Below are 112,959 nucleotides of genomic sequence, written 5' to 3' on the forward strand. Positions count from 1 at the left end.
TCAGCTGCTTCGGCGCTATGTACAGTAGCGCTCAGAGTAAAGAAAATAAAAACAGAATTCAAATACGCTTAGTCTACCTGCAAAGTACAAACAGATATCCTCTTTTAGGGTCATACAGTCCCAGTCAAAAGTTTAAGACTCGAAAAATGGCAGAAAAAAAATCGTATTTTGCATGGTTGGATCTTAACAAGGTTCCAGGTAGAGCTTCAATATGCAACAAGAAGAAATGGAGTGAGACTAAACATTTTTTAATTGGTCTTAAACTTTTGTTTAGTAATGTTTAAAGAACAATAACTGTTGAACTGTTTACAGCCAACAGGTGGAAAAAAGTCACAGAGCAAAATTGTGTTTTAGAAAACAAATTTCACAACACAAAGACTTTAGACCTTCCTGGCGTTGACACACAGAGGTCAGAGGGATCTTCCAGGAGTGGCGATGCTGGTCATTTAATTTCAAACCTGTTGCTCTGGAGTGAGTTACTGTATCTAGATAAGATGAAATCCTGACTACTGGCCTCAGGTGTCTGCCACCATGTTTCAAACTGGTTTTAAAATCTATTTCTTCCATTATTCTGAACTGGTTCTAGACTGGGACAGTTGCTGTGAATTTAAAGATCAAAGTTTAGTCTAGTTGTACACAAAAATGTTTCCTACAAGCTAAATATTCTCCAGCCCAAAGTCAAGAGTGCTGCGGCTGACTTAAAAACCAAAGAAATCTCATGGGGCCCATCCAATCTTAACCTTCACTCTAACCAAAATACATCACTTTTACTTTCTCTTGTATTTCACTGAAAATTGTATTTAAAAACAAACCACACATAAAATACTAAAACTACTCAGTCATAAGTGTTACCAGGTGAGACATGAGTAATATCACCAACAACTACCATACTGCCTGTAAATACATTTATATAAATATGTTACTGTACATACTCGAGTAATGCCAAAAGTTGAAGTCTTTGAATATCAGGAAAATAAATCTGTTTGATCAAATACAAACAGGTGAAGTTTTATATTTTAAGACCTACTGCTCTCTTATTTAATTTCAGCCAGTTAAACGTCAGTTTTATATCATCACATTAAAGGTACTTTTTTCTTTTCTTTACACATTTACAGAGTTTTAGCACTTTTTGTTGTCTTCGGTCATTCGCAGTGTTTGCCGGTTATTCCGAGCTTTCACTGGCTGTGGGTTCAACCTCGGGCCTGTCAGTGACTTTTAGAGGCTTGAAAAGTGAAGCACAAAAGGGTTGATCTGCTTTTCATCTGACCAAGCCTTCACCTGCTGTGAAAGGAAGTAAAAAGCCTACTCACTGAGTTATCAAGGAAAAGAAATACTGAAATCCTCTTGACGTTTTCCCTTTTTTTTTTTTAGGTGGAATAAAGAAAAAAGCGTGTGGTAGCTCTTGTATCGCCTGAGCCATCTTTTCAGACGAGAGAAGAGATATTAAAACGTGACGATGGAGATGGTCGTGGGTTTAACCAGCATCATGGCGGTGAAGGAACCTCCTAAATCATTCATATAAAACTCAAACAGCCAGCTGGTTTTTCTATGTTTTTATTCTGTGAATAAATATCTGGGCCGCCTGCATTTGCTCAGTGAGCTGCAGCAGCTTTACATACACATGAAGAAGAAACAGAACGACACCAAACACGTTACATTCAGAATACTTTGGACTTGGATTTGGATCAGTTCACCTCATCCTACAATCACGTCATCTTATTGCTACTAGTGTCAAAAATATTGGTGTTTTGTGCTTCCTTTAAGTTCCTTTTTTAATTTGAAATGTAAACTGGATGAACTGATCCAAACCCGAGGAAAAAACAAAAACTGTTTGTGGATTTTCTAAGTTGTGGATTACATTACAGACTGTCTGGTTCAGTTTGTTTGCTCAAAAAGAAGTAAAAACAGTCAAGCGTGCTTCAGACACACAAAAACACATCTGCTTTTCAAGTATGACTGCTCCTCCAAAATAAAAGCCTTTAAATTTGAACAGCAGAAAATGAGAGGATCAACAAAGGAAGCAGTTCACTGGTTGTTAAACGAATGCTGGATGTTTTTAATTCCAACTTTAACTAGCTTAAAATGCAGGATTAATTAAGATGTAGATCCGAGGACTTACATGTGGAATTTTCACGTCTACAGCAGGAAAGAAAAAAATAAAGTACTCAAGCAGTTTCTTTTAATTCTCCATTTAAATAACACTGCATTTAAATGTTGTTTGGGGGGATTTTACAATTTGTGCCTAGAAACTACAGAGGCTGTCGTCAGACACTGGTAGAATTACCAATAAAGTTTTAAAAAGAAGTTCAATGAGGAGAAAGATTAAGAACCATCTATAAGATATATAGATGATTTATGAAGTCAAAAGAAAAGTAAGGTGAAACTGTCGAGTTGCTCTGTGTTATCTTAATCCTAGAGAACGTACAGGTTGCTAGGGAAACATGCGTATTCATTTTAAGGTCGATTACAAAGACTAGTGTAGCAAAAACCTCGCTTTAGTGGCTAACAGGCTGCTGCATTTGTGCAGTTTGTATGGAAGACTCCAACTTGTCTGACACTTGCCAACTGCTCACTGAGTGGTAGAGAAATTATGAAGACTGAGAACGGACCTCTGCAGACCGGTCGGCATCTTCGATGCCAACAACAGGCGATCACAGCAACCTGCTGACTATCAGAGCAACACAGTCTTTGCAACCAATTTCAACTCAGCGACAAGTCTCTAGGTCTCTATTAGCGAGACCTTAAAATGTTTAAACTGATTAAAATGTGACGCTTTCTGTTTTCAAACAAGGCCACTAAAGGATTTGTGATAATAACTAGAATAGTAAGAGTAGTAGTAGCAACTTTCACAGTACTCCTTAGTTACTTTAAAGCAACTCACAGGGACCAATCAACTCACTGTTTATGCCACATACTGAAATACACTAGACAGACTTTCAAAATAAAAGTATTGAAATATCTCCATTGCTGAGTGCATCCATTTTCTGCTGTGACTTCTTTAAACTAAGACAAAGTGTAAGAAAAACATTTTCTTGCATGTTTACAGTCATTCACTCTCCCTGCAGGAGCCCTGGCAGTGTCACGTCTGATATGCAGAAACGCTTTCAATGGTCAGGAGACGAAGTAGGAACTGAACTTTGGCTGGCTTGCTAAAGTAAATAAAAGAAAAGAAGGGTGAAAATTCCAGTTTTAGTGGAAAAACAACAACAATAAAAACAAAAAACCCTTTAACTCATCTGTCGCCACATTAAAAAACTGCTTACGAAAAAAAATAAGAAGAATAATTTTATGGTTCAAATACTATCCAAAAGTTTGACTGAAACACACACTGTCATCAAATCTGAACCCATCACCACACGAGACCGATCGACTACACATTTTTACACCTATTTACAGAGACTCGCCGTCCTCGGTTAATATACACAAACACTACAGTAATGTACAGTTTATCTTACATCGATTATCACAAACGCACATCAAAAAGTGTTTGGGGGGGAGGAGTTACATTCCATAACAAAGGTTTTATACTGCTGCTGCTCAGAATAAAAAGAACCGTCAACGTAAAAGCTGAAACACGGAAAATAAGAGTACTTCCACACTCAGAGTACACACACGCGATACAAAAACCCAACGACACCTAAAGAGAACATGATGACGAGCATTTACACTCGGAGGGAGGCGGCTGCTGCGCTAACAGATACTGTAAAGGTTTGTTTTCAGTTATTTCAGCGATGAGTCTACTTGCGATCTTTCCAGTTTTTTGTCTAAAGCACCGCCTGATCTCTTCCCCTCGCCGGCGGAGGCAAGCGCCCGGCCTCACACGCCTGAGCAGCGCATTCTCCATCACAGCAGCCCGTCCAGGTTCTCTTCGTTCTTCTTGGCCGTGCTGCCTTCCTGATGGGTGTACTGATTGTGGTAATCGCGGAGGATGGTGACGACGTCATGGTGGCCGAAGTGCACGGCCTCATCCATCGGCGTGTTCCCCCACCTGCACCAGACACGAAGAACTTTAAACACAAATCCACCTCGTTTCATTTAACACATCTGGCTCAAAGAAATTCCCTCCATCTCCATCTATCTAGATAAGGTTTTTTTTTTTTTTTTTACATGTATTTATTAAAAAGATAACTAAAGTAAAGTGTGGTCTCGGTTACCTGTCTTTGGGAACTGGGTTGACCTTGCAGGCCTCCAGCAGGAAGCGGACCACCTCAGCATGTCCTGAAACACACAAACATCGGGTCAGCTGACCGAACAGAGTAATTGCCATGACGACAACCTGACTGTACGCATTTCACCTTCAGCGGCGGCCACGTGCAGCGCTGTCCTCGAGTCGTAGTCCCTCTGCTCCATGTCCATGGAGGACAGCGCAAACCTGCACAAAGACAGAACAGCCAAGCAGGAAGGAAGGAGTGAGAGCCATGTGGAAACAACCAGACTAATTTGGACTTGGTTCAATCATGTGGGTTTCTTTAAGTTTCAAGCTCTTTGCGATGGTGCTGAAGGTAAATTACCTAAAGACTAGAAGTGATGTTTGCAGACTAAACTGGGGGGGAAAAGCCATCTAGTGGCTGACATCTTCATATCAGACCTCTACCTCCTTTTCCTTGGTGGACATGCTGCACCTCAGCTGTTCAGAAGAGACTCAAAACAGGCAAAGATGTCTTTCCCTTTTTGCAAACTCCCTGATTTTGGCTTCCCACAACTGCATGACTATTACTGACTGATATTTAAAATGCAGGCTCTGCCAATGAAAATGCAAAGAGCTAATTTAAGCGGTCCCTAAATCAGTACTGATGGTGTGTCCCCATGTGCTAATCACAGCCTTCCCCTGCACTGAGCAGCTTGAAGTTTACAGGACTAGTCTGAAGACAGACAGGCACACAACAAAAAATAAATGTGGATACAATAGATGGTGTGGGCTACTCCCACTAAGCAGTTCCGATTTAATGCGAGTGATGTTAAATAATAAAAACATTGCAATGATTTCTAACGCGATCTGTTCAACATCAGTTCAGATGTCCCATAAAAGCGAGGCTGTATCCATCCAGCTCTCAACTGAAATGGACTGAAATCAACCAATCACTTTCCACTTGGCCATAGACAACTATCCAGTAAACATGATTCGCTAGTTTCAGGAAAATGATCAGTTTACTAAAGATACATTATCCCCCTCCAAAGTGTCAAAATCCTGCAGTGTTTGCAGAACATCACAGCAGAAAAAGAGGAACCGTCAAGTAGTTTTATTCACATCCATCGTGGGAACCCAATGAATGGAATGAAAGACTTTATATTATTAGCCTGCAAAGATTAATTTAGAAATATTAACTTACAGGAACGTAGCAGAATGTAAAGATGAGAGCAGGACCCTGCTGATTTAAATTGGTGCCAAGTTTTAGTGCAGTTTTTTTCCCCCAAACCAACAAGTCAAATAATCCAATTGGTGTGCCTGGGCCCAAGTGATGTAGATGCTGTCATCAGATGGTGAGCGCTCAAGTCTACACGGAGGTTTGTGTACCTGCCTGTTATCTGTGTGTGGTGGCCAAAAATCATATATGAAATTAAAATCAAATGAATGTCTCCGTGCTGTCCAACGGTCCTGAGTGTTACTGACACTAAACCTGAGAGCTGGCGTACCTCCTGAGAGCTGACACGTCTCCTGTGTAAGCAGCAAACAGCAGGTTGATGACAGACTTCACCTGAAACACGAGAAAACAAAGCAGAGACCGTGATGCTATAATAATGCATCATAGCTTAGTGTTACTGTGTTTTTGAAATATGGTAGAACTGAAAAATCTAATATTTGTTGTTTTTCATGTGGTTTAATGTACAGTGAAAGACACCAATGATCAGGTTGTGTAAAGCTGGACAATAACACAGCTGATGCAGTAATCTTCCAGCAGATGGCGCTGTGGATTAAGCTTCCACAAACAAGGAGGGTAATCTGCCTTTTATGGTGACACTTAGAGTCAAAATCAACACAAACTGCTCTAAACCGCAGAAAATAATCAAAATAATTACATCAATGATCTCTGTTGGTGCGTTAAAAGGAACTTCCGCTTATGTTAGTTATGTTGCAGTGCAGTCTGAGTAGTGATGTCTGGTGATTTCTGATCAGTCTTTTTCAATCTGAACCCCACAGTAATGTAACTCAGACATTACTCACTGTGAAGAAGATCACAGCACACAAGCTAACAGCAGCTTTAATGGCTCAAAATATGCATCAAACATTCAGGATTTTAACACCGCACTCCAGCAGAAGGACATTTACAGCGTGTAAAGGTCAAAATAGTCGAGGTTGTGAAAATGGAGAAGGATGAAGGCTGATGGTGCTGGCGCTCACCCTCTGGTCTCCTCCCTCCCTGCGAGGATCCAGCTTCTTTGCAAAGTGCCTCAGGTTGTCATAGTTGTGGAAGTTACACAGGGAAACCAAATCCTAAAAGGAGAAAACATGACCCAAATATTAAAAAAGAATAATAAAAGTATCTTAGGGTGAGATAAAGGAGATAAAGGATTATTTTGAACTTTGAACTACTGGTGGTGGTCAGAGGGCCCGGTGGCGTCTGTGTCCGGCAGCCTCGCCTCTGTCAGTGCGCCCCAGGGCAGCTGTGGCTACAATGTAGCTTGCTATCGCCAGTGTGTGAATGTGTGTGTAAGATAAGATAAGATAAGATAAGATAACTCTTTATTGTCATTGCACAGTCATACATAGTACAGTAGTACAATGAAATTGGAAAAACTGTCCTACGTCGGCACTACATATAACACAACACGACACGATATGACACATCACAACGTAACAAACAACACAACACAGTATATTAACTTAGTATAAAAAAGAAGAATAAGTGTATGTGTATTGCACACTGTTATTATTGCACATTAATTATTATTGCACCTTGTTATAAATATAAATATTATTGTTATTGTTTTAAACATTGTTACCTCCCCCTAAAAAGTCCAGGGAGGTATCCAGTCAGGTCAGCTATTTGCATTGATCAGGGCTATTGCCCTGTTGTAAAAGCTGTCCTTGAGTCTATTTGTTCGGGACCTCAGCAGCCTGAACCTCCTGCCAGACGGCAGCAGCTTAAACACCCGGTGTCCTGGGTGTGTGCAGTCCCGTAGGATGCTGCGTGCCCTCTTGAGACAGCGAGTGCTGTACAGGTCCTTCAGGGAGGGAAGAGGATGTCCAATGATTTTTTGGGCCATGTTGATGACCCTCTGGAGTGTGAATGTGTGTGTGAATGGGTGAATGACTGAATGTAGTGTAAAGCGCTTTGGGGTCCTTAAGGACTAGAAAAGCGCTTCACAAATGCAGGCCATTTACCATTTTGAATCATGCAAAGCTACTCAAGCATAGTCCAGGAAATGACTTTAAAGATGATGTTACCGTGCAGAACTGGATGCCTCTGACGCTGTTGCCCAGCTTGTCGAGCGGAGGAGACCAACACATGATGCCCATCACGTTGGGAACGACCAGCAGGATCCCGCCAGCCACACCCGATTTAGCCGGCAGACCAACCTGAGGCAGAAAGAGAGAATGTGTGATGTGAGATTACCTGTTAAAAGTGTGGCTCACATCTTTCTTAAAGTAACCAACAGATCCCAACCCCCCCCCCAAAAAAACCATTACAGTAGAGCACTGTATTTTCAATTGTCTAAGTTATAGGAAACCCTGCAATTGTAGATTGCAGATTTTTAAAGTTCTGGTGCAAAACGGGAAAACAGGGAGATGGTAGCAGGTTGAACATGAGATCAGGACGAGGAGATACTGACGTGAAAAGCAAACTGTCCCGAGAAGTCATACATGCCGCAGGAGTGCATCAGACTCAGGGTGTTTCGCACAGACTCAGGGCTCAGCACACGCTCGCCCGTGATTGGACAGAAACCACCGTTGGCCAGAGTTGCCGCCATAACGCTGGCACTCTCACAGGTCACCTCGATGGAGCACAACTGATTGAGAAACAAAGATTCGTGAATGATTGGATCACAATGACAAACAAAAATCCTGTCCCATTAGTGATTCCACTGCATCAGGATGAGCTCTACTCACCTGGAAGTAGAAGTCCAGGATGGACGTCATGTCCGTCCCCTCTGGAAAACACTGTTAAAGATAAAAACACTTTAAAATGGGAACTCATAACACACCTGCTGCTTTTCTTCAAACAGAAAAAAGGAAAACCAAGAGACATCAAAGGATAAACCAGGTGATAAACTGATTAATTACTGGAACAGAAATCCTAATATTTATGCAGAAATACCAAAAATAAAATTCAAAATACAAAAGCTAAGAATGAAATCACAAAAGGAAGAAAAGCTTCCTTTTAAACAACAAAATCCCGTCTCAGTTGTCAGCAGCATCTAATCTCACCTTCTTCTCCTTCAGGTAGTAGCCAATGGCGAAGTTTCTGTCTCCAGACTCACGCTCTGACTGGAAACTGAGCCACACAGAGAGAGGAGAGAGGTTTATTTCATGATGCGACTCAGATCCTGTTACATGAACTCAAACTGAACCAGGAAGTTGCTGCGAGACCTGAGATCCACCTCAGAGATGCAGAACTGTTTTGTAAACAAGAAATCTGTCAAAGACATTAAAGTGCTTCATTTCATCTAAACATGGAAAATCTGTTTTATTTCTAACTCTGCTGCACTCACGTGGCATTGCTGAAGCCCACATACTCGTTTCCTGCCAGCTTGTTCATGAAGTTCATGACCTGCAGAGCAGAAGAGCAGATTCAGAGTAAACACGCAACACAAACACAAGACTACGAAGAAGGCTCAAGGACACTGAGCATACATATAAAAAAATAAATAAATAATAATGATAATGCAGAGCAGCTGACGCTAAAGTTAAAATTGAAAGAATAAAACTGAAACTTCTACAAATAAGTCACAATTGCTGGCATTAACACTTACTCAATTTAAGAAAACAAATATACAAATTTGGGTAGAAAATCATTGTTGTAACTTCATCAGTTATACATGAAATTACAACAATACAATTAAAATATCCAAAATAAACTTATAATTTTAGTACAAAATCATAAACTTAAATCTAAATTTTAACCAAAATATTGCAATTTGGAATATAATACTGAAATTATACAACTAAAATAATACTTAAAAAAGTAAAACTTTCACAATAAAATCATCCTTTACAGTTTAAAGATTACATTTTAAAGACAAAGGGATATTCAAAGTATTCAAAAAATAAGAGTAATTGTAATTTTAAATAGTCTAAATATTAAGAATATTAAATATTAAGATTTAAACCAAACTTTTGAGACTACAAAGTAAAAACGTTATGATTAAAGTAAAAACTATGTCAAGACTAAAGACAACAGAAAAGTTAATTAAATAAAAATGTTTAATGAATAATGTCGTATAAAACAACAATATATAAAAATAAAATTCAAATTTGACAAATGTCAATGAAATTTTGAGTGTGAAGCTAAAATTTCAAGAATAAAATTGAAAATAAAGTAGAAATATTCACAATTAGAATCAAATTTTTGAGAATAAAAACAATTTTAAAGTGTAAGTGTTGAAGAAAAAGGTATAATTCCAAGAATAATGTAGCCCTGACATTTTTTTTATATAACTTCAGTTTGGAAACTTCTCCTTCAGTCAATATTTAAATATTCAATAAATCTTCCCAATAGTACTCACATAATCAAATTTCTCAGCGTTGCTTGCCCCTTGCTGTAACACAAACAGAACCAATCAAAATATTCATAAAACAAAAACTGCAGTAATAAAAGCATGAAAAACGGTCACCCGTGTGACGACATTAGCACTATCACGTATGATCCACGTCTCTATGAAATTAAGCTACGGCAGGAAAACAGTGCAGGTTTACATCACTACTCATGTGACCAGTTAAAAAGACCATTCAGGCATGACGTCAGATGAATTAAGATTAGGGGTGGGAGACTAGCTGGAGATGGAGGTGAACGAAAATTGTTAAATCCACTCTGGGGCTTCTGCTTTTTTGAATAGAGAATTAAATAAAAGGTTCATTTAAATAAGTGACTTAAGAGCACAGCTACTGATTACTACAGGCGTGTTTACTGTATGGTTACGTGATTAGACTTTAAGGTGCAATCACACTGCGAGCCACAAAATTAAGTTCATATTTATCAATCTGCTGCTTCTACAGCTTTCTGTAGTCATTTACAGTAACTGGTGCGTTGGTGTGGCGTGGACGATGGGGAATTGTGTGAAATATTACGTTTCTTTAACACTGAAGCCTTTTTTTTGCATTTCTTTTCACTGGAAGTGAAAAGAAATGCAAAGAGATTCAGTGATTTCCAATCACTGAATCTCTACAAACCAGATGTTTGTAAAGAAGACTTCATTACAGTTTGTGTTGATCTCAGAGTATTACAGAGTCACCAGATCATCTAGATTTGGTTTGTCGAGGTATATTTGAATGAATTATGTATCACAGTATGTTTGTATCATTTAAGTTTTTCTTCTACTTGGATTGAAGTATGAGAAACAACAGCAGAGTCATTTTAAAGACGTCTGCTTTATAAAATATAATTTCACTCCTTGGTCATTTTAGTCCCTAAAATAAGGGGTTAAGGGTTAAAGGCTCCGGTTTACAGGTCAAAGTCAAAGAAAACTTCTGGTGCATTGTGGGAAATGTAGGAGCCACTGTATTTTAAGCCCAACAGTTGCTTCAGCCTTTCTGAGGCCAACATTTCTTTGTCCTACCTGTTTACAGATTTTATTGATAATTACGATAACTGACAAATACAGATGTTGATGTGGAATGAAACCTTACTTATTTTACACCTAATGTCATTTAAATTGTTTCAACTCTACTCGATTCTATTTGAGTCCTTTCATTAAATCATGTTTCCCTACATTTTTTATTATTATTACAGTAAAATTATAAACATTTCCAGAAATATTTATACAGTTGATCCAGATCAAGTTACGGAGCACTAATGTATTTAAACCTATAAATAAGAACCAAATTTAAAACTTTACTAAACACTGCAGAACTTCATCATTATTACTATAATACAGCAGTAGATGTAGATGGAGTGAGTGACTGTTATCTCTCAGATAACAGACTCAGTCATGTGGTTCGCAGTGTGAACTCACCTCCTTCGATTTAAATCAGACAAAAACCAAAACTTTGGCCAAATGTGACAAGAACAACAAAGCCTGAAGCACGGGGAACGTTACTGCCTTTATTCAACAGCCTGAGCATGAATTCTCATTTTCAGATCATGTAACAGTCTCCCTGAAAGCTGCTGCTCTACTTTTAAACTGCACCTCAGATATTTATAATTACTGCTGCCTGCAGAGTTTTTCTGGGCTCCAGCTTCACCTTTACTCTTTCATTTTGCTTTCCCAAAGTGATGCATGAATCTGCTGTGACCTCAGGTGAAAATCAAAGGTGGGACCCGGGGGTCCTGATCCCCTATTTCTAGGAAGACAGTGTTGTCCTCCCCAGTGCATCACTCTAAATATGACTGTATAAGGTTAAATAATATTATATGAGGCACCGAAAGCCCTCGTGTTAATTACACATGCAAAACAATAGATCTACATAAGTTCAGTCCAGTGCCTACTAGTGGTGCAACGGATCCAAAATCTCACGGTTCGGATCGGATCATGGTTTTAAGCTACGGATCGGCTCAATTTTAGGATCAGCAAAACAAAACAAAACAAAAAAAACAACCCAAAAAGACAAATTTAACGCGCCATTTACTTATTTAAGTATTTTTTGCCTATTAAAAAACATTCAACTCAAGACTCATTCCACGCAATTATATAAAAACTAATTAAGCTCACGAAGCTTGCCGTTGCCATGGAGATCCACCCATTTGTAGTTAGGGCAACAGAAGACACCTGGGACAGTTCAGCCATAACTTTAGACTTTTCCTGTTCATACATGCTTGGAACGATCTTGTCACTGAAGTGGATGCGCAACAGGATATCATGCAAGCACGTTCATCACAGTTTAAACCCCTTGTTTTGCACAACGGAATACGGCCTCACGTCTGCAGCTAAACACCCCAGTAGCTTTTGTAATAGCTTTATCCTGGACGGACTGGGCAGCAAAGGGCTGCTTAAACGCCGCAAACTCCTCTGCTTCTCCACCTGGACCGCTAGCGCTGGCCATAACTATGGCTTGACAGACTGACCACGCACACCATACACATACTTTTTTTCTTCTTTTTCGAATCTTCGGATCACGTGCGCGCCGAACCGTGGAGTGGGATCGGTTCGGATTACGGATCAACAGTGATCCGTTGCACCACTAGTGCCTACCAATCCCTAACTCTCTGACATCGTGAACAAATGATTGCTTCTGTAAATAAACAAGTGATAAAAAGAAATAAATAAATCCAGTTAGGCACTCTGGAGATGGCTGCGAAAACATAACTCACTCTGGAGTTATATTGTCCTTGTTGCTCATGACAAATCATCACTCTAGGGCTGCTCGATTATGGCAAAAATGATAATCACGATTATTTTCACTGAAATTGAGATCACGATTATTTGACGATATTTATTTAACCCTTTAAGACCTACTATAGAACCAAGTCCACCAGAGCTTATATTATTTTTTTTACATGCTGTAGTGCCATTTGTGGGAGCATTTCAAGTTGCTATACATCAATACAACTGTTATAGCCCATATTTTAATAATATGTATGCATTAAGTCCATAGTAATTACATAAATTGCAAAAAAGTGCAATAAACTACAAAAAAAATTGAAAATCGCTTTTGTTTTGTTTACATATATTTCTACTTGGAGAAATTTAAGAGGTTTATCCCTCAAAACTTTAAATACAATAAAGTTGCAAAAAATAGTTTCCCACCACAGGAAATTTATTTTGAGTGTCTTCATAGTTTTATTTTGGAGATACAGCAATTTTTATATACTGCAGGAAAAACAAAAAACAATCCTATGATGCAAATTTGCAAAGAAAACAGCAGGTGCATCATTTCACTGTGGGAAGTGTTACGAACAGCTGATAGGAACGGCAAAGCGTGTTTCTGGAATATTAGGTTTTTGTTCCTGCAAGCGCTTTTTATGCAATTTTTGCAAAGCTTTATGTGGAACGAAACCGTGACCGAGGACAAGCTGATGGCATCAGATGTAAGTACAACTCCTCCGGTTTCATATGCAAAACAAATTATTGCGCTAGCTTACACGGTTCAGGTTCTACAGGGATTTAACAATAGCTACGCAAAACGGAGCGTGCTGCTCTGACCGGCTTTAAAGGGTTAACAATGACTTTAAAAAATAATATAAAATAGTGTGCAACACCACTGAAGTTTTTTTTTTTTAAACTCTCTTTTCAACCAACAGCAGTCACTCTCCTCTCCAAATAACTTCTGCTTAGCTTTCCGAGCTTCCCTCGGGTCCTCTTAATCAGCGGTCTCCAACCTTTTTTGCGCCACGGACTGGTTTATGCCCGACAATATTTTCACGGACCGGCCTTTAAGGTGTCGCGGATAAATGAGGGAGGGGCTAATAATCGGCTCAGTCATTTTTAATGATTGTTGAAAGCCCAGATCGTAATCGTGATTAAAATTCGATTAATTGAGCAGCCCTACATCACTCTCAGAGAATTAAAACGGTGACTCTTCCTGCTTTTCTCTAACATATGATGGAGCTCTTAATCTGCCGCCAGAAAAGTTTCTCAAACTGACGGACCACACTTTTGAATAAAGACAGCAAAACATCCCCATGAATTTACGAGCATCGCCACTAACACGACTTATTCTTTCATACCGATTACTAAAGACAAACAAATTGCTTGAAAAGAAACATATGCACAAAAAAAGAGCTCCCTCTCCAGAGAAGAATGGAGTATGATATAAAACCAGTGTTTGTGCCAGAGCTGCACTGTTTATAATCCAGGTGTATAAACAGTTTGGTTTTTTTGAGGGGGGAGGGGAAATGCAGGCGGAAAAGTATAAAAAGCAACATTAAAACATTCATAGACAGCCATGTGGAGGCTAAAGCTTCTCACAAATCCAGATCAAATAAGGGAAAAAATAATTAAAAAGGAAAAATTACCAACGTCATTGACCTGAGGCTGTGTGGTCATAATTTCCCAAAGATCCTAATGCTGTAAAATATGCAACAACACATAAAACCACACAACGGGCCTTGAAAAGGTACATCACAAAGGAGAGCGTTTAAAGTGATTTAAACAGTGATTGGCTGGGACTCAAGAAAGCTGATTTTACATCTTGTGGGAATGATTATCAGAAGTGGAAAAGTTCACCTTTTTCCTCTGCTGACGACATACATTATGTCCACTCAGCTGGATATTCATTTGCAACAATCATCTTCATACAATGTTTCTACCAAAAGAGATACACGAGATGATTCATCATAACATTACCAACATAAAATGTTTCTTTTTAAGGATGGAAAGCTGGGCTGTTTATCCGATTGTTCAGTCTGACGTCACTAGCCGTGTCTGGGTCTAAACTCCGCTGCAGGTCCATATATCAAACGATCACTATGGCATTACTGAGAGTTGAAAAACTGTCTAAAGTCTTTCATCTTTAATAAAATGATCAGCGTTCTGCTCTACCAGGTGTAACAATTGAGTTTAACATCCAGGCATCCATGAAAACGGAATTTATGACATTTAACGGAGTTGGAAGTTACCAGGGAGTTAGCTCGCTAGCTTCTATCTAAATACAATATAGCATGTCCTGACTGCGGGGTTTTGGAAACAAATTAAAACGTACAGCTCTGCTATCACTTCCAACATAAATGAAGACAGAAAACTAAACAGCAGTGACGTTTGTAGGGTTACTGAAGTTTGGCTAGCTGGTATATAATGATGTGCTGCGTGACCGCTAGCGACACAGCTATGTTAGCATAATATAAACAAGCTAACTTTTTTTCCACTCGATAAAAGTTAACGTGAGTGTTCTCGGTGGTCAGGAACAAATGTAATCGCATGGCAGGATGCTGTAAAAGGACCAAACTTCAGCCAGGAGAACAACTGAGATAATCCATCCACAATAGGTCAAGGGTCAACAGTGATCACTGACTGTTTTAGGAGCTTTTTGAGATCAAATAGAAGAAAATACATAACATTAAACATGTTAACAACACAAAAGCCATATTAAACGCAGACTACTTTAGACCCGGAAGTAGGATTCGTCGCGTCATCACTGAACAACCGGATAGTGTTGGAGGGAGGAGATTTGGATAAGGAAATCAGGAATAGAATAGCTGACCTCTCTCACACTTAAAACTATTAAATAACTGGGTCATAATGAAATGACAAACTTAAAGAACTCAGTTTAATTTTTTTATAGATATGATTTTCTTTTTCTGTGGATTCCTGTAGATGAATCCTAAATCCTTCCTCCCTCGAGAGTAAACCGCCTACAGTGTGACTCATAAGGACCTTTTCAATATAAAAGCATAATGATGGAGACAAAGAATTACTAACCCTGATGTAATATAATCCTTTCCCTAAATCTTCTACATTTCACAGTCCAGTAGATGTGTTAACATCATTTTGGAGTTGTGCTGCTGTTTTTAAACAAATGATGAAGCAGTGTTAGTTTATGGAAATCTTTTCAAACAAACCTTTATGAAAAGAGACGGTACGATAGTGGAAAGCACAGCGGCTTTATTTTCCTTTTGTTGAGTTAATTGTGCAATTTTTTTGCTCTTCTCTAACATCAAGTCTGAGGCTGAAAACTGCTGTGATTTTGCTCTTTTAGGATAAGGAGGAGTTCTGGGCGGGTTCTTGCTGTCAGGGTAAAATAGATTAGAGATTTTTGTATTGGGTGTTATGGGCAGCAAATTTTCTTCTTACAGCTAGTTGAGGAGTTTGCCGTGTTTTGAGTTTGTAAGTCATATCTCTACATCTCCAAGATAAAAACTGCAGAGAACACAAGAGTATCCGCGTTTCTTCTCAGCAGTCGGCACGTAGAGCTCTGCAACATCACAAACTCACTTTCATGTAGTTTTCTTTTTACTTCCCTCTAGTATCAGATCTGGGACATAACATACTGAAATGTTAAAAATACAACCATCAGTGGAAACACTTTTCTGCCTACAAGTGGCTGAATCAGTTCTTCCCTTTACTTTAATATTGTATCTGGGGCCTCGCAGAGCTGGCAGAAATAGGAGCTTTGGCACATTTAGAGTTGTTGCTCAGCACCAGGTTTAGAGGGCAATCACTTTTTCCCCTTAATAACAAACACCTTCATTTAAAAACTGCATTTTGTGTTTAATTGTGTCATCTGTGGTTAACATTTAAATTTGTTTGATGATCTAAAACATTTACGTGTGACAAACATACAAAACAATAGATAATCAGGAACAGGACAAACACTTTTTCACAGTGTTGGGTCAAAATCTGATGGTAACAAAGGCTGCTGTGTTATCCTGCAAGTCAGCTATTACAGTTTGAGGAGTTTGACCTCAGATGTGTTCTCACTCAGCTGCCTGTCCTTGATCTGAATAGCTGTACTGTTTCTGGAGATAAACATGCATAAAACTTGCCCTTACCCTGTATCTCCCTCATTACATTTGCTCAGTTTTGACCTGCTAATTTATAAACCACTGCACTGTTAGCAGCCTCACTCTGTCTATTTCTATTTTCTGTGTAATGGAAATGCTTCTTCACCTTTTCAGCCATTTTGTTGCAATACTGTATTTGTTTTAGTAAGCCAGACATTTTTGGCTGCTTTAACCATTTTCCAGCTTTTGGGAAAAATAAAGTATGCAATGCTGTTTCCTACAAGCACTCCAACATGTTCACTTCCAGGATTTGCCTGAAGATTTTCCAACTTGTTTGATTTTGCGTTCCATCTCTCTCTTATTGAATGTAATTAAACTCCTCTCTAAAAAGCCCTCCTGGACTCATCCTCACCGGCCAAATGAGGAAGGAGTTTTTAATTTTGATTCAATCAGCAGGTGGTGCTCTTGTATTCACCGCAGCTCCCTGTGCGTCTGTACGCAGGTCAGAGGAGGATATTTAATGAAACTCTCGGGTAATAGAAGAGTTCTCTGATTAAATGTGGTGGAGCTGACCTGCTCTCCAGCTCCACCCACTCTGTGGAGTGTGTGTGCGCAGGATCTCCGAGCGATGCCGCTTTCAACCAAATCCCCTTTCAGCATGATTATCTATAACCTTAATCTCCCTGTATACACTAATCTGGCGGAAACACGTTCTGCACACGATTATAATTTTATTCCATTCAATTTCTCTCCAACTATTTTACTCCCTGCTCCAGTCAGACATCCAGAAAAATCATCTTTAGGGGAGTAAAACGTAAATCTACATATGTGGATTTATAAAACGAAAACGAAGCAAAAATCACAGGGGCCTCAAATCAAATTTACGGGGTTGTGATTGAACATTTGCTTCCACAGTGAATATATGTAGAATAAAAGCTTACCTTAATGAGGGAGGTGCAGACAATAGCACCAGCATTAACCATGGGGTTGTGTGGTTTATCTGCAGGACAGGAAATAGAAGTTAATAAGAGCAGGTTTTAGCAAGCTAATGCTACAGGAACACCTTCACTGAGCACATCACAGCCACATACTACTCTGTTGTATATAAGCTGATAGAGTCCACAGTTTATTATTCCGTATTATATTGTTTGATGTTCTTTTTAAAAATTGGCCACTCTGCTGATGGAAGTCCTGCTCATGTTTCTGATTAGCCAGATACTGCAAGCTCCGCCTCTTTGTTCTACAAGCCCTTGGAAAAGCAACTTGGGAACACAGTAATTTGTGACTTACTGTTTACTTTCTCAAAAAGTATACAGTAAAAGAAAAAGAAGGGAAGCCTTTTTGTGCCAGAGATCAAAACACAAGTGAATAATCTACTGAGTGAACTAAAAAAACATATAGGGCACAATTACAACACTTCCCCTCTGAGTTGTAATCGTCGTAAGCAACAGGAAGAGCCATGTTTCCTTCTTTTCACTTTTTTTAAAGGGAAAATAAACAGCTGGAATATCTGTGCCACCACCGACTTCTCTGCTCGGTTTGATAACAACAAAGAGGAAACCTGGAAACGTTCTCACACCAGTTTCCGCTCAGAGAAGCTACAGACACAATAAAACCCAACTCTATTCAGGTTGAACAAAAACTGCTAACCGTATTTGTATTCAACATATGACATTACTTCACTTCACCAAGTTACTGCTCTTTAACATTTCGACATGGTGAGTATTGCAGCAACATGTGTTCCAATGTATAAGCTTTGTTCAACTGCAAATAAAATCCTCAAAGTTAAACTTTGTCAACATCTCTTATCCAAGCAAACAAAACCAGAATAATCTCACAGATATAAAACCAGAGACAGACATAAAAAAAACAAAAAAACAAACATATGAACAAGGAATGGAAGGAGTGTTTTAAACATGTGATATGTGCAAAGTACAAACACACAACAACAGTCAACATATGGCTTCCCTAAACACTCCCGGTTGAGCACCTAAACACGCCATTAAATCTAAAATAAATTCAAACTTATTCACTCATTTCTTGGTTTTTTTAAATTGATTAAAAGCATATGCTTCACAATGATTCAACCAAAACCCCAAATCTCCATGAAATTAATGCCCACGATAGGTGAACGTAACCTTCTGACCACAGCTGTATGAGGATTACTCTGAACTGTGCAAGATGCAAAGTTACTCAAGTAGAGTCCAGAAATAAAGTGTTTTTTTGAGCTCATAAGGCCCACTGTGCTCGAAGAACAAATGACCTGCTCTATATTGAGATAACTGATATCGCCTGACATCCTCGGTGTATTTCAGACCTGTGGGAAACCACGCTCTGATTCCCCTGCACTGCAGGACTGATACTAAAAGAGCGCCTCTGTGTCTCGGCTGCTCTGTTCTGCCTGCTTTTTAAGGAACCACATGCCAACAGCTTGTTGTTTTTCAAGTTTTTTCTGTCTCCGTTACACACTGCCCACTTTGTTTTATCCAACTACGCTCCTTAACAATTTATCATGGCGCCATGGAAACCAGGCCACGTGAATGGCTCCTCTTACAGAGACTGCATGCACCTGTGCGCCATGTGAAGGTGTGAAGTGACCGATTCCTCACCGTCCTCGTTCAGGAAGAGCTTGTTGAAGCGCAGGCCGCTGGGCTCTTTGCCGATGAAGCGATGTACGTACTCGGTGCCGTGGTCGTGAACGGCGATGGCGTATTTCAGCGGCTTCACGCAGGACTGCAGACAGAAGGGAACTTTGGTGTCGCCGACAGTGTGCCTGCGAAAGACACAAGTGTATCACTTATACACTTATACCTTCAAACTCTTAAGGTGTATGTTAGTAGTTTTTCAGAGTCAGAGGAAATAGAAAATCTCTCTAAATCTACGTAATGATAAGTCTGGCTTTTACCACATCCCCATTTTCTCATATCTGACAGCCACTTGTGAAAAATACATTTACTACAAAGCTTCTGGTGAAGAAACCATCCTCTGTAGGTTCTTCTACACGTAGTCAGAATACCTCTGTCCGTCGACTGTGCACAGGGCGACGGCCCACAGGTCTGGGCTGAAGCGTGCCAGCTGGGGAATATAGTCTGCCACCTACAGGGTGAAGAAACAATGAGGTTTAATCTGACCTATTCCTCACTCCCAACCATCTTGTCCTGGCTGTTATTTAATGTCACAAAGTATTCGACAAACAGACAAATGACTCACAATGTTAAAACTGGTCTATAAGGAACGGTTAGATACAGTTCTACTCAGCTCTGCTCTCACTGACCTGCCCTCCAGACATTTTTTTGGCGTTTTCGTACAGCTCGTCGATGTGAGCAGAGAAGGACTGGAAGTCTGGAATAACAAACTTCTTCCTGAAGGCCTGGGTGAGCAAAACGATGTTGCTCTGGACACATCTGAGGCAGGAAAGAGAAATATTTAGGCTGAGGAGTACAGAATGTCCTTATTGACCTTTATGACTGCTTCAAATCCTCTGAGACTTTAATGACAAGTATGGAGCTAGTTAACGGACACAAAGCGACCGTGGCTCAGGGGGCTGGGAATCGCATCTGTAACCGGAAGGTCGCCGGTTCGATCCCCGGGCTCTCTGTCCTGGTCGTTGTGTCCTTGGGCAAGACACTTTACCCTACCGCCTACTGGTGTTGGCCAGAGGGGCCGATGGCGCGATATGGCAGCCTGGCTTCTGTCAGTCTGCCCCAGGGCAGCTGTGGCTACAACTGTAGCTGCCTCCACCAGTGTGTGAATGTGAGAGTGAATGAATAGTGGTATTGTAAAGCGCTTTGGGTGCCTTGAAAAGCGCTATATAAATCCATTATTATTATAAAGCTTTTAACCCTAGAACACTATCGCTATAAATAGTAACACGATCACTAATGCCGGGTGATTTTTACCCGATATAATATAACCAATGAAAGGTAATCAAATATATCAAAATATGACAACACATGACAAATTAGAGTGGTCTTCTTTTACTTTAAACTGTGCCATGTCTAACAAAATGAAAAATAAGACTCCTAAAACAAAATAATGACTCTGGAAAGCTGGTCTTTGGTCCACCCATTCCTGGGACATTTGAGACTTCCCTGGTGATGGCACAGGCTCCTCGACACGCAAACAGCTGCAGGAGAGTGAAATCATATAAATGTATTTTCTCGGGTGTAAATCACCCAGCGATAGTGTTCTAGGGTTAAGGTCACGCATTACTAAATATAACATTAGATATAATTAGGGAATGTTCTGATTTTTGAACACTAGATAAGACTAAATACAGTGAGTCTGCGCTCCCTCGCTCAGCTCGTTTCCTCTTAATAACACCTAAACTTGAGGAGTCTGAGTAGAGAGTATAGCCGTGTATGCGTCACAATTCATCCTGCTGCTTCTGTCAGCAGGCATATCATCAATAAACACCAGTGGTCTGGTTCTACTGGGAGCCATACATGCCCATAACCATAACACTACCTCCACCATGTTTGACAGATATGCTTCAGACCAGGAGCCGTTTCTTTGGTTCAAGCTCATTTTGGTTTCATCTCTCTAAAACATTTGTTTCCAGATCTGTGGAGTCTCTTTCAGATATTCTCTGGTAAAGTCTAATCTGGCCTTGCTTTTTTTGAGTGTAACCAGTGGTTTGCATCTTTTTATAAACCTTATAAAAGGCTGACGGGCTTGTCAGTCAATTGTCCAAGTACTTTTGAGGATCTAAAAATTGTAAAAAAAAAAGAATTGTGTAAAAAAAGAAAAAGTCTAATTTATAAAAAAGAGTTAATAAAATACTTTTATTAAATCCCTTGAGTTAAAGCTGAAAGTGTGCATTTCAAAGACCGACTGTGGTGCTGGTGTACAGACGGGCCTGACTATATTTGCTTTTCTGGTTCAAAGCTTCTATTTCCAGGCTAAAATTTTCCAGTAAGCGTTCTGGGAGAGCTGTATCCTCAGCTCGACTCGGCCGACTCTGTTGACCTTTCGCTGTGGCTGCTGTAGTTTTAGGAAAAGATCCCCACTTGTTCCCTCGCAGCATGGAATTAAAATTACACAATAAAAGAAAATAGGTACTCCTTTTCCCAACATGTTCTGTACTCTAGATCACCCCTAAAGCAGCATGGTCTGGCTTTTTTTTACCACTTATAGATTTTGTCCTGGGCCTTTTTATGCGAGCAATTATGGATGCAGACCTCGTAGTAAACACAGCTCCACGTAACAAGGCGGTGAGATAGAAGCTCTCCGTTAGCAGAGAGATTTACAGCTTGGCTATCTTACTGCATCCGAGCGGTCTAATCCCTGCAGAGAAAACACACGCTACACTCCACCGCCCGCTCACGTGCTTCCCTCTGAGAGGTTCTATAAATAAGCCCAGGGCGCGGAAGTGATGGACGCCAGCCAGGAGCGCCGGCTCGGGGTCTGTTCAGTGAGGATTTTTTGCTCCCCGGTGAGCCATCATATGCCTGATCTCACCAAGCTGCCACCCAGTTCTGTCTCACTGTCGTTTCCTCCGGGAGGGTGGTGGGGGTCACACAGCAGTGATCCAATGACACAAGGGGGTGGGTGGAGGTGGGGATGTCATTTTACTCCACATATCTTTCTTTCCTCTCCAGCTGTGTTTCAACAACCGGTTTGGGTGGCTAAAAATGTTCTGATTACCAAATAAACATGAATTTGAAGGTCGTGTGATGGCCCCCTGCAGACCCAAGTCAGCAACATCCACCATCACAGAACATATCGGCCGTGATCGAGTGCAGTTGTATTCTCTGAGCACTGCCGTTTTTCCTGTTCCTCAGTCCTCGGGTCAAAGTAAAGTCATGTGGAAAAGGAGGCAGGAGGTAAACTTGTGGACTTTTCAAGTGCACCATCATTCTGAGTTAGATTACAAGGAACATTGTTAAGTTTTTTATGCAAAGTGGAAACTAAAAACACCTTGTTTTTCTTCCCCCTTTCAGAATAAGCAGCCAGTGTCAAAATTAAACCTCCAAACACTGAAACACAATCAGATTGCGCCAAATCTACTCCAAATCTTCACCTATGAATCTCCTAATTATCAATTTGATTTCCAGTTATTGAAGTCTACCAGTTTCCCTGAGCAGATTTTTCTGGGTGATGAAAACCTGAAGATGAGGTTGCTGACGTGCAAAGCGAGGGATGATGAATGATTAACGGCAAGCGGTGACCCTGTTCTGCTGCAGGGACAAGCAGAGGACTCTAACCAGCTTTAATAATTCTTGTGATGAAACATTGATGCTGGTCATAAAGGTGGGACAGCAGGCAGGGTATTAAACACGGGATACACAAAATCTATAAATATATATAAAGAATATCCATATAGTCTCAATAATGCAAGGTTCTGTCTTCTTATACATAACATTAAAATCCAACATCTGGCTTTTGACTCAACTGCACATCTGGATCTTTTATTAAATTTTACGGAGCCAATTAGGCTGCAGTTTGTTAAATGAGAGTGCAGAAAACTCCTGCTCGAGCATATCAATCCATCGTTGCTCAGTAAATTAAAGACAGGCATACTTTTTGAAGAGGTGTCGGTCCAGCGCTCCATCTGAGGTTGTCTTCAAGGTCACCTTCAGCATCTCCATACATTCTTTCAGCCGGGGGTCTCCCGTGCGAAGACCTGTGGCCTTAAGAGCCTGTGCGAGGAGAGGAGAGAGACACCAGGATTAAGACAGCCTGACAACAAAATCAATAAAGCTGCGAGCTGTGATTCCTCCAGAGCCTGGCAGGAGGAGCTCATAATTCAGAAAGCTACAGGGCTGAATCACTGCCAACAAGTCAGTAATTTATGTGTGACATGCATTTATTTAGCTGCTATGCTGTAAATGCTTTTTGTCGTACATTTTATGAAAGTCTTTTTTCAGTTAAGTCACCACAGCATTATTTATCCATTTGTAAACATTGTGTGGATTTCCCATCTTCTTTTCACCTTCATAACTGATTCAATTCAGTTGTATTTATATAGCACCAAATCACAACAACAGCTGCCTCAGGGCGCTTCATATTGTAAAGGCCTTACAATAATACAGAGAAAACCCTAACAATCATGACTCCCTACGAACAATGAGTGGGAAAGAAAAACTGAATTTTAAACGGAAGAAACCTCCAGCAGAACCGGGCTAAGCGAGGAGTGGCCATCTGCCGCAGCTGGATGGGCTGCAGCGAAGACGATAACCACAACATCTAGTTAGTAGTTTTTATAGGTCATTTATCCAGGGGAGGAACTGTTGTATAAAACCACCCCGAAGTTCCTGTTTCAAGCTGGTTTTAAACTGGTTTCCAACACTGCAGAATGGTATTACACCACTGTACTTTCACTCCAAGAGAAATTTAGACTACATCTTCAAAAAGTTTGTGTGATTCTAAGCCAACACCTGATTTCACTTCTAAGATCTATCCAAATCTGCACAATGTTTAATGACTTAATCTTCTCCATTATTCCCCTAATGAAGTTTAATAATAAGTGAGATCTGCTCTGTTACTCTGTCTCCATTCCTGTGGGCGATTTGGGGCCATTTTCTCTTGTGTAATTTATTTCTAGTAATATTTCTATTTAACAAAAGGTTCCGACACCATAAATATCCAACTCTCAGACATATCACTGCTGTGATAACTCACTGTGGTAAATTTGTGTGCAGGGATTTTTTCTTGGCCCTCTGCGATGGTGTAGAACAGCAGATCCTCCAGGCTGGGCAGGATGCCCGCCTTTCTTCTCCTGCAGGAAGCAAAAATAAACAGGCAGAGACAGAAAGGTGAGAAAAATAACTCCACAGTGAGGAGCTGTGGTGGAAATGTGGACATACAGGAGGAGGGGGGGGAGGGGGGGGGGCTGCAGCAGAGGGAGAAGAAAACGCTTTTTCACTGCAGGGAGAAGCAGTGAGTAATAACAGTAAGGAAAACACGGCCTCAGCTTGCCTTACCTCAGCATTAAAACCTGTGGAAAAGTATACCTCCATACTTTTAGTAACATACTTTTCCAGGAGGTTAATATGCTACTTTGAGGCCACAGGAATTGTTAATTGTACCTTGCTTGAATACCAGCCAGGAATGTGTTTGAAAAGCTCCCAGCATGCAAGCTAACGAAACCCAAGATTTAACGATTTAACCAAGTTTACACAGAATTTAACCAAAAACGCTTCAAACCAAGAAGAGAATTTAGTGCTAAATTTCTGTCCTAGTTTTAAGTTTGGAGACTGCAGCACAACAAAAACTACCAACACTTCATGACAGACAACCCTTACAGGCCTCGTCATTCACACTGTGTGAGGTGGCAGTGTCGGTGCAATCAGCTGGATAAAAGCACAGTCTGGGATGTGATGACTGGGCCTTAACTGTTGCAGCTGGGACAGGGAGACTAGCCAAGGCCTCCGGCATGCTGACGGTGTTCAGTGGCTGGAAGAAAACCCAAAAAACAAACAAAAAAAACAACCCCACACACGCAACCAGAGTGATGGGTTAGCACTCGACGTGGCAGCTAAAACCCTACGTCAGACCTGCAGCGTCACCAGAGCTCCATTTTTATCCTTCAGAGCTGAGTAAGCAGCAAATAAAGAAATAAATGACAAATAGACAGTGATGGGGTCCAATACTAGTCCCACACCAGAGGAACTACAGTTATTGTAAATACTTAAATATTAACAACAACATTTGGTTAGTCGTCCTTTACAGTTAATTGGCTCAGATTTGAAACATTATCTTACTAAATTTTTAATGTAAATGGAAGATTATAGTTTAAACAAAAGCAAATCTATGATCATTAAAGATTTTTTTAATGTTTCTATTTGTATTAGTTTGTGTATTATAACTGTCTGATTTTATATTTGATATGGTGCGTCTTAAAAGCCTAACCAGGGACAAGGTCTTAGCTGTGGCTACAAGTCAGTTTTTTGGCACTTTGGTCACAGAGCTTTTAGTAAAAGGTAAAAATCATCACAGTTAACCGATTCTGCTCATGTCCATCTCCATGTTTTTTAATTCTTGGTCTTTACCAGAGCAGCTCTGGATGATTCATAGTTCAAAATAATCCTTCTTTAAATTATACTGCAGCCCCTCAGTTCCCCCTCCGTCTAAAACAAGCTTTTTTAGCTCCTCCCCTTTTTAGACAACTTTCTTCTGACTTCCTGTCCCTCTCAAATATAAGGTTCTGGACAGGAGGTGGGTGGGATTCTGTGCTCAGATGGCCTTATTAAGGGTTATCCTCTCTGAGAGAGCCACGAGTAGAAAAAACTACCTGAGTGTGAAACATCGCACACGTGACCGAAATCAGAGCAGAAAATGTCCACTTCAAGGAAACCTGAGCATCTAGCACCGTTTCCTGGCTGGTATTCGGAGCAGAGTGTCCACAGGAAGTCGTCTCTGGGAGGAAGGTTAGTAGCGTGTCAGGAGGCAGACGGGACGAACGGTTCACAGCAGGCTCTCTGCTATGATTCATACCAACACCAAATTGGATTTGTACAAAGCTCTGGGTGCTCACGATGACCTGCAATGCATCATGGGGGTGGCTTGGTGCTAGGAGAGGATGTCTGAAGGTCAAACTTGAGTTGGCAGGCGGCTCCTCTCAGCAGCCAACCAGAAATAAAGAAAAGGAGCCAAGTTTGGATACATGAGAGCAGAAATGTACCAGATTATAATTTCAGCATCAGCAGTTTCCTCTGGAATCATGCAGCAGCAGCAACCATCAGAACATTACAACATCTAATAGAGGAAATGGACAATTAACAGAAGCTTTCACTCTCAGCTTCTTGCGCTCACTCTTTGTCTCCATCGAATGCAACATTTGATGGAGACAACATGTCACATTACCATTAGCATAAAAGCTTCCAATCAGTGTCTACTCCACTCTGTGTGCAAGGAGGGGCACTCACAGTAAAGGAGAAACCAGAGACTTTATTTAAGCAACAGTGCTTTTTACTTCAAGCTGCTTTCGTCCTTGTGATGACTGCACTTATGGAACTGAATTAAACTGAGTCTGAACTGAATTCCTGAAACTAAAGTTTGTCCTTCCTCCTGATAATTTCTATTTATCGATGTACTATATTCAAAAGGGGAGAAAACCAATGTTTCTTTGTCGAGTCTCGTGTGGTTTTAAATATAAAAGAATGATTCCCAGTCTTTTTCCTCAGGGTAAGGAGTACAGCTTATTATTTACATGGGTGTGGGAAGTAAAAAAGGCTGGATTGGAGCATCTCTGACATACATACATAGCTCCTGAATATGTGAGAAACACAGAGTGACTTAGACTGAAATAACAGACGTGAACGGGGGTTTTCCTGAGCACCACTGCTGCAGAAACCAAGAGAGGAAACACTGGCAGCGAGTTGAAGTCAGATTTATAGCTTTTGTGCCAAGTTCCACTCAGGGTGAAAAGTCAGGGAGTCTCAGCGAGGAGTACATATAGTTTAAAAGTGTGTCTGTTTGAATAGAATACATTAGGTTGCACCTCTCAGAGGAATACCGCCCCATACTTGAAAATCGGACTCCTTAACAGTTCCTTAGGAAGAAGCTCTGACTTTCCAGCATCAGTGGAACGCAGCAGTAACACTACAAACAGTTCACACGCTGTCTGGGTTAGCATGTCGGGGTCGCTGCATCGTGCTCCACCTCTCACCGCATTAATGCAGGCTGCTGGTGAGGAAGGAATACACATCAGAGAGTGTGTGATTGAGGAAGAGGAGGAAGACAGGATGGAAGGATGGAGGGTGAGGTAGAATAGAGAGGGACTGAAGCGCACCCACTGGGAGGAAGTGAGGTCATGTCTAAGTAAAAGCAGTTGTTGGCTTTCCGTAGAAAACCTCTACTTCTACTGGATTTTATTTTGAAAAACTTTTGAAAAAGAGACTAAAACGACAAAATAGAAAGATACTTACAAATGCAAAACAAGAAGATCAACAACAGGGAGACAGAGAGAGTGAAGAGGGATAACACTGAATTAGTAACAGTGGCATTAAACAGAAACAGTAACAGTGAGCACACATATGATCAGCACAGAGCACGTCTTCAGATCATGCTGCTGTCAGGACAAGAAATAAAACAGAAGCTGTGACATTAAATGTAGCGTTTCACAGTGAATCACATTAAAAACATGCAGCATTGAAATGCACTATGAGACATACAAACGAATAGTATAATCTGAAATGACTACTATGACTGAGTACTACTACTACCACTATACTTTTTTCCCACCACTGAAACAGATGAGGCCCAGCCGGCTTGGGAGCCAGAGGTCTCAGCTCTAATCGAAAGCAAACAGCCATTTCCACATAAATAAACATTTGGCCTAAAACTGAAACAGAAATGGCTGCTGGTGGATTTTAACCGTGTAACACTTGAAATGAACATGACACTGTAACCAAATAATAGTGAAGTAAGAGGGCCCTTCTTGAGTGAGAGACTTCCCCTGTGGGAGCATCATTAACACAGGCAGGTTAGAGGTGGACACTGGAACATCTGGATGGTCTCATTAATCTACCTCTGCTGGTCTCATTAGTACTCTCGCTCACGCTCTCCCTCCCCCTCCTCTCGTTCTGTTTGCTTTTAAAGGTCAACGCGAACAGAAGCTGAAACAGCAGCAGCCACTCCACAAAACTCTCTCCTGCACTGCAGATGAGTGAGCCTCTTCCAGAAGAGTCATCGAAACGGCATCCAACTGAACTGAGGCAGGAATCTGGAGACGTTTCCTTCACACGTGACCTTTCTGTGCCTAGACCCCCACAGGATCAGTATTTTACCTGGCACTACTAACACAAATGCTTCAAACCTTTTTCATCAATGCTAAGGCAGCTGTTTAAACATATGCAACTCACCCACATTATGTTTTAAAATGTTTTAAAAACCCTGCAAATTAACAAGAATTTACTGGCAAATTTGTGAGAAAAAATCTAATTAAAATTTATGACAAAGAAACTGCCAGATATGCGGGGAAAAGGCAGAAAAATTATGCACCACCATGGCTCACCTGAATAAGCAGGTGAGCTCTCTGCCTGCTCTCCTGTCACCTTGCTGAACTATCCTGCCTAAAAAAGGCTAAAAATTCAAAGACATGTCTATATCTAAGTTTTACAAGAAAAATTAGGAGCATTTATCAAACCAAAATTTGCAAGAAACTCACAAAATTATGAGGAAAAAAATATATTTATATTTTATATATAAATATTTCCTCTGAATTTCACCCTCACATTACATTGTTTTCTTCAACCAGGCCCTAACACTAATACACCACCATCGTAGTCTCCCTCTGAGCCCACCATCAGATGGTGCGACTCCCTTGAAGTCGGGGCCTGAGGTGTTCGCACTGACAGGCGGAGGTCTCTGTGTGAATTGAGCCGTCAGTATCTGCTGCATTTATTTAATCTGATCGATGGCGCTGGTTTCACCGCCTCACAGGCATCATGACAAATTGTTGCTGGTGGGTTGGAGAGGGCGGAGGCAGACATTAGACTGGAAGCGCTGAGAGAGAGGTGGCGCTGCACGAATCGATCTATGCGACTGACTCATCTGCTCGAGGCCCTGACATCTGCTGGGCGGCACGCCAGCTCACGGTACTTAAAATAAATAAATAATTAAAAAAAGCGAAGACATGATTTAGGCAGGATGAGCTCCTCTGCATCGCATACTGCTCTGAGCCCTTACTAGCTGAAGCACAGCCTCAGAGCCCTCAGAGTCAGCGTGCAGCTCAGGCTGAGCCTGTCTGTCTTTTCTTTTCAGACTTCAGTGTTTGAAAGCAACAAACACCAGGATGTACATCTTATGTGTTGAACTCTAACAAAACAATCCAACAACCTGACTGAAGAAACCCTGACTAATAAATATGTAATACTGTTATGTCTTAATAAACAGCTGTGGGGTGGTCGTGTAAGAAGGTGGTCTGCATGTCGAAGTATCCTCAGGTGAGACACTGAGTCGCCCCAGATGCATCCATCAGAGTGAATGCGTGCACGAATATTTCATGTTGCAAGCTAAACATAGGACAGCAACCTGTTTACATCTACAAAAAAGAAGAAAAAAAAAAGCTTGCTTCCTGGATGTATTAAGGTTTTTCTTGAGGGTGATTGCCTTCTAACAGGAGACCTGCGCAACCTTTCTGCAAACAGCTGCAGTCTGACTTGGACTATTTCAATCACTCTCAGAGAGAGCGCAAATAATTGCCGTCTAGTTTTTAAATGCCGACAGATGCCGTTGCCATTCATCTGGACCAGTCTTTGTGAATGAGCACAACTCGACTGGTTGTATTCTGGTTATCGGAGGGCTAAAATGTAAGACAGCAACAGATATGTGATTTTCCATGATTTATCAGTTCATTGCCATTTTGTCAGAAACAGTTTGCCAGTAATTTCATTTAGAAGTGAGATAACTTTATCTTACTGTATAAAACAGATACTGACTGAGGTTAATTTGAGGACATAATTTGGAGAGCAAAACAGTGATAAATCACAGTGTGTGTTTCTGCAGTAGTCAGCATATCACAAAAAGTTAAATATCGCATATCATGTGGGGTGTCTGGTGACTCCCACCTGCAGGTAAAAAGCCAAACTGAGTCCTTAATCAAACTGCCTGATCAGCAACAAAACAACAGATATTACAGATTAAACTACAGATCTTTACATTTTTATGGTTTGCTGGATGTTGGAGACTGCTATTTAATGACCCACAAGAACCCTGAAATGCTGAAAAACTAACCCAATAATCAATCCCTATTATGGAAATAAACTGATGAGTGTGGCTATGTGAAGGTTTTACAATGTGTTTTGTGGGAGTATTGCTGGAGGATTTTTAGACTTTCTTTGCATATCTTCTTATATTACTCTCTTTTATAAGGTTTTATATTATACAGGATATTTAATATTGTGTGTAGCTGTCCAGGAACTGCAGATGGAAATCACCTGGAAGCTAAATGTGCTGTCTATATACGATCCCTGACACATAAACAAAGCTCCTTTAAGCTGCCTAATAGAGAAAAGTCACTGAGTTCCTCAAAAGCATTGAGTTTTTCAGGAAGACGATGAACCTGCTTGCTCACCAAGATTCACGCTGCAGATAAAATTCACACAGTGATCTTCACAGAACAAGCAAAGCTTGGCTCAGACTTGGATTAACCTCCAGGGGAGGCACGCTAGTGCTGACAACCAGTCAGCTGAGCAGAGCGACGGCCTGAACGCCGCCGGTAGCTTCAGCAAATTGTCTGTGAACAGAAACAAGTGGGGCAACTCTGTCCTGCAGGGGCAATGAGGCATTTTATGATTATGGAAGCTCTCTAAGGAGACAGGCTGGTGTCAGAGCTGCTCCGAGGGGAAGAAATGATCGGCCAGCTGGTTATCATGCTGGATCTTCAGCAACTATGTGTATCTTTATATATTTTCTTAATGAGTTGCCTCTAAAAATAATGAAATTATAAACCCTCCACTGTGGCTGTCCTGCAGCCCCCTCTCCTGATGGTAGAGTTAATTTATACTCAAAATTCTGACACTCATATTTTCATTCACTGTATTTGTACGGAGGTCCAAAAGAGAGCAAATGTAAATTAAAATTAGGGCTGCTCAATTAATCGAATTTTAATCACGATTACGATCTGGGCTTTCAACGATCATTAAAAATGACTGAGCCGATTATTAGCCCCTCTCTCGTTTATCCGCGACACCTTAAAGGCCGGTCCGTGAAAATATTGTCGGGCATAAACCGGTCCGTGGCGCAAAAAAGGTTGGAGACCGCTGATTAAGAGGACCCGAGGGAAGCTCGGAAAGCTAAGCAGAAGTTATTTGGAGAGGAGAGTGACTGCTGTTGGTTGAAAAGAGAAGTAAAAAAAAAAAAAAAACTTCAGTGGTGTTGCACACTATTTTATATTATTTTTTTAAAGTCATTGTTAACCCTTTAAAGCCGGTCAGAGCAGCACGCTCCGTTTTGTGTAACTATTTTTAAATCCCTGTAGAACCTGAACCGTGTAAGCTAGCGCAATAATTTGTTTTGCATATGAAACCGGAGGAGTTGTACTTACATCTGATGCCATCAGCTTGTCCTCGGTCACGGTTTCCTTCCACATAAAGCTTTGCAAAAATTGCATAAAAAGCGCTTGCAGGAACAAAACATAATATTCCAGAAACACGCTTTGCCGATCCGACCAGCTGTTCGTAACACTTCCCACAGTGAAACAGACGTCAGCGCGAACTGTGCATGTCCGCCATTTCCTGGCCGAAACCGGAAGTGACGTCATTTTCGCTGAAATGTTTTTTTTTTTTACTTGTAGGCCTTAAAAACCTATACTGGTCATGTTTGACTTTTCTGAATAGTTGCTGGGATGCTTAGAACTCGAATTGCACAGCTGGAAATAGTTTATTTTGATGCTGTTTTCTTTGCAAATTTGCATCATAGGATTGTTTTTTTTGTTTTTCCTGCAGTATATAAAAATTGGTGTATCTCCAAAATAAAACTATGAAGACACTCAAAATAAATTTCCTGTTGTTGTAAACTATTTTTTGCAACTTTTTTTGTATTTAAAGTTTTGAGGGATAAACCTCTTAAATTTCTCCAAGTAGAAATGTATGTAAAAAAACAAAAATGATTTTCAATTTTTTTGTAGTTTATTGCACTTTTTTGCAATTAATGTAGTTACTATGGACTTAATGCATACATATTATTAAAATATGGGCTATAACAGTTGTATAGCAACTTGAAATACTCCAACAAATGGCACTACAACATGTAAAAAAATAATATAAGCTCTGGCGGACTTGGTTCTATAGTAGGTCTTAAAGGGTTAAATAAATATCGTCAAATAATCGCGATCTCAATTTCAGTGAAAATAATCGTGATTATCATTTTTGCCATAATCGAGCAGCCCTAATTAAAATTACACAAAATTCAATTAATATGCTGCTACATGAAAACACAGCACCTCATCTCTGTACTGCTTTTTATCTCCAAGATTTTTCTATTTTTTTTTTTTAGTCTGTATTTTCTTTTATGTTTTTTCTATTTATTTACTTATGTATTTGATGGACAGTAAGCTAACTTTTAGTATAGCTGAATTTCATGATTTTAAAGAAAGATGATTCATGACAGTGTATATCTGTGGAGGAACCAGTTACGTAAATAAACAAAAAAACATAATACACTTCAAAAATCATCCAGAATTTAATTTATTTAATTCTAATTTATACTATTTTTGATACAACTAATTAGGACTTATTCATTTTTTTTTTATTTCTATATTTGGAAGATTGTTGTTTTTTTTCCAACTGGCACACATACTTTTTTTTTTTAATTCTGTATTTTACTTTGACATTTTTCTGTCCATTTCAGCATCATTATAGAAATTACGGGACGCTCACCTGTTTGGTCTCATAACAGAAATAAAAACTGACATCCATAATAAATCTATTGAATTTTTTTCATATAGCGCCAAATCACAACAACAGTCATCTTAATAAGCTTTTATATTGTAAGGTAAAGACCCTATAATAATAGAGAGAAACCACAAAAACTAGATAACCCCTTGCCTTTGGCAACAGTGGGAAGGAAAAACTCCCTTTTAACAGGAAGGACCTCCAGCAGAACCAGCATGACCAGATGGGAGTCAGGGGATGAAGACGGGACAAAGACACACTTTCGGAGAAAGAGACATTCAGGAAAAGGAAAGGAAACAAAAGGAAAAGAAAGAGCTCCTCAGACTGGAAGCTGGTTCCACAGAAAGAGGGGCCTGAAAGCAGAAGGCTCTGCCTCCAACTTTACTTTTAAATACTCTAGGAACCACAAGTAAATCTGCAGTCTGTGAGAAAAGTGCTCTACTGTGGTGATATGATACTATGAGGTCTCTAAGATAAGACAAGGCCTAAATATTCAAGACCTTGTGTGTGAGGAGCAGCATTTCACATTTGATTCCGGATCTTACAAGAAGTCTGTGCCAAGAAACCAACCAACGTTAATGAAATGCCAAGAAGACTGGTCAAATATCAGCCACAATTATACCAGGAGCTTGTTGATGGCTACCACCCAATCAAGGTGCAACATGCTAAGAAACATTTAGTGGGAGTGTATGTATATATTTGAGCCTGTATGTATACTTTTAACCCTGTGTGGATTAGAGAAAATCCCAAATAAATACAAACTTGTGCACAAAATTCTCGTTTTCTAAAGTTATTAAAGATGTATGCTGTACGATCGTTCCACCCTAGAACATGTCCACAACTATATATGTGTTAAACATTTAACATGGCAAAAACTGATTTTAACTTGTGTCTATGTTTTCATTATTTTATCTTTATTTTATTTTGATTCATTGTGCTATTTTTTTTGCTATTAGTAACGTAACAGATTAATTTATTGTTATTATTAATGTTATTTATGATTTATACTGATTTATGATTTATTCTACTTATTTTGTATTTATGTCGGTAGTTAGAGGCATTTAAAATAAAACTTTGTTTCAGCCACTGAATAAACATTTTTTGGCATCCATAAGGGACAATTTCAGGTTAGTATCTCTATCTTTTTACTTACTCTGAAATACCTGGAAGTTGTGGCTTGGCTCTACCCAGCAGTTTGTTTATGTATATATATATAGTTTTTTTTCTCCCCCCCCCCCCCAGAGGCAGAAACAAGCCTCTATACTTTAGACTTGCTTTACTTTGCCTCTCATCATGTGGCATACACTGTGCTTTATAATTAATGATATAAGTGTATTAATTCAGGTCAGTAGCTGCACTCTTATGGAAGCAATAGTGGGTGACCTTCAATATGCATGGAGCTGATGCTCGGTGTGGAGTGGAGATTCAAACATTAACCAGCTTCAGTTGTCCTTAATTTTTCGTTTAAACTGACCCGGCTGGGTAACCTGGTGCCGGCTGATGCCTTCCTGAGTCTGGATGGATGAAGGCATCAGCCTCCAGCAGCTGGTCACGATATCAGGCTTGCCCCACTGCATGTGCTTCCATTCTCGGACACGTCTCAAATTTACTTCCTTTCCACCAGTTTCCATTGAGTACATTCTGACTAATCGCCACCCGCTTAGAGCAAGTTAATGCCACAAAACATCCTTAAGGTTCATACTGGAACTACTAAGTCATCTTAGATATATTAAACTTGTCCGATAATGGCTGCTGGATTTACCTCCATCGCTACCTACCGGAGCTCTCCACTGGCCTGAGCCTGTAGGTGGGCGCACTATCACCGGTCACTTGCACCCATAATCCCCCTCATCTACAGCCCCTGACCTGCACAGTTCCCCGGCAAACTCAACCCTCCTTGCCAGCCTTTAGCAGGCTGAGCTAAATGAGCATCCGAGCTAGCAGCTAGCCACTTCGCGTGATGCGCGTTAGACCCTTCGCACCAAACTACGTTGTAAAAAACCTAAATTCAAATAACGTCCCTTTTTGTGCAAGTGTTATACATAAAGTGATTAATTTTTAAATACAACGAGAAATTAGACGCATTTCTTAAATTCCGCGTACTTTCTGTAAGTAAAACTGGTTTATTTTTTTAAATGAGAAGCCTCAAGGTAAAGGCACCTTGATGTCATGATTGTTTACCGCCCCATTAAAAATGCTCCTTTTTTTCTATTGAGTTCGTCCTACTGTTAACGTTACTCACTTCTCTGTTGAAGAGTCCTTGCCGGTGGAGTCATTGGAGCAAAAGCCTCTCAATGCGTGCTTCCTGGCCAAGTGCTGAGGGGCTCTCCAGCCAGAAAACCGCCCTCTACCCGGTGACCGTCCATCAGGACTCAGGGTGCTGAAGCAGGCGGCGGGAGCAGGTGCTGCTTTAACGCCGACCCTACGTGTGAGCGGCCGCTTCAGCTGAGTCTGGAATAACTCCTTGAGCGTTACTGTAGACCGAAGATGTAACATTTCAGCCCTGTGGTACAGACGAACTGTGCAGTGGAGTTACTATAGAACCGCGTGGAGGGATCGTAGAGGTCGGTTCCCGGTGAGAGCGCCGCTTTATCGGTCGTGTAACGGTTCTCCCACTGACTCAACAGCGGAAAAAAGCTCCCCAGCTGGATACAACCAACCTTATCCACCGCGTGAGCTGTGATTGGACGGACTTGACCCATGGGCGCACCTAATTGGTGAGAAGTCCTAACAGTCCCGCCCACGGTTGTGAATCGTGTTTTGGTCCCGTTATCTCCATCACTTCCCGTAATTAGCGAATAAGTTTATGTTATTTATAAGTATTTGCCCATTTTTGTATGTTTTTAGGCACAGTTTCGATATTTTTGTCTTTATAAACACAATAAATAACGAAAACAATCATATTTTTGAATTTACTACATTTAATGGCTGTTTTTAATCTATTATAGTTAATCCTTTTAGCTCTTTTACTTTAAAGGGCCACTATATTGTATTACGTCACGTTTTTACAAAGCATTTCATTGTATTTTATTTACATTTATTATTGTTTATTCAATTAATTTCCTATTTTATTGTTTTACTACACGTTTTCTATTTATTTGAACTGCTTTATGTTAAGCATGATACATTTTAGACCTATTTGTTCATGTTATTTTTATTTTTTACTGGCCCACTCTTCTTTATCCACGTAGGCTTCTTTTTCATGTAGGCTTTGTTTGTGGCTGCTGTAGCACAGACATAACTTTTGGGGAGACAGAAAGTATATGTTTTATCATACAATGGAATCCAGTTTTAGTTAAGTAGAAAAAAACTAATTATCGGATGAGTCACAAGTACGTAGTCTGCATTCATTTTAAGTTAAATGCACATTTTGCACTCTTAGTTGTAGAAATGTTATTATTTGTGCCACACGAATGCTGGAAATCACATAACACATATACAAGAATTTAAGAATAAACACAATATAAGTGAAGTAATATCATAAACATCACTATATTGAAATAGTTTAAGCCTAATATTTCCTGACTGACTCATGTGCATGAGTCTTCATGCTTGGCCTGCAGAAATCATGTGCAGATGATTCAAATAAACAAGTTTGCACAGCTATATAACTCACACTGCTGTGCAGAAATCTTGAGTCACCCCTCATTTCTTTATACTTTGGTAGGAAAATAGGAAGTGATTTATTGAAGCATGTGCAAACATACATGTAAATACAGTATATAAGGCAAAATCAGAGATTGTACAAGTAATGAGTTTGAAAGTCAATATTTGGTGTGACCATCTTTATTCTTCAGTACAGTCTGAACTCTCTTAGGCAGCTTTCTTGCCATGTCTTTAAGTAGGAGTAGTTCTCCAGGCTTCTTGAAGGACATTCAAAGCTCTTCTTTGGATGTTTCTGCCTTTTGTTCTGTTCTCTGTCAACATGATCCCACACTGCTTCAATAATGTTGAGGTCCGAGCTATGCTACGCCTGATACCTCTGCTTTTGTGCCCCACTTCTCCATTTTCCTCAAATTTTTTAAGAACACACTACACACTATGCAGACATAAAACAAGTTCTCAGATTAATATTTCTTTGGGAATCACCTCATTGGTGCAAAAAATAGCATTTTAAGCTGTCAAACTGTGTGTGTGTTTTTGGTTCAGTGTTAAATGGCTTAACCAACAAACAAACAAACACAGAAACAAAACATTCTGGACCGGACTGAAAACGAGCGAAGCAAACGTTACTGAGTTTATGTTAAAATATTCTGCTTCTCCCTTTTTTTAAGCTTCCTATTCATTCAGCTGAGTTACAGTCACACTCTCCACCAGTTGTCCATGCCTGTAACCTGTAATAAATAAAAATGAAAACTAGACTTCTATAAAAAATATCATAAAATGCAACTATAAAACATTACAGGGATACAAGTAGAACTTTAAAACAATAAAAACAAATAAACAAAAATAAGGAAACACACCCTGGAAGAGACCTGAGATATAAAAGTGATTAAATAAATATTAAAGCATCAGGTCTCTGCACAGTGGTGAGGAAAAAAGAGGCTTAAAGCAGCCCTGTGCAGGACTGTCACTGATGCGTTGTGCTGCTCTGCCACCTTGTGGTTCAATTTGGTGTTGCACACATTCAGGGCTTTCTCTGCAGACTGTCGCCTTGTGTGTGTGTGTGTGTGTGTGTGTGTGTGTGTGTGTGTGTGTGTGTGTGTGTGTGTGTGTGTGTGTGTGTCCTTGAAAAAAAACATCTACAGCGCCATCTCCCGGTTAGAAAGTGATGTGAGACTATCTTACAGGCGTGTAGGAGCCTCTTTCCATTCATGAAGTGACAGATTGATAGAAATCTGGGAACCACATGCACACTCTGCAGAAAAAACACAGAAAAACACATCAGAAATTTCCCAAACAGTGTCACACTCAGGTCTAATTCAATCTGCAGAGCTCAGTGTACCAGATTACAGATTATCAGCCTGTTCCTCCTGAGTCAGGCAGCATTTTAATGCTCGTTTTGACCTCCTTTGCGGCCTGCGTGGGTGGAGCTCGACGCCCATCACTAAATAATGACCTACACCGCAGATTACTCACCGGAAAGTGTTTGCTTTACTTTTCTCAAACTTTTTTTTTTTACATTTTTTTTTTATCTGACTCTATCTTGCTAAACTCCACCCACCCGGAGAGCCAAAAGAGGATAAAACAAACACATTAGAGCTGACTAATAAAGCCTCCAGTGCACTTGAACATGAAACATTCATGAATTTGGCCTTAAAATCTGATTTCCATGTCATCAGAAGCAAAGGGGACTTCCGACCAATTGCACGCAGAGGGTTTTTACTTGACAGGAATCAACATTTTTACGTTAAAAAAAAAACCTTTTTATGCAGATTTGAGCTAAAGTAGATGATCTGACTGTGGCTGAGGAGGTTTGTCAGCAAGTAGCGGCAGATGAATACCTGCTGTTTTACTGCTGTTCATTTGGACTATATAAGACATCTTTTGGTGTCCACATACTTTTGCAGCCCTTGCACAATCGTGAGCTTCTAAAAATAAAATCAGTGGGATTAAATGTGCCCCAACATGTCCCAGACCATGTGCACATTTCTGACAGAGGATTCGTTCTAAGCTAAGAGGTTTGAACATACAAGCTCGCTGATGACCTCCTACTTACTGTAAAACCAAAGAATATAAAGAACTTCAGTCTTTTAATGGTACAATCTGCTTGTAATATGCTTGTTTGTGTTACAACAGCTTCTTATAGTCTCCTATTTTATTTCTCTTAAAACATTAAAAAAAACTCGTGCGAAATAAGGCACACTCTCTTTAAGTTACAAGATTGTACCAACGCAGGACATCATGAAAATACTCCTTAGCGGGACTTAAAATGAGATAAATACAACCTCAAATGAGCAACAGCACATGACATAGTACACTGTGTCATTATTTATTTAACAGAAACTGAGCCAAAATACACTAACAGTCCTGTGAAAACCCATAGTACCTCTATAAAGCAGATGTTTTGCTAGTTTGATTAGTTTGATTTGGGCACCTTGCAGTCACTGAGTCCAGACCTGAACCTGACTGAAATGCTGTGGTGTGGATTTAAGAGAGCTGTGCATGAACTTCAATGACCTGAAGCAATGTCCTAAAGAAGAGCGGGCTAAAACTCCTCCACACTGATCAAGTGTAAAGTTACTGCTGTGAAAGGTACTTCTACAAGCTGCTGAATCATGGGGTGCACTTAGTTTTTCACACAGTTTCTGCATTTTTGTTTGTTTTATGAGATAAATAATGTCTAAACATGTCTTATGTCATATGTTGCTGTTCACATTGAGGCTGTATTTACCTGATTTTCAGACCAGCTTATTCATGTGTATCTTTTCCATGTTCATGATCAAACCGAGTCAAACGTTCACTCTTGGTAAAAGTTACATACTGATGTGTTTACATTGACTCTAGTGTGACCCTGACGGCTGGGAAATTGCATTAAAGGGGAGGGGAAGCAAGAAAGACTGGAGACAGTCCTGCTTTGCTTTTCTTCACTTCATCTAGTCATTTAAAAACTACAAACAACTTATTTTAAAGCCTGGCTTCGTGTCTCTTTCTTTCTCTGCTATATTGCATAAAAATTTAAAAAAGCAACTCCAGGACTCATGAAAACTTGCCAACTCAAAGCAGCCCTCAAAGTTTAAGCTGCGTTTTCTCTGCATGTGGCATTAAAACCAGAAGACAAAGGAAGAAAAGAGAGGAAGGGAAGGAAGGAAGCGAGGAAGGAGGGGAGACAAACATCCCTAACGAAGCTGCAGGGAGGAGAGGCGATAATTCACCAACACCCACACCTCAAAAGCAGTCGGATTCCTGCTCCTTTCAAAATGAGGGTGATAGGTGCACTCGGCAGATCCCTCCCACGCCGCTTAGCGGCTGGCTTCCGCCCACCGCCCGTGGAGCCGCCCACCTCCTGCCGTTGCCGCGGCAACACATCATCATCATCATCATGAGCAGTGACTTGCACTGGAGGAGGAGGTGGAAGGACAGGGAGGGGAGGGGTGGTTGTTTGAGCAGGGCTGCCACTGTGAGCAGCAAAACGGCGTGGGTGTTCATGAGCTGAGTTATTCTCCTGAGAAAATCTGTCCACGTGTGTGTGTGTCTGTGTGCGTGCGCGTGGAGAGACAGAGGGGGAGGAGAGAGGGAGAGGATGATGGGAGGTATGCGAAAAGGACCTGCGTCAGAGTGAGTCATCGGCCGGTTTCACAATGTGTTGATGTGACGCTGATGCAAATGGTCGGCGCAGGGATTCATCTCTATTAACCAAAATAAATAAAAAAGAAGTTGAAGAAGAAAACAAACACAAGAAGAAGAAGAAGGAGGAGAACAAGAGAATTCTTTAGAGGTGTCTCGGTGGCACCTGGAGGACGAGCGCTCCTCACGGCTCGAGTTCTCGAGTAGCTTTCGGAGCTCCGCCCTGCAGCGGGAAGCTAATATGTAATCACACTAAACATTGTTATCACTAAATGTTAGGTTTGTTACTATGACTACAACCTGTTATTGGAGGACCACAAAGAGCTTTCTGCCTCATTAGTCACATACCTTCTTATTCTGCCTTAAGCAATGGCTCAAAATGCTGTTTTTGGTGTGTGCGTGAACATGCCAAAGTTTCTTAAGAGGGCTTATTTTTTTTAAGTATGCTTCTTTTTAATTACCAGGAGTTTCAGTTTCACTCAGAGGCGACCATATTTGGGCAAGAGGGCGGTTCAGTTTCCTCTGATTAGGACAATGTTTACCATAAACTCATGAGGAAAGCATTTACTGAGGTCACAGATTAAGAGAAAAGCAGTGTTTTTTTCATCATAGACTTCTATGCAATCAGACTTACAGAGGAGTCGCCCCCTGCTGGCCATTGGAAAGAATGCAGGTTAAAGGTACTGTTTATCATTACCCTACTAACCTTTCACCACCAGGGGCCAGCATTTTGCCACTACTGAGTGTTTCAGATGTGTGCTCCTTTAAACTTTTAATATTTCTTTTCAGCTACTCCACATTTACTAAAGAGGGTCTGCGGTTATAAATAAGGATGTGTTCTTAATGAGTTACTTGTTATGGACCGGCCAAACAGGTCACTGTGCTCCCTGAACTGAATTCTGATCCACTTTTGGAACTAAAAATATCAAACCAAGTGATACGATTTGGTAATGAAAGTGTTAAAAACTCAAACTCGACTGCACTATAGTACCCAAGCTTAAATTAATTTTTGGATAAACAGTATCTTAGCGCAGTGATTCCAAAAGTGTAGGCCGGGACTCCCTGTTGGGTGGTGAAGATTTGGTGGGGCCCATGGGATTTTGGGGTTTTTAAGTGGGCTGGTGAAGGATATAAAAGTGGCAGCATTCATCTCTACTATTTTTTTTGTTGTTCTTGTTCTTTTATGTTTTTATTTAAATGAAAGAACCAAAGTGAGTTGCTCTGGTGCTGACCCCGTGACTCATCGCACTGCCTTGTGGTTCTGAGTGGTATTGCATGAAATTGCAGCCTTGCCCTTTTTTAACAACAGTTGATATCGCTTCAACGCACCACATGGAAGCTGTTACCTTGAACTAATTTTAGAACCTTTTAAACTATTTTCAAACATTGCAATAAACAATAAGAACCTTTCAAAAATAATAGTAAAAATTTTATTTAATTTTAAAGGTCAGCAGTATTTCAGGCGCAACAAGTAACGGAGGCATTGTGATATACTTTGAGTATTATGGCTGACAATAAGCTCAAGTTTTGGGCCAACATCAGTTTTTTTTTTCAAGGGAATTCAGCAAGTCTCTGGCAAATGGGCAGACGATCAGTTATAATAGTGAAGTCCCAGGACCATCCCACAGATGCAGGCATACCTTTCACGATCAGGTTCAAACCGGATTTGGACGACATTGATCACAGAACTCGCCACACAATAGAGTTCAAAAAAATAAAGTTTAATGTTTATGTGCTGTATAACAAATAAAATATATTAGTGTTTAAAAAACAGGTGCATAACTAGGTGAAGCCTAATCTATCACTTTACAATAAACAGTGAGGAGAAGGGTGATCAGTGAGACGGCAGCTCAGACATGCGACAGTCACGCCAACCAGGCCAGTGTTTGAGCCGATCGGGCTGGGAAAAAACAAAATAAAACAAAAAATTCCCAAGCGATATATATATGTATATATATATATAATTTTTTTTTTTTACAAGCCCAAGTCTTTGCTAGTTAAAACAAAACCACCTCATGGAGTTTTTGTGAAAGGAGAATGATGTCTTTAAATACAAACATGGTGCTCTGTGCACTAAAAGCGAGACAACACAAACATTTCCCACCCTGATGACAGACATACAGTTACTGAGCACAAAAAAGATGAATCCATATAAATGCAAATAGACTTATTACTTACATAAATATTGCATTGGCCTGTCGTTACGCCGAGTGAGACTAAAACTATCTGTAGAGGGGGGCAGGGTAAGAGTCTGACCAAAAACTGTCTGGACGTCATCATCATCATCATCTCGGACCAAACAGACATATTTACACAATGTGGCGAACACGTAAAAACACAGCGAACACTTAATTGTTATGTATCTACCTCTAAACAGCAAAAACACTTTTGAAATATGCACCGATGGCCATCACAGGTGGATTAAACACTGTTAAGAGCTAAGGCTAACAACATTATCATCATGTAAAGCATGTTTTTTATATACCAGACAGGTTCACGTGGTTGTATTTTTTTTCCTCAGTGACACTTAAAAGATTTCTTTTTCTTTGTTTTTAAATGTTTTTGCTCTACATACATAAACATTGTATTGACACCAAAATCTACAGCAGAGTTACACTCGACAAAGGAAAAACCCTGGTTTGAGAGATTAGGCTAGCACTATTTGTTATCACGGTACTATTTACAGACCCAGGCTGCTGCTCCACGCACAGCAGCAGCAAACAGGAGTTTTCCTTCCCCCCCCAGCTGCTGTTGAAATTAAAATAAAAAAAACAAAACCTGCAAACCTGCAAGATTTTAATTCTGTCTTCAGAAAATTTTTCCTTAACCCATGGGGCTGCTGGGAGCTTGTTGGATCTGTTCTAAAAAACCTCACAGGCATCTTTTTATTCCTGAAATACTCCCTGTTTGCAGATGCGTGGTTTTGGTTCAACAGCAGTGTTTTGCTAAATTACAAAGTGAAATGAACCAATTAGCTCGGCCTCTGGCATGCCAGCCCAGCCATTCTGCCAAGACGGATGACAGAGGTCCCCTGGTGCTACTCCACAACAGCTCTTGTACATCCTCTTTTTAAATTACCTCCCATCCCATAAATATACACAAGACAAGAGCGAGGCAGGGAGGATTAATCCCACCTCGCCAGTTTCCCAATTTGAAGTGAACGATAAAAAAATGAAAAACACAATAAACAAATAGGAACTGCTACAGGGGCTGTATCTTAACTCAGTCTCCCTACAGTACTTACACCTTTGTTTCAAGTTACAGTATGCAGACACCTACGTTAGGATTGGGAGAGTGACGGAGGCTCAAAAGATGACACAAGCTAAACGCAGCTAAAATAAAAAAAATAAATACATTTTAAAAAAAAAAACAACTTCTTGTTATTCTAAAAAGTTAAGCTTTGCTTCTAAAGTCATGAAAAAAAAACTACCTTTATCACTTTTATCTTAAAATGCTACTTTAACATATTTTACAATAAAAAAAAGTTATGTTTTCATGTTTGGTCATTTTTAGACTTTAGAAGGTTTATGGATGTCTTGTTAGCTTCTGTTTAGTATTACACTGATTTAGAGACACCCTGTATGTGTGTTGCTTTGAGCTAAATGCTAGTATTAGCAACTAAAGTGGTCACAGTGACATTAAGCCACCATCTTGCTAAAAAGCACTAAATACAAAAGCAGCTGAACGTGATGGGAAGGAGCTAAGTGTAATTTATGTCATGAACAACAAAAACGTTTGTCTCAAAATTTGTGCTACTTTATCTCCTTGTTATAGAGCTTTTTTTGACTTTATTCAGACTGCAAATGTCAAGAGATAAAATCTCTTCAGCATGACCTGGGTCTAACCCAGGGCTTCATTCCAGGAGGATGTGCCTAAAACACTTTACCTAGAAGTCCAAGAGCTATCCAGGTCAAATGAACCAGCTCAATTCGCTCTTTTCGCTACTCTGAGCTCCCCCCAATTGATTGAGCTCCTTTGGCCCTCACCAGAACATAGGTGAGGGCAGGAACATAGATCTGCCGGCTGAATAGAAGCGTGGTGTTTCTTCTTTTTTTTCTTCTCTTGTTGCTAGTCAGACTTTCTAAAAACTAAACTGCAAATGTCAAAAAAATTAACTAGCTGTGTAGATGTGCCCCCTTATTCATCTTCTGGGGAGTATGAATGTCAAAATTTGATGCTAGTCCAGAGATATTGACCAAAGTAGGTAACTGACTGACTCACTGAAATTCCGATTCCTACATATACTGAATAAAATACTCAGACACGACACATAAAATATTTAGCTATTTATCCTGAGTTTTGGCACAGATGTCATCGCCTTTAAATATTACTTTTATAAAGCGTTAACAACAATGAGGTGAGATTAGCCCAAAATTTGCTTTTGAAAGTCTACTTAAATCCCTCATTTTAAGGAACCTCCAAATGGGGTGTGGCCCTGTTTGGAATAATCAAATTTCATGAGTTTTTATTTTCCAAATTCTGAACAGATTTGAGCTAGCAGCCTGAACAAGGCCTGAGATTCGTCCTCTGGGGACCACGAATGTCTTTTCCAATTCATTTAGACTATAGAAAGTTTTCAAAAACATGGTTGTTAAATATTTAATAAATAAATGCCAAATCTGATAACATTCTCTTTCAGATTTGGGAAATATAAAGTGTTATCAAGAAGCTAAACTTACAGCACCATGGCAAAAGTTTTCCAGAAATTAGCTTTTTCCCCCATCTTTGAATCTACGCGTGAGTTAAGATTCAGCCCCAGCATCACAGCCTGCACTCTGGCTGTCCAAAAAAAGCAGGAAAACCAACACCAAGGCAGAGGTAAAGAGGACACAAATGTCTGCAACAGATTACTCTTAAATTACAGGTACATCTAATGTGTACAACTAATCAACAGACAAAGACCAGAGAGCACTGAAGAACTTCTCAAAATGCTCTTTAGGTGCTTTGGCAGATACCTTTGAAAACAAAGAAACAAACATACTAAATCAAAGAAAAATAAATGCTATTCATGAGGCAACATTGGTTGTTAAGGCTCTACTGTGTCTGTGCTTGCTTAGTATCTATTGATGGATAGTAACTGCATACTGTCAAGTGTGAGTAGAATGAAGTGGGGGGTGTCGAATGGCGAGGCGGGAGGCACTATGTGGAGTCTTCAGGCTCTGACTTGATGGTCTTCTTCTCTGCGTTCGTGGACGCCCGCTGTGACGTTCCATTTTCTGAAGGAAAAAGGAGAATGTCATCAGCAAAGAGCTTCATAATAACAAACAAGTCCTGCAGAGCGGTTACTGTAAAACACTTTTGTTGTATGTATCCTTCCATGAGCTTAAATCTTGTCCAAAGTGTCTTTGAGTAAGGCACAGCCTTTTAACTTCCTGCTCATTTGAAAAATCATTACATTTTTTGTATGAATATCATTTCAGGTTAGTCGCCATCACTAACCTATTGCTGGTGTTTTGGTCTCATCTGTGTTGCTGTTGTTGCTGTTGATGTGGTTGTGATGGCGCTTCAGTTCATTGGCTAGCTGCTTGCCCAGTGGGAGGTCGCCTTCCTGCATGTTCTGACTTACCACCCGCAAGTTTATTGGTCGTTCATCTGGAAAAAGTAAAAAATAAAGGCAAAAACAGTTAGCTTTCCCAATCAGTTTCTCAAAGAAAAGTGAGCTAAAGAACCTTTAAAGTACCTTAAACAGTTTTTTATAACTGCCCTCTTCGCCACTATTTTCACCAGGAATTTCAGGGAATAACAACCAATAGTGACATAAAAAATATTCAGTAAGTAACAGCCCAGTACAAAATGAAAATTTCACCTACTATCTCTGAGATTAAGCTAAAGTAAATCCACTGGGATAGAAGTCAACATCAGCCCAGATGTTTGATGTAACACCAGCTTTGTTTTACATGTTCAATATTCCCAGTGGCAACAAAATGAGTGTGTTTGTGTGTGTGTTAAGCTGCTGATCCCTCATGTTTGCCTTTTATTCCCCCTGAGAGACAAAAAAGAAACAAAGACGGAGGAGAAAAGGGTGGATGAGGGGAAGCTGTGACAGTATTTTCCACCACATTCGACTGCTCGTGCCCAATGCAGCTGTTATTTAGTTGTTTATATGCACATTAGCCTCCTGTCTTGGGATTGTTTTGCTGATATTTTATCATGTATAAGGTATGAATTTTACACACAATACAAAGAAATGTGACATTAGAGCCAGATGACTTTGTCATTTTTGTAGCTATTTGCTAATAGTGCAGCTTTCAATCACACAACATGTGCTGTACTAAAAGATATGGCCTTTCATATATTTCCTGCTTTCTAAAGTTTCCATGCACTTTTTCCAAAAAAGGAGATAGAGTTCTGTTTTTGGGATAAAATTATTCAATTAAGCTGAAATAGATATAAAGGTCCTTTTCTTTTCTTTGGAGGGTAGACGAGCTTTAATAAGAAGAAGGTAAGCGAGGCGTCGTAAAGATTTACTTCTGTCTGAGCCTGTTCAGCTGGACTTCATATGAAGTGTTTACACTGTCTGTGTAATCTCCGATGACTGTATAAAAAAGGCACTGCATAAACTTAGAGGACAGTGACACTGCAGCTTTTCACTTTCATTTTTAAGGCGGTGTCACACATAGTGTGTAAAATAATACATTTGCTGTTACAACTAACATATTCAGGTTTAAATAGTTTATCCAGAGACATTATAAACAGTGGTGTTTGATGTAATCACAGTACATTAGAGTAAACTGTAAGCTACCTGACAGGATCATTAAATGTTCATCATCATAAATCTCCATCTCTGCCTGTCTGATTGTCTTCCTCACTTCTCTGTATGTGTCATTTCTCTCTCTTTTTGTCATGTTTCTTAAAAAAAAGTAAGTCTGACATTTATTTCTTCAGCATGTTGAGGATGTCCGCCTCTCGGCCTGTGACGGCTGTACCCCCTGATCATGAGACCCCAAATTAAATAAGCTGTTAAGAAAATGAATGCATGTTTCCGAAAATGTTTCACAATAAAAGCTTTGTTAAGCAACCAAATGTACTTTATACACTATTTGTACAATGCTGAGTTTGTACAAACAGTGTAATGCAGTGACTCTAACAAAGTCATTTACTAAAATTAACTAATTGATTAATATAACATCACTGTTTGATTACCAAATAAATATGCAGTAGACTGAGGTTAATTATACCCTTATAATGAGGTCTGCTATTATAACATGACATGACATACAGACTTCCTAGTTTTGGTTATTTTAGCTCTGCTAGAAAAAGTATATTTCGCAGACCAGCAGCTGCTCCAAGTGTTGCTTTTAGCCTGACTTTGCAAGGATGCCATGTTTCATCTAACCTTCCAGAAAATCTGCAAAATATCTAAAAATATCCAGATGTTTTAGCTCAAACGGTCAGAAGCTGCAGTTATTTTCTTTCTTCTTTTCAAATTAGGTGAAACAGACTTGCCTTATTGGCCATACAAGTCTCTATTGCTCTTATGGAAATTTAAGGAGCTGGGTGCCATTAAATTATTGTGTAGGAAGATGATGAAATTAAAAGAGCTGCAGTCAAATCTCAAATGATGGAAAGTCAGGATGGACGCTGCATGTACCCCATGATTTAATCCTTAAGCCTCTACAGATAAATCAACTGTTTTATTGAAAGCCAACTTTTTAAAAACTATCTCAGCATCCACGCTGTTTAAAATTCCCAGCATTAACACTCAACATTTCTTATTGTTTTTCATTTTAAAAAATGCAAAAGAAGAGGTGCTTCTACTGAGCAGTTTGTTGTTAAATTTCAGGGTTTTATCCCAGTGGAATAAAACATAAAGGGGCAGAGAACGAGAGAATAAAAAGGAAACCTGCAGGAGAAGAAAAATGACAGAAGGGGGGAAGAAGAAGAAAATAAGAAAGGAGAGCAGAGAAGAAGAGGGGGAGGAGAGAGAGAGAGAAGTAAACAGCGAGAGAGAGATAGAGACGCCCCCCTCCAGGCAACTGGCTGGAGGTAAACAGGCGTGGGCGTGATAATTACAGGTGCATTGTGGGATTTGTGGGAACAGCGATATAATGAGCTGTCGGGAGTGGGTGAGGGAGGAAAAGGATAAAAATGAGATGAGGCCCGGAGGAGAAGTAAGATCCTGAATAATGATGCACCCCCCCCCCCCCCCCCCACCTCTCTGTTTGAGAAATCGGAGTGGGAGCAAATGGAGATGAAGAAAAAATACAAAATAAAAGGTGACAGCTGCCACGGCGGCCGGGTGTGGAAAATCAGCACCTATAGGTGTTGTTTCCATCCACGCATCCTGTGACATTTATGACATGAAGCATGTCTGCAAATTACTTGGTGCACTCCAAGAATGTCGGCCTCTATTCAGCTTAAAGACCAACAAAGAGCAAAGATTTGGCTCAAAAACAAAACCCCAGCTGGGTGTTTTCTCTTGACTGGACACAAGGGGCAGCAGTGAGTCACTAAAACAAAACAAAAACAAGAAAAGATGCTAATAATGCTTAGACAAGCCAAAAAAGGGATATGTTTTTCTAGACTCAAGCTTTTTGATCTCTGCTCATTAATCACAAAAAACTGACTGGGCGCCAGTTTAGCTCAGTGCGTTGAGCGGATGACCACATGCCATATGACTGAGAGCGGCCGGGTTCAACTCCTGAGATGTTTAACAAAAAAAACGGACTGATTTATATTATATATTTGGTGATGTGACCAGAAACTTTAAAAATATAAAAAGACGAGACGACAGAAACCCACTTAAACCATTTTTTTGAGTGTTGATTTTGCACAGTTTGTCCACCAGAGGTCCGGTGCAACTTAGGGTAAGCATGTGCTTGGATTGCAACAAACACAACAGCTGATCCATGCAAAGTCGATAAGAGCAAAAACCTGAATATCACATATTAAATCACTACACTGTTATCAGTTTTAAAAATCTGAAAATTAGCCAGGCAACTTTTGTTCAGTTATGTTTCAAAACGAAAATATTAAAATTACCAAGGAAAGACATGCTGGGTGCTTTCTTTTAACTGGACACAGGGGGCAACATTGAGCCAACTATAACAATCGCGCAGGAATCTAAAAAGACTCGAACACGCCACACAAATATGAGGTTTATGTTTTGCTGAAAATAGATGTGAGTGACTTAACATGTTATTAAACTATTAGTATATTATTAAATTATATTTTTTAGCTCATAGACAGAAAAAATGCCCAGCATAGTCTCCATTTATTGGAGATTATCATACACTAAACATATAAACTACCAAGGAAGCTACAAAGGAAAAAAGCAAGGAAAAAAAAACACTAGGTGTTTTCTCTTGATTAGACACAGGGGGCACCAGTGAGCCAGCCACAACCAACAAAAGATACTAAAAATACTTGAAAAAGCCAAACAAATATAGAGTTTTTAATTTACTGGAAATCAGTTCTGGGTGTTTTTATATTAAAGGTTTGTTTTTGGCTGGATCTTCTTTTAGTGGATGCAGCCATAGATTTAAAAAAAAAAAGAACATTTCCAGTGAATGGCAAGGGGTAAAAACAATCAGGTCAAAGTTACTTACTCTGAGATTTACTCCTTTTGCTTCCAACTGTGATTAAGACCAACAACAACTAGCAAAAGGTGCTAAAAATACTGCAACAGAGTGGAGATTTATGCTTTTGCTGAAGCCGTCATGGGCAGTTTTGCATAAAAAAAGCTTTTCTTCCGCTAATATGTGACAGAAAAACAGATTTATGGTTTACTGGAAGCGGTTTGGGGCTCTTTTTTTTAATATTCCTGAGTTTCAGTTTGCTTTCAGAGTTGCATCTAACCTCATTATTCAGTCAGGATCGTATTTCGCACGTCCTGGGAGATTTATTACTAGATAATAATATGCTTCAAGAGAAATGTTTGGTAAACTTCACAGAAACATTTAAATGCCAGAGTCCTTTAACTTTATGATCGCACCTTAAACGTTGGATTGACTGGTTTGGAGTCAAAAGTATTTTCTCCTTGCACAAACCAAAGCGAGGCATCATAAAAATTTTAAAAGACTCCACCTTTTTAAATTCCTTTGTTGTGTAATTTTAATTGTGTTGTTATCGGCTGTACTGACAAGTATGACCTCTTACTGAGGAGGTGTGCCTGTTGCGACCAGAAATGTTTTGATAAGTTCAGGTTTCCGCTGATAAGCATCAAAGACGGCGGGATTTCATGAGGGCCGTGGGTGGTTTTTATCTTCATCCCTTTTTAAAATGTAGCCTCATTTCCATGTCACATTTGAATTCATTCCTTATGTTTTTGTAATAGTACATATCTAACAGTGGGGGTGAAACACGCCTCTGTTAACGGCCGCCCTACCTTGGCTGTCTCTGCTGGCGTCAACGGCTGCGTTTCCGTTGGTGTTCTGTGCATTGTTGAGGTACTTTAAGGCGGCGGGGGGGATCCTCCAGTCCAGAGCCTGGAGTCGTTCCTGGACAGCGGCATCCTGCAGGATCTCCATCTGCCTCGCCAGCAGACGCTCCAATTGCATCTGGTGGACACAAACAAAGAGCAGTCAGATATGAACTGTGGGTAAAAATATCTTCTGCAGTCTCTCGATCAGGGGTCTCCAACTCCAGTCCTCGAGAGCTACTGTTCTACTACTGTCCTTACTCCAACACAGTTGAATCAGATGGTGGAATTACCTCTTCAGCATGCCATCAAGTTTGGCAAAGGCCTGGTAACAAGCTATTCATGTGATTCAGGTGTGTTGGAACAAGGATGCATCTAAAAGCTGCAGGACAGTAGCAATCGAGGATTGAAGTTGGAGACCCCTGTGCTAGATGTTAGAAAATACAAGCTTTCATATGAAGATGTGACTTTCATCTGTGGACTCTCAGTAAGACTGTGATAAATGGATCTGCTGAGACATTATAGGTAGATAAAAAAGTGGATTCTGAGCTTTACTGGTCTTTAACAGGTAAAAATACAAACTAGTACGGTCCAGAGGTGCACGTAAAGACGACCTTGAACGTGAGAACAAAAAAATTTAAATCCAGTTCTTGGTTTAAAAATCTTCAAAGAAACTTTTAATCAAGTACCAACCACAATGTGGACTTTGTTCCAATGTTATAAAATAAACAAAAGAGGAATTCAATGCACCTTTAAGAAATAAAGGACATTTTAAGTGCAAATTACTTGTAACTGTTGGATTAGGATTACAAGTAATCTCTAAAACAAAAAAGAAACAGTGTTAAATCCAATAGATTTGGGCCTCATTCTTAAATTTTAGACCTTTCATAATTAAACATAATTAGCCTTTTTACATTTTAAAATATAATCAAAGTATCAGTTTAAGTTTAAATCTTCATTAAAGTAGGAGTTAACGCATAATGGCAGGAATTTTTCACTATAAATTTGACCTTCAGTTATTGCTAATACCAACTACAGAAATAATGACTCAAGTAAATACAGTGACACTCAGACCATTGGGGAAAAGGTCATGGTCACACACACGGGCGTTTCCAGGATTTTCTCCAGGCACAAAAACCAGTCGGTGGAGGTGGGGAGGCTCCGTGGGAAATAAAAAACAAACCAGTTAAAACTATTTAGTCGTGGATAAACTTACTGCCTTCATAAATGTGCATCAGGAGACATCGCTGCCCTCTAACAATATAGCGGCTCGCCTGAAGCATGAGATTTAACGGCGAGCTAACCCAGTGTTTTAGTTTACTGAGTGGTAGAAGTTAAGAAAACATCTCACACATAGGGAGTCGCGAACGACAGGCAAAACGAACTCATTTATTCTTCTCAACTTAAAAAACTTTTTTTTTGTTGTTATTTCAAATTTGCTTTCATTGCATATTATTATGTGACTTGACATTTGTAATATTTTGTAAGGAGGACAACACAGATTTTCCTTAAAAAGAGAATCAACACCTACAATCGCTGTAACTTCCACACATGGTTGCTCTGGTATAATTATAGGTGGGCACCAAGGCCACCCCAGCTCCCCCTCTTTAGCTACACCTCTGCATATAATTGCTAAACAAGCTGTGAGAGCACGAAGAAGCATCTAAGGTTAAACCAGTTTTACCTTCATACACAGATTAATTGATACATATGAATAAATCCTTTAAAATCCACCGATTTTTGCTGAATTTTATTCTTTTTGATAAATGCAGTGTCTTAATTTCAAAGTTATTACCTTCTAGTTTCTGATATTGTACTTATTTAACATGCAGGTTAAGTAGAAAAGAGAGAAAACGCTTTCTGAGGTTTTTTTTGCTTCATTTATAATAAATAATACCTAGAGGATGACTATGAAGCACGATGAAGATTTCTAGATCCTTTTTTAATCCTGTCATCCACCCGTGTGAGGGTTCAGACCTGTAAGGTAAACGGCATGTGCGATATATCTGAACTGCTTTGAGGTTTGACCTAAATCCGAGTGACCTGACTGAGGGTGAACTTTTGCCCCCTGCATCTGCCTCTTGGGTGCGTTAAACCAACCCGGGGAAAGAGCTTGAAAGCAGGAAAATGACCTCCTTAAATGAGCTTCAGCGAAGTGAAGTCTGACAAACAACAGCGCAGCGTGGTTGCTGTCAGTCGGCACATCTCTGTCACTTTAAATTACTGCAGGACACGTCCATGCACGGAGAGACAAGCAGCAGTTCAGAGAGGCCTGCCGTGCGAACACAACCGTGAAATCTCTTCTTCTCCTGAATGCTGTTTGTGGAAATCACATCAGCGTGACGGGTGTAACAAACACTGAGTGATCAGCTGGAGTACATATACGTTAGGCCACATGTGTTCACATAGGGAGCAGGCGCTGAAATGTTTTCTGGCTAATGAGTGATCATAAAGCTGTCCTCCTACACTCCGGCTCTAATTATGAACAGCAGCAGCAGCGGCGTGGAAACCAGTGAAGAGTCTAACTAGGACTGCCTCAAACATCTGGCGACATGGTGAGGAACGACAGTCGTTCCAATAAGACAACTCTGGGCGATCAACCTCAAAAGACATCCAGATGAGGAAAAGAAATACAAAGTGCTGACGTCTGCTCTTAGGAAACAGCCTTTTTGAATGATCACCACTGCAGTAGATTTAGCCACTTTTTTATAAACTCTTTAGGCTTCAAAATAACAGCTGCTTCTCTGGAATTGAGATGGCAAGTGTTTGTTATGGCTACCTGCAGATTTCGTCCAACGGTTTCCTCTCCTTTCGACTTGGCGCACGCCAGTTGCTCCCTCAGCATCTCCTGTCGCATGTGGATGGCCTGCAGCGCCTCCTGGATGTCGAAGAAGTTCTCCTGTTGGTGTGACAGACAAACACGTATACATGTTTTGGGTTTCCATTTTATTGTTTCTTTAAGATTCATTTGAAGGTTCTGGTTGGTTCTCAGAGCCAAGAAGAAATTGAGTTTCTCTCAGTAGTCAAGAAAATATGGTGTTTTAGTATGAAACTACAAATCTCAACCCTGCAACTGACAGCTAACATCTTGGTGAAGTGTCAGTCACACAGGTAAAGTATAATGAGGTCAGTGTATGTGCAGGTAATCCCCATGAGCCGAACTCTTTAAAAGCTGCTCCAAACACACAAACAGTTTTTTCTACTCATGGGTTTTTATGATGTCAGTAAGAGGGAATTCCTTATATGCTCCACCCACCTGCTTTTTAAATCTTCTGTTTGGGAGTGGTAGCCAATCAAAAGAAAGTTGGCTTGAAGGGGGAGGAGCTAAATCAACGAGGATCAGTATGATATAAAGATGGATTATTTTAAACTGTGATTCATGCAAAGCTACCTTAGGGGAATATTTTCAAAGCACGAAGGTGTTTTTTTGAACTGACATCCAATTTGTGGCTGATATTTTTTAAATAACATTTAACGGTTAGTTTTATGTTTCACCCTTCACTGAGCACATGAAACTGTATACAGCAGAGCAACAGAGCAGCAGGTCAAAGACAAATTTATAAGAATTTTTAGAGGTTAAATTTGCACAAAATACACTGACGCTGTTCAAGGCTTGTTCTGGTTTTAAAAATGATAATATTAATGAAAACTCCAGGCAATATAGAGAACATTTTAATAGAAAAGAACAATTAAACAATTAAAATAAGAAATATCATTTCTGGAGGCAGATTTTATTAAAATGAATAAAGTCGCTAAGAAGCGTTTTACTCTGTTATTAATTAGTTTGAACTTATTTTGTCAACATATAAATAATTGCAACTATTTTCTTTCACGTTACAATTTAAAAACTAATTAATAACACACTAATAAAGCTTATTTATTTAAAAGAAGAACTAGTATTGCTGCTATTTCTTGCTACTTATTTTGGTTATTGGGTTTATCAAAGCTTACACAATACAAATTCCTTTGATTTGTTTATTAACAGACTCGGGGGAATTTTTTCTCACTGTGGATTTCTGCAGAAATTCCCCCATCTTTAAGAGCTCAGAGTAGTTTTTGTGAGCAGGTGTCGGCTTATCTGCAGCTCCGAGGTCCCAGCCGAGTGTGCGTCCGCCACATGTTTTCGATCAGAGGTCTACACGCTGAGAGGAGCTATTCAAAGACAACTCTCTCAGTCAACTGTGTCAGGAGAGGAGCACTGAGAGTCCTTTGTACTCTATTCAATGGTGATGCTGATTCGCCCTTAATGTTCCTGAAAAAGTCTTGCAGAGGAGCTCCAGCTGGCCACATCTTTACATTTCACACATTGTAAATACTGAAAATTAGCCAGCAAGGCAGTTCCGGTCATCATGTTTTCAAATAAACTGGTGAATTTAATGAATAGGAAACATTTCGTAGGGATTACTTTCTCATTTTAAAATGACTGTTTGGTAGAAGACAACCCCTGAGGGGTCCAGAAACTGTTCAGAAGCTATTCAGGTTGCAATCAGTTAGGACAAAACAAGTTAAAACCTTTTATTCCAACAAAAAAAATAGATCTTTCCTGAATTTCTCATTGCCTCTTCCTGTTAAAGGGTGGTTCTTCCTCCCCACAGTCGCCAAGTGCTACTAATATTGGATTATGTGATAGCTGAGGTTCTTTCTGGTTCTTCTGTAATATTTTAGGGTGTTTAAATTACAGTATGAAGCACCTTTTAAATATTAAAATCATGTCAGATAGTGATTTTTGGATATCAGTAAATTTTAAAATCGAACAAGGAAAACTAATGAACACCATGGAGAGTCTGAGAAGCTTTTTTAGCTTGGAGGAACACTCCAGAGTTAGGACAGTCTCTTGATAGTTTAAAGGAAATAGAGACATCTCAGTAAAGCCCAAAAATATTTGACAAATGTTGAAATCAAGACGCAAATTGAAAAAAATCTGACCATACCTCTGTTTTAATTCTTTTAGGTGACGGCTCATCTCGGTCTCCACAGCGAGACCTGCAGAGAAAAGTCATAATGCACACATGTCAGTTCCATTGCAACCACTGACATCCAGTTTTTATGCCGAGAATTCGCTGAGCTGACAATTTACCTGGGGAAAGCTTTTTAAAAATGAAAGCATCACAAACGCTAAGAAATGTGAACACGTGATTCATGATGGGCTTAGACAGATGGTCACATGTGTAGTCCAAACACTGTCGGCTCATTTTAGCTTTAAAACCAAACAACTTAAATCTGAAGTCGGCTTCAGTAAGGAAAAGGGGCTCTTACTTGCTGGTGCGGTAGGTGTATTTGTAGGTGACCTCCCTGGAAATCTGCCGGGCGAGTCCGAACAGCTCGTCGCGGCGTGTCAACAGAGCCATGTCCCTCATGCAGAGCTGTGCCGCCGCTTCGTTCACCGTCAGCTGTGGGACACACATGTACAGATAAATCAGGTTACACAGGAAGACCCCCACAGGACAACATTAACCAGAAAAATATGCATTCACCCACTTCGTGAAGCGTCAGGTGCTTGCCGTCCCTCCTCTTGGAGTCAAAGCGTCCATAGATGGCGCTGTACTTCCGGATCTCCTCCTCCCTTCGCGGATCATCATCGCTCATTTCAAAGATGTGTCCGATCATCTTTCCTAGCTTCTTGTTGTTCTTCAGCTGCTCTTTTACCTCAGCCAGGTCCGCCTTTGGGAGGCCAGGCGCCATTCTGTCCACACACTCCATGACCGACTGGACAGCGGCTGCGTCCAGAGCTTCTAAAGCCTCTCTGGGCGAAGATGGGGAGCCGAGGTCTGACGGAGACAGGCTGTGCTCGCTATCATTGCTGTGGCCCGACCAGAACCTCACCTCGCTGCTGCCCTGCAGTGGTGATCCGGCCGACACTTTGTCCCTTGCCACGTCCAGCTTCCCCGGGTCAGAGCAGGCGGCGGCGATGGCTTTGGGCATCTTGACGCTGGCGGTACTGGCGCGGTCCTGAGCGCTGAGCAGCGTGGGTGAGCCCTCGGGCAGTTTGTACACGGGGATGCTGCACACGGGCAGCGAGGTGAGGGGCTGGTTAAAGATGGCGGGGTTGGTGACCCAGTCTCGCAGTGCCTTCTGCAGGCGGCGCACGTGCAGCGGCTTGCTGGCCATGCCGACGAGGGCCATGATCTCCAAGAACTCCTCCTCGCCGGCCTCGCAGAGCTGCTGCACGTCGTCACCGCCCTGCTGGATGAAGGCCTCGTAGTAGTAGAGCAAGTTTGCCCGCTGCAGGATCCTGTAGAGCTGCAGCTCACCCAGGGTTCTCGGCAACACCGCTGCCATACCTAAGAGACGACAAACAGAAGGCCAAAGGTCACTCAGGCACTAAGCTAAGCTAACAAACAGTCACACATGAGATATTGATCTGAAAAAAAAAAAAATACCACGATTGGATGAACAGTTATTATAACCTATTAATATAGTGGGAAGATGAATGTGTGGAGGGCCAAAAGTGCCAAATCCACCCCCCCACCTCCAAATTGAAGGTGCCACATAAATATTGCAAAACTAATAACGATTGAGGCATTGATCCAAATAATAATAAATAAATATCAGCAATTAAATATGTTATTTGTGATGATTTTTATACTGTATTATTTACATATTATTACTAATTGGTTCAGTTGTACGGAGGACTGACACTGTCAAAATTAAAAAGAAATAAATAAAAAGAAATAAATAAAAAACAATAGAAAAACAAATAGTGAAAAATAATATATAAACAGAGGCATTAATACAAATTAATATTTTCTTTCTTTTTTGTTTCTGGTGAAATTTAGTTATAAAAGTGCCACCATTTAGATTATACTCTGTAAAATGTGTGGGTATAATAAGCTAAAGCTACACCCTGCAATTTTACAGTCAATAATTTGTGTTTTTTCTGCTTTATTTGTTTGTTTAATTTTTTAAAAGCATTCTCCAATTGTTGTTGAAAACTGTAAATAACCACTGAAATACAATCCCCCCATTTATTTTTACTTTTGGCAATTTTAGACTTCCGTACCAGGAAACAATCTTCCTTAATCTTAATCTTCCATAAGATAACAATAACAGATTGTGGTAGTTCTCTAAGATCGAGTTGTTGAAATGCTTCAGATGTAGAAATGTCAAATCAGTCACGTTCTGACTGAAATCCTCCTGCTGAGTGCCAAATGGTGAGAAACACCAATTTGCCCTTTAAGGAGAAAACAGAAAGGGGGAAAAAATGATGCGCTCACATGACACTAACTCAGTGCTTTGTTAAGATCATCAGCAGTCAATCTCAACAAAGCAGGAACATGTGAATTTCTCTCAATGAGCAGACACTAAAACTGAAAAGAGAGCATGAGGACTTTTGACCTTGGAGACAAAAAACGGAAGTCAAGTTTTTCACTTGAATCTTCACAGCTGAAGAATGTGAAGATGAAAAAAAGAAATGTAAAAATAAATATGCAGTTTTTACTGTTTTCACTGGAGGCTCCATTGCTCATCTGAATTAGCTGCTGTGAGCCGACATGGAGACACATTTCTAAGAACAATGCACAGGAATTATATTTGGACTGCACTTGTTAGCCTTGGCATGTGCAGGGTTCCTGTTTATCAGGAGTCTACAGGTGCGTGGATAGGTGAAATCTGCCTCCACTTTTCCGCCAGAAACCACAAACAGCTTTCGCTTTGCCCTGCTTTAACTAACCTACGTCGATCCAAGTGTCTCAAATAAAGAAGTAAACGTTAAAACCAAAGAAAAGGGCAGAAATGAAGTGAAATAATAATTATGAACAACAGTAGTCCAGTAAAACTACTAAAACCTACAACTGAAATTTACTTACTAAACATCCAAAACACAATCAAAAAACAAGGTAAAATCATAATTAACAGCAGATGCGGGTGCGTAGGCAGCTCATTTAGTGTTTTTTTTCCAAATATCCTTGAGCTTCTGTGCCATATTTTGCTTGAATGAACATTATTATTGGTTTTAGTTGATAGCACTGCATCAACCCAATCCTGGCTTCTCTATATTCGATCCCTGTGTGGTTTACAATTAAAATTCAGGGAGACATCACACTGAAATGTTGGCTGTTTTCAGCCTCTGATCCTCCGGTGAGTCCTTCTCCTGCTCCAAAGTGGAGACTTGAATCTACAGACCAATGCACGAGCAGATAACTCTTGTATGTAGCATTCATACAACACATGTAGATAGATGGAAATCTTTACTGGAACACGTGTAAGATTTAACTCCAGTGCGTGGAGGAAATTTGAACTTGATCAAATGAGTGTGGAGAAAACACGGTGCACATGTTGGTGATCATACCTGGATATGGTCTAGCATACTAATAAATCAGACACATCACAGGTAGGTTGCTACAACCTGCCCATCCAGCATACAATATCTGCACTGAGAAGGTACAAGAAATATATACGTTGCAACAAAGTACTTATTGCATTGCATTATTTATTGCAATTACAATCCTGTCAACAATTACAATCCTGTCATGCCCTTTGCTTTCTTGTGTATACACATATATACACACAACAGTGGTTTGTTTTCTCCGTCTGAAAGCTATAAATCACATGGATATAGCTTTAAAAACTGGGAAAACAGGAATTGTGCACACAACTGTGTAAGTGTTATAACACATTTTTACAGGGCTGTTTAAGTGACGTTGTTATTTTACTGTCAGTTTACTGTCTTTTTAATTTTACTGTTATTTTAATCTTTTATTGTTATTTATTACAGACATTTTAAGTTCTTGTTTTGTAGTTTTTATTTAAAAAAAAACAACTTTTTCTTAACTTTAGTTGTTTTTTCTATTCTAATTTGCCCTCTGAGCTCGCCTGCCAAAGCACTTTGCAAACTCTGTTCTCAAACTTGTTATTACAGTAATAAAATGTACAAAAAATGTCATTTTTAAATTGCTGCTTTAGCTCTAAATGTGGGTCTACAAACATCTGTGAATCCCTGTGAATAAACGTCTTCTGCGGGCCCACTCGCCGTCCTTTGAGGACGACGCTCGCTTGGCCTTTAATTTTAAAGAAATGATTGCATCTCGTCACTTGCCATCTCAAACTCAGAGAAAACAGGAGAGAAGCTCAGAAACTGGCCTGTTTTTCGACTCTCCCTGTGTGCATGTGAGGCTCTGCGGAGGCCTACAGCTAACAGAGGAGTGGCAGTCAGCGAGCCTGGGTTACTGGGAGGACCACATGCCTCTCTCCACCCCTGCAGGATGTGTAGGTGGTGGGCTCGCCTCGCCCAGAATAGGCTCTGAGAGCCTCAGCCCAGGGAGCCAGGCAGGCAGGCGTCGAGTGAGCAGGGAGAAAGACAAAAGCTGCCTAAGACAGAAAACTGAAACCATCCTCTTTAAAATACGTGGATTTATTCAGTCTACACAGATATCAGAGATCACTGGCACTCAAGGTGACCTCCAGAAGAGCTCCTCTAACTCAGTTTCCTTCTATAAAAACGAGTTTTAGGCAAACAACCCAATAAATGGAAAAAAATAATAATTTTTTTAAAAATGGAATCAGACAACTTTTGAAACTTCCACTCCACGTCCTTATCTTAAACTCACAAATTCTGTTTAGAATAACAACTTTTGTAGCATCTACACAAATGACCAACTGAATAATAACAGTGTCCCTCAGCAAACCTGTAAACATGTCTAGACTAGAGGAAAGATGCCTCCTTTTTTTTCTTGTTTCTTCCAGCTGCAAACAGGTCAACGTGCTTTCTGATTGTAGAAATCTCTCCATTTAACCAAAAAATAAAAATAGTCTTTCCTGGAGTGACGGTTGGAAAAGGAGGAACGATTACGGGCGGTAATAACAGGTAATTTAAGTTCACAGGTCTGCATCACATTCACTATAAAACTTTTAAAAAATGTGGATATAACGTGTGATGTGAAACTCGAGAAAGGCTTGTTGTTTCCTGAGCACAACTTCTCAGTGCGCTCGCTTTCCATTTATGTCACCTCAAGAGTTTACGTTAGCCTTTCCTTACAACTACGGCGGCTTTAACAGAAAGTAATGACGCGGCAAAAAACAATCACTGTGTCAAAGCAAGAGTAAAATTTCACATGAAAACGTGACTGTTTCCAGTCTTTCAATGACAAAAGGTTTGTTTATTTAAGCTCAATGTGAACAAAATGTGACAAAAACTGAAACTAAATGAAGCTCGAGTTCACAAAGAACTCTTGAGCTTTTGTTTTAGCGCTTACACAAGCTTCTTATCTTATGAAAACAGCAAAAATGACTGATCTTAATGATTTGGTTCATTTATGATTCAAAACATCCTGATTTGGCAGCTTGCACACAACATTTGATTTAATTCTTGGAATAAGGATGTTTTTTTCTTTCTTGAAATGTTATTATTTAGTACTCTGAGAAAAGGTGCAATAAAAACCTGAGATTTTTAGAGTAATTTGGCTCATTCAACTCTGAACCTGCAGACGCTTCAGAGCTTTTGCTCGTCTGTGTGTGAATCTGTAGGCGAGGGATTTTTGCTTCTGGAAGTTTTCTGGTTTCCGCCTGTATTCTGAGTTCTATTAAAACTGGATTTGGCTGCAAACAGGTGAACAGTCTGTGAGCACAAACTCAGTCTCAAAATCATCCTACTATCAGGTTATTATTAGCTTCTTTAAAAAGCCTTAATAGATTGGGAATCCTAGCCCGGATCTTGAATAGAAACCCTGAAAAAACTGCCCGCTGCTCCCAGAAACAAGTTGGCAGACTGTCCGATGGGCACTACTTAAAAAAAAACAAACAAAAGAGTTTGGTTTTACACATTACTTTCCATTTTTATCTTGTAACATCTACCAGGTCACCCAGGTCACCCATCTAGGGATAGTGTTCAGTGAGCCTTCACCTCTTTTATGAAATATTTGCCTTTCTGGAAAACAGAAAATCCTCTTTGACTGAAAGGTAACAACATCCAATTTCTTTACCCAAAACAAAACCCAACCTTAATCGTAGACTAGTCTCTGAAGTTATTCATTCCCAGTTGCTGATTTTGTGTCTTCTTTTATGTCTTATTTGGAAATGTGCCATCGGTTAACTAGCCTAAACTAGCTTACATCCTGATCCTGAACACAAAGCCGAAAACCAGCCCAAAGAGCACTTTAGTGATTCTACGAATGAAGGAGGTACAAGCAGAAAAGGGCGGCTACGATGCTGCGTGCCGTACTTTTGAAAATACAGCTCTGGCTGCTTGGTTCGGGAGTTCGTCTAGGGAAAACGGCATGCTCGACACCTTTTTTTCTATCTGCCTCTCATGCAGATAACTGAGGAACTTACCATAACTGTTTGATTAGTAACTGTAATGTGGTTACAGTTGTGTAGCACTGCCCACTTGGCCTAAAGCAAAGTTTTCTGAGGAGCAAATTCTCACCATGTGACTGTGACCAACCAATCAGGCATTAGGCCAGAAGAAGCACTGTAGCAACATCCCGCTGTCCGCATGTGATTTGCTGATACATGTACCAGTTTATTCATGTGTTTTTTAGTAAATGTCGGCCTCTCTGTTCTGTTCAAGATTTTTTCAAATTGATTAACCTGAAACCATGCAGCAACTCATTAATGATGACCCTCCAGTTGCAAATGGATAATCTCAGACATGCTCTAGGCTATGAACTGGGAATTTACCAATTTGACCCTTGTCCTACATCTATCTGTGCTTATATTAGCCTAACCATACCTCTGTAGCCACCCACCAGGTAGAACAAAAAAACCCTAACCCTGAAAACATTGCTGGTATTTAGCTTTCTGTGTTTGTTTGCATGCAACGACGTTAAACTCTAATGTACGCCCGGTTAAAAAAGCCACACTGCTCATTTAACTCTGAATGTTCCAGTGTTTGTTAATTTCAGTTCAAGTCAATTTTAAAGCCAAATCACACCATTGTATTGTAAAGACCCTACAATAACGGAGAGAAACTCCAAGAATCGGACAACTCCCTATGAGCAAGCACTTGGCGACAGTGGGGAGGAAAAACTCCCTTTTAACAATAATAATAATAATAATGGATTGGATTTATATAGCGCTTTTCAAGGCACCCAAAGCGCTTTACAATACCACTATTCATTCACTCTCACATTCACACACTGGTGGAGGCAGCTACAGTTGTAGCCACAGCTGCCCTGGGGCAGACTGACAGAAGCGAGGCTGCCATATCGCGCCATCGGCCCCTCTGGCCAACACCAGTAGGCAAGTAGGGTAAAGTGTCTTGCCCAGGGACACAACGACCAGGACAGAGAGCCCAGGGATCGAACCGGCGACCTTCCGGTTACAGATGCGATTCCCAACCCAGGGAGAAACCTAAGGGATTCCTCCTGAAGGAGCGTTTTTACCCAGAAATGGCTAGCAACATCAGATTTATTAGGGGCTGTCTCGAGTTTTCAGGGCTTTACTAAATAAACGTTGTCCAGGCTTGCATTATTTTTGCAACACGCCACACTCATTTGTTCCCATGGGTTCCCCCCTTTTTTGCATTTAAAATAATTTACTTCACAAGCATATAGGCTGAGCTGCTCTCATGTGTTGAGGTCATTTTGTTGAGTAAAGGTCATGGGCTCACTTACTTCTGAAAATAGCCTCTATTTGCATGTCTACGTATTTCTGATATGATCATTATGTTTCTGGGATAGAATGAACCCACATTTTGAGCCTTTAGAATTGACCCCATTAACCCCCACATACACATGCTTTTTTTCTCTAAATGTTGGTTTAGGAAATGGAATATTTGAGGATAAACTCATTATTGTTATTATTTTTCAGGTCCACTGTTAAGCATGTTGCACACCCCACATAACTAACATATAAATTAAGTTTCATTTTCTGATGAACACGAACGCCTCTCCTATCATTTTAGCATTAATGATAAAACCACTCATCCTCCTTCAGATGCTCAGGAGGCACTCGCCAACCTAAGATGGGTATTTACCACCATCTTAGCCCCACAGATGCTTTATTGTTAGACTGATAGGTTGGAAAAAGTGGCAAAAAACAAATAAAATTGACTGTGAAAAGACCCAACCCTGCTAGATCATCATATACTCAGGTGTTTTACTCATCTGTTCCTTGGCATTAAGCTGCTGTGACTTAAATGCAGCAAAAGCTGTAAAAGTTGAACAGTATAGGATGATTTCTTTGGGGTTTTCTCGGTGATGTAAGATAGTAAAATGAATACGAAGCGTGCCTCCTTTCAGAAAAAAGAGAATAACCACCAGATGAACTAACAATGAAATGATTAGAGGAGTTTTCTTGTTCAATAAGTGTTTTCAGCAGCAGAAGGTTATCTGTCCCTCTACACTGCTGTGTGCCTACAAATAGAAACACTGAATTCATTCACTCCGCTTCAGTTCCACTTGTTGTCAATTCTTTCAACCATCTGCACAAACACTCCCAGCCATCTTACTCTAGTTTCATCACAGCAGGTGTGTGTGTGTGTGTGTGTGTGCGTCTGTGTGCGCGAGGATGATGAATGCGTGTGTGTGAATGGCAGAATCTTAAGTGAAGTCCTGCTCCACAAAAGCGAGTTTTGCCAGTTGGATCTTTTCACCTGGAGAAACGAGGCGTGCGCTGCCACAATGGCACACACACACAAAACACATGTACACGCATTCATGATGAGTGGATTTCCAGGTGAAGTGCCACGCAGAAGCAGCAGTCCTCCCTCAGCGAGCTGAGAAATCCTTTGATTTCACTGTGATTCAGGAGGAAATTCCCAGAACTACTGTTTGATATCATCACCCGAGCGGCCTGGAAACCATCAGCTCATCTGCCAGACTGTCTGGGATGTTACTCCAACCCTTTGTGAAAAAAGAGCCACTCAAACCCGGCATTCGCTCCAGTGATGAAGCAGCTAAAAACGGCACAAAATGACGCACAATACATCGGAGATCCTCTCGCTCTTTCCTCAAATATTCCTGTAGCAACTTGTCCGTTGACACTCTCGTGACACTCTCCGCAAACCAACCCACCCTGCATAGGATGCTAGAAATTTGGATATAAATGTTTATTTAGAGGCATTCCCATCCCGTTTTTAAAAAAATAAATAAACGGTTTCTAATGGACTAGCGCTTTGGTTTGTGTTTACCTCCCGCTCATGTGGATATTATTATCCCTACAGTGCTATAACACAGGCGGATAGTTTTGCTACAGCGCGTAAAAATGACTTTAGAGCTGTTTTTACGTCCCCTCATAGAATTTTTAAGCTGACTTTAAAGCACATGCAGTAATGTCTGCAAGCATTTCCAAGAAAATAAAAAATAAAAATCATAAAATGTGTCTTTGCAAAACATTTCCAATCACCATTATTATTATTATTAGCAGCAGCAGGTTACATGCACGGTCACCGTCTTTAATTGAGCCTACCTGGTGAGTTTTTGCCCCCCTCTGGTCCGCCCTGGTCCGGTTCCTCGTCTTCCCTTTTCTCCTTCTCCTCCTCCTTCTTCTTCTTTTCACACTACCACTCCTGAGTGTCAATTTGCGCACAAAGAAACCCGCAAAGGAGAGGTCCCGCAGCAGCAGCGAAGTGCGTAAAATTCAAAAGAGAGGGAAAAAAAATCTAAATTCAAAAGACGAATAAAGACAAGAATTATCTCCAAGGCGCACACAGACAAAAAGAAGCGCGCCTGCTTGTGTTTGCGTGCTCAGACCGAGCCACTCTCCTCTCCTCTCTGTTTCTGGAAACTTTTCTCTCTCGACTGCCGTTAAGAGAAAGGAGGGGAAAAAACCGCAGAATATGAGTAAAAAAGCCGCTGACCTTCGTGCGTCTTTCGGTGCGTCTTCTTCCTCCTCCAAAGTGTGTGTGAGTGAGTGTGTGTGAGTGTGTGTGTATGTGCGAGGATGATGAATGCGTGTGTGTGTGTGTGAGTGTATGTGAGTGAGTGTTTGAGTCCTCTCCCAGCGTCTCTCCACTCCCCCTTCCGCACCGTCAAGTCAGACGTGGTAGTGCGATCCTGCGCTTCCGCCTGCGTTTACGCAAAAAAAAAAAAAAAAAAAATTAAAACACAAGGTACTGGGTGAAGGTGCGGGCGCACTTCTGAATGGAGGAAAAGTGGGCGGGAAAAGAAAAGAAAGAAAGAAAGAACACGTTTAAATAAGAGCTGCAAAAATGTTGGATGTTTTATGATTAATGGCTCTGTGAGTTATAAACGATGACAGGAGAAGCTGTTGTGAGCCCTAAAAAAGAAAGAAGAAGAAGAAGAAGCACTAACGTGTTCTCTTCAGATTGGTTCATTTACAGCATTTCTTTATCTGGTGGAAAAACTGAGACGTACTGTTGAAATCGCAGTTATTCTTCTATTAAGACATCTCAGGGATTAAACTGGATTAAAGATAATGTATGCAAATGACCAGTGAACGTGAGTGCAGGGGTTCCTCTGCTTGACTAAAACGTCAATCACATCAGTGACCCTCCATGGCGGACGTAACAGGGAACCAGATTCCTATTTTAAACTATTTTACTGAAAATAGAACCAGGGAGTGTTTTTAAAAGTGCTGACATGCCTGAATGTTCAATCATCAATAACTCAGACGTTTAACAGTCACAGAGAAACTGCACAAAGTGTTCAGACTGTTTGACTTTAAGCACAGACAGTGTCTGTAGTTTTGCAAAACGATGGAAAAATGCAGAAAAATTAAATTAAATGAAAGTAAAAACGAAATAAATAAGTAAATAAAAAAACTCTATTAAACGTTCACTACATACATTAAACTGCCATAAAGAGAGCTTAAAGCAACTCAAACAGAACGACGCTTTTATTTTGCCAGCTCTTCCTGTCTGACGCGTCGTGAGCGCGCACGGCTTGATGCGGCAGCCGCAGAAAGTGGGATATTCCGCGCGGTTGCCACAGAGCCTCTCTCTCTCGCTCTCTCTCTCTCGCTCGCTCCTTCTCGCCCACGCTGCTCCCTGCGTGACGCAAATCCGCGCGTGGGCGGACACACGGGGCGTGGGAGGCTTTCTGCACGGAATACCAAACACAGGCAGGTTCAACACCCACAGAGAGACAGAGAGACACAGCAGTTTGCACACTTCATGCTCTCAAACTGAACGATTACTGCGGATGTTATCTCATTATTTGATCCTCAGCTGTAAATATTGTCAGAACTAGTAGTCGGTGAATACTGAACCTGATCACCGTGCATTCTTACAAGCTGCTCCACCTTCAAACTTTCTTATATGTTTTAATGTTGTTTTGTTTTTCACATTAAGAGTGTGCATGCCTGTGAATGTGGGCATCAGTACTGCATCTCTATATATAGTCATTGTTTTATGTGTAAATGTGTCCCTCTCAATATATAAACCGTTCAATATGCATCTGCATTTATGCTTATACACCTGTAATGGCTTGAGCTGCTTTAGACACTAGCTGTGTTTAGACTCACTGTCCACATCATTACATACACCTGTTCAATTCTGGTGAGGTTGTGTTAACTGCAGCCCCTCTTTCCAGTTCTTACCTGCAAGGAGTAGCACCCAGTGTGGTCTTCTGATGCTTCTCTTAAAAAAGCCCCAACCCAAAACAAAACAAATGCATGTCTTTATATTATATATAACTTAAAATGTTTCTATAAAATGCACTTTATATACCTCTCTTAATGATGGACACCTGTAAAACTGGTGAGCATATCAGCGTAACCTTGTAATATCTATAAAATACTTTATATTATTTTCTGTATAAACAGTACATTTCCTCCATACATGTATTTCTACATACACAAACACGATTGGCAACACATCACACAGTGAGTTTTCTTTCAAATTGTGCATAACTAAACATTTTTAAATCCCTATAAATGTCTATATTTTATGTCGTTTTTTTATATTTAGCTACATAAAATGCTTTCATATATGCATTTTCTTCATGCAGTGTGTACATTTACATTTGCATTATCTATGTTTTATATGTACAATGTGTCCAGTGTAGACATTTACCCAGAAAAATGTACATATGTTTTATAGCTGTGCATTTAGTTATTACATATTGTCTATGCAGGCGACACTTTCACTGACTTTTACATTGTTTCTGCATATACATTTACAATGTTTACAGTATGTTTATTACATTTATTTTATACTTAAATATATATCATTTGAACATTGTAAACATTGTCTATATTCTACATTTGCAAACGTGCATGTAGAGTATACTGAAAAAATACCAGTATGTCATCTTAACCTGTTTTCACACATGAGTTTGGGCAATTTGGGGAAAGTCCTGGCTGGGTATTTTCCACAGCATTCCTCAGCAGTTGGCAGGTTAAAGACTGTTTAACATCCTGTCAAAGTGCATTAGACATCGGCGCGTCTGCTGGACAGCTGTCTAGAAGAACTCAAGGCTGCAGTGCAAGCATGTAAACTGCTCTAAATGAGGCATAAAAAATGTAAAAGTTAATGTTTTTCTATAAATAGATGTTAGAGAAGTGCATCTTCACTTCTTAAGTATTACTTTTACTGTCATAATGTATTGTAGCCTACTGTAGTATATACACTGTGTCCAAATGAACATGTAGTCCAGAATAAAGTGTATAATGTGCTCATATGAATATATTTTTGTTACAGCATGCCTGTCAGTTTATAGTTTGTATTGGAATCAGGTGGAAGCAGTATTTATAAATTTACATAAGTTAGAATTTGGGGGAAAATATAAAACAAACTTGTTGCATTTGATATATTTTACATTGTAAAGCTACTTTAATGTACTGTATTGAGCTTTTTTTCATAGCATTTTATTTTTACTTTATTTGTATTTTATTTATATTTTAACTTACCAAGCACCATTTTTGTTATACTATCGATGATATCCTACCTCTGTTATAGGTCGTGTTTAATGTTTTGACTGCTTATACATTGGAATTTCACAACATTTGGGATAAAACAGTATCTCGTTTCATCTGATCTTTAAAAAAAACTCACGGCTTGTTTCTGGAACGAATAAACTCCACTTTTCTAATGTGTCAAATGGAAATTTTCTTCCTCCTCGAAAAAAGTTGGTGGAAATATTCCAGCCGTGGTTCTTACGGTTCCTACTTCGGGGTGACTGTGACAGGAAGACCCTTGCATAAGTAAACAAACAAAAAAAACAAACAACATTCCCATCATCTGATAAAAATAACAGTGAGTTGAACCCGGACAAGCTTTGATTTTGACTTTCAAAGGCGTCACATTATGACTGTGGCAGCAGCATGCTGTCGTTATCGCTGAGTGATATCTAAACAGGCAGATTTGGTCACGTGCGAGTCTGTAAAGTTGTGCACCACGCAAGTGCGTCAGTGAAACACGCCCGTATGCAAATGTTCAATCGAGATTTCACAATTTTTCATTTGGCTACGGTGTCACAGGGCATGCAAATGGTTTCCAACACAGGGAAGTGGGTAGCAGGAAGCCCTCTGAAATGTGTGTGTGTGTGTGTGTGTATGACTATGTGAACCTGACTTAGCATTTCAAGTGTTTCCCAAAAGTGACTTTCACACACAGCATTATTATTCTGAAATTTTTTATTATTATTGTACAACAATTACTGACAACACAACCATTACTGTAGGTAATTTTTACTGGAGGGGGTAAAGCTGCTGCAGCTGTGGTGTCAGTGACAGTAATACTACTATTAATACAATTACTATGACAACTACTGGTACTTTTGCTATTGCTTGTACTTAACCCAGTGCTTTAATATTGCTACTACTAACACAAATACCCCAACTAGGTCTGACAGAAACAGATACCAATGCTTCTTTTGTTGTCGATGCTACAAGTTTGCTAGTACTAAACAACACATACTTCTACAAGTAGTACTCATTCCAATGCTTATTTTACTTTAACGCCTACTATTGCATTACAAAACCATAAATACAAACTTTTTATTTGTAAAGTACTACCATCATAACAGACTCTATTACCAATATGCATAGTACTTATTACACAGTACCATTACTACTATTCCTGCAACTGAAACTATATTCTCTAATACTGTTACTACTATCAGCTTGAATAATTAAATCTAAAATCATGCATTAGTTAGAATGAGAAAAGTTGGATGTAGACATTGTGGTGTCACATGTATTCATTTCAGACATTTTGAAGCCTTAAAGCTGACTTTTTTACTTTTTTTTAGGGGGGGCAGAATTGACCACAGAGGAGTGACAAACTATTAACTAACACCAGCAAGCTTGGTAAGATCCCAATCACACAGGCCTAGAGACCGGTTGGTGACCACCTGGCAACCACAAGCTAACTAGGAACAAATCTGTATTCCCTGATTGGTTTTGAGCGGTTGCCGTCATACGTTGTCAAAGTCCTCGTCGTACATGCCTGGAGACCAGTCAGTGAGCCTGGAAACTAAGAGTAGGTAAAAAGGTATAATTCCCAGCTGGTTGGCAAGTGGATGCTGGAGGTTGCTAGCAGTAGCTGGATGAAATGGTTGCAAAGAGTTCTAACGTGCTGCAATTAGAAAACCTCCTTGCAGTTGCTTGGGTCATTAGCAGGTTCCTGCAGCTGTGAATAGTTTGCATTGAAGATATCGACTTGTCTGCAAACACTTACCAACTATTTGTCAAATGGTAGTGATAGTTGAAAAAAGTGCAACATAATCAGAAATGCAAAACATTCATCTTCAAGTTAAAGTTGTTCCTTTTGAAATACACTAGTGTCAATGGTAATGTACAACTTTAACTTTGAAGGAGAATGTTTTCCTTTTGTGGTTTTCATCACAGTTTTTCAAGTTTCACCACCATTCAGCAAGTAGTTAGCAAGTGTTTGCAGACAAGTTGGGGTCTTCCATGCTTCTTATAGACAACTATGGCAATCTGCTAGTGACCAAAACAACTACAAGGAAGTTTTTAGTGCTTAACCCTATTTGCGACCCAACAACCACTCACTAACTAGTCAAGGAATACACATTTTCCCTTAGTGACCAGAGGTCACTGTGGCTGTTGCCTTTACATTTACTACCTGTCTGTCATTGTCATTTTTATTGACGTGCCGTTTTTTTCTTAATGAAGGGTGAAGCTTGGCAAGCTGAGTGGAGAGCAGCAGCAGAGCCCCTGGCTCAGTTTTCACTGTTATAGTCAGAGACTATATAATTTGGGTCCATAATTTGTAACATTAACTTCACATTTTATTCATTAAGTCTTAAAGTTTTAAAATCAGTGATTAAGCCCATAAATGCATCAGGAAAGTTTACTAAGGTCACTTAGCCAGTGAGGACTGTTTTCCCATAGACTTCTATAAGACAGATTGGTCAGTCTTTCTCACAGACACATACTGCTGGACAACAGACAGCAGCACAGAAGCACCTGGTCTCTGGCAGCTTTTCAACATAAAATCTCTTATTTAGACACATAAAGTTATTCGACCACAGTGGTGTCTGGTTTTCGAAATAAAAACCCTGGGATAGTTATAGGAATTCAAAAGGATTATTTTTTTCATCTCACAGAAAAACAAAACAAAACAAAAAAAAACAACTAAAAACTAAAACAAAAGCCTGTAGTCAGTTGCAAAAGTTTATCAGATAGGTTAAAGGTGCCAGATCTTTAAAATAAAAACCTCCTATTTACTTTGTCCAACTTCTAAGTATCAGCTGTTACCTTCCTGCATCATTAGGTTTAGAAAAAATAAATGTCTGGGTTAAAAAAAACCCTAAAAAACAAAAACTTTAGACACTTTTTGCAAAGCTCCATTCTGTTGGTCAACAGGGTGTAGCATCTCCTCACATTAGTGTGTGGACAAAATTAAAAAAACAAGACAACTTCATAGACCGGGCAGAAACATTGGGGCCAGTATCAGTCAGTTTAGACGAGGAGTCCTTTACACGTTCTTTTCACGTTTTGCCACAAGTCCAGGGTGGATGTTCCGGTGAAGTGGATGCTAGCTGGTTCATTGGCTGAGTTTGCTTTTCTGTAAAAGCCACTGCTTATTACTGATTTTCATCTCACACTCTTGTGCAAACATCAAAAGAAGTTTCACTTCCTGAAGCATCATCTTTGCAACCAACAAGTGGGTCATGGGGTCATCGTGTCACAGTGCCCGACAACCGTAAATGACAAGCATTACTGACACTGAGGCAACGAGTTAAAGCGCGTCTCCTGCAGCTTTTTGAAGGATCGACTCCATAAAAAACTGCAGATAGCGCTCTCACACACTAGGTGAAGCTTTGTGTATTTGCATGTAAGAGGAAGCGCATAAATGGCGCTCTCCCGGTAGACTGCAGAGCGACGACCTCGACGCTCATCAGGACCGCCAGCAGCTCGGATCAAATCTCCACGCGATCTCTTTGACTGTTCCTGATTCCCCATCAATGAGCTATTTTGGGGAATTAGGCCAGCCGCCACCAGTGAAACACCCAAGGGACAAGAACTAGAGCAGCTTCTGTCAACGCCCCCTTGCCCTCCCACCACCACCGCCATTGCACCCTGAATGCAGCAGAATAGAATAAAACAAAATACAAAGAAGTACAATTTACACTCAGAGCTGCAACTCCTTTCATGTGCTTTGAAAAAGCCCAAATGATGAGAAAACTAGTATTTGCAGAGTGGGGGAGTGAAAGAGCTAGTGAAAGGGGAGGTGGGTGCAACTGCTTGCTTCTCAGATCCTTCTAATTAATTTCAGAAGGAAAATAAAACAAATATCAAAGCTAAACTGCAGATTAAGCTGGAATATAAAATCCTGAAGGAATACTGTGTTGATAACAAAATGTAACATTAGTTAGCAAGTCTGACAGGATATCTGTATGCAGGTATTGATTGACTCTGTTAGAAGAAAAATTGAATGTTTCTGTTGTAATCTGCCTCTGACACGTTTGTTTGTTGTATGGAAACAAACTTTGTACAGGAGACAGCTTGCGTGCGTTTATCGGTTGAAGAAGGCCATGTCATGTGTCTTAAAGCTCAGGCAAACGCAAATAAAAGCAGCCTGAGTTGGACTGTTTTGTCACACAGCGTGCATCTAAGGTCGAGGATGAACTTTGATGCTCGTGATGTATTTTCCAAACGCACACATGGAGCAGGTAGGCAGGTAGGATTCCAGTCCGCCCACCTTCAGCCTCTAGATCCACGTCTGGCTGCTCACTGTGTGTGTGTGTGTGTGTGTGTGTGTGTGTGTGTGTGTGTGTGTGTGTGTGTGTGTGTGTGTGTGTGTGTGTGTGCGTGTGTGTGTGTGTGTAATTATGCAGATATGACCTTCTAACGGTGTTCCCATGGATCAGCTTCCGAGCAGACGGGGATCAAATCAAGCTCTGAAATAAGCGAAGAGGAGAATATCAGCTCCATATCTCTGTGATATGACCTCTCTCCTCACCCACTTCACTCCCCCAGTCTCTCCCTCCTCTCACCTACACACACATATTGCGCTTGATATCTAACAACCAGCACCAAACAAGAGCAAATTAAAACACTGGCAGGAAATAGGATGTCCACCCACACTGTGAGGTAGGTTGACACCCAGGCTGCCTGTTCCCACAAGTCCCAGTTTCCCAGTTTACCACATTTTACACAGCTGCCCTTATTCAGCACTTAATGAGGGTTTATTGCATGAAAACCATACCGCTTTACCCCCCAAACTGACTCAAAAGCATGCTTAAAAATAGCATGACATTTTGGAAGATCCTCCGGTTCACTTTCTGGCTCAGAGTTGGATGAGAAGATCGATTCCACTCTCATGTCTGTCTAGTAAATAAAAGGCCACAGCCTGCTTCTGTCTGGGAATAATTGGAAAAACAATCTTATATCATTCTCCACAGTTTTTGGCAGGGAGGAATCATTTGTAAAGATGGTTGGGTGCTACTGTACACACACAGAAGAGTATAAAACAGTTTTTTGACATGTTTGTGGAAACTGTGAACACTGGAGCTGCCGCTGTAGGTAATTTACACAGAGAAGAAGGTCGTGCTTCTGGGAGGGTATGAGGGAGCTGGACCATGACTCCCAACTACTCATTATTCAACGTGTTGGGCAACTGTGGCGAAGGAGCATGTTTTACCCAAGACTACCAAACCTAACTAGGCAGTTGTTATTACGTAAACTGTTACCTCAACCAAACCAAGTTATTTTTATTACCTAAACCTAACCAAGTAGTTTTGTTTATGCCCAAATCTAACAAAGTAGCCTTTAGTACTTTCAGTGAGGTTTAGTTACTAATAATTACTTTATTAGGTTTATTTCACCAGAAACTACTGTGTTAGTTTAACTGTGTTAGTTTTAAGTAGTTTTTAGTGACTAAACATCACCAAGTAGCTTGTTTATTGGTGAATGAACCTAACCAAGTAGTTTTTCATGTCTAAAACTACTAACTAAACATAACCGATTAGCTTCTAGTACTTATACCTAACAGAGAAGTTTTTGGTCATTAAACCTAACCAAGTAACCAGTAATGCCTAAATGTAACCAAACAATTTTGATTACCTAAACCAAACCAAGTTGTATTTTATTCCTAAATATAACCAAGTAACTTTTACTAATTAAACCTAACACAGTAGTTAATGGTGAATAAATCTAACCAAGTGGTTTTTTGTGCCTTAACCAAATTGTTTTAATGATTAAATCTGAGTTATTTTTAGTATCTAACATGTACAAAGGGTTAGTAATGATTACTAGGGTTACTAATATAATTATTAGGATTAGTAATATAACTGAGTAGTTTTTAGCATTTAAATCTAGTTTTTAGTGTCTAACAAAGGTTTGATAGATCCTGCAGCAGAAAACAGTCCAATAGTTTCCATCTAGTCACTGCTGAACTGAAAAAGTGATATCAGAGGTTGTTCAGATCATGATATAAAGCACAAACCATCCTGTTTCATAATTTTTTTAACTTAATGAGCTGCAAATCAAAGGTCATGTTCAGACCAATGTCAGCTCTGACTCAATCAATGGCGCAATGCAATGAAAGAACTGCGTTAGCTAATCAAACACACGCAACACGCCAAACTTTGGGTGTTGAACTTGCAGTCACTGCACAATGGAAGACAAAAGCTTTTTTTTTTTTCTCTGACTGTGTCAACTTATTTCATGTTATGACACGGCACCAGGTGTTGACCTACAGGGAGTGCAGAATTATTAGGCAAATGAGTATTTTGTCCACATCATCCTCTTCATGCATGTTGTCTTACTCCAAGCTGTATAGGCTCGAAAGCCTACTACCAATTAAGCATATTAGGTAATGTGCATCTCTGTAATGAGAAGGGGTGTGGTCTAATGACATCAACACCCTATATGAGGTGTGCATAATTATTAGGCAACGTCCTTTCCTTTGGCAAAATGGGTCAAAAGAAGGACTTGACAGGCTCAGAAAAGTCAAAAATAGTGAGATATCTTGCAGAGGGATGCAGCAGTCTCAAAATTGCAAAGCTTCTGAAGCGTGATCATCGAACAATCAAGCGTTTCATTCAAAATAGTCAACAGGGTCGCAAGAAGCGTGTGGAAAAACCAAGGCGCAAAATAACTGCCCATGAACTGAGAAAAGTCAAGCGTGCAGCTGCCAAGATGCCACTTGCCACCAGTTTGGCCATATTTCAGAGCTGCAACATCACTGGAGTGCCCAAAAGCACAAGGTGTGCAATACTCAGAGACATGGCCAAGGTAAGAAAGGCTGAAAGACGACCACCACTGAACAAGACACACAAGCTGAAACGTCAAGACTGGGCCAAGAAATATCTCAAGACTGGTTTTTCTAAGGTTTTATGGACTGATGAAATGAGAGTGAGTCTTGATGGGCCAGATGGATGGGCCCGTGGCTGGATTGGTAAAGGGCAGAGAGCTCCAGTCCGACTCAGACGCCAGCAAGGTGGAGGTGGAGTACTGGTTTGGGCTGGTATCATCAAAGATGAGCTTGTGGGGCCTTTTCGGTTTGAGGATGGAGTCAAGCTCAACTCCCAGTCCTACTGCCAGTTTCTGGAAGACACCTTCAAGCAGTGGTACAGGAAGAAGTCTGCATCCTTCAAGAAAAACATGATTTTCATGCAGGACAATGCTCCATCACACGCGTCCAAGTACTCCACAGCGTGGCTGGCAAGAAAGGGTATAAAAGAAGAAAAACTAATGACATGGCCTCCTTGTTCACCTGATCTGAACCCCATTGAGAACCTGTGGTCCATCATCAAATGTGAGATTTACAAGGAGGGAAAACAGTACACCTCTCTGAACAGTGTCTGGGAGGCTGTGGTTGCTGCTGCACGCAATGTTGATGGTGAACAGATCAAAACACTGACAGAATCCATGGATGGCAGGCTTTTGAGTGTCCTTGCAAAGAAAGGTGGCTATATTGGTCGCTGATTTGTTTTTGTTTTGTTTTTGAATGTCAGAAATGTATATTTGTGAATGTGGAGATGTTATATTGGTTTCACTGGTAAAAATAAATAATTGAAATGGGTATAAATTTGTTTTTTGTTAAGTTGCCTAATAATTATGCACAGTAATAGTCACCTGCACACACAGATATCCCCCTAAAATAGCTAAAACTAAAAACAAACTAAAATCTACTTCCAAAAACATTCAGCTTTGATATTAATGAGTTTTTTGGGTTCATTGAGAACATGGTTGTTGTTCAATAATAAAATTATTCCTCAAAAATACAACTTTCCTAATAATTCTGCACTCCCTGTATATCTGAATGCCCAGTCATGGGCTTTAAGAGAAATCTCTACATTTAAGGTATTTAACCTTATTTTAACATGAATTCATGTTTAAGTCCTGATCCTTTTTTGTTTATTAATGGTCAAAATGTTCACTAAGAAGTACAAAGTGTTCAAGGCTAAATGAGGGTAAATTCAATTTAAGTAAAAGTTTAAAAGTAAAAACAATTTGTAGATGTTAAGCTGACAGCTGGCTGTTGTTTCTTTTTTTTCCTTTTTTAAATTTACTCCAAAATTTAAAACTTAAGATAGAACAGCAAAACTGATAAATAAATCTGTTTACTTAAGTTAAAATATTTTTTTGTCACTTGAAGTACAAACTGGGTTATGGTGTAAAAAAAAAGTGCTGTTTACATTTACAAAAACAGTGCAATGAGAAGATGTAAGCGGTGCGAACTTGAGATGTTTGTGACTGACCCTGTTCCATATGTCGTGCTGGGAGTTCTTTTGGGAGGAGAATGTTTAAATTAACCTCACAAAATAATTTACTAACATTTAATACTAATTACACCCAAAAAACACGACTTATTTTTTGTGCTTAAATAAATCGTGCGATTGTGGTTTAAGAGTTGGCAGTTCGTCTTGTAATCGGAAGGTTGCCGGTTCGAGCCCTGGACCTGACAGTCGCGGTCGTTGTGTCCTTGGACAAGACACTTCACCTACCGCCTAGTGGTGATGGCCAGAGGGGCCGATGGCGTGATATGGCAGCCTCGCTTCAGTCAGGGCAGCTGTGGCTACAACTGTAGCTGCCTCCACCAGTGTGTGAATGTGAGAGCGACTGAATTGTAAAGCGCTTTGAGGGTCTCGAAAAGCGCTATATAAATGCAATCCATTATTATTAAATACCGCTTTTCTGTCTTCTGAAGTCAATTCAATTTTATTTATATTGCACCAAAACACAACAACGGTCACCAAAAAGACACTTAATATTATAAGATAAAGACACTACAATAATACACAGAAGCCCCAATAATCAGACGATCCCTATGGGCAAGCTCTTTGGCGACAGTGGGAAGGATAAACTCCCTTGCCGATCTAGGCTTAGGTAGAGATAGCCATCTGCCGCGACCAGTTGGGGTTGAGGTTCTGTAAATCACCTGTAAAACTAACCAAACCCAGGAGTGCTGTTTGGGAATTGCACTCATGTGCTATTTTGGCCCGTTTAGTAAGTCTGGAACTTGGTGTATTAAACATGATGATAAATTCACAATCAAGATTTTCTTACAGGCAGTCTTCTCATTACCGTCTCAGCTTTGTGTGGCCGAAGCCTCAAATAGTGTGTCTAAGACCCCCTTTTATGTAACCCTCTGATGTCTACGTCATCATATGTGCTAACCCTAATCCTACTCTACACATTGGGAGAGCAGCACCAACCACTGCCTGCAAACAGTGCTTTGCAATATCAAACTAAAACAAATACCCAAATCCCAAACGTCTATCGAGATGATCTAAATTATATGTGATTTAGAACATTTTTGCGTTTTGTATGTGTTATTTGACATAGTTTAACAGTATCATTATCACAGCATAAAATATCTAAAATGCTCCTGTGATACTTACAGTAAGATGTTTCTACAACATAGACGACTTAAGTATGGTTACTTTGTTGGTTTCAATCTATTTTTGTGTTGTATACATTAAACTGTCAACAAAATCCACAATACAGCACTGTTACGATCAAAAACTGGTATTTAGTGTGAAGTCTAATTTTTGACACAAGTTTAAAGGGGCTCGGCGAGGCAGCATTTAGCTGCTACTTTATCTTAAATCGCTAATGTGATTTGGACACGTCAGCAAGTCTGTAGAATCCAGAGGATTAACAGCTCGAAGCTAATAATGAAAGTTGATGACCATCGTCCTGATACTTTTTATCTCTGACTGGGGTTTCATGTTTCGTCAAGCCAGCTAATGCAATGAAAACCTGGCTATGTTGCTTGTGCTAGCACTAGCCTCAATGAGGACAATGGAAATAAATAAATGTGCCAGTACATGACATTATTATTATTCTGCTACTCTGACGGGACAGCCTGATTTATTTCTGTCTCACGGGTACTGTAAGCAGCACATACCCACCAGCTTACCCAGCCCATACATTGGAACTACATTTTTAGCACAAGTCAAAATGTATAGCTCCCTAGAGAACAATAACATATAGAAGAACTAGTAAAAGTATTTCTTTTATAGGACTAAACACCCAAGTCACAGCGAGCACTAAGAGTAGACTGTATATGCCCACATCTTATTAACTGTAATGTTTTGACTTGAAGAGCTACTGCTTTTGGCATTAATCCTTGCATCCCAGGTTCATCACCCTTTTTTTTCAGTTGATGCGATTAGGTTTTGATATGTTTCCACAAACTAAAGAACTCGACTCGTCCTCCAATTCAGTCCTAAAAACATTAAAAACCCCCGAGAGCAAGAGTTAGAAGGTTTCCACATGACAGCAGCAATCTGCTTTCATGTCGCTCTGTCAATCATCTCCGCAGAGTAGGCGTCACTTCTTTTTTTTTGCGTCCTCCCCTCCCCTTCCAAGCCTCCGAACAGTGGATGTGTCTCATTTGGCAGGGAGCCTCTACATATTTCACTTTTCACGAGACGCCTGTTCGTTTAATTTCTCCACCATCTTTTCTCTCTCTCCCTCATTTTCTTCTTCTCCTTTTTCTTATTCCCTGCAACTTTCTTTTCCCTTCGTCTTCTTCTCCTTCTTCTTCTTCTTCTCCCCCCTGGAGTAGAAACACATTTCAATGACACGCCCACGCCTGGGCCTGTCAGCCCCTCGCCCTGTCAGAGCGCCCACGCTGCTCTGCTCCCCTTCTCCCTCCCCTCTGTCTCTTCCCTTCCCCTCTCCTCCCTTTCCCATCAACCCACATCCTCGACACTTTGCGCTCTAAAAAAGCAGCTCTTTTCATCCAAGTTCCTCTTTAGGAGGAAAGGAAAGAAAGAAAAGAGGAGGAACAACGGAGCGGCGTGATTCAGTCTCCAGGCGGTGGTAGTGCTTGTCATGGAGTGTCCCTTTTCATTTGGAGCGAATATGGGTTACAGGATGACTGTGATGCCAAAAACAGGAGTTAAAGAATTTAATAAAGAGAGAGAGAAAAAAACTAAACAAATGCCTCTCTTGTCTGGAGTTTGGTGCCTCTTATTGTCGTCTACACTCAGAGTTGTGTTGGTGTTTTTTCCCTGGGTGGCAGGCACATTTTAGACGGGCGTGGATGTGACTTCACATTGTGCAATTGTTTTTTGGGTTTTTTTTTGTTAAATCCTACCAGAAAGTTGCTGAAGCAGCTGTGCAGGTTGTCTTTCAGCAAAAGCAGGACATATTCTTTGAGTTTACGATGCAGTACGAGGCCACAGCTTGTGTGTACGGAGGGAATATGTGTGTGTGTCTGTGTGTGTGTTTGCACAGCCTCCCTGTTAGCAGAGTCTTACTTTGTGTCTGTTGAGAAAGTGTGGGATGGTATGAGCGGCTTATGTCTGACTGAACACGTGTGTGCCTGTGTGGGCGGGGAGTGTGTATAGGGGCGATGTGTGTGTGAGTGTGTATGTGTGTCTTTGCACACATTACACTCGTGTGGGCGTTTTGGGCAAGGATGTGTGTGGGTGTAGTGAGCGTAGGCGGAGGTTATGTGACATACAGATAGAGACTGCAGTGTTCCTGCAGTGTGTTTATGTGTGTGAAACTTTGCTGCAGAGTGTGGACTGCACAAACAGCTATAGGGGCCGAGCTGCCTGCAAATGTGCCAGCATGGAAATCTGCTGCTTTCACTTCGCATCTACTGCTACTTTAAGTTGAAATCACCTCAGAGAAGAAGAAACACTCTGAAAATGTGTCACGGCAGAGTGCTTAAAAGGACACCACAAATAGTATTTCTTTTGCGTTTGTCTCGTCCTGACAGGGGCTCCATTTTAGATCTCTCTTCCAAAAATACTCCAATATTCAAATCAGTTTTTTACTTTCAATCACTATGTTCCATTTGGTCTTTTTTTGCATTTCTCCCTGACACCACAGGGATTAGTAAAGTCAGACATATGCGAAATAAAATGGCATCCTGCAGAACAAAAAACCCACAACTGTTAATTCAGTTCACTAAACTGGACCTCTCAATATTTCTGTGGGCCCTTTGGAGCATTTTTAATGCAATTATCAGAGTCAATAAGACTTACTATGTGTTTAAATAAGGCTAGCAGCGCTTCAAATAAGTCTGTGATTGAGTTCTGGTGAATATGAATGCACTTTGCTATGTTAGTGATCCATAATCTTATCTAGATATGGCTAAAAAAAAAAAAAAAAAAAACCCCAGCATGGCTGCAGAGAAAATGTTGATGCTTAAAAATGTTCAAAAGCTGTAAGTGAAATGATGGTGCCTAGGACCATCTTTTATATGTAGACTATGATAGAAATGCACATTAATTTGGCAAAAACCTGGAAAATTTTTAAGTGAAAAATACAATAGTCATGCCAAAGTGCTTGTTTTGAGATCCTCTTTCCCCAGAAAACGATCCCCAAGGTTGTTTGTGCAAACTGTTTTGGCCTATAGATAAGAAACCTTCAGCAGCAATGTGAAAAAAGTATACAATGTGCAAAGTTATCTGACACTGACACTACTTTGTAACCCAAACCAAGAGGTTTCAATGCATAAACCTCAAATAGAGAAAAAGTAATAACAAAAAAAAAGACATAAAAACAATCAACTCCAAGGCTGTTAGCTCCCTACAGGGCTTCTAATGTTGTTTTTTCTGTATGAGAAACTGTTGGTGAAATAACAAGACAATTTGTCTCCATGTACACAAATAAACAGTTTCCTTTGTGTTGACTATTGCACGTTTTCCCATGAGAAAATCATTAATACTAAGCTTCACTTTTCATAGCCCTATTATAATGTAGTAGATGGCTTTGTGACAGTAAAAAGGCAAAATGGCTTCATGACTATATTTCTGGCAGAACTCAGGCATTTCTAAAGATTTGAGGTTAAGTCTCCTTGACATTATTTAAGGTGTTCCTCAGGGATCCATTCTTAGTCCTCTTAAATTCACCACATACAAAAATTACCATTGCCACCCAAAATCGTTGCACATTTTTTTAAATGCAGATGATTCTGTCCGATATTCACTCAAGCAGACTAAAGTCTGCTTTTAATATATATCAGAAATCTGCCAAAAATGTATTTAGTTCAAACTCTTTCAGCCCACTATACATATTCAAACCCTTTATGATCATAACATTGAAACTGTTGATTGCTATAAATACTGTGTACTCTGAATGGACTCTAGCTAAAGACCACTGAAGGTAAAACTTGGATTTATATGCAGGATTAAGCCCAGCGCTTGCTCATAGGGGGTCATATGATTGTAGGGGCCTTTGCCTTTCAATATAAAGTGCCTTGAGCCAACTGTTGTTGTGATTTGGTGCTGCGTAAATAAAACTGAATTGAAGATACATGAGAAACCAAATAACCAAAACACACTGACACAATATGAATACAGAAATGGAGGGAAAAAAAAAACACAAAGAACAACAAAGAAGTAAAAGAGGCCACTGTTACACATACTGACTTACTGAGTCCCACAACTAACCACTTTCGTCATGTCTGTGAATGACCTAAAACCACACATTTCTTTTATTGTCCGTATGTCTGCTCTTTTAATTAAACTGTTTACATACAGAACACGACACAGCAGATTTTAGATTCTGGATTTTAAACTGGGTGCCCACTAGGGTGACCAGATGTCCCATATTTTGATTAGATCTACAGGACATGTACTTTTCCAACGGCTGTCTTTTATTTGATTCACACAGAGAGCTCAAGGACAGGCATTTTATCATAGGTTAACCTGTCTTTTGCTGCCCAACTGTGAAAGGTGACCAAAAAAATTGCCAGCTCTACTGCTTTGGGCTAAATTAATTGGAAACCACCACATAAAAGAAGTAAGGTGATTTTTTTTTAATATAATTTTCTAGACATGACTCAAAACAGGAATATCTATGGATGCAACCCTACTGATGTTTACCAAAGATGAATAATGGTTACCATTGATTTAACAATTATATGGGGGCAAAAAGGGAATACTAATATAAAATTAATATCACATGAGAACAAATCCAAGCTTGCTTTTATTCTTGTTTTTATTAAATATTTAAATGTATTACAAATAATACAAATAATGAATGAAAATGCATGAGTCACACTTCAGTCTCAGGCGTGAGCCCTGAAATGATTCACTCCACCACTGACCTCACCAACTCTCAAATCTGGACTTTTTCACCCTTTAAAAATGGAAAATATTGATTTCATATACATGGATACTAATCAGAACATATAAGAGCGGAAAGAAAAATGAAAAAATGTGTTCAGGGAGACAAAAAAATTTGTTTTGAGTTCAAAAACAGCAGATCTGTAGATCTAATCAGTAGATTAGAATTTGGGACTGATTCACAAACTGCTGTGAGACTGAAGTCTCAGTCATGAAGGATTATAGACCAGTCAGGTCTTAGCATCTGGTAACCATAGGTTGCTAAGGAAAGTTGTATTCCCTGACCAGTTTGGGAGTGGTTCCTGGATGTTGCCTGCTATGCCTGGTGAAACTGGTTGCAAAGTGGTGTATGGGTCTGCACTGAAAACCTTATTGTGGTTGCTTTGGTCGATAAGAGATTGCAGCAGCCACCTTTACGGCCCATTTATGCTCGCCACATTGGTCGCTTCACATGCCGACAAAATGTCATAAGACAGCCACATCCATTTGTATTTGCAATCTTCTCCACCACCACTGCACATGAGGTTGCAAAAATTAAGAGGAGCACAGCTGACCAAAATAACAACAGTTGTGCAGTTGTAATTCCGCCAGCAGATGGGGCGCCTCTTTTGCGCCCCATCTGCAAAGGCCAGAACGTAGTTTGCGTAGTTTAAAAGATGCCAACTTGTTGGCAAATACTTGCTAACCACTCACTAAGCTGTAGAGAAACTGTGAAAAAGTGCAACCACACAGTAAAGAGAGTCTGTTCACTTTTAAAGTAAAAGTTGTACATTCAAACCATCATGTTTAAAAAGGTAATGGCAAATGTTCTTAGCTTCACTTAGTTAGGAACTGTTTTTGCCGACATGTTGGGTCTTCCATGTAAACTACAGGGGGCGACCATGGTGAAGGGGGTAGAGAAGCTCATCTTGTAACCGGAAGGTTGCCGGTTCGATCCCCAGCTCTGTCTGTCTTGGTCGTTGTGTCCTTGGGCAAGACACTTCACCTACCTGGTGATGGCAGCCTCGCTTCTGTCAGGGCAGCTGTGGCTACAACTGTAGCTTGCCTCCACCAGTGAGTGAATGAATAGTGGAATTGTAAAGCGCTTTGAGGGTCTCGAAAAGCGCTTTATAAATGCAGTCCATTATTATTAACTACAGGTAGCCACGGCAACCTAGTAGGGGTCACTGATCAGTCTGTATGTTACTGTGATGTTAGTGATCAATTTCACAGCGACTGTGTCAGGGGTTGTGTGTGGATGTGAGGAAGAGCACCCAAACGCCGGACTCACGGTGCAGGATAGATGGAATTGATGACACAAAGGGAGCAGGAGATAGATGGCTGGCTGGCTGACTGGACTGAACACACGGGATTAACAACATCAATGACAAGACAAGGGATTAATGAAACTGAGGAACTGAAATACACAGGGTGAATGATGAGTGATTAGGAGAAGGTGAGTAAACAGCTGGACTTAATCTGACTAATGATAAATGGGAAGAGAACTAGAACATAATGCACACAGACGAAGGCTAACACAATAAAACAGGAACATATGGAAGATAAACATGAACAGAAAATACTGGGTCAACGACCCAGGAACCCTGACAGACTGTGATATCCTCCAGTAAAACTCATAACTGGTTGCGGAATACAAATTTTCCCCTAGCAACCACGTAGCTGTTCTGTAATGGAGGCTTTAAATGACCTCTACCTAAATGACTTATTATGTTTTTATCTTTTTAAGTTAGACATCTAAATTTCAGACGAGCCCCAAGCACCACGGTCTTGTGGCTAATTTGTCTTCCTCAACACGACTGTCCCTGAGCGCAGCATGTCATCTGTCCAATTTTGTTGTACTGGCTTGAGTCCATGTAGAAAAAATTTATAATTTCACACTTTTCTTTTTCAAAAGGAAAAAAAGTCTACATTTGGAAGTTGGAGGGGTGGCATCACAGAATTTGGTTTACACAGTCGCCTAACAAGCAAAAGATCCCTGGTTCAATTTCCCGAGGAGACACAAATCCCTTTGGAGTTGTGTCAGGAAGGACATCTGATGTAATAGTATCTTCTTCTTCATTTCATTTTCAAATACGATAGGATTAAGTGAGGGTTAGGCACAAAAAATGACTAAAAACTACCAGGTTCAGTTTAGAAAAAGATTACAGTTTAGTGTAAAATACAACACTTGCCACATCTTTTAAAGCTTTGTTTTCTTGGTCACATGGGCTTCTGACACAAAATGTCCTTCTTATTAAAAGACATTACTTACCGTCTTATGTAGTCTGGAAGATGTGTGGATGGTGGGGTGGGTGCAGTTTTCTCTGTGGTGGGGTTGGGTGGACTGTCCAGGGCTCTGTGGAGCCGGGGGGCGCTACTGCACTGGGCCCCGGTCTGATGGGCCTGGGCCCCCCTTCCCTGGCGGGTCGCGGAGGGTGGGAGTGCCTACTGGGGTCAGCGGGGGAGCTGGCCCCAGGGAGGGGTTACCAGCCCCTCCCTTCCTTCCCTCCCCATCTCCAGCTGCCTCCCTCTTCCCGCTCCTCCACAACCACCCACACATGCAGGGCCTTGGAGTGGGGGTATGTCACCAGGGTGCAGAGGAGGCTACCCCCCCCCCCCCCCGTCCCCTTCTGGCTGCCTCTGCCTCAATTTTATCTCACAACTTAGACATTCACATTATTCACACTCTCATTACACATACATATAGGATCTTGGGGGTGGGCACAATCACGGAGTCCAAATTACCATCAGGGTGTACACCTCACCCCTGACGTCGTTGCCCACCTCTCAATTTTAAATACACTTAGTCATTGAGGGTTAGCAGGAGGGACCATGCGCTTACCTGCTGCTCCTTGGCAGGTAGCTCCATGCCCTCCTGGGTTTTAATTGCACCTTAGAACACATATGCATCAACACTACAATGAGCGGGTGGAGGGAGGTTTGGAGTCTTCTCCCACCCCCATTCTCTGCGGCCTGCTGGAGCGGGAGGGCTAGTAGGAGGAGTTGGCCGTCCGACTGCGGTCTGGGGTGTGGGGCCTCCCTGCTGCTGCGGAGTCGGGGTGGTCTGCCTCTCCCCACCGCAGGGAAAAGGGTAACACCACCTGGGTCTGGGTGCAATTCCCCCCTCCAGGGGCAAGGGTACCTAGACCCGGTTTGTAGAGTACGCTTGGGGAGTGTGATCGTGTGTACAGCGTCTCTTTATGTCTGTCTCTACGTTGGTTGAGTGTGGAGTAAGTGCATATGAGAGCATGAGGGTGGGAATGGATGTTTGTGTCTGTGTGTGCCTGTATGTCTGTGTCTATATGTCAGGTTGGGTGTCAGACGCCACCTCTCTGGGGACACCTCAGGCCCTCCAAGGTTTGGAGGCCTATCTCCACCCACCACCACTTCCCCTGCCGGTGGCGGACTCCCTCAGGTGTCGGTGTGTTGGTGGTTCTTTGTGTCTGGGGGTGGGCGTCCGGGTGCACACCGGCTCACTCCTTGGCGGCCGCTTGTCGGGGCCTGGGGCCTGGGGCTCGCTCGGGCCCCTTTGGAGGTGGGGTGCCCCCGGCCTCTCGGCCTAGGGCTCGGTCACTCAGGCGCAGCTGGGGGCCGGCGGAGCTCACGGGCGCGTCACTGCAACTCCCCCTGACTTCTGCTCCGCGGCTGCTGGGCGAGCCCTCATCTGGGACTCTCCTCGGCTCTTACTGGGACAGTGGCGCGGCTGCCCCTCTGTTGGTCTTCCATGGTCTCTTGTGTTCTGGGGGCCTCTGGATGTCTGGAGTTTTGATCTCCTCCATACCCGCTTCACACCCTGGAGGACGGGGCTGTGGCCCCCCCACACTCCCTAGCAGATCATTACATGGAGAAACCTTTGGAATGCAAGCATGCTGATCCACACAGGTATGCACACATGGGTATTCACAGACGCGGACTAAAGCTTTCTTGGCTGCTGCCTCAAAGCACACTGTGCGCTGTCTATCTTGCGTGCTGCACAATATCGTTTATTACTTAGTAAATACTGATATCTATGACTAGCTAGTTTATTGTGATGGTGCTTTGTTTTCTCTATTATTATGTTGCTCTTTGTTGTTTGCTGTCTCCTCTGTTTGTTTTTGTTTGTTTGTTTTTGTTTTTTTTTCTCCATACAGGTGACCCAGGAGTTTTTTTTTTTTTCTCTCTCTTCCCCCCCCTTCTCACCGTCTCTTCTCCCCTTTGGTTTTCTTTCTTTCTCTCCCCCTCTCTCTCTCATTCATTCCCCCTGTCCTATTTATTAAAAAAAAAAAAAAAAAATGACAAAGGATGAACTGAAGCTCTGCCATCACGTAATGTCGCATACTGCTGTTTCTGATGTCATTTAGAAAAAAAATAAATAAAAAAAATAAAATAAATAAAAGACATTACTTACTAATTTGTGCTCACTGTTTCACATTTTGTTTTGAGACAGGGCTGGACACATTATCCCCCAGAAACACCACTGGGATCTGGTCACTTTAGTGCTTTAACGGCGGCTGTTTTCGCCTAAACGGAGAGCGTGGGCGTTCTGGCGGCAGGGCAGTGATTGCTCCACCTCTGCCTCGGGTTGCATGAAGTTCTGCAAGGTCGTTTTTGCACGATCTTGCTGACGAACAGACCTTCACATTACTTCAGTGAGGCGAGAGGCATAAAAAATGGCACCAAGGCGCAAAGGCGGTCTATGCTTGCTTTTTGTAGACAGACCCTCAACGACAAAATGACTAAAATACCAACTGACTCACTGACAAACGCAGCATGGTTCAAATCCCAACATGCAAATTTGCAGCTTTAATATTAAGTTTTTGAGGGAATATTCAAGGTGCCACGTTCCCATGTGTATATCGATGTGACACATGTTGAAAGTGACTCATTCTCCTCTGAAGTGGGCTCAGTGTGCGGCAGAATGGCCTTGTGATTAGAACGACTGAACTGTAGCTGAAAGGTTAAATCGCTACAAAAGCCAATCGACCGTCACACTTCCTCTGATGTGTCACTTGAGTCGGTGCTTCTTCATCAATATCAAACCTCAAGGTCCACTCAGCATTGCACACAATGAGTTTAACTGATAACAAGATGCTTTTGAAAAAAATACTTATATTGAAACCTATAGCCTTAATCAACGGTTCTACGCGACTTTAGCTAAAATACAACCAAACAAAAATTGCAGTGAGTGAAGTAAGTGTGGTAAATTCTCAGATGACAAATGGAAACAGCTTCTTCCTCCACCTCCTCTCACTACAAACTCTACAAGGTTCGCTTTGTTCCCATTTTCTGCCCTAAAGCGATCGAGTGTCTGACATACTGCTCGTGAGATATCACATATGTATACATCACGTATAATCAGAGTGTGTCTGATGAATAGAATAATCACATCCCAGAGATTAGTCATTTTTACTCAATAAACTGGGGCTACATTACTTACTCCGCTCATGTACTTTGCTATATTTGTGAAAATCTTTGTTTTTAGCATAATTTACAGAATACACAGCTGTAAAGTTAGATTAATTTTTAAAAAAAATGATGACTTGGTTACAATAATATGAAATACTGGCGCTGAGTTGGGTCGGTGGCGCGTCAAAACTTTTTTATAAGTAGGTGGGGTTCTTCTGGGGGATTTTAATTTAATCTCATCTGCGTATTGAACTTAATAAGCACAGCACATTCTCATCTTGTTCCCACACTGTGTACCTTTGAAATTTTACAGTGTGATGCACATTCATAAAGAGAGAATAAGCAAAAAACAAATACGTGTATCATAACAGACGCACCATTGAGACATTTAAGGATTTATCACAACTGGAAAAATCCTGACATTCAGAGGAACATGATGCTTTCTTTTTAATTTTTGCAGATTTAAAAGGTCACTCTCAGGCCAAACCTGCATCATTTACTGTGTAATGAAAGTCCTGGGTTTAGAAACAAATGGGCCAAGCGTCACTGAGGTGGTGGAGTTTTTCTGCTGGTTTAAAAATGCTCTGCATAAACACCTGTAAAGCTTCAGTGGGAAGCCCTGCAGCTCCCTGCTGACAGGCCGTGGGCTGACGTAGAGGGGATTTGCCCATTTTGGCCACGTACAGGCCTCAGCGACCCTCACCGCCCACAGCGTCTTCACCCTGAGAACGCTGCTGACGTCTGACATGTCTGCTATCTCCAGGCAGAGGCTGACACTCCCTCAGCCACGACCACACACTGCAGTCAGAGGGAAACCAGCGGCCTCCAGTGTGGTGTGTGTCTGTGCGTGACAAACACCTCAGCTCTGAGCTGATCTGAAGGTGTGATTAATCTGTTAAGTGTATTAATTTGGGGCTGCTGAAAAAAAAGGTCACGACTACCTATCAGATCGGCGTTTCATCTCGCATGCTGACAGGCTGAAATGCGACAAAAAGAATGGGGGGGAAAAATCCCTTGCAGGAGAGGAAGGAGTAGAGAAGAAAAACTGGTAGAAATGATGAAACAATGCAAGCTACAAGGGTGTGAGCAAAGTTGAGGCAGGCTTTGAAGTGCAGCCACACATTTTGCATGATTATTGCTGTTAAGTTTTTGATCTCAAGCCAGCAGGCACGAAAAACAACAGCAGCTTGGGATTAGTCTCCCCCCCACTCGCACGCCTACCTTGCCAGCATAAGTCCCTGACTCAATTAGAAAAAAACCTCTGCAACTTAGGGCTCCTCACGCACAAGTACCCACATCACCCTGCCCACGTCCCTGCAGCACATCACAACCAGCATCACTTTAATCGCCAAGCACAATGAATGCACAGGGATTTGTCTTGGTGACATTAATGCAGAGACGTGCTGACAACTAATGTACACACTGATAAGACAGTGCAGGGACAAGAGGGCCGAACACACAGAGGAAATAAAGATTTATCCGCCTTTAATTAAATATCAGATATCATCCATGGAGATTACTGCCTGCAAGGGCTGCACAGAAAGCTGACTGCTGCAAACAAATGCTGTTAATGTCTAAACTGGTCAGAAGTGTTCGTGGTTTTAGAGTTTTAAATGCACATGCATGTTGAATATGAAAGCATTAAAAAATGGTACCGTTCAGAAATGTGTTGGAAATCTCGTTTGTGCATGGAAACTGTGGTGGGATTTATGGTTAAGTATGGTGAAGGTCTGAACATTTAGTGTGTTAGAAAGTTGTATATTTGCACCTTAGGTCTGCTTGATCCAGATGAGAGCAGATGCAAATACATAAAAACTGGGTTGAGTCATAGTTTCAATTTAGTCATGTTGTTCTAAGCTACAGTTCTTCTAAAGTCCACTTGAGGTTGGCTTTAACAGTGAGTCACACCACATAAGCTATGCCCAACTCCTAGACTGCATCCTTCTAAGGACCTGGCCTTCGCGGTCCACGTGGGCCAGGTCCTTCAAAAACCGAGAAGGCCGGAAGTGCGAGGCTGTGAAATGGGACGGTCAAACCTTCAGATGTGCGTCACCAGTTGTCTCGGTGGAGTTTAATAAACTCAGCCCTCTGCTCCTTGCTCCCTAAAATATAACACGAGTAAATTTTCGACCATCTCACACTTCTGTTTAATCAGTTTTCTGTTTGATGTTTGTTCAGTTGAACTGTAATTTAGCACATATCTGTGTCTGTGCGATGCACTCATACTGAGTATGCATTCAGCTTGCTAACCAAACTAGCTAGCATTACCCAGTACTTTAGCAAATCACATTGTTGGGGCAGGGATAGCTCAGTAGGTAAAGTGGTCGCCCCATGATCGGAAGGTCGGCGGTTCGAATCCACTTAACGGCTACCCTGAGGTACCCCTGAGCAAGGTACCGTCCCTACACAGTGGGCTGCCCACTGCTTCACTGAGTGAATGGGTCAAATGCAGAGAAAAACAAGTAATTTCCCCATGGGGATAAATAAAGTATCCATTATTGTTGTTGTCTGGGCACTCCTGGCTCTAGAAAAACCAACATGGCCACAGATTTCAGTGCAGAAGTCTACATGCAGAAGATCCTGTGTTTTACTTATAAGGTATGGATAAGACCAAAATCCTTTGAGAAGCAAATATTTGTCAGCAAACCAGGTAATGATGTTTATGGCGAGTAACTTTGAAGTCCTGTTCACCAAGATATGAAAACAGTCCAAATCTGAGGTAAAACCCCACTTAAAAACATTGCTAAGGCCTAGAGTCACACAGGCCTAGAGGCTGGAAGTTGCTTATTATCACTGAGTGACACTGGTTGAAGAGGAAGAAGCTGCACCAAAAACCTCCTTGTGATGGCTTTGGTTGCTAGCAGATTGCTGTGGTCACATTTTTGCATGGGAGAAGCTGGCTTATTTGCAAACACTCTGTGTTTACTCTCTGTGTGTCAGGGAAGCTTGAATAGTACAACACAAACCGCAAGTATGAAATGTTGCCTTTTAACATAAAAAGTTGCACCTTACTGCTGCCACCAACAAATTTCAGAACGTTCATCTTTACTTTGAAGAAAAATGTTCTACATTTCTGGTTTGCACTGCAATCTTTAGAGTTTCACTGGTGCTTAGCAAGTTGTTTGTTTTGCACTACTTGCAACTATGCTAATCTTCTAGCAGCCTTGCAATCATGAGGTTTTCCATGCAGCACCATATACCTCTTTGCAATCTATTTGATATTAGCAACTACCAGCAAACTCCAGCAACCACTCACCAACTCCTGGGAGAATGGGCACTTTTCGCTAACAGGTTATGACTGCCAGGCTCTAGGACTGTGTGAATGAAGTATTAGCATTAATACTGTCATAGTGACTCCCAGCAAACTTCAGGAAAGACTCACCAACCAGTCAGGAAATTCAAATTTGTCCATAGCGGATGCTAATTGCAAGTTAGTCACCGACCAGACTAGCCTGTGTGACTGAGGCCTAACTTTGCCCTGAAAAAAAAAAGCTTTTTGTCCAACACTTATAGATCTAAATTTCAAAATATCACTCAAGCTCAGCACATTCAACAACTCTTGCTCCTCACACGAGAACAAACATGATACTAAAATACAATGAATACAGTTTCCTTTTACTAGCCAAGACAGTTAACTTTACTACATTAACAAGTTGATATCTCTGCCACTGCACACCACTGGTGAACCTCTACCCTCAATCCAACAAGGCGACTGACTCTTTGAGGACAGAACCAGGACAACCGCTGCCTTTACCAAATTCTCTGAATTTCTTTTCAAGAGCTGTTGAGTGCCATCCCTCTCTCTTATACCGTGTTGCCGTCATTTTTCACTTCCTTGATGTTATTGTTAGTTTTTCTGTGGTTGTTTTTGTCCGTCTGAAGACCTCAAGTAATGCCGTCAATAGCTTAACAAACGGGGCTCTGCCCAAGGTGACCTCACTTATTTCAGGTAGTTCATTAAAACTCTTCATAATTAACTATATAAATAGTTATATAGTAAATAATGGTTATAAAGTATAAATAAATACACTATAATAATTAATATACTATACAGTGGGGCAAAAAAGTATTTAGTCAGCCACCAATTGTGCAAGTTCCCCCACCTAAAATGATGACAGAGGTCAGTAATTTGCACCAGAGGTACACTTCAACTGTGAGAGACAGAATGTGAAAAAAAAATCCATGAATTCACATGGTAGGATTTGTAAAGAATTTATTCGTAAATTAGGGTGTAAAATAAGTATTTGGTCACCTCAAACAAGGAAAATCTCTGGCTCTCACAGACCTGTAACGCCTTCTGTAAGAAGCTTTTCTGTCCCCCACTCGTTACCTGTATGAATGGCACCTGTTTGAACTCATCATCTGTATAAAAGACACCTGTCCACAGCCTCAAACAGTCAGACTCCAAACTCCGCCATGGCCAAGACCAAAGAGCTTTCGAAGGACACCAGGAAAAGTATTGTAGACCTGCACCAGACTGGGAAGAGTGAATCTACAATAGGCAAGCAGCTTGGTGTGAAAAAATCAACTGTGGGAGCAATCATCAGAAAATGGAAGACATACAAGACCACTGATAATCTCCTTCGATCTGGGGCTCCACGCAAGATCTCATCCCGTGGGGTCAAAATGATCATGAGAACGGTGAGCAAAGATCCCAGAACCACACGGGGGGACCTGGTGAACGACCTGCAGAGAGCTGGGACCAAAGTAACAAAGGTCACCATCAGTAACACACTACAACGGCAGGGAATCAAATCCCGCAGTGCCAGACGTGTTCCGCTGCTGAAGCCAGTGCATGTCCAGGCCCGTCTGAAGTTTGCCAGAGAGCACATGGATGATACAGCAGAGGATTGGGAGAATGTCATGTGGTCAGATGAAACCAAAGTAGAACTTTTTGGTATAAACTCAACTCGTCGTGTTTGGAGGAAGAAGAATACTGAGTTGCATCCCAAGAACACCATACCTACTGTGAAGCATGGGGGTGGAAACATCATGCTATGGGGCTGTTTTTCTGCCAAGGGGACAGGACGACTGATCCGTGTTAAGGACAGAATGAATGGGGCCATGTATCGTGAGATTTTGAGCCAAAACCTCCTTCCATCAGTGAGAACTTTGAAGATGAAACGAGGCTGGGTCTTCCAACATGACAATGATCCAAAACACACCGCCCGGGCAACAAAGGAGTGGCTCCGTAAGAAGCATTTGAAAGTCCTGGAGTGGCCTAGCCAGTCTCCAGACCTCAACCCCATAGAAAATCTGTGGCGGGAGTTGAAAGTCCGTGTTGCTCGGCGACAGCCCCAAAACATCACTGCTCTCGAGAAGATCTGCATGGAGGAATGGGCCAAAATACCAGCTACTGTGTGTGCAAACCTGGTAAAGACCTATAGTAAACGTTTGACCTCTGTTATTGCCAACAAAGGTTATGTTACAAAGTATTGAGTTGTATTTTTGTTATTGACCAAATACTTATTTTCCACCCTAATTTACGTATAAATTCTTTACAAATCCTACCATGTGGATTCATGGATTTTTTTTTTCACATTCTGTCTCTCACAGTTGAAGTGTACCTCTGGTGCAAATTACTGACCTCTGTCATCATTTTAGGTGGGGGAACTTGCACAATCGGTGGCTGACTAAATACTTTTTTGCCCCACTGTATTTAATTCGTATAAGGGAGTCTTTCCTTTCCACTTTTGCCAAAGTGCTTGCTATGATTGTTGGTGTTTTCTCTGTATTATTGTAGGGTTTTTACCTTACAATATAAAGTGCCTTGAGGCAATTGTTGTTGTGATTTTGCGCTATTTAAATAAAATTCAATTGAATATGTACTACTCCAGCTGCATCAGATACTTATGTCTTTGTCCATTTTTGTCCTGAACCTGCAGAGGTGGGACACTGTAGGTGTAAAATCCAGCCCCTTTCCAGTTCTGCATCATAAATCAATTTATGATCATCTTTATATTTTCCACAGAAATTCAGCTTCCAGCGTCCCCGGCTTCAGGGCTCTGCCTGTCACTGTTTCCTTGTCATATCAATGATCTAGGAAGTAAAGCAGAGTTACTTACTGGAAGTTGCTCCAGGTAAAAGAGCTCCAGCTAAGTGAGTAAAATGCAAATGTAACTGGGAACGTCCTGACTGTGGGGGATCAGTACATTCAATCTGCTTTCTGTTCGGTAGAGGAACAGCGAATGACTAAAATGTAAATGCAAATGTGCCCGCTGCTTGTTGGTTGTGACGTTGGTGCTCCAGGAATTTAAGCTCACTGTAATGTCTTCCTCATTAGGAGCCACTCTGAATCAAAGAGTCAGCTGTAACCAGACGCCTAAATTACCCATTTAAAACTCCTTGTTGTTGTTAGATTGTAAAGCTTGTCACCCAGGAAAAGAAGCTTGTTCTGCGTAAAAGACTGAACTGTTAAATGTTCCAGTCACTTGCTTTGTGGCTTTTTCCTCCTGCACATTTTTTCAAACAAACTATAAAAACTATATGAAACAGAATTTAATTTTTTTTCCCGCCTCTATGGTTCTCTATATAAATGACTCATTTATAAAAGTTTACACTTTTATGGCACTGCAAGGAAAGGCCATTTAAATGTCTATATGTTGCATGTTTAATTTTTAACCTTCACTTATTCTCTTACTGTTTTCATCCACTAACAGATGATCAGTTCAGTGTCAGCAAGGTGCATTGAATACAAAATTTTTCAGCTGCAGTTTTTTTATGCTTCAAGACCTAAAATGTGTTTTTCATTATGAATCAAAGCCACATTTCTAAAAAGAAGAGAGTTTTGTGTTGAAGAATAAAATTTTTTACAAGCGACTCTGAGATTTTGAGCGTCAACATCAGAAAATACAAGAACGAATGAACATTAAAGCCGGCATAGGCGAGAAATCTTAAGAAATCTCATGTAGGAGTTCCCAAACTATGAGTGAAATTGTTTTTAAGCATTTTCAGTCTGTGTATAAAAGATGGACATCTCCCGGGTCTGAAAAGTGAAGCTGACACTGGAGAGCTTTAAAGCTGTATTATTTCTAATAGTCATGAGGAGATGAGACTCTGTGGATGCAAATGATTTCATACCTGCCACTTTAAGACCATTTCCATTCTTCTGTACGTGACCCTCACACTTTGTTATCAATAATTATAAAAGAGAATTAGTGAGTTTTCTGTGTTCATCTAATGCTACCATTAATTTCCAGTCTACACACTTACAACCTGGCAACACCCAACCCGATTCTAATCTGAGCAGACAGATCGGTGGATACTTAGCTGCTGTTTGACGATCCTAGGTCAGTAAAGAACAGGTTTTTGCAAACACACAAAAATAAATAGCAGCTTTGATTCACTGCCGTGTGTGTGTGTAATGGAAGGGTTGTTGACTTTGGTAAACTTTAATAGTGCAAAAAACAATGCAAAAACAGAAGCAATGTGTCTTTCCAACCATAGGCAACAAGTGTTTCCATCAAAACTTTCCAACGTATTGTGAGATGACTGTGAAGAGACAACGTGCAAGATTGTAAAAACTGACAAGATACAAAAACAAGAGAGCATGGTGATAATTTCAAACATCACTTAAAAGGCGTTTGCATATTGCATATTTAACTTTATGAAATACAATATTTAATAACTGCACAAGTGTAACATTGTATCAGGTCAGGTTTCTCGGTTTCCCAGCTCCACCCTCACTCATCATATCTACTTTTAAAAAGATGATTATGGTCAAATTGGTGATGACAGAATGGTGACGTCTTTCATATGGTATATATTAACAGCATGGTAGTGAAGGGACTTTTAGATTTTCTTTGGCCAGTTTTCTGGAAATTTTGCTCTGTATTACTTGGAAATCTCCAAGCTATGAAGTTACATTTTAAAAAAGCCATATTTCACACTTCTGCAGCTTTTCCCATTGCTGAAAGTATGTAACTGACCTTTAAGGCTTTCATGATCCTGGCTACCAGGACAAAAAATGTTGTCCAATCAAAAAAAAATTTTTAATCCCCCAATGTTTGTAAGGTAATTAGAAGACTGAAATAATTTTTTGGGGAAAAAAAGTTTACATTTTTTAGATATCACATGTCCACTGCAGAGGACATTGGAAGGCCAAACATGTAAAAATGAACTTTGATGGCAAATATTTGCTTCAGCTGTTCACCAAGAAGTTTGAACTCAAGGAACTGTAATGGTTTCTTCCCCCAAAACTGCAAGTCATTGCTATACTGAAGCCATGAGTTGGTGATTGCCAGATCAAAAAGTAGAGAACTGCACATACTGTCAATTTCTGAGTGCGAGAGACCATCCTGTAGAAACTCAACATTCGGCAGCAAGGTCCACGTCACCTATATTGGTAGTGTACTCAGCAATTGCCAGTGGACTTGGCACATGGACAAACCTTTTGTTTTTCTTAGACCATCTTGTGTGTCTGTCCTGAGGTTGATTGCCATAGGCAGAGGATGCCATGACAACTGGCTTGTTGTCCAACCACTTAATGACAGCAAGTTCAGGTCTGAGTACCATCTCTGATGCTCCTCCTTCTTTCTTCTTCAAGGGCTTATTCCCTATGATCTTCTTCATCAGACAACTCAAGATCTGGGTTTCCCTCATCAAACTGCAATAAATTTCTTTCTGCTTCTAAAAAGGACTCCTTTTCTGGTCATTAAAAAAAACAGAACTAAATGGAGGAAATGGACTACAAATGTCCACTACGGAGGACATTTTTTTAACACTTCAATACTATACTAAAATGAAGTTAGAATTAAGCATACTATGTTTTAATGTGTTATTAAGAGACTTGTTTAAAATATGTTAACAACATTTATAGCTAAAAATTGCTTAATAAGCAGTTTTATGCACTTACTTTTCTTCTTCCCATAAAATGTGCTTGCAGCGATGGCTGCCATGTTCCTTAATGAAAAAACTAAAGTTCCCAAAGCTCCACCCCTTCACATTTGGTATCATTGGAAAGCCCTAAATGTCCTCTGTAGATACCAAAAGGAGGCAATTATGTAGTATGCAGTGCATGGGAGATATTCAGGTTTAGAAAGGTACTCTACAGAGGACAAATTTGCATTGCTGGTAGTCAGGAGGTTATTGTTTTATTTATAGTCTATTTTATGAACCAATAAACTTATATTTACAAAAGTAGAGAATAGGAACACAAGAACACGCAGCAGTACCTTTAATTAATATATCTTTTTTTTCTCTTCTCTGAAAGCTAAAATGCAATTAGAGTTTTTAACAGAGACCTTGTATCTTTCTCCCCCTCACATCTGATTGGTTGGGAGAGATCCCTCCTTCAGCAGAAACTAGATCACAGTAAAAGAAAAACTGTCCTTCAGTGACTTTAAAGTTCACTGGAGTGCCAGCTGAAAGCTTTCAGATGTAAAGCGTGGCTCTCCTGCTGTGCTGGCCCTGCATGCTGCGGGGGCCGGAGGAGGGCCCAAGCAGGGCTGGACTGGGCCGGCCTGCTGGGCTGCTGGGCTACCGGCCGCCCACAGAGAGGCCTGGCTGGGTGGGCGTCATCTATGGAGCGATTGATCCCAGCCAGGACAAAAAGTCTCCCTGTTGTCCTGCTTGAGCAGCAGCAGCAGAAAAAGTGCTCAGAGTCACTGAAACAATGATATACGACTGCAGTATTTTGCGTGGTAAAACAGCATTGCTTACTGAGGTTCAATACCACTGCTAATGCTGCTTCTTTATAGGCTAAACCTATAAAAGAGTTTTGGGGTTTTTTCTACTATTAACAGTGCTATCACTAACATTAAAACTATTCATAAGATTTCCAGAAATAACTACCAATTTACTGTTTGATTGTTTTCTCTGTTGATATTTCCAGCTGTAAGATTTTACTGTACTCTACTAGAGTAGCTTTGCATGAGTCACAATTCAAAACAAACTTAATTATCTTATATTGGGCAAGTACTATATATACCAGCTCCTTCCTTTTAGGTTTGAAGCCCCACAAACAGAAAAGATTTGAGCTGAGAGGAACACATAAGGATGTCTCCTCTCAGTGACATAATGCAGGTCCAAGACTAGAACAAACTGTGTGAAACTGACCATTTAGATTGGTCTGAAGCTTTACACACTGACCTCATTCATTATTTGAAATGCTGACCTTGTTTAATATAAACTTCCACCAACGGAACAGTTTTGACAGAAAATGAGAAAAAGGAAAATAGGTCAACTTTAAATATCAGCAGTGAGTTGAAAAGCATGAATCGAGTGGCTTTTGCCACGTCATAAACAGAGGCAGGAGTTCCCCAGGGCACCTGTTTTAGTCCTCTTGGATTTTATATCTTTTTTGTAAGACTTCTTTATAAACTAGTTTTGGCTTGTTGTAACACTTTTATATTTCCACTTCCAGCAAGTTTCATTTTGTTCTTTCATCACTATGTGGTTTATTTTGTCTTTCTATTCTTTGTCTTTGCTTTTATGATTTTATTTTTGATTAGCACTTTCAGACTTTCTCTATTTATACTTTGCAGGCTTCTTTTGTGTTGTCTTTGTCTTTTTAATGACATGTCTGTCTCCTTCTAAATGCAGAACATCCCCATTACCATGAAGTATGTAATTAGTATTAACATGATTAAAACTGCCAAATGACAGCTGGGATAGGCTACAGGCCTTTTGTGACCCTGAATCTGATAAATAGTTAAGAAAACTGATGAATGAATGGGTAGATGATTACATCAGAAATGTGTTGTGATGCAGTCTCTCATGTTCACCTCGAGTCACCCATCCTTAAATTTGCTGACCTCTTAGGGGAAACCTGGTTTGTATCTCATAGATATAAGATTACAAGCGCAGCAAAAGATTTTGCAGCCTGATTGCATTTGTGCAAAACGTCAAAAACAGTACCAACCGTACAGGTCAAAGGTGAGAAAGTTCAGCAGATGGAACAAACTGCAAACCAGTTAATACCCCTTTTGCTAAGATTAACGGTTTCCATTAATGTGGAAAAAGTGAAATGAGAAAGGAGACACAGAAGGTAAACTTTGTGCTGCAGTGCGACTTTGCCATCGCGCCACTCTTCCTCCTTTGAAGTCCAGGCAGCTGTGCCTGGGGAGGTGGGAGGGTGGTGGCTGCTGTGAGTACGGTGTGGAGGTGTTTGCCTGTACAAGGGGAAAGGTCACAGCTACAGAGCTTGCATCTTTTTGCACTTTCTCCTGCACGTCAGAGGTGTTTGTTTAGCTGCTGAGAAAAAAAAAGCACCTGTAGTTTTTTGGCGGTGTGGGCTACACGCTGACAGAGTTTTGGAAACTTTAGGGCAGGAAACTAAAAGCAGCTTGTACAGTCTTTATAAATGACTTATCTCATTTTCTGTTTGCAGGTGCTTTATAATTAGTAAATTATGTCACGGTTTACTCATGTCACACGTTTAAAAGCCTTACCTTTCCTGACATCACCACACAAAGCATCTTACATCATATCCTGTCTCTCTGCTAGATGCAACCAGAACCTCGACCCTTTTATCCTGAGAACAAAGAAGCCCTGTAATCTGACAACTGACTGTTCAGTCTTTATGTTACCTGTTTGACTAGCATTTCATTTGAAAGAGTAGTCGATGATTGCTTTTGCATGTCTGTTAATTGCTTCACATGATGTTTTTATTATATCATATTTTCTTGAAGCGGGTACCCGAGGGTCCACATCAAAAGACACTGGCATCACTAGACCCCATTTACTGGGACTTGACAGCTGCAATAAAATCTCAGGTTCAAGTTTAAAATGTGCTGTGGATTCATTATTAGAATAGCCCTGTGATAGGCTGTTGACCTACTGACCCCCCCCATTGACACAGAATTTGATAAACTGATAGATTGATTATCAAAAAAGCAATATTTTGTTTGTGAAGCACAGATTTCTGCAGGACTGTAGGATTATTACTTAAAAGACATTCTAATATAACCGAGCACTCTTGCCCTCTGGACTTCATTTTTTTCTAGCAATTTTGGTCATGTTTTTGATAGAACAAGTTAAGGTGAAAGAAATTGTTAAATTTCTTTGCGCTTCCAACAGGTCCTCTGCTCATAAATGAATGGAAAACCAAAGGAAAAACATGCTTTGCACTTGATCCATGATGCTGGTAAGCCTTTTCTTGATGCTTTTATGAGTTTTAAGTCTTGCACGTAATGTTCCTATTTAGAATATAGTATGACACAATCACCTAACATGCAAAAGATCCCTGGTTCTCAGAAAAGACACAATCCCTGAGATGGTTTGTGTCAGGAAGGTCATCCAGCATAAAAACTGGTGCCAAATCAAATATGTGGTTCCATCTCACGTAGCTACACCTGTGGCAGCATCTGAAAGCAGCTTTTTTCTAAGTCACTATGAGCTTGCAGTGTCCCTCAGTTTCTTAGTCAGGTCTCCCACTTGCCTCTTACAGCTTTCAAATAAAAAGGTGAACTCAAGGCTTTAAGATGGAACTTTACAAACCAACAGGTGGCATGGTGACTACATCCATATTTTATATACAGTCTATGTAATGGTGGGACTTGGAATAGAATGGATCTTACTGACAGCTCAAAGAGCATTAGAAAAGCCACTCAAACATTAGATTCCTACACTGGTCAAACTTTATCCACCTCAAATCTACAGCCAATTTGGAATCACCAGTGGCAAACATGGAAACTCCCCACAGAAAGGCCCTGAGTCACCACCATCACATCCTTTAAGCTCTTATTTGCAAAAAAACCTTCAAAATGTAATCACACAAAGCTACGAAAATAAGAAACAATTTGTACTAAACTTAAATGAGAGATAAGCTGAGAGACATATTTTAACTAGAGTGGGATAAAAGGCTTTAAAATGTGACATGTATTAAGGTAATGTTGTAGATACACTAGATATTCCCTTTTGATGATTCCACTTTTGTGCAGATGTGGGTCATGTACTCCATTTGACAGCAGGATCTGTTGGAGGCCGCAGATGTTGATACATCTGGAAAACAAGTTTTTTGTCATAATTAGTCCACTCACTGACAGTATGCACTCTGCAGGCTCTTTAAAGCACTTCTTTCTCATCTCAAGTTAATTACTGCCATAATCCATCATTAACCAAACCATTGAAGAACACTAAGCTCACAGGCAGCCTGCTCTAACTGATTTCTAATGATTAATAGAGCATATCCATTATAAGCACTATGTCTGCTCTCTAATCCATATAGTCAGGCTATATCTAAATGGCACAAGCAGCAAAGAGAACAGAAAATGTGACTCTGAATCATTACATTTCAGCTTTTCTCTGCTACTCCTCTGATCAGCTCACAACAATCAATATAAAATGGAAAGAAACAACACTGTCTGAAAATATTAATCTGTTAAAGGTAGAAAAATACCACCAGCCTGCAGCTACATGCCCGTAACGTCCCATCCCAACGAGACTGCTTTACAGACATCATATTTGGCTGGTGAAATGGTGAAAGGCTCTGGCAAAATTTGGAAGGCACCAACTATTGTGGCCGGTGGATGAGAATGTTAATTTCCTCCCTTGATAATGATGCATGTCGTTCCCAAATGTGATTATACAGACAGAATGGTGTGCGGCACGCTCGTAATGTGCTTAAGATATTTTAAAATACACCATCATGCCTGCACACTGTGAAATATGAAAGGCCCCAACAGAAACCACAGGGGTACCGGGCCAGTTCCCTGAGGAACTCCAGGATCAAAGGTTTAAGAACATAAAGGGAATTTGTGGCATTTGTAACACTTAAGAAGATTATTATTACGTGCAGGGTTAAATTATGAGAGGAAGGGGTGAAGAATCACAATTTTTACATGAGTGTACATTTTTACAGCACCTCAGTCGTCAAAGGAGCTTGCAAAGAAAAGCGTCTGGACTTCTTTAAGTTGCTTGAAGACGTTTCACCTCTCATCCGAGAAGCTTCTTCAGTTCTAAGGTCAAATGGTGGAGAGTCCCAGATATAAACCTAGTGGGACAAAAGGACCCCTGATGATCCTCTAGTCGCCTGAGCCAAGGTGTGAAACTGGGTGTGGGTCCAAATCAGCCAGAGTTTCGGGTGTGTTCATTGTGAAACCTGGCCCCACCTTATCATGCGAATTCCTGAGATCAGATGGCCCAGGATGTGAGTGGGCGTTAAGGCGTCTGGGAAGGGATCTCAAAATTGGATTATAGATGGCAGAGAGTTGGTGTCGTAAACCACCGCCTCTGTTCAAAGATCGTCGCTCACAGTGGACATAGATGGCTTCTTTCACTCCTCTTTCAAACCATCTGTCCTCTATGTCCAAAATGTGAACATTGGCATCCTCGAAAGAGTGTCCTTTATCCTTAAGATGCAGATGGACTGCTGAGTCTTGTCCTGTGGAGGTGGCTTTTCTGTGTTGTGCCATGCGCTTGTGAAGTGGCTGTTTGGTCTCTCCAATGTAGAGGTCTGAGCATTCCTCGCTGCACTGTACAGTATATACTACGTTGTTAAGTTTGTGTCTTGGCGTTTTGTCTTTCGGGTGAACCAGTTTCTGTCTGAGCGTGTTGCTGGGTCTGAAATACACTGGGATGTCATGCTTGGAGAAAACTCCTCAGTTTCTCTGATACACCGGCTACATAGGGGATGACAATGTTGTTGCGTCTGTCCTTCTTATCCTCCCTCGCTGGTGTCTGGTCTTCTTTTCTCTGCCTCTTTGCTGACTTTAAGAACGCCCATTTAGGATAGCCGCACGTTTTGAGTGCTTCCTTTACATGTGTGTGTTCCTTCTTTTTTCCTTCAGGCTTAGAGGGAACATGTTCTGCCCGGTGGTGTAGGGTCAGTCACAATTTGTCTCTGGCCAAGAAACAGAACAACCAACACTAGTTGCATAAACCGCTAAGTTAAGTTAAGTTTTGTGGATTTTGCATCTGATTTCAGTAGGCGGGTTTTGCAAATGTAAAATTCCCTTCTTTTTAAATTCATTACAAACCTTTTGGGACAGACAGAAGGGAATGAGGACAATAACTTCCTTCATGTTTTGGAAGACTGTAAGTCAGCAAGAAAGATTTATAAGCCTTATGAACAGTGTTGGTAAGGTTACTTTTAAAATGTATTCCATTACAGAATACAGAATACATGCCCCAAAATGTATTCTGTAACGTATTCCGTTACGTTACTCAATGACAGTAACGTATTCTGAATACTTTGGATTACTTAATATATTATCATGCTTTTTACAACAACGTGAATGTACTATTGCTGTGTGATTTATTACTATTACTGAAGGTCCGCGACTCCGAACTGTAGTAAAGGGACCTCTGACGGCGGGGTCCCTGTCGGCTCGTAGCCGAAAAATAGCTTTACTTTGTTGTGTGGGTCAACTTTTCTTGTGAGAGACAGAGAGAGGCGTTGAAAGGCTGCTTCAACGGAACTTATTGTTTTTGGAGGAAAACACGAACACGGTGTACAGTCGAGTCTTAATAGCTTACTTACAACTGGGCTCGTCAGGCACTCTTCTTGGCTGCAGTGGTTATTATTATATTTACATGCTTCCAGCTCCCGTTTTTCCTCGATGACAACTCGTACCTTTCCACTCCCCTTTTTCTCCCTCCTCGCTCACAGACCCATAACGTGTATGGCAGTCCATTCTCCCTGCAACACGGACTACACTGCCCATGATGCTACATTCTTTAGAGCTATGCTTGTAGCATTCTGCCTGTTAGCTTAGCACAACAACAACAACAACGAAAAGGCGCTCTCTCACCCAGGAAACACACAGTCGCAGAGAGAGAGAGCGTCGCCCTGTAACCATGGCAACCGTAACGCTGCCGCCTGGAACAACAGAACGTAGCTGTCAAACAAAACCCAAACAGTCCTGACCCGCGACAAAATGAAACAGGAAAGTACCGCAGTGTAATCCATTTATTTCAACAAAGTAACTGTATTCTGAATACCACCTTTTTAAACGGTAACTGTAACGGAATACAGTTACTCATATTTTGTATTCTAAATACGTAACGGCGGTACATGTATTCCGTTACTCCCCAACACTGCTTATGAATAAGAATGTATGTGCCTCATTTACGATTATTATTACACATGTAAGAATGTTAAAGTTGATATGATTTATTGGACACAGTGGTGCTGAGGTGCAAAATGCAATAACACAGAAAACATAGTTCAACTGTTTTATTCTGTTTTGTTATTGTTGTGTTTTTTGGTTTGTTGTTTTCTTTTAAACTGTGTTATCTGTGTGTGTTTCTGAAGTGTCATGTTTTCTAAACTGTTACGCTTTTGATTTGGTTGTTATTTTGTGGTGTATTCTGCTTTTGTTGTTGGGTTTGTGTTTTCTGAAACTTTCCGTCACTGGTGTAGTGTTGCTCATTCCTTTTTGTTACGTTTCTGAAATGTTGCTCTAATGGACACTGTGAACATCCACGGTCACCACTTCATGCATAATGGACCTTCCATGTGTATGTGCAGGTATATATGTATGTATATGTATACATGTGTATATTTAGTGTGTACATGTGTGTGTGTACTTGTCTATAAATAGGAATAGTAGTGGTACAATAGCTATATCAAGCTATATAGTTTATGTCTCCCATATTTCCAACCATATCCATAATCACATACTGTGTATGCTACCATTGTATATAGTGTATTGTCTTACTTTTTTTCACTGATTGTACTTATTTGTATTTTTGTATTTCCTTCTGATATTTGTACCTATGCTGAGGTGACGCAAAAATTTCCCCATTGTGGGATCAACAAATCTTATCTTATCTTATCTTAATGTTTTGGTTTTGTTGTGTTTCTGAAATGCCCGGTTTTGTTGTGTAGTTCTTGTGTGTTTTCTTTAAAATGTTGTTGCATTGTGTTGTGTTTTCTGAATATGTTCAGTTTGTGGTTTTGTTGTTGTTAAAATTTTTCAATATTTTTATTGTTTGTGTTTTCTGACACTTTTGGTATTTTTTATTTATTTGTGATGTGTTTCTGTCGTTGTGTGTAAGTAGAAGTAGTGGATATTGTCTACAAATGTAAAAACATGTGTAATCTTTAAGTCACTGGATGACTTTGACAAAAGAATATAATAACAGATGAACAGTGGTGATTTAAAAAAAAATTATGACAGCAGGCTAATACTGCATACACACAAATATACAAAAATGTATGTCTTCTAATATCCAGTATGCATGTAGATTTGTGATAGCTGGTTATATTTGCTCGGTCAAAATGGGTTTAATTTAACCATAACCTTTAAACCAAGCAGCGTTTGTACTAGTAATCCCACCACAGTGATTTTACACAGTAACTGTGTGAATCCCAGGTTTGACCGGAATAAACACCTTAAATAACTCAACCATAACCTCCAAAGCAGAGATGACTAAAAGACTTACCCTCCATTTGGCCCAGCTGCAGTCATGAATATGATAAACTGTTTGACTATAAAGCATCACGATCACCCAAAGCCTCCCTACAATAAGAAGACAACCCAATTATCATAACATAAGACTCATGAATTTGACTTTGGGTTATAGAGGAGCAGGGGTATGCTCTCTGGGGACAGGTAACACTGCTCTGCCCTCACTTTGTGTAAACAGAGGCGAGGTTGTGTGAATGCAGCCAGTGGGTTGATGCCAGACCAACCATGACAGCTGTCTACTCTTATATATCGTAGTCTGCTGCACCCGGTTCACACTACAGCGCTCTCACTGCTCTGCACACAGATACTGTTAATGTTACAGTTACAGGAGGCGCTAATGATGTTAAGGGTGGGGGTAAATGCCATATAAACACAGGCCTTCAGTTTCATTATGGCAAATGTTTTCCAGCAAACTGTGCTTATAAACTAGAAAATTATCCATTAGTGAAAGAGACACAACCAGCTGTCTGCTTAAAAAAAGCTGTGGTGGATCCCCAGCAGTAAATGCCCATGCTGGTCCACTAATGGTAGGCGTGGGTTTTCTGTGGGGCAGCATGGTAGGGAACACTGTATCCAGATGTGCCCAGTGGGCCCAAACATTAACCTCAGCCTGCACACACTTGGTGTAGCCCTAAGTGTGGGCCTACACTGTGGGTATACGGCCACTTCAGAGCTCCACAGTCACATGTCCTTAATAATTGGTGGTAACATTGCTCAATATGGCCAATTTTCAAGCAGCAGTGGCTCCACGGGGGCAGTTAAACTTTTGTAAATTTTTACCAGCACTTCACTAACTACTACTAATACTTGTGTTTTATATAATAAATATTGTAATATATAAATATATATGTGAAACCACAGCAGCCTCCTAGCAGAGGACCAAAAGAATTCTTGTTAGCAAAACGTCCAAGTATTTTATTTATAGCAATCATATAAAAACCATAATATGAATTACTGAAAGTAAAACAAACAAAAATGCAAATGTTAACTTTTTTGTGTCTTTGCTTTTTTGTATAAAAAAGATACAAAGCATTTGATTCTTGCTTGTAATAAATAAATATTTATTGTAAGATATTTGACCCCCTTTTCCCTTCAAACCAGTTTAAATTCTTCATGGCACAGATTCAACAAGGTGCTGGAAACATTCCTGACAGATTTTGGTCCATATCGACATGACAGACAACATGTTGCTGCATAGTTACCTACAGTTTGCTGATTTTAGCTTACAGGAGTGGCATTTGGTGTGGACTTCTGAGGCTGTAGCCCATTGGCTTCAAGGCTGCTAATAATGTGTCATGAGTGTAAATAATATAATATATAATAAGCGAATTCTCTAATTCATGTCACTTTCATTGACACGTATCAGTGCAATATTTACTTTTTTCTTTTGGACTAGACTTTCTCGATTGTTGTTCTAACTTAAGAAGGGATTGATGTAAATTTTATCAGCTGTGAACTCATTTTTCTAGTTTATTCCAACACCGCATAAACGCAAAATAAGCCAACCTGTGTCTTTTATTGATTAGCTGATTGGCCAAGCCGCAGGATGAGGGAAAAATCCCTTTGGGATTGTGTCAGAAAGGGCATCTCAGTTAGCACTGGATAAAATTAGCTCTATAAGCTAATACAGAAAAAAAGTGCTGCTGCCTCAGGGAATCCCATGTTAAGCTAGCAGATAATGACTAAAAATACTGAGTTAATTAACATTTCTATAATAGTTAGGTTTTAATAATACATGAATATGATAAATGTTTAACTTTATTTTCAACATTTGACAAATGAATGGTGACACGTGTTTAACCTCCTAGGACCTGACGTCCACATATGGCGACATCACATTTTGGGTTGTCTAGACCACAATACTAAATTTGCTCTTTCAAATGAGCCACATTGCTTAAAGGGGCACAATTGTTTTTTCCCATTTTGCTTTTTGTACTCAGGAAAAATGCTGCTGTGTTCAGACACCCAATAAAGAGGTTTTCACATCATTACTCAATTTTTTTTCCAAATGTTTTACTGAATTTCATAAACATTTTCCATATAAAATACTGCAAAATTTCAAACATATAAAGCTGACTGAAGCAGACAGCCTCTGCTAAGTGTTAGCTAGTTTATTACCCAGCCAGTAGTTAAAGCAAAAGCAGATAAAGTAAAATAATAATTACAAATAATAGATTTAATATTTATACAACATTTAGCTATTAATAGTACATAAATTTGATGAATTGAAGAATCAGAATTTAATTTCAATGACTAACAAATGATGGTAAATATATATGACAATATAAAAGAGACCGATGGCTAGCTGAGCTAATTCTATTACAAATTACTGTTTACATTAGTATAAATTAATGATTCTATTACTTTAATATAGACACATCTTTGAAGGAAATGAATTTAAAATTAATCCTTAAAAGAGTCAGAAGCACAATAAAAAAAAATGTAAAACACACAAAAATGTGATTTAAATTACACATGTAAGATTTTTGATGCTCATCTTTTTAGTTTTAGTTTTAGTACAGTCATCATCTTTATATTTAAGTGTTTAGAGAAAAGGAAGAGAGTCAAGGTGGACTTTTTAAAAGAAACTGTACTCCGTTTGATCAAATGAGCTCCAAACATAAAGACTATAGAGGTGCTGCTTTGCATTGAAAGAGTTTTCTTTTTTTATTTATTTACTTTTGCTGGAGATTGGTCGTCGTTTGTTTTCTGTGTAGCATCACATGGCAAACACAAACAGAAACTGGGATTTTCTTGTTATGAAATTTTCTCACGATAAAGAACTGTGGTGCAAACTATACGGAAATTCACCACCTCATGGGACTTCTTTTTGTGTGTAGCACTAAAATGAGCCTGTGTTCTAAAATAGGCACAAATTTCTCAGTCTAAAAAGAGAACAAGAGGCATGCAGCCATGTGATATTTTGTCTGCAACATCCTGCCAATAACATGACTGGCTGTGGTCTTCAGTCTGACTCAGACTTGACTCAGGTGGTCCCGATCACATCGCTGCATGAGGTCTAACCGGGGGTCGTCTGGGGGGTTTTGGAACGGAGTCAGCGCCGGGCTCATCTTTAACCCGTGACCTACTCTTCTGTCTGCTCAGTTACACTTCACAGTTTAGTCATTTAGCTCGGTGGTCTCCAGCAGTTTGCCTCGCAGGGCCAAGAGTCTGCAGGTTTCTGTTGTGAGCAAACACTGTAGCAGAAGCAGCAGCAACAGCAGCTAGTTTCACTACCTGGTACAACTCAGAGAGCCTCAAATAGTCAAAACAAGACGTGATGGTGTAGCTGTGGCTTTGGCTTGGAATAAATTAGTGCAGTTACTCATTATATGTTTAAGTATCATTAAACCACATTAAAATGTGAAAATTATGAGCATATTTTATAACTGGTAAGGATATTGTCTTCTTCTATTATCTCAACAACATTCAGTCATTACTAATTTTTAGACTTTTCCTTAAATGCCAAAACCTGTTCCCTTATCAGGCCTAAAAAGTCCTTCAAATTATGCTAAATTTTGTCAAAAGACGTATTTAATGAGCAGATCTTACTTTACTTTAAAAGGTCATGGACTAAAAATATGCTACTTTCAGCACATTGTACAGTAGGTACTGAAATAGGGTTTCAGCTCAAGATTCCCTTAGAGGATTCCCAAACAATTTATTTCTTCTCTTCGCCCTTCAAAGTTTGCTTATTATCTTTCTCTTACATACCTCTAAAATTTATATATATATACTGTGTGTGTGGAAATTTGATGAGGAGTTAGGAGCAGATCTTGCTTTATTTTAAAAGGCCACAGGGTTTAAAAGGACCTGGTGCCTCACAGAGGTCGAATGCAAATATAATCTAATTTCCTCAGGTTTCAGTGCATCAAAGTCTGCATTTCTGAAGTCTAATGTTTACTGTGTTCATCAGCAGTGTGCTTGTTTAGGCATGTAAATACTGTTGTAGTGAATCTTTGTGCTACGACCCCGGTTGGATGGCTTGATGAATGGATTTTTGGATGAATTGTCACTCTTTGATCACTTTTGGGGAACTTTGATGCGTCTGATACAAAAATGCGCTGCTGATGGTTTCTAACTACAAAAATCAAGAGTGACTGGAAGAATAAAGCATGATCAAACACACTCCAGTTCAACGCTGTAGCTTGGTGTCAAGCTTGAGTTGATTTAACTGAAATATTTTAGGGTCTTTTTTGGGGAGGGGATTACTTTCAGGTGTTTACTGTCGTCACTGTTAATGAGAAGCAACCCTACCGCACTACTTCTATGTTTTAAAAATATGTTTTTTGGAAAATCCAGAACCTGCATGTTCTGATAGCATACGGATACAGAGACCTGGTATTTGTCCTTGACCCTTCTAAGGCAGGAGTGTCAAACACAAGGCCTGGAGGCCTGTATGCCCTACAAAGACACTAGTCTGGTCTCTTGGACAGCTTTGGAAAATGTGAAGGATGGCATAAATATTGGACTTAACTATATTTTCATGAGTTCTACAGCTTCCTCTACCATTAAAGTCCTCCCCCATGGTCATTTGACACCAAAGCAACATTTTCTGTCTGTAATTATAAAACTCTCTGTTTTATAATTACAGAACAATCTGAGCAATGAGCTTCCAGAACTTCTTCTGTAATTTTACACGTTTATTTATGTTTATAACTATTAAACCCAAAGTCATGCAAACAGATTTCTTTCATTTTCTATTCTGAAGAAAAACTGAGACGTACTGTTGAAATTGCACTTGTTCGTTTATAATTATATATCTCTGATATCTAATTGATCAAAATGATCAAAGTGGACCTTATGTGGAAGAAGGGTATGCCTCTCTCTTTACTAACCTGTGTAATCAATACTCTTCAGCTGTGAACAGCTGTGCAATCGATAATGCTACAACACACACAAACGCACGCACTCAAATTTATTTATATTTTTATACTGTTTTTTGTTAGAAATTCTCTTGTTTTATTTTTGTACTAAGAAAAAAGTTTTAATAAGATAATTAGACTGCTTACTCACACTGATTGGGACTCCACACTGGTTTGTACTTTTTGTATAATGACAATAAAGATTGTGATTCAGATTTTTCTGACGTGGCCCATGATGTATAATCAGTTTGAGAGACTGAAACTAGCCAATTAGAAAGCGATAACAGTAAAGGTGACTCAGCATTCGATCACTTTCTTCATTTTGATTTTCAAAGCCTTTGATGCATCTACGATGCCTCTCTAGTGAATTGCACCACTGATGGTTTACAACCACTAAAAAGAAGAAAATCAAGGGACTGAAATAGAAATAGTTTGGGAATAACTCAGATCTGTTTTAGCACCTTTCTATGGGGGTCTTAAAACCACTTTCGAGAGCCTGGTAAGCTTCCTTGGTAAAATCATCATAATGATGAGAAGCAACGCTCACCCAAACACTAAACCATAAATTCTGATAGCTCAGGGTTAGAGGCACTAAATGTATTTGCAACCCTCAAATTTCAGGACTGGGTATTTGTCCATGATCTCTTAAAGAGGCTGGGAGGACACTGGCTGCACACACTTCAGATTTTAAAATGCTGGAAACTAGAATATGAGAGCAGATAAAGGGGAGAAAAAGAAACCTAAATTAAAGCAATGACAGCCAGCGTGACTCATCCTCTCATTACTTTCTTCACTGCGATTTTCAAAACAGTATTCAGTCTCTGATGACATCATATGATGCATGTCTCACAAATCAAACTGCTGATGGTTTCCAACCACAAAAATCAAGAAAGTCAAGGGACTGGAACAACAAAGATTATGGGTTAATGTGTTCATGCTTAATCCCATGAGGTCTAAGTCACCATATTTTCTAACCCTGACATGATTTTATTTATTTATGGTTCTTTTAAAATTGCTCTCCAAAGTCTTGGATATCAGGGGACACATAACCTTTTCTCTCTTTTTTTTGCTTCTCACCAACACTCAGGGTTAGGGATAGACTGCACTTTGATCTCGTTTTTAAACTCGGGTTTATTTAAGCCAGAACTTTTCAGAAGATTTTGAGGCTCAAAACTCGATTCATGTGTCCGGGAAACCTCCTTTAACCCTCTGGAGTCGTCATAATAATGAGACGCAACAGTAATCCTAACCCCTAACTCTGTGTTTTACAGAAAAATAAAAGAAAATAAAAAGAAGGACAATATTTTTACTACTATTGTACTGATAGCACAGGGTTAGGGTTACTGAAGGCTTGTAGCTGTATTTGCAACCCTCGACCGCGCACTTGTCCCTGATCCCTCAAGGAGTCTCGGTGGACATCGGGCGCCGTCGTCACCTTGACTCAACAGTTCCTCCTCAGGGTGTCTGTCTCGCCTCTCTGTCACGGCACAGTGAGGCGAGGGAACTAAAAATAGCTTCAGGTTGTATCTGGGCAGCAGCTGGCCAGGACTGAATGCTCTTTAATATCAATGGTAATTGGTACAATTAAGAAAATAGGCTCTGGATGAGGCTCTGTAGCATGTACATTAACATTAGCTTTTGTTCTTCAGCTTAAAGGGAACAAAGCAAGAGCAAAGGAGCAGGTTAGGGGAAAAAGAAAGATGCTAAGATGGTGAGGCGGTGAAAAATGACCTTCGGGGTGTGAGGGCCTTATTTGACTCCTGAAAATTAGGAGAAAGCTGTTAGTTTACAGCAAAATGTGTTTTAATGTGGCTTTTGGGTACCAAAACTAAAAACTGGCAGCATTTATTTGCATTTTTACCCCCTCCTCCCATTAGTCAAATAATCAAGTTGCAAGATGCAGTAATGACCAACATGCACGACTCTCTTTGTTCAACTAATTGGAAACGTCTGCAGGTCAGCGCTGCAGTAATTCCCTGCAATTTCCAGAGACATGTCAGGGAACAGAAAAGCCGGCCTCTTCTCGACCTTCCGCGCCATTTGAATTAAAATGTGTGGCATTGTTCTGCAGCTCGCGGTCATGACACCTCAGAAGAAAAACAACACCATTATACTGTTCATTATTAAGGACCACGCAAGACAAAACAACAACAGCATCAACAGCACCGGGGCTGATGAAATTTCTCCACGGATATCAGACAGGCTGAGCGTGCCAAGACGGGTTTTGATTTTATTATTTCTTTTTTTCTTCCTTTCCTTTTTTTTTTAACAACAGCACATAGTCTAGTTTTTGAGGAAGCCTATTACTGTCCTCCCACACACACCCATCAGTAGCAGGCGCACCACGACCTCAATAACCCTCCACACACATATAGAGGCTGGCAGAGTCCATTTAAGACTCTGTAAATGCACCAGAGCACTACTGCCATCAAGTGGCTGCTTTAGCACACAAACGCTGAGCACCAGTGCAGAAATACCTCAGTGTGAATGCTGCACACTTGCACAGATGAACTATGAAACATTAAAGTATTTAAATCAATCACAACACCCCTCATTTCAATAGAAAAATAGTCATATAGATTACACTGGAATCATGTGGCCTTTTACCTTTGGGGTACTTTTTACTGGAGTAGATTTCTGAATAAACGTTTCTACTTTTACTTACGTGAAACCTACTGCAATAAAAATTGCACTAATTTTAGCCACATTAAGGCATGCTCCTTAGAGGAATGTTTGGTTTTTCAGGTGATGTGGTCTTTCTGGCTTCATCAAAATGTAGATCATCTCTAACTCACTCAGGGCGTCAGGTCAGCAGCAGATGTTGAGGTGATGGTTTTCAGCCGGATTGAGTGTGGCGTATCCACTCTAGGTTGGGATTAGTTGCTTTCGCAAGACGAGGAGTTTTTGTATCGTTGGGTCTTGTTCATGAGCAAAGGGGAGGTGTAAGCTTTGATTTACTGGTGGAGTTATAGTGCTGTGCAAAAGTCTTGAGCCACCCCTCATTTCTTTATACTCTGACTTTCCTGTCATTGTTTTTTTTTAAAGCGGCCTTGAGCAATGGCTCTCGAGACTTTCCGGTGGTCTTTTAAAGTTATTCTTTGGACATTGGCTGCTTTTCACTTATTTT

General features: G+C 40.3%; 2 protein-coding genes across 5 annotated transcripts; both read right to left on the bottom strand.

Annotated features, from left to right (window-relative positions):
- Positions 1 to 2,128: 2,128 nt before the first annotated feature.
- On the bottom strand, positions 2,129 to 35,446 carry LOC146642047 (glutaminase kidney isoform, mitochondrial). Of its 3 annotated transcripts, none has more exons than XM_085397600.1 (18): positions 35,058 to 35,446; positions 24,099 to 24,189; positions 22,998 to 23,116; positions 19,750 to 19,879; positions 19,492 to 19,571; positions 19,085 to 19,248; positions 17,417 to 17,475; positions 9,667 to 9,699; positions 8,653 to 8,711; positions 8,369 to 8,435; positions 8,051 to 8,101; positions 7,774 to 7,950; positions 7,388 to 7,519; positions 6,341 to 6,433; positions 5,635 to 5,696; positions 4,296 to 4,372; positions 4,155 to 4,218; positions 2,129 to 3,988 (listed from the first exon to the last, which is right to left on the bottom strand). In XM_085397600.1, exons 1-18 carry the CDS (start codon positions 35,309 to 35,311, stop codon positions 3,844 to 3,846), a joined length of 1,857 nt encoding a protein of 618 aa, XP_085253726.1. In that variant the 5' UTR covers positions 35,312 to 35,446; the 3' UTR covers positions 2,129 to 3,843. The 3 variants fall into 3 exon arrangements, with proteins under 3 accessions (XP_085253726.1, XP_085253725.1, XP_085253727.1); XM_085397599.1 differs by having other exon boundaries at positions 24,099 to 24,195; XM_085397601.1 differs by lacking the exon at positions 35,058 to 35,446 and adding an exon at positions 31,468 to 32,327 and having other exon boundaries at positions 24,099 to 24,195.
- A 6,296-nt stretch (positions 35,447 to 41,742) lies between these two features.
- On the bottom strand, positions 41,743 to 65,273 carry nab1b (NGFI-A binding protein 1b (EGR1 binding protein 1)). 2 transcript variants are annotated; one of them, XM_085398927.1, is made up of 9 exons: positions 65,137 to 65,263; positions 64,746 to 64,845; positions 55,881 to 56,683; positions 55,659 to 55,792; positions 55,334 to 55,385; positions 53,182 to 53,301; positions 50,370 to 50,541; positions 45,482 to 45,634; positions 41,743 to 45,258 (listed from the first exon to the last, which is right to left on the bottom strand). In XM_085398927.1, exons 3-9 carry the CDS (start codon positions 56,679 to 56,681, stop codon positions 45,182 to 45,184), a joined length of 1,509 nt encoding a protein of 502 aa, XP_085255053.1. In that variant the 5' UTR covers positions 56,682 to 56,683; positions 64,746 to 64,845; positions 65,137 to 65,263; the 3' UTR covers positions 41,743 to 45,181. The 2 variants fall into 2 exon arrangements, with proteins under 2 accessions (XP_085255053.1, XP_085255052.1); XM_085398926.1 differs by having other exon boundaries at positions 64,746 to 65,273.
- Positions 65,274 to 112,959: the final 47,686 nt, after the last annotated feature.

Source organism: Rhamphochromis longiceps, linkage group LG23, assembly GCF_057381845.1.
Source record: "Rhamphochromis longiceps isolate RC_006_pf linkage group LG23, R_longiceps_female_GT1.1, whole genome shotgun sequence".
NCBI lineage: Eukaryota > Metazoa > Chordata > Actinopteri > Cichliformes > Cichlidae > Rhamphochromis > Rhamphochromis longiceps.

Excerpts from the sequence above, each read along its gene's own strand:
- LOC146642047 (XM_085397599.1), bottom strand. The coding sequence starts at position 35,311 with ATGTTACATCTTCGGTCTACAGTAACGCTCAAGGAGTTATTCCAGACT. Across the intron at positions 19,880-22,997 it reads GACCGACACCTCTTCAAAAA|ATGTGTCCAGAGCAACATCG; the intron begins GTATGCCTGTCT and ends TTCCTGCCTCAG. Across the intron at positions 3,989-4,154 it reads AACCCAGTTCCCAAAGACAG|GTGGGGGAACACGCCGATGG; the intron begins GTAACCGAGACC and ends TGTCTGGTGCAG.
- nab1b (XM_085398926.1), bottom strand. The coding sequence starts at position 56,681 with ATGGCAGCGGTGTTGCCGAGAACCCTGGGTGAGCTGCAGCTCTACAGG. Across the intron at positions 55,386-55,658 it reads TACACCTACCGCACCAGCAA|GTCTCGCTGTGGAGACCGAG; the intron begins GTAAGAGCCCCT and ends TTTTCTCTGCAG. Across the intron at positions 45,635-50,369 it reads CGCCAGCAGAGACAGCCAAG|ATGAACGACCAATAAACTTG; the intron begins GTAGGGCGGCCG and ends TACTTTTTCCAG.